Below are 144,179 nucleotides of genomic sequence, written 5' to 3'. Positions count from 1 at the left end.
AGCCCCACTGCGGCCCTTTTCTGTGAGCTCCCGCCTAAACTGGTCCCGGCAGCTGTTCCACCGGGTCTTTGTCTTCTTGACTGTGAAAACATCAAACATGACATAAAAATTTATCATTTCATCAATTATAACAAAAAACTGTAAAAAAACTAATATTAAAATATGACAACCAAACCAAAAACATATCGAAACAATGCTAAAAGGTGAGAATGCACAGCACATGGTACAGTAGGCCAGGTGTGGGTATCTGCAGTGTTTAAAAACGCACATGAGCATCCAAAGAAAACATAATCACACAGCAGACCAATGTCGCACAGTACTTTGTGGTACTTATGTGAAGCAGCGGATCCAAGGTACAATAATTGCATGAAAGGAGATTATTTGTTGTAGACCTTTTACAAATAATACTTTATATGGAAAGGAGACAGATGTTGGAATAACAATTACAATAGGGCCGTATGTGACCAGAACTATAAAGTGCTCATGCTGGGTAGACATTACTAATGTGTGCTGTATCTAAAGTCAGGACATCCATTAAAACATGGTGTTTGAATAAATTGGAAGGATCAAAATAGGCACAGGCCAGTACATAATTAACGCTGGCCACAAAAGGGACATGATTATGACCTGAATATAGTAGTTGGAAAATAATTAGGGACAACACAGAGGCAGGACACAACAACGACATTGCTTGCACTTACCTAAATCATCCCGACCCGCTATCTGCTTTTTCCCATTCCGAAGGCCTCATGCGATGGGCCCCTTACTCCCACGATGCATCCTTCCTCAGCGAATCGTGGTAGATATTGTTGTGGCTGTCCCACAGCTCTGGACGCTCCTGCACCAATGCAATTAACTTGTCCACATTCCAACGTGGCATCTTGCGATATTTGCAGACAGCCAAAAGCACAAGCCAAACTGTGGCAGGAGCCTATCACTCACCAAACTCTGAGTTTGAACTTCCTGTACGTTTTTCTTTTTTTTTTTTTTTTTTAAGTCAAATGTCTTGGATCCAGGTTTGCAACAGATCCACAAAAAAATTTGGATGCGGATGACATACGGATGGCTTCCGTTGTGCATCCGCTGTTTTTTGCGGACAAGAATAGATCACTTGCTATTACAATTTTTGTGGTGTAAGGTGACAAAAAAAAATAGCTTTTTTTTTTTACACCGTTTTTATTTTTTACGATGTTCATCCGAGGGGTTAGGTAATGTGGTATTTTTATAGAGCAGGTTGATACGAACGCGGCGATACCTAATGTCTACTTTTTTTACATTTAACACAATAAAAGCATTTTTGAAACAATAAAAATTATTAGTCTCCATAGTCTGAAATCCAAAGTTTTTTTTATTTTTTGGGAGATTGTCTTAGGTAGGGGCTCATTTTTTGCGGGATAAGGTGACTGTTAGATTGGTACTATTTTGGGGGGCATATGCCTTTTTGATCGCTTGGTGTTGCACTTTTAGTGATGTAAGGTGGCAAAAAAATGGGTTTATTTTATTTGGTTGGCGGTGTTCACCTGAGGGGTTAGGTCATGTTATTTTTTTATAAAGCCAGTTGATACGGACGCGGTGATACCCAATATGTCTACTTTTATTTTTTTCCCTATTTAAAAAAAAATTTACAACTTTTTTTATTTGTCCCACTGTGGGACTGTGGGAATTTTGGGGGTCTGATCCCCTTTACAATGCATCACAATACTTCTGTATTGTGATGCATTGGCTGTAAGTGTATTACAGAGTGTAATACAGCCTGCTTCCGGAGGGATGCCTTCCCTGCCATCGAGTCCACGTCACAGCAGCGAGGGGACCCGATGGCTGCTTCCTCCATGCACGGACATAGCATGTGCCGCGTTCGGTGCTGACCGCGGCCGTGCAGGGGTTAATGCACCGGCATCATTGATTTCACCAATGCCGGCAAATACAGCAGGGGTCTGGCTATCAGTGACTGCCGGACCCCAGCTCCTAAACCCGCCCGATTAGCGGAGTTAAAATTGAACCCAAAAGGATTAATATTAAATACCGATGGTTCAAAAAAACTAAGATGTCAGGTATAGCTAATCTGTGAAATCTCTGATGTCCCAGTATTGCAGGTTTCTGATCCTAAAGATTAGTGTGTGTGTGTGTGTGTGTGTGTGTGTGCTCCGTGCCCACTGTGGGGTTTTGCTCTGGTAGATAGGGTAAGCGGGCGCAGTACAGAGGCAAAATATAAGTTCTTAACTCAAAACATCAGTGTTTATACACACTTGAGGCAATTGCACAAAACAGCATGTAACTTTGCAGTCTTGGTGTTAATTTACACACAATGGAAAGTTCATATAACACAATTCACCTTGCTGGCAGTTCTGCCTCCAGTAGTCCACATCAGGCTTTAGGGGCCCGTTTCCCCAGCGTGCGGCTCTCAGCCCTCCAGCATGGCACAAAGCCTCAGATCTCCAAAACAGAGACATCTCTGCTGAGCCCAGCTGTCTATTTAAGGACAGCCAGGTGCTGCCAAAACCTGGATCGGCACTTACACTCAAGCCCGTTATTGGACCTCATCTGGCTGGAAACCAGCCCAGCCGCACATGCTGGGAGGAAAATACCTGCCTTGCCAGACACAACCCCTCACTGTGTTACATACCCCCCTACCCCTTTGTTCAACCCTGAGGGGTTTCCCTGCAACCGGCCTGCTCTGTGAAACTATGTGGTGACCCGGGCATTCCCGTCTTTGGCCTGGCTCATCACCAGGCGGAACTTTCTCCCCAAAAAATAGTAGCGGAGAGACTCTACTGCCCACTTGATAGCCAGGCACTCAGCCAGGCACTCTCTGTCCACTATACTGTACCTGGTTTCGGCTGGGGTGAGCTTGCAGCTTAGGAAGACAACGGGATGCTCCTCCCCGGTGACTTCCTGAGACAGTACAGCACCGAGGCCTACTTTGGAGGCATCCGTTTGTACCACGAACGCAAAAGCCTCTTCCGCCCGATCATCCCAGCGAACCATCACTGATTTTCATCCCTTCAAGAGCCCTGTCAAGGGTGTGGCTAGAGTAGCAAAGTGGGGAACAAACCTCATGTAATAGCCCACCATTCCCAGGAATGACTTTATTTGACTAGTGGTGACAGGTCGGGGCCAATTCCGTATCACCTCTATTTTGTTCAATTGGGGTTTGATGACTCAGTGCCCAATGACATAACCCAGGTACTTACTAATCCTCTAGTTAGTGGGGATTTAGGTGTGTCCTGGGTGTGGCCACTAGCTTGACTTTATCTGTGGATTCCTGGCTGGGGGCAGTTGTACTCCAGCCTTGTTTGGTGGAGCTCTGCTCCTTTCCTGGGTTATTCTGCCCTGTCATTGAGGGCCACCTTGTTGGACATAAATTGTCTTCCTTTTGTATGCTCCTTATACCCTACCTCACTTGTTGTATGTTAGGTGTGGGTTTATGTTCAGGGTGTGTTGTACGTCTTGATTGTTGTTACATATTTGGGCTGTTGTTGGTGTTTGTCCCTGCATGTATGTAAGATGTTTTCCCTGTGTGCTGTGTCCTCCGGAAGGGGGTTGGTTTCCCAGAGGGGTGTACCACAAGCCTATGCAGCGCTGCCTGGGGCTGCCATGCACCTTGCGGCATGGGGGTCCCGGCGGAGTCTTGTGTGCTGGATACCGGTGTTAGTTGCTGGTACGGCGTCCTGTTTGGTGTTAGGGCTCCTGTACGTATGCACAGGCTCCAGTCATGGAGTCTTCGGCAGGTTAGTGTGTTGTCTTGTGTTCTTACCTGCCGATCTTCTTGCTGTGTATGGTCTCTCCTTTTCCCTGCTACTAGGCCTTTTGAGACTCCTATTATTCTGTGTCCTGGAAGAACAGGGCGCCTCTCCTCAGCTCCTTTGTGAGGGATTCTTAGGGTGACACAGGGCTTCAGGTATCCAGGGTATGAGCCGTCCTACCATCGGGGTCCGCTCATACGTTGAGGAGTTAGGGAGGGGATTAGGGACGCTATAGGAGGTGACCTGCTTCCCTTTTCCTGGCTTCTTGGCCTAGCAGCTATCCTTTATCCCTTTACATTGTACGGTGGGGGGGGGGTTCCCCCACTCCCCATCGTGACACTCTTCTAACCCTATCGCACTTTTTTTTTTTTTTTTTTTGGTTAGCGGGTAGGGCAGCTTTGCAAAGGGAGTCCACTGCAGCCTGCACTTTGGGTAGGTCACTTTCCCAGTCGGTACTTTGGATGACAATATCGTCCAGGTAAGCAATAGCGTACCGACGATGTGGACGAAGCACAATGTCCATTAGTCGCTGAAAAGTGGCGGGGGTGCCATGCAGACCAAAGGGTAAGACCTTATAATGATACCGCCTCTCAGGCATGATGAAGGCAGTTTTCTCTTTGGCAGCCTCCGTTAATGGCACCTGCCAGTACCCTTTCTTGAGGTCCAAGACAGAAAAATACCGGGCTTGTCCTAACCTCTCGATGAGTTCATCCACCCGGGGCATGGGATACGCATCGAATTTGGAAACCTAGTTAAGATTTCGAAAGTCGTTACAAAACCGTAACGTCCTATCTGGCTTGGGTATCAATACTATAGGACTGGCCCACTCACTTTTTGACTCCTCAATGACGTCTAGCTGCAACATTAGCTGCACCTCCTCCGCTATAGCTTGTTGCCGAGCCTCAGGTACCCGGTATGGTTTTAATCAGACTTTTGCCTGGGGCTCAGTGACAATGTCATGCAGGATTATGAAAGTGCGTCCAGGGAGGTCCAAGAACACATCCGTGTTCCGACTAAGAACTCCCTATCCTCTTGAGTCTGTTTAGAGGAGAGGCTGTCAACAATTTTTACTGAGGCAGTCGCCTCTTTTGCATCAGACAGAGGGGTGGATACCTCTTATCCTAGAAAACCCAGCCACGGACTGTCTTCTGTACAGGTTTCCCTATCTTTCCACGGTTTGAGTAAAATTCACATGGTAAACCTGCCCTGGCGTTCGCCACCCTGGCTGGTGTACCTTGTAGTTTACATCTCCAATTTTCTTGAGTCCCTTGTAGGGGCCCTGCCACCTAGCCAGGAACTTACTGTCCATGGTCGGTACAGAACCACAACGCGATCACCCGGGTTAAAGATCTGGACCCGAGTCTGCCGATTATAGACCAGACTTTGGGCTCGCTGAGCTGCCGCCATATGCTCCCTAACAAGAGGCAACATTGTCTCTATCGGATCTTGCATCTGGATAATGTACTAAATTTTTGTTCCCACACCTCTTTGGCCATGTCTAAGAGACCATAAGGGTGTCTGCCATAAAGCAGTTCGAAGGCCGAGAACCCAGTAGAGGCCTGGGGTACCTCTCGCACTGTGAACAAGATAGGGCAGAAGGAGGTCCCAGTCCTTCCCATCTTTAGACACTACCTTTTTCAACATATTTTTTAATGTTTGATTAAACTGTTCTACCAGACCGTCCGTTTGCGGATAGTAAATGGACGTCCATAGTTGTTTTATGTGCAGCAACTTACAGCGTTCCCTCATCACCTTAGATATAAAAGGGGTCCCTTGGTCGGTCAGAACCTCTTTAGGTAGTCCCACTTGGGAAAACATCTCCATTAACTCCTTAGATATGAGTTTGGCCGAGGTATGTCGCAGTGGCATCGCCTCTGGGTACCGAGTGGCATAGTCTAGAATGACTAAGATGTGTTGATGCCCTCTGGCGGACTTCGGTACTGAGCCTATTCGGTCAAACGGTACTTCAATAATCGGGAGAGGTACTAGGGGACTACGGAAATGTGGCTGGGGGCTAGTTATCTGGCAGGTCGGGCAAGACTTACAAAACTCTTCCACTTCTTTGAATATGCTGGGCCTGTAAAACCACTGTAGAATACGATCCTGAGTTTTCTGCAGCCCGAGGTGACCCCCAAGAACGTGTTGGTGGGCTAGATCTAACACAAGCTTGAGATAAGTCTTGGGGACCACCAACTGTTCAATAGGCTTACCCCATGGTTGGTTTACCCGATACAACATATCCTGATGAACCACAAAATGGGGAAACACTGACTCTGCTCCAGTTTGTTGTGGTTCACCATCTACTATTAACACATTTTCCCAGGCGTGGGATAGGTTTGGGTCCCGACGTTGGGCAGTACCAAAATTATCCCTGGAGACATTGAGGTCTGCCAATTTAGGACCCGGCGGCAAGTTCTCCACGTCTCCCACCATCACACTTAGCGGGTTGTCTCCCCATTTTCCACTGAAGTGGTGGTCACCCCCTACCGCTGGCCCTTCGGTCTCAGGTTCCCAGGGTTTTGGTCTCCCCCCCTGAGCCGGGCCACTCTTCTAGGGTTACCCATAGGTATCAGTCACTCTCATAGCAGGCCACAGTGCCGGGAAGCCTGGGAAGTCTCTCCCTATTATAAGTGCGTAGTGTAAATTTGTGGCAACTGCCACTGCGTGAATCCATCTGCCAGCCCCTGTGGTTAGAGACACCAGGGCGGTGGTATAGTCTTAATTCTCCATGGATGCACATGACCCAGACTTTCCTGCTTCCTGCTAGTTTACTCTGCTGACCATACCAGGGGAGCCCTTACTAGGGACACCAGACTCCGCTGGAGTGTCTCCCACCTCCACCTGGCACAGGTTGTTTAGAGTTTTTGGGGTACCTGCTGCACACAGCTTCCTGGCATATAGCGACTGATGGTAGCCATAGTTAGTATCCATGGGTTCCACCTGATGGGGACAATCAGCTCTTACATGGCCTGGCTCCTGCCACCACCAGAAGACTATCGAAGCCAGGTCTGTAGAGGGTACACCCCGGGTGGGTTTTGTCTGTACAATCAGCCGGGTCTGGGATGGAGATTTACAGGGTTTGACTGCCCTCCTCCCAAAATAACGCCCTGTAACAGTCTTAGTAGCCTCGTAGCGCTCCACCAGGTCCTCCATTTCTAGGGCGTTGCCAGGAGACACCTGGCCGATCCAGTGCTGGAGAGGGGGTGGCAGAGCCCTCCAGAACATATCAGCCAATAGTCTATCCAGCATAGCCATGGGACTCAGGCTGTAGCCACTTTTGCAAGAGGTGGAGCAAATCATAATACTGGGTCCTCGCAGGCTCAGCCGGCTTAAACCCCCACGGATTTAACCGCTGGGCCTGGACCAACACATTCACCCCCAGTCTTGCCAAAATTTAACCATTTTCTTGTTGGTAGTCAGCCGCTTGATTGTCCGGGAAGTCGAAATACACCCGCTGGGAATCGGATTCCAGGAATGGAGCAACGACTTCAGCCAACTGGTCACGGGGTAGCTTTTCCCTGATGGCCACTTTCTCGTACATCGCCAGGTAGGTTTCGATGTTGTCTGCGGCAGTCATCTTAGGAATCGCGGCACGGACTGCTTTCCGGGCATCGTGGACGCTCGGGTTGCTCCTGCTGTCTGCAAAGCCATCACATGTTGTAGCATCAACTGGTTAGTCTCCTGCTGCTGCTTATTAACCTCGCATTGCTGCAGGTTGGTCTCTCGCTGCTGCAGATTAGCCTCCATTTTGTCGTGGGGTACTGGTTGTAATGCAGCTGGTTTAATGTACAACATACAACCGTGCCTGAAAAATGCAGAAACCAAAAATATAGGTGTTTACGCCAGCCTCACTGCTCTTGCCCGCATCCTCCACCAATTGTGGGGTTTCGCTCCAGTAGATAGGGTAAGCGGGCACAGTACAGTGCCAATATAAAAGTTCTTAACTCAAAACGTCAGTGTTTATTCACACTTGAGGCAATTGCACAAAACAGCACTTAACTTTGCAGTCTTGGTGTTGATTCACACACAATGGAAAGTTCATATAACACAATTTGCCTTGCTGGCAGTTCTGCCTCCAGTAGTCTACAGCAGGCTTTAGGGGGCCTGTTTCCCCAGCGTGCGGCTCTCAGCCCTCCAGCATGGCACAAAGCCTCAGATCCCCAAAAACCAGAGACATCTCTGCTGAGCCCAGCTGTCTATTTAATGACAACCAGGTGCTGCCAAAACCCGAATCGGCATTTACACTCCGGTCTGTTATTTGACCTCAACTGGCTGGAAACCAGCTCAGCCACACATGCTGGGAGGAAAATACCTGCCTTGCCAGACACAACCCCTCACTGTGTCACACCGCAAACGGGTCCACAATATAGGGCACCAGCCCTGTGCACTCTGTATCATGGATGTGGACCCACTGACTTGAACGGGTCCGCAATCAGCAAAATACGGAGCAGAGGCACAGATCCGAAGCACTATTAAGCGCTTCCATGGGATTTTGGTTTACGCTCCTGCAAGACAAAAAAAATAGTTCTATTTTTTATGGTGCGAAACATAGGTTATCGATCACAGAACCCATTTGAGTGAATTTGTCCGCATCCACAAACGGCCATCCTATGGCCCCGCACAAAAAATAAAAATAAATACAACGTGTCCTATTCTTGTCCGTTTTGTGCACATTTCTTCAGGAGTGGGGGAAAAAAAATAGCTGCATGTACTTGGTCGGTATCCTTGATTTGCGGACTACAAAACATGGCCGTGTGCACGAGCCCCAAAGCAGACCTGTCAGCTCTTTAAACTGCCCATAGGGAGACCTGGAGATTGGCAATCTATAAAATCAGCCCAGCTACCATTGCTCACCCTGTTCTTGTTTGAAAAATTCACTGTAGGAATATATAATACTACGAGACAAGTGCAGCATATAAGAGCCTTGAAAACACAGCTCATGGGATGAATTTGTTTAAAAATAATAATAATTGCACAAATATGTTCTGACTATTTGGGGCTTTATGCTACTCATGCTTATTTTTATAAAACTTTACCGATTAGGATTTTCTGGCACATGGACGGACAAAAGATGTAACATTTATTATGAGGCCTGTGCGTAATTTGGATTAAAACTGGGGCATAGGAAATGTGGAAATTCCCCCCCCCCCTCTCCCGAATAAGTCTTGATATCTGTATTGTATGCACAGAGCATGATTCTACAGAAATTTCCATCTTAGGGTCCAGATCCGTACCGCAATTATGTGGAACGGGTTATCACGGTGGGGAGTGGGGGAAACTCCACACCGTACTATGTAGGTTGGCGGAATATGCCACTTGGACTGGTACCAGGAATAAAGGGAGCAGGTCACCTTCTAACACATCCCTAAATCCTAGCCCTGACTTCCTAACTGTATGAGCTAACCCTAATGGTGGGAGGGCTCATACCCGTAACCTCAGGCCCTACTAACTCTAGAGATCCATGGTAATAATGTCAGGGCTAGGAGATGACCTGTTCATCCATGACATGGATGAACCGGAGTCTCCAGCAGGCCTAGCAACAAGAAAGGAGCAGACAGTAGCATGAACCAGATTGGCAGGTAAGCACCCAGCGCAAACAACACACACTGGAACAGCACTTACCTGCCACTACAACTGGAAGAAACAACAACTGCTACTAACTAGTGGTTTCCCGTCCGTTAAACCCTGGAGCCCACTTCCGCAGGCAGGTGGTCAACGCGGTTCTCCCTCCGAGGAACCCAAGAGCCCCCTCACCGGCAGCACAACACACAGGGAAATGCCTTGCATACATGCTGGACGAACAACACCAAAAGACCAGACATGAAACTACAAGACGTACACCACACCCTGAACATAAACCCACCCACCCCAAACATCAACACAGGTAAGGTAGGGAACATGGAGGATACATACTGTAAGGGATGACAATCTATGTTTAACAAGGTAGACCTCAAACTGGACAGATGGTAAGGTCCAGGATGGCAGCATAACTCCAGCTCCACAAGAAGCTGAAGTCCCACTCATTACAGGCGCCAAGCCCAAGTACTATAAGAGCCTACACCCAGCTCCACCTTGCTCACTTTAACCCCATACCCACCAGAATGGGAAGAGACAACAACCTTAAAGGGGAAGTGTGTAAACACGCTAAAAACTGCACGTTGCCACAGGCAACAAGCATGCAAAGCTAAAAAAGTATCACGCTCCACTACCACCAGATCATGACACTGGTGCGGACTTATTCATTTTCAACGGGGCCGGAAAAGATGCGGACAGCACACAGTGTGCTGTCCGCATCTGCTATTCCTGTCCGCAGCCCCAAACATCCGGTCCACGGCTCCGGAAAAAATAGAGGATGTCCTATTCTTGTCCGCAGCTACGGTGTCGGCGATGCGGACCGCAAAACACTACGGACGTCTGAATGGACCCTTAAAGTGCCAGTGTCATGATACAGTAGTAGGTTACATACAAGTTTAGTGCTCTCATTAAGGCTCCATTCACACGTCCACAAATGGGTCCGCATCCGTTCCGCAATTTTGCGGAATGGGTGCGGACCCATTCATTTTCAGAATTTTGCGGAATGGATGCGGACAGCACACAGTGTCAGCATCCGCATTTGCGGTCCGCAGCTACGCAAAAGATAGAACATGTCCTATTCTTGTCCGTAGCTTGCGGACAAGAACCCTATCTGGGAAGGGTTTAATTATTACTTAAACACTATTGCCTACTCGGCTATCTAACCACTCTTGTCCCAGACTAATAAAACGTAACTTTTACTTATTCATGTTTAAAAAACAAAAATTATTGTGAGCTACCTATAGGGTTAAAAACACTGTACCCCATGTGGCTTACTGTATATGAAGAATCACTGGGTGTATGAGTTGGCGGGAGAGCACTAACACCGCTCAGTCATACATCATATTCCCAGTTACAGTCTTGTGAAAAAATTAGGACACCCTTTGAAAGCATGTGGTTTTTTGTAACATTTTTAATAAATGGTTATTTCATCTCCGTTTCAACAATACAGAGAGATTAAAGTAATCCGACTAAACAAAGAAAACTGAAGAAAAGTCTTTTCAAGATCTTCTGTAAATGTCATTCTACAAAAATGCCTATTCTAACTGAGGAAAAAGATAGGACACCCTTGCCCCTAATAGCGAGTGTTACCTCCTTTGGCTGAAATAACTGCAGTGAGACGGTTCTTGTAGCCATCTACCAGTCTTCGACATCGGTCTGAGGAAATTTTACCCCACTCCTCAATGCAGAACTTTTTCAGCTGTGAGATGTTTGAGGGGTTTCTTGCACGTACAGCCCTTTTCAAGTCACCCCACAGCATCTCAATGGGATTCAAATCTGGACTTTGACTTGGCCATTCCAGGACTCTCCATTTCTTCTTTTTCAGCCAATCTTTGGTTGATTTACTAGTATGTTTTGGGTCATTGTCATGTTGCATGGTCCAGTTCCGCTTCAGCTTTAATTTTCTAACTGATGGTCTCACATGTTCTTCAAGCACCTTCTGATACACAGTAGAATTCATCGTGGATTCTATGATGGTGAGCTGACCAGGTCCTGCTGCAGCAAAGCAGCCCCAAACCATGACACTTCCACCTCCATGCTTCACAGTTGGTATGAGGTTCTTTTCTTGGAATGCTGTGTTTGGTTTACGCCAAACATGTCCTCTGCTGTTGTGTCCAAATAATTCAATTTTGGACTCATCTGTCCAAAGAACATTATTCCAGAAGTCCTGGTCTTTGTCAACTTTATCGCTGGCAAATGTCAGTCTGGCCTCGATGTTTCTCTTGGAAAGCAAAGGTTTCCTCCTTGCACACCTCCCATGCAAGTTAAACTTGTACAGTCTCTTTCTGATTGTAGAGGCATGTACTTCTACATCAACAGTAGCCAGAGCCTGCTGTAGTTCTCGAGATGACACTTTAGGGTTTTTGGATACCTCTTTTAGCATCTTGCGGTCTGCTCTTGGGGTGAACTTGCTGGGGCGACCAGTCCTGGGCATGTTGGCAGTTGTTTTGAAAGCCCTCCACTTGTAGACTATCTTCCGGACAGTGGAATGGCTGATTTCAAAATCTTTTGAGATCTTTTTAAATCCCTTCCCAGACTCATAGGCTGCTACAATCTTTTTTCTGAAGTCCTCTGACAGCTCTTTTGCTCTCACCATGGTGCTCACTCTCACTTCAACAGTCAGGAGCACACCAAACTAAATGTCTGAGGTTTAAATAGGGCAAGCCTCATTCAACATGCAGAGTAACGATCTACTAATTATGTGCACCTGGTGTGATATACCTGTGTGAGATCTGAGCCAATTTAAGAGGGAATACATGTGAGGGTGTCCTATCTTTTTCCTACCACCAGAAATACTGTTATGTAGCTGACTGACATTAGCGATTCGCTAATGTCAGCACTACATAACAGTATGTTTTTAACATTAGTCCCTGCAGCCGTTTTTGTTAAAAAAGCACTTTTTCAGCCAATCTTTGGTTGATTTACTAGTATGTTTTGGGTCATTGTCATGTTGCATGGTCCAGTTCCGCTTCAGCTTTAATTTTCTAACTGATGGTCTCACATGTTCTTCAAGCACCTTCTGATACACAGTAGAATTCATCGTGGATTCTATGATGGTGAGCTGACCAGGTCCTGCTGCAGCAAAGCAGCCCCAAACCATGACACTTCCACCTCCATGCTTCACAGTTGGTATGAGGTTCTTTTCTTGGAATGCTGTGTTTGGTTTACGCCAAACATGTCCTCTGCTGTTGTGTCCAAATAATTCAATTTTGGACTCATCTGTCCAAAGAACATTATTCCAGAAGTCCTGGTCTTTGTCAACTTTATCGCTGGCAGGCGCGGGAATTGGTACGAGATACTGAGAAGTTTCACATCAATCAACAGGAGCGGGTCGGGCTGGAGGGACGCAATGGGCGGCTGAAATGGTTAGTGGACGGAGCCCTCTAGGTGCTAATGACGCCCACATAGCACCTAGAGGCTCATTAGCATATCTTTAAAAGTACGTTTTTAACAAAAACGGCTACAGGGACTAATGTTAGAAACATACTGTTATGTAGTGCTGACATTAGCGCATCGCTAATGTCAGTCAGCTACATAACAGTATTTCTGGTGGTAGAAACCCTTTAATTACAGATAAGGGGTGAGAAAGTTTTATGGTCTCTAAATTGATGTTTTCTCAGAGACCTGGTGACCAGACTCTGTCTATAGAAAACTCTAGATCTTTTAGTGTAGGCATCCTCAAACTGCGGCCCTCCAGCTGTTGTAAAAGTGTCAAGCAGTGTTATTAATTTGTATTCGCATAGTCCCATATTCTTATAGTCCTGCTGTGTGTTGGGGATCCGGATCTTATCTGTTGTCATTATATGGGAAGCAGCTTCTTATATTACAGGGATGGATTCCTTTTTCTGTGGTACAGAGCCCTGAACTTGATCTGATCAGAATATTCTTTAGATTTGGAGGTTGTCGGTAAGCTAGTAAGGGGGGAATTTGGGAAGATTATTTTTAGTCGATCATCCTTACGTAGGACATGGCAGTTTTCCTCAGTACCGTCCTGTTTCTTTTCATTGTATTGGAGAAGTTGACTTCTGAGGATCTTGGTGGCTGTTGTGATCTGATCTTCAATTGAAGCAGGATGATAGCCCTGGTGTAAAAATGTCCTTTTCAGATATTGTAAATGCTGATCCCTGTCTGATGGGCTGGAACAGATTCGGTTATATCTGATGGCTTGACTATAGATGGACTTTTTAATATGGTTGGGGTGGAAGCTGTCCCATTTTAGCTATATAGGCTGATCAGTAGGTTTTCAATAGAGATGTCTGTATTGAGCAGTCTTCAAGTTTTATGGTGGTGTCCAGAAAGATGACTTCTGTGTGTGAATAGTTGTGGGTCAGGTGTATGGTGGAACTAGTCCAGCAATGAAACCCTTAATTAATAAAGATAGCTAATATTTAATAAGAATAACGACAAACTAACCTATATAGTTACCTAGGTAGGCCAGCGAATGGCTGGGTGAGCAATATGATGGGTAGGGGGAAGATGTCCCTAAACTGCTACCCTGATCTACACCTCAGCCCAGGGACGTCCCCTGGTGGTGGAGACTCCCTGCCCTCGAGCCTAACCTCGCCTCCTGTCTAGCCCTAGGATGGTGACAGGTGGTGAAAGCTGGCTCCGGGGTGGCCTACCAATCGACAACTAACACACACATATAGAGATAGAAAAAAAGGTGCCCAATGTACTGTACATTCAATTCTTTTAATCTTTCTTCATAACTAAGGCCCTTCATGCCCCTTATCATTTTAGTCGCTCTCCTCTGTACTTTTTCCAGCTGTAGTGTGTCCTTTCTAAGGACTGGTGCCCAGAACTGAACGGCATATTCCAGATGAGGCCGCACCAACGCTTTGTAAAGTGGTAGTAGTAGTAATAGTAGTATCCTGGTGGCCTTAGAAGCAGTTGATTGACATTGTATGCTGTAATTTAATCTACCATCCACAAGGACACCCGAATCCTTCTCTATAAGTGACTCTCCAAGTGTTACATCACCTAGGACATATGAAGCACAGAGATTATTACTACCATGATGCATAACTTTACATTTGTCCACATTGAACATCATTTGCCAAGTTGATGCCCAATCCCTCAGAGTGTTCAAGTCATCTTGTAGTTTATGGACATCTTCAGTTCTACATAGCTTAGTATCATCTGCAAAAATAGAAATAGTGCTATTAATCTCATCCTAGATATCAATAGTAAATAAATTAAATAATAAAGGGCCCAGCACTGTACCTTGGGGTACACCACTTATAACCCGGGACCATTCTGAATAGGAATCATTGACCACAACTCTCTGGACACAGTCCTTCAGCCAGTTTTCAATCCAATTACAAACTATACTTTCCGAGCCAATAGACTTTACTTTACCTATTAAGCATCTATGAGGGACAGTATCAAAAGCCTTTGCAAAATCCAGAAACACTACATCCACAGCCACCCCTCTGTCCAGGCTACTACTAACCTCCTCATAAAAACAAATCAAGTTAGTCTGACAACTTCTGTCCTTGGTAAACCCATGTTGGTTATCACTTATAATATTATTTATAGTCACATACTCCTGTATATAGTCCATAAAGAGTCTTTCAAACATTTTTCCCACAACAGAAGTTAAACTAACTGTGTCTATAATTACCTGTGGAGGACCTAGATCCTTTTTTGAATATGGGCACCACGTTTGCATTGCACTAATCACTTGGCACTGTACCAGTACCTAGAGAATGTTTAAAAATTATAAACAGGGGCACAGCAATGACTGAACTAAGCTCTTTAAGCACTCTTGGGTATGGGGACGGGGATGGGGATGGGGACGCTTCTAGTTAGAATATACTACGAACTGTGTACATTGCTGTGATCATTAAGCAATGCGCCGCACAGACCTGTCACTTACCAGTAGGAGGAGCTCCCGGCCGGTCACAGACAGTGCAGCAGGTAAGTATGATGCTTCTAATATTGCTAAGTAACCATGGCAACCAGGACTGCAGTAGCATCCTGGTTGCCATGGTTACCGATCGGAGCCCCAGCGATTAAACTGGGACTCCGATCGGAACTCTCCGCTGCCACCAATGATCAGGGGGGGAGAGGGGAGACCGCACACTGGCCACCAATGATATTAATACAATAGAGGGGGTCTGGGGGGGGTGCACAATGGCCACCAATGATAATACAATAGAGGGAGGGAGGGGGGCCGGGGGAGGCCACACACTGGCCACCAATGATAATACAATAGAGGGAGGGGGCCGCACACTGGCCACCAATGATAATACAATAGAGGGAGGGAAGGGGGGCCGGCCGCACACTGGCCACCAATGATATTCAAACTGGGGAGGGAGGGGGGTCTGCCCCCTGCTGCCTGGCAGCCCCTGATCTCTTACAGGGGGCTATGATACGCACAATTAACCCCTTCAGGTGTGGCACCTGAGGGGTTAATTGTGCGGATCACAGCCCCCTGTAAGAGATCGGGTGCTGCCAGGCAGCAGTCATGTACACAGTTCTTTTAGTATATTCTAACCTGAAGCGTCCCCATCACTATGGGAACGCCTCTGTGTTAGAATATACTGTCGGATAGGAGTTTCACATCTAACTCAAATCCGATGGTATATTCTAACATAGAGGCGTTCCCATGGTGATGGGGACGCTTCAAGTTAAAATATACCATCAGATTGGAGAAAACTCAGATCCTATGGTATATTAACTCCTGACTTTACATTGAAAGTCAATGGGGGACGGATCCGTTTGCAATTGCACCATATTGTGTCAACGTCAAACTGATCCGTCCACATTGACTTGCATTGTAAGTCAGGACGGATCCGTTTGGCTCCGTACGGCCAGGCGGACACCAAAACTACTTTTTTTTTATGTCCGTGGATCCTCCAAAAATCAAGGAAGACCCACGGACGAAAAAACGGTCACGGATCACAGAAAAACGGAACCCGTTTTTGCGGACCGCAAAAAAAAAAAACGGTCGTGTGCATGAGGCCTAATTATGTGACAGTAGCTGCTCCCAGTCTATGCCCTGAAATGCTGCCCTCAACCCAGGGAAAATTACCCTTTTTGAAATGTAGTGTCTTTGCTCTGCCTGACAGAGTTTGCTTCTTATAGTTTAGGGGGAATATATTTATATTGTGGTCACTATTACCTAGTGTTTCTCGAACAGTAACATTTCCAACAAGCTCTGCATCATTAGAGATTACCAGATGCAACAGAGCATCGCCCGTAGTGGGAGCTTCTACAAACTGGCCCATAAAGTGGTCCTGCAGCAAGTTGAGGAATATTTTCCCCTTTGCCGTTGAGGCAGAATCATGTCCCCAGTCAATGTCTGGGAAATTAAAATCTCAGATCATCACCGCTGTACCAGCTAGTGCAGCCCACTCTATTTGGTTATATAGTTGTGTTTATATCTCCTCTGTGATGTTAGGGGGTCTATAGATTACACCAAGTACTATTTTTTCAGTGTTTATATCCCTTTTAACTTCCACCCATAAGGTTTCCACATCCTCGCCCACAATTGGCTCTTTCACACTTGTCTTCAGATCACTCCTCACATACAGGCACACACCACCTCGTTTTCTATTGACCCCATCTTTCCTTAATAGTGTAAAACCCTCAATATTTACAGCCCAGTCGAAGAATCCAACCATGTCTCAGCCCCAGTAACTATATCTATGTGTTCTTCTAGTACCATAGCCTCCAGCTCCCCCATTTTGCTAGCTAGACTTCTGACAATTGTGAAAATACATTTTAAATTACTATTACCTGTAAAGTGAATATCCAGGATTTTTGGATTACCTTGGTTGATGTTTGTATGTAACAGGTTCTTGTAACCAGCAGTTCTATTTTTCATAAGTGTATTGTTATGCCCAGTCTTCTCCCTACTTTCCTCGGTAACCCCAGCCCCCACTGTCCCCTTCTATATCCCACTCACTATCTACCCCCTTATTAGTATGATCCCCACCCTCTTCCAGATCCTAGTTTAAAAGCTCCTCCAGCCATCCCTCCCCATTAAGGTGCAGCCCGTCCCTACTGTAGAGCCTGTAACCGACCGAGAAGTTGGCCCAGTTCTCCCATGAACCCAAACCCTTCCTTCACCAGCTTCTGAGCCACTTATTTAACTCTCTAAGCTCCCGTTGCCTCTCTGGTGACTCTCGTGGCACTGGTAGTATTTATGAAAACACTACCCTGGAGGTCCTGGACTTGAGCTTCTTACCTAGTTCCCTAAAATAGTTTTTTAAAGGACCTTCCATCTTCCACTGACTTTGTCATTGGTGCCAATGTGTACCATGACCACCAGGTCTTCCCCAGCCCCACCCAGCAATCTGATCCACATTATGCTGAACCCGAGCAGACAACACACTGTTCGGCATGCACGGTCTCGGCGACAGATGATCCTGTCTGTTCCCCTAATAATAGAGTCCCCTACCACCAGCATCTGCCTGACCTTTGCTGCATTCCTTTTCCCATCCTTCCTGCAGCGGTCATCCTCCTGGTTGCTAGGAGAAACGCCCTGCTGGAGTGTTGCTGGCCCTGGGCTTTCATTCCTAATATCAGCAAAACAGGCAGATTTACTAGGGCGTTCCAGCTCAGGACTGGCCTCCCTGGCACTTTTTGCTCTACCCCTTCTTCCTACATTAACCCAACTGCTGACCTGATAGTCCTGATCTTGCCCTCCTCCTCCCACCTCTATTTCACTGACCCCAGTCAGTGCCTGCACATTGAGGTCTAAGCCTCTCTCCGGGTCTGCAATGCCCCTAAGTGTTTCAAGCTGCTAACTTAGATCCAAGATCTGGGCTTCCAAATATGCAACATGATTGCATCTAGTGCAAATGTATTCACCCTCGAAAAGGCTATTCAAGGCACCCATACAATGCACAGGACACACACTTAGTAGCATTGTCCATGGAGCACATGTTTAAATGGGGATGAACAGTAAAGAAGAAAAACAGTAAATATCAGTTAAGATTTAGACCCGGTCTGCTGCAGTTGGAGGACTACCTAGAATCAAGCCAACAACACAAGAAAAATCTATCAAACTTAGTTTATTGCTCCATGTCTTAAACTCCGGTTCTTCAACTCCACTTATTCAGCAGCCCACTTAGTACAGCAAGCTTCAGGTAGAGCAAGCTCTGGAGAGTTCAGTGGTGTAATTAATAGCACCTGGAAGCCATTTCTAAATTGGGTCTCCCTCCATTTTGATAAAGTATTGTGTGTCTGAGTTGTCAGTGTGCTTCTTCTACATAGTCCAAAGTGTTCAAAATGACTATAGCGCCACCTTTATCTGCAGGTTTTATGGCAATTCCTTTGTTTTTTTTAAGGTTTGAATCGCCCTCCTTTCCTGTATGTTGAATGTTTCTTTTATAGGTTTGTCCAGTATTGCATACTGTACTACATTTCTAGGTTACATACAGACATCTAAAAAAAAGGGCATTGGTGCTAAGCTTACACAATGCAGTTGTTCTAGGTACAGAGTTCCATATGTAAAAAACAAAACAAAAAAAACACAACTCAAAGAAAAGTATGATGCCTCATTCACACTCTGTGCATAAAAACCTGATCAAATTTAAGGACATGTGGATTTTTACATCTGCACAATGCGCTGTGTGTAGTGTTTTTGTAACATTTTGAACGCGATTTCACCCTTTGCATTCAAAACTCACTGTGACAAAATTCCACCATTTGTAAACTTTACTTTTAAAGGTGTTCTCCAGGCCTTTGACTAAACCGGATCTGCTCCTGCATCTTTGTGTTCAGCTGCATGTACATCATGCAGCTGAATAGGAGGACACAAAAGCAGATGCAGTCAAGAAATCAGTCGAAGAGCCTGCAGCTGGTCATGTGAGCACTGCCCAGACCTTACATTTTGGCATGCTGTAAACCACGTTTAGGCCCCACTCACACACAACCACATCCGTTCTGCGGTCTGCAAATTGTGGATTTGCAAAATACGAATGTGTGACTTCAATGGGTCCATGGTTCACATTTTATGAAGTATAGGTGATGTTATATATTTTTGTAGAACGGATATACAGATGCTGAAAGCACATGGATGATCTGTGTGCTTTCTGCATCAGTCTGTCCGTTATGCAAAAAAATCTGAATTAGCCTTACCGGTAATTGGGTTTTGATGAACTCACCATGACGGTGTCACAAGGAGGGATTGACCCCTGACCTCTGTAGGGGCAGGAACAGAGAGAGGTTAAAAACACCCCCTCCCTCTACCATACACCAGTGTTTCCAAAATTACTAAAGAGCAAATTGGTAAAGATTAAATTATAGTAACATCATAATATAGAATCAGAAGGTGTTACTTCATACCATCAGAGAGTCTAAGTAAAATAATAAATTGGGAGGGATTAATGTGCCATCATAGTGATTTCATGGAAACCGAATTACCGGTAAGTTTATTCAGATTTTCTTTTTCCTCCCCATGACGGCGTCACAAGGAGCCTGGAGGACTTTACATCCAAAAGACAACTCAGAAGTATTGGAGAAATCTAAACTGTAGTGCTTTATGAAGGTATGCATACTGGACCAAGTTGCCGCCCTACAAATGTCTTCCAAAGAGGCACCCGCTTTCTCCGCCTGGGAAGAGGTCATAACTTAAAAGCTCACTCAACCAGAGCCAACGGGACAAGAAAACCCCTAAATAGTATAACAATATGTAATGGTGTTTTTTATCCACCTGGCAATGGAGGATCTGGACACTCTTTCACTTAGTTTTTTCCCGGAGAACTAAATAAGTCTAAATCAGACTTCCTGAAACTCTTGGTAGTTTCTAGGCATTTTAAAACCATACGTCTAACATCTAGAGTGTGAAAGGTAGATTTGCCACTATTTTTGGGGTTATTACAGAAGGAAGGGAAGATAATCTCTTGATCCCTGTGAAAATTTCACACCACCTTAGGAAGGAACCCCAGGTCTAATCTAAGCACTATTCTATCTTCCAAGATTTTAAGATAAGGTTCTCCAATTGAAATAGCCTGTATTTCACCCAGCCTCCTTGCGGACGTGATAAAAATTAGAAATGCTGTCTTGAAAGATAGGAATTTGAGTGGACAGTCTTTCAGAGGTTCAAACTGACTCATTGTTAGTACCTTTAAAACTGTGTTAAGGTTCCAGGAAGGGACTCGTGTTTTCAATGTGGGTCTCAGTCTAGACGCTGCTCTCATGAACCTCCTGATCCATCTATGATTGGCCAAGTCTGAAATCAAAGAAACAGCTGAGTGCAGATACTTGTACTTTTAGTGTAGAGGGTCTGAGGCCTAGTTCTAGTCCTTGCTGAAGGAAATCTAATATACTTTGTATTTTTGGCCTCTCCAGGTTCGGAGATGGTTCCTCGGACCAGGAGCAGAACCTCTTCCAAATTTTCAAATAGATGGTGGAGGTCACTTTTTTCTTACTGGACCTGAGAGTGGTTATAACTTTGTCCAAAAGTCCTTGGTGCCTCAGTATGTCGACCTCAGGATCCAAGCAGTCAGTCTTAAAAATTCTGGGTGAGGATGTAGAATAAGACAGTGATGTAGAAGGTCTCTCCTGAGCGGAAGGGTCCAAGGGCTGGAGATTGAAAGTCTTTTGAGGGAGACCAACTCCTTTTCAGGCAAAAGGGGGTTATCAGAATGACTGTTGATCTCTCTTGTTGGATTTTCTGAATCGCCCTCGGAATTATTGGCATGGGTGGAAAAGCATAACACAGACGCCAATCCCATGTCGAGACAAATGCGTCTACCACACAAGGATTGCCCCTGGGATCCAGGGAACAAAATCGCTTCACCTTCCTGTTGTCTTTTGAAGCAAACAAGTCTGTCTGGAGTCCCTCATCTGTCGACTATCATTTTGAAGATCTCGAGATTTAGGAACCATTCCGTTTGGTCTATTGTGCGTCGGCTTAGATAATGCTCCTCCTGATTCAGAGATCCTTTGAGATGGGTCGCTGAGATAGATTTCACTTTTTTTCTGCCCAGTAGAAGAGTTTGTTTGATAGGGCTAGAAGCTTCTTTGATTTTGTTCCTCCTTGATGTGAGAGGTAAGCCACTGCGGTTGTTGTCTAACAGCATCCTCAGGTGATGATCCTGAAAAATGTCTCTCGCCATGTTTAGGTATTCCCACACCACACTCAGTTCCCTGAAGTTTGAGGAATGGCTGCTCACCAATAGGGGCCAGGAGCCTTGGTAATAAGAGTCCCCAATTTTTGCTCCCCAGCCCAACAGGCTTGCGTCCATCTTGATCTGGATATAAAAGGGGATTTTCTCCAGACTACCCCCTGTGAAAGGTTCCTCTAGCTCTTCCACCGGCCCAGGGAGATCTTCACTGAACCTGAAATGGGAACCCTCCGATTCAGGGATTTTTGTTGTCTGTCCCAGAATCCAGGATTGTATGGCACAGAAATGTAGCTGGCTCCATGTTACTGAGGGAATGCATGAGGTCAATGTCCCCAACAAACTCATAGCTTCTCTTATTTAACAGACCTTCCCTCTCTGGAAGGTTCTGATGTTTCTCTTTAGGGACTGGATTTTGGCTGGAGGCAGAAAAGTGGTCTGTACACGAGTCAAAGGTGACTCCCAGGAATCGTACGCTGGTTGATTGTCGTAGAAAGAATTTTTCTGGATTGATAATCCAACCTGGTTCCTCTAGTATGGATAAAAAGAGGTTTGTTCAGATGGAAAAAATGATGAATATTCTAAAAACGAATATATAGCACTATATATTAGAAATATTTACGAATTCTCGAAGTTGCGATAAATATTCGAATATTCGCGCTCAACACTAGTTTAGATCTGTTAACAAACGGTCTACCGTATCTCCCACTAATAAGAAATCGTCTAGGTATGACACTAAAACTAGCTCTTTTTGTCTTAGATACGCTACCATCTCAACCACCAGCTTGGTGAATACTCTGGGAGCAGAGGAAATCCCAAACGAAAATGCTGTGAATTGAAAATGGTGAATGTTGCCTTGCTGATCTCTTATGGCAAATCTTAGGAATTTTAGTGAATTGTGGTGGATCGGGATATGATAGTACGCATCTTTTAAGTCCACTGTGCACATTAAAGCATTCATTTTTTTTTATCAGAGGGATTAAGGACCCCAGTGACTCCATCCTGAACTTCCTGTAAGTTATGTACTTGTTGAGGAATTTTAGATTTATAAATCGTACGTAAGGAACCTTCTCTTTTTTTTTTTTTACTAGAAAAAGACTGGAATAAAATCCCTAGCCCTGGTCTGGAACCTGATCAACAACCCCTAGTTTTATTAGATCCTGGACTCCCTGCCAGATGCTGTTACGTGCTTTCACTGACCCCAGGTCCGTCACCATGAATCTTTTCAGAGGGACTGAAGAAAACTATTTTGTAGCCAACTCTGACTACCTCCAGGGCAAAGGAATTTGATGTTATCTTTTCCCAGGACAGAAAATTCTTCAGTCTCCCCCCTACTTTGGCATCATTGCTTATCTCCGGACTTGCTCGAGGGGATTAAAGGGGAAACCCCTTCCCCTTTAGGGTAACTCCAGCATCCTGATTTCACTTTCCCCCTATAGGGTTTATCCTGTCCCGAAAGAGAATTTTCCTCCTGTATGGTCTATCCTCAGGAAAGCCCTTTTTCTTATCAGACGTCTTTTCTGGAATTTTGTCTAACTGGGCCAAAAACGTATTTTCCTTCCTGAAAACGGGATGGAACATAACTTCATCTTTGGAGATCTTGTCCCTCGACCACGATTTCATCCAAAGGGCTAGACGAGCCATATTGGAAAGACCTGCATCCTTGGCAGAAAATCTAAGACTCGGCCAAAGCATCTGCCAAGAAGGCAGTTGCTTATTTAATAAAGATGGAATTTATTATTTCTTCCCTAGGAGTCTTGTTCCTTAGACGAGTCTCCAACTCATTCAACCAAAAGATACAGTGGATATAAAAAGTCTACACACCCCTGTTAAATGTCTTTTTTTTTTTTACAGCACAGAAACCAAAAAGGACAAAAGATAAATCATTTCGGAATTTTTTACACCTTTAATGTGACCTATAAACTGTACCACTCAATTGAAAAACAAAAATCTTTTAGGTAGAGGGAAGAAAACAAAAAAAAAAAAAATAATAATGTGGTTGCATAAGTGGGCACAGCCTCTTATAACTGGGGATGTAGATGTGTTCACAATTAAGCAATCACATTCATAATCATGTTAAATAGGAGTCAGCATACACCTGCCATCATTTAAAGTGCCTCTGATTAACCACAAATAAAGTTCAGCTGCTCTAGTTGGTCTTTCCTGAAATTTTCTTAGTCACATCACACAGCAAAAGCGATGGTCCACAGAGAGCTTCCAAAGCATCAGAGGGATCTCATTGTTAAAAGGTATCAGTCAGGAGAAGGGTACAAAAGAAATTCCAAGGGATTAGATATACCATGGAACACAGTGAAGACAGTCATCATCAAGTGGAGAAAATATGGCACAACAGTCACATTACCAAGAACTGGACGTCCCTCCAAAATTGATGAAAAGACGAGAAGAAAAATGGTCTGGGAGGCTACCAAGAGTCCTACAGCAACATTAAAGGAGCTGCAGGAATATCTGGCAAGTACTGGCTGTGTGGTACATGTGACAACAATTTCCCGTAGTCTTCATATGTCTGGGCTATGGGGTAGAGTGGCAAGACGAAAGCCTTTTCTTGCGAAGAAAAAAAATCCAAGCCAGGTTACATTTTGCAAAAACACATCTGAAGTCTCCCAAAAGCATGTGGGGAAAGGTGTTATGGTCTGATGAAACCAAGGTTGAACTTTTCGGCCATAATTCCAAAAAAATATGTTTGGCCCAAACAAAACTGCACTTCACCAAAAGAACACCATACCCACAGTGAAACATGGTGGTGGCAGAATCATGCTTTGGGCCTGTATTTCTTCAGCTGGAACTGGGGCCATAGTTAAGCTAGAGGGAATTATGAACAGTTCCAAATACCAGTCAATATTGGCACAAAACCTTCAGGCTTCTGCTAGAAAGTGGAACATGAAGAGGAACTTAATCTTTCAGTATGACAACGACCCAAAGCATACATCCAAATCAACAAAGGAATGGCTTCAGCAGAAGATTAAGGTTTGGGAATGGCCCAGCCAGAGCCCAGACCTGAATCCAATTGAAAATCTGTGGGGTGATCTGAAGAGGGCTGTGCACAGGAGATGCCCTCGCAATCTGAAAGATTTGGAGTGTTTTTGCAAAGAAGAGTGGGCAAATCTTGCCAAGTCAAAATGTGCCATGCTGATAGACTCATAACCAAAAAGACTGACTGCTGTATTAAAATCAAAAAGGTGCTTCAACAAAGTATTAGTTTAAGGGTGTGTACACTTATGCAACCTTACTTTATTTTAATATTTTTTCTTCCCTCTACCTAAAAGATTTCAGTTTGGTTTTTTAATTTAGTTGTACAGTTTATAGGTCACATTAAAAAAGGTGGAAAAAGTTCTGAAATTATTTATCTTTGTCTCATTTTTTTACATCACAGAAACCTGAGATTTTAACAGGGGTGTGTAGACTTTTTATATCCACTGTACATAGACCATGCGACCGAGGTTGCCACAATGTTGGACTTCAGATTAAACATAGCAGTTTTCCAGGATTTACATAATAAACTGTTTCCTTTACATGGGGACTCTCAGCTGAGACACGTCCTCAAAGGGTAATTAAGTTTTTTTTATTCACCTTGGCTACCTGAAAGTCTATTTTGGGAATTTCGTCAAATATTTTTGTCACGGATATTTTCGTTAATGGGAAACTCTGGCTCGTTTAACTCTTAACCCACCAAACATCTCCTCCTGGTTGGAATGCGCTTTTTGAACCTCTTCCACCCCCATGATGGTTCTTACTGCTTTTAAAAAAGGTCAGACATTTCATCTGCCGCAAAGTAGAACTTTTTACTTCCTTCCGAAAGGCGGTCTTTCTCTTCCCATTGTCTAGAGGAAGAGGCAGCGTCATCCAAACATTCGGAATCAGAAGAGGGTGGTACTCCAAAAGATATATAGACCTTGCGACCAGGTGCAAATCACCACCATGCTACATCAGTCAGAGAGGGAAAGAAACCACCCATTTCTTAAAAAAAAAAAAAGAAAAAAAAGGGAGACCCCTCTAAATCCCAGTGGCTAATAAATAGGTATTTGGTAAAGGCAATCCCCGCAGGGAACTTACAGGAGACAGAGAAGGAGCATCAAGCTCGCTCGGAGAATGCGGCTCAGGACCTGACATCTTGATCACCAGACCTCAGATCAGTCATGGTTCCTCATGGCTCATGGCTCCTCCGCTTTATCCAGCCGGCATTTCTGAACGCTGGACAACTCATCCTGAGTCACTTCCTGGACGCGCTGGAAGGGCCAATAATCCAGAGCGCTCAAAGCGCCGGGCGCTCACTCCAGCTTTAAACCACATGGGGCCCTCTCTCCCCTGCTCAGCATTGGTACCAGACCACCGGCGAGCAGGGGAGCTAGCCATGAAAGATAAGTGTCACCACAACATGACATCTCCCCGCAGGGAGCACTTAAAGGGAACCTGTCACCAGTTTTATGGTGTCCTAACTAAGGGCAACATAAATAAGTGACTGATTCTCTTAGCACAATGCTGGGTCACTTTCTTTAATTGACCCAATCTGCCAACATCTTGCATTGAAAAGCTCCAGCTGATAATGATGAGTCATGAATATTCATGAGCTCCTCACTCTCCCCGCCCACCTGCTGCTGAATGACAGTTTGTTTCCATTGGAATCAGCAGCAGGTGGGCAGGGGAGTGGCTATAGCTCTGAATTAAATATACGCTGGACTCAAATCAGCTCATTAGCATGCGGCATCTTTGTGTGTATATTATGAGGTAACCATCTGTCACGCCAGTAAGTGAATACATCTAAGGAACTTTGTAGTAGTTAATGATTGTATATAATTAGTTAGATTATAATCAAATATCCACATGACAGGTTCCCTTTAAGCACAATGTAAAACAATAAAATCTTCAACCTTCGGTGATAGTGGGAGGTCGGTGCAGTCAGTGTCGTCTGGTCCTCACTTGGATGGGTTGCCAGCCCTTGTGAGTTGAACAATAAAATGGGAGGGGATGGGACCCATGAGAGGGTCCACACCCTTGGTAGAGACACTATCGGTGCAACTGAACGACCAGGTCAGTATTTGATACACACTTTTCTTTATTTCAAGGTAGACAACGTGTTTCGGAGCAGACAGTGCTCCTTTTTCAAGTCTGGTGTGACGGCGGCTGATGATGGCTGGTGCTTCCTGCTTGGCCCGGCACCGCGCCAAGCACGACGCACCAGCCGCCGACACACTAGACTTGAAAAAGGAGCACTGTCTGCTCCGAAACACGTTGTCTATCTTGAAATAAAGAAAAGTGTGTATCAAATACTGACCTGGTCGTTCAGTTGCACCGATAGTGTCTCTACCAAGGGGTGTGGACCCTCTCATGGGTCCCATCCCCTCCCATTTTTTTTTATGGTAATGAAATGGAAAGATAGACTATGTATGCAAACAAATTAGTCCACAAATAAAATGCTGATGGCACACTGAATGCATCTGTATTTCATGGACTGCAAAACGGATACTGTGGAGTGCCTGGGGTCTTACAGTGGCAGATTTACTGAAGAAGCTCTCAGGTGCCCAAAAACCACCTATAGCTCAGCTACTTGATCTGTTTAAAGGGGTTGCCCGAGTTATGAAAAAAAAATATAGCACTGAAAATCTGATGGGCAGCAATATATAACGGAGCTAAGCAAGTTTTATGCAAAAAAAAATAATATATATATTTCCTCATTTCCCTGGTTCTTTTCTGGCCCTTTGTTTACATGCAATAAAAACAATCTCTGCCCCTGACTGCTAAGGGAGTGGATACAAGAGCTGCCCTGAGTGACATGTCTGCCTGCTGGGAGACTCTGCAGCATGTTGTATGTGTAGGACTACAAGTCCCAGCTGTATAATGACACTGCTAATACACACAGGATCTTCCCCCTACCTTCTTGTGCAATGCTCTCTCTAGTCTGTCAGATCCTGTGCCAAGAATGGTCACTGCTGCAGCTACCCAGCCTGTGCAGCTGAAGGGGTTAAGAATCTTAGGAGAGAGAGAGAACAGAGGCAGTGAAGAGAGGGGTGGGGGGGGGGGGGGGGGGGGGGTGGCCAGCACGGTGACATCTCGTTTACAGGCTTGTAAACGACCTATATCAGAGCAGGGAGAGAAGCTGACATCACAGGTCATGTGACCCTCAGTGAAATCTGAGAAACCAGCCACTGGAGATAAAGTGAGTTAATTGGAAAGCGGTTACATTTGCTTAGTTAGGGACATAGAAAGAACAAAAAAATAACTCCGATAACCCCTTTAAGGGTGAATTCACACACAATGGGAGGATTTAATTCTTTCTGGAGCCATGCAGAGACCTGAAGACCCCCATTTTGAAAATATATTTGGGTCCCAGAGATGGCTTTACAGTGCAACATAGTCCAAAATGCGGAACGCACATGGCCAGTGTTCATTTTTTGCGGATCCAATTATTATTATTTTTTTTGAGGACTGCAAAACAGTTGCGGACGTGTGAATGCACCCTTACTTAACCACCTCCGGACCGCCTAACGCAGGATCGCGTTCCGGAGGTGGCAGCCCTGCGCAGAGTCACGCATATATGCGTCATCTCGCGATGGGCGAGATTTCCTGTGAACGCGCGCACACAGGCGCGCGCGCTCACAGGAACGGAAGGTAAGAGAGTTGATCTCCAGCCTGCCAGCGGCGATCGTTCGCTGGCAGGCTGGAGATGTGTTTTTTTTAACCCCTAACAGGTATATTAGACGCTGTTTTGATAACAGCGTCTAATATACCTGCTACCTGGTCCTCTGGTGGTCCCCTTTGTTTGGATCGACCACCAGAGGACACAGGTAGCTCAGTAAAGTCCCACCAAGCACCACTACACTACACTACACCCCCCCCCCCGTCACTTATTAACCCCTTATTAGCCCCTGATCACCCCATATAGACTCCCTGATCACCCCCCTGTCATTGATCACCCCCCTGTCATTGATTACCCCCCTGTAAAGCTCCATTCAGATGTCCGCATGATTTTTACGGATCCACTGATAGATGGATCGGATCCGCAAAACGCATCCGGACGTCTGAATGAAGCCTTACAGGGGCGTGATCAATGACTGTGGTTATCACCCCATATAGACTCCCTGATCACCCCCCCTGTCATTGATTACACCCCTGTCATTGATCAACCCCCTGTAAAGCTCCATTCAGATGTCCGCATGATTTTTACGGATGCACTGATAGATGGATCCGATCCGCAAAACGCATCCGGACGTCTGAATGAAGCCTTACAGGGGCGTGATCAATGACTGTGGTGATCACCCCATATAGACTCCCTGATCACCCCCCTGTAAAGCTCCATTCAGATGTCCGCATGATTTTTACGGATGCACTGATAGATGGATCCGATCCGCAAAACGCATCCGGACGTCTGAATGAAGCCTTACAGGGGCGTGATCAATGACTGTGGTGATCACCCCATATAGACTCCCTGATCACCCCCCTGTCATTGATCACCCCCCTGTAAAGCTCCATTCAGATGTCCGCATGATTTTTACGGATGCACTGATAGATGGATCCGATCCGCAAAACGCATCCGGACGTCTGAATGAAGCCTTACAGGGGCATGATCAATGACTGTGGTGATCACCCCATATAGACTCCCTGATCACCCCCCTGTCATTGATCACCCCCCTGTAAAGCTCCATTCAGATGTCCGCATGATTTTTACGGATCCACTGATAGATGGATCGGATCCGCAAAACGCATCCGGACGTCTGAATGAAGCCTTACAGGGGAGTGATCAATGACTGTGGTGATCACCCCATATAGACTCCCTGATCACCCCCCTGTCATTGATTACCCCCCTGTAAAGCTCCATTCAGATGTCCGCATGATTTTTACGGATGCACTGATAGATGGATCGGATCCGCAAAACGCATCCGGACGTCTGAATGAAGCCTTACAGGGGCGTGATCAATGACTGTGGTGATCACCCCATATAGACTCCCTGATCACCCCCCTGTCATTGATCAACCCCCCTGTCATTGATCACCCCCCCTGTCATTGATCACCCCCCTGTCATTGATCACCCCCCTGTCATTGATCACCCCTCTGTAAGGCTCCATTCAGATATTTTTTTGGCCCAAGTTAGCAGAATTTTTTTTTTTTTTCTTACAAAGTCTCATATTCCACTAACTTGTGTCAAAAAATAAAATCTCACATGAACTCACCATACCCCTCACGGAATCCAAATGCGTAAAATTTTTTAGACATTTATATTCCAGACTTCTTCTCACGCTTTAGGGCCCCTAGAATGCCAGGGCAGTATAAATACCCCACATGTGACCCCATTTCGGAAAGAAGACACCCCCAGGTATTCCGTGAGGGGCATATTGAGTCCATGAAAGATTGAAATTTTTGTCCCAAGTTAGCGGAACGGGAGACTTTGTGAGAAAAAAATTAAAAATATCAATTTCCGCTAACTTGTGCCAAAAAAAAAAAATTTCTATGAACTCGCCATGCCCCTCATTGAATACCTTGGGGTGTCTTCTTTCCAAAATGGGGTCACATGTGGGGTATTTATACTGCTCTGGCATTCTAGGGGCCCCAAAGCGTGAGAAGAAGTCTGGTATCCAAATGTCTAAAAATGCCCTCCTAAAAGGAATTTGGGCACCTTTGCGCATCTAGGCTGCAAAAAAGTGTCACACATCTGGTATCGCCGTACTCAGGAGAAGTTGGGGAATGTGTTTTGGGGTGTCATTTTACATATACCCATGCTGGGTGAGAGAAATATCTTGGTCAAATGCCAACTTTGTATAAAAAAAAATGGGAAAAGTTGTCTTTTGCCAAGATATTTCTCTCACCCAGCATGGGTATATGTAAAATGACACCCCAAAACACATTCCCCAACTTCTCCTGAATACGGCGATACCACATGTGTGACACTTTTTTGCAGCCTAGGTGGGCAAAGGGGCCCATATTCCAAAGAGCACCTTTAGGATTTCACAGGTCATTTACCTACTTACCACACATTAGGGCCCCTGGAAAATGCCAGGGCAGTATAACTACCCCACAAGTGACCCCATTTTGGAAAGAAGACACCCCAAGGTATTCCGTGAGGGGCATGGCGAGTTCCTAGAATTTTTTATTTTTTGTCACAAGTTAGTGGAAAATGATGATTTTTTTTTTTTTTTTTTTTCATACAAAGTCTCATATTCCACTAACTTGTGACAAAAAATAAAAAGTTCCATGAACTCACTATGCCCATCAGCGAATACCTTGGGGTCTCTTCTTTCCAAAATGGGGTCACTTGTGGGGTAGTTATACTGCCCTGGCATTCTAGGGGCCCAAATGTGTGGTAAGGAGTTTGAAATCAAATTCTGTAAAAAATGACCTGTGAAATCCGAAAGGTGCTCTTTTGAATATGGGCCCCTTTGCCCACCTAGGCTGCAAAAAAGTGTCACACATCTGGTATCTCCGTAATCGGGAGAAGTTGGGGAATGTGTTTTGGGGTGTCATTTTACATATACCCATGCTGGGTGAGAGAAATATCTTGGCAAAAGACAACTTTTCCCATTTTTTTATACAAAGTTGGCATTTGACCAAGATATTTATCTCACCCAGCATGGGTATATGTAAAAAGACACCCCAAAACACATTCCTCAACTTCTCCTGAATACAGAGATACCAGATGTGTGACACTTTTTTGCAGCCTAGGTGGGCAAAGGGGCCCACATTCCAAAGAGCACCTTTCGGATTTCACAGGTCATTTACCTACTTACCACACATTTGGGCCCCTAGAATGCCAGGGCAGTATAACTACCCCACAAGTGACCCCATTTTGGAAAGAAGAGACCCCAAGGTATTCGCTGATGGGCATAGTGAGTTCATGGAAGTTTTTATTTTTTGTCACAAGTTTGTGGAATATGAGACTTTGTATGAAAAAAAAAAATAAAAAAAAAAATCATCATTTTCCACTAACTTGTGACAAAAAATAAAAAATTCTAGGAACTCGCCATGCCCCTCACGGAATACCTTGGGGTGTCTTCTTTCCAAAATGGGGTCACTTGTGGGGTAGTTATACTGCCCTGGTATTCTAGGGGCCCAAATGTGTGGTAAGGAGTTTGAAATCAAATTCAGGAAAAAATGAGGAGTGAAATCCGAAAGGTGCTCTTTGGAATATGGGCCCCTTTGCCCACCTAGGCTGCAAAAAAGTGTCACACATCTGGTATCCCCGTACTCAGGAGAAGTTGAGGAATGTGTTTTGGGGTGTCTTTTTACATATACCCATGCTGGGTGAGATAAATATCTTGGTCAAATGACAACTTTGTATAAAAAAATGGGAAAAGTTGTCTTTTGCCAAGATATTTCTCTCACCCAGCATGGGTATATATAAAATGACACCCCAAAACACATTCCCCACCTTCTCCTGAGTACGGAGATACCAGATGTGTGACACTTTTTTGCAGCCTAGGTGGGCAAAGGGGCCCATATTCCAAAGAGCACCTTTCGGATTTCACTGGTCATTTTTTACAGAATTTGATTTCAAACTCCTTACCACACATTTGGGCCCCTAGAATGCCAGGGCAGTATAACTTCCCCACAAGTGACCCCATTTTGGAAAGAAGAGACCCCAAGGTATTCGCTGATGGGCATAGTGAGTTCATAGAACTTTTTATTTTTTGTCACAAGTTAGTGGAATATGAGACTTTGTAAGAAAAAAAAAAAAAAAAAAAAAAAAAATCATAATTTTCCGCTAACTTGTGACAAAAAATAAAAAGTTCTATGAACTCACTATGCCCATCAGTGAATACCTTAGTGTGTGTACTTTCAGAAATGGGGTCATTTGTGGGGTGTTTGTACTGTCTGGGCATTATAGAACCTCAGGAAACATGACAGGTGCTCAGAAAGTCAGAGCTGCTTCAAAAAGCGGAAATTCACATTTTTGTACCATAGTTTGTAAACGCTATAACTTTTACCCAAACCATTTTTTTTTTACCCAAACATTTTTTTTTTATCAAAGACATGTAGAACTATAAATTTAGAGCAAAATTTCTATATGGATGTCGTTTTTTTTTGCAAAATTTTACAACTGAAAGTGAAAAATGTCATTTTTTTGCAAAAAAAATCGTTAAATTTCGATTAATAACAAAAAAAGTAAAAATGTCAGCAGCAATGAAATACCACCAAATGAAAGCTCTATTAGTGAGAAGAAAAGGAGGTAAAATTCATTTGGGTGGTAAGTTGCATGACCGAGCAATAAATGGTGAAAGTAGTGTAGGTCAGAAGTGTAAAAAGTGGCCTGGTCTTTCAGGGTGTTTAAGCACTGGGGGCTGAGGTGGTTAAAGACTATGTGATGTAATTCAGGAGGTTGACAAAATTCTCAAGAACTTCAGAAAACCGGAATTAGACTTACCGGTAATTCAGTTTCCATGAACCCACCAAGACGGCACACATGAGAGAGATTGACCCCTGACCTCTGTAGGTGCAGGAAAAGAAAAAGGTTAAATTGACCCCTCCCACCACCATACACCAGCGAGTTCCAGATTACAGTGCTCCGACCCACTAGAAGTGTAACAGGCATTTTTATTTTTGGTATTTGATCATATACAGTTGCAATAAAAAGTATGTGAACCCTTTGGAATTATACAGATTTCTGCACAAATTGGTCATAAAATGTGATCTGATCTTCATCTAAGTCACAACAATAGACAATCACAGTCTGCTTAAACTAATCACACAAAGAATTAAATGTTACCATGTTTTTATTGAACACACCATGTAAACATTCACAGTGCAGGTGGAAAAAGTATGTGAACCCTTGGATTTAATAACTGGTTGAACCTCCTTTGGCAGCAATAACTTCAACCAAATGTTTCCAGTAGTTGCAGATCAGATGTGCACAACGGTCAGGAGTAATTCTTGACCATTCCTCTTTACAGAACTGTTTGTTCAGCAATATTCTTGGGATGTCTGGTGTGAATCACCTACTTTAGGTCATGCCACAGCATCTCAATCGGGTTGAGGTCAGGACTCTGACTGGGCCACTCCAGAAGCCGTATTTTCTTCTGTTTAAGGCTACTTTCACACCTGTGTTAGGTGCGGATCTGTCTGGTATCTGCACAGACGGATCCGCACCTATAATGCAAACGCTTAGATCCGTTCAGAACGGATCCGTTTGCATTAGCATGAACAAACAAAAAAAAAAAAAACATTTTTTTTTTTTGTTCACGATAATGCAAACGGATCCGTTTTGACTTTACATTGAAAATCAATGGGGGACGGATCCGTTTGAAAATTGAGCCATATTGTGTCAACTTCAAACGGATCCGTCCCCATTGACTTATATTGCAAGTCTGGACGGATCAGTTTGCCTCCGCACGGCCAGGCGGACACCCGAACGCTGCAAGCTGCGTTCAGGTGTCCGCCTGCTGAGCGCAACGGAGGCCAAACGGTGCCAGACTGATGAATTCTGAGCGGATCCGCATCCACTCAGAATGCATTAGGACTGGATGGATCCGTTCGGGGCCGCTTGTGAGAGCCTTCAAAGGGAACTCACAAGCGGAGCCCCGAACGCTAGTGTGAAAGTAGCCTAAGCCATTCTGTTGATTTACTTCTATGCTTTGGGTCGTTGTCCTGTTGCAACACCCATCTTCTGTTGAGCTTCAGCTGGTGGACAGATGGCCTTAAAGGGAACCTGTCATGTGGATATTTGATTATAAATCTAACTAATTATTTACAATCATTAACTACTAAAAAGTTCCTTAGATGTATTCACTTACTGGTGTGACAGATGGTTACCGCATAATATACACACAAAGATGCCGCATGCTAATGAGCTGATTGGAGTCCAGCGTATATTTAATTCAGAGCTATAGCTGAATTAAATATATAGTTTCTGCTGAAGTATCAGCTAGGAAGCCTGTCACTGATTTCAATAATGGTATTGAATCTAATATCTATTCTTGCGATGTTTTATTAATTAGATGTCTCTCTAGTTCATTCAACCAGAGATACATCGACCTAGCCACTGAGGTTGCGGTGATATTAGTTTTGAGGCAATACATTGCCGCTTCCCAAGACTTCATCAGAAGGCTATCCGCTTTTCTTTCCATGGTATCTTAATTGGGAAGAATCTTCAAAAGGTAGAAGGTTTTTTTTTTTATTTACCATTGCTACCTGGATGTCAATTCTAGGTATTTCGTCAAACACCTTAAATTCAGTGGGATCTAATAACCTGTTTTTGAATTCTTTAGAAATGCCAGATTTTTTCCTCAGGGGATGCCCACTCGTCCATAATCATTTCTTTAATACATTTAGTTTTTAATCCCCCAAACATCTCCTCCTGAATTGAGTGAGGTTTTTGGACATCCTCTACTCCCATAGTGTCTCTAACCGCATTTAAAAAAGGTCATTCATCTCCGCTATGGAGAAAATTTTTTTTTTTGATTCATCTGTTATTTCCCCTTCCAATAAGGGATACTCGTCTTCATCTCTTTTAAATGAGGAAGCCTCGTCCTCCAACCAGTCAGAGTCTGAGGAGGATATATCTATCAATTTTTGGCGGAGGTGCTGCAAGGGCTTCTTCGCGAAAGGATGCCAATGAAGATTAACTTCCTCTTGGATCATAGACTTGAATTCCTGCATGATAGACGGCTGTTAATCTCTCACAATTTTTGTAATACACTCCTTAGAGCTTTTTAGTATATTTATCAGGAAGTTTAGCACAGCATTGGATGCATCTCAGTCTTCCTGGGTTTCTTCAAGGTTTATTTAGAGACCTATGAGAGAGCAACTATATCAATGCAGGATTCAATGTATAGTACATCAACAGAAAGTGCGGTATACATTGAAATGTGGGGTACCAGCCCAAGGGGAGGCATTCCATAGGAGTTAACTAAACCACCTCCTATAATCCCCACTATAGACCTTTTCCCTTGGTGGGTCTGCTGCCACTACACAAAAGTGTACACTCACAGTTTGTAGCGTTGGAGCGTCATGCTCTTTGGGCTGCTGTAGCTCCTGGTCCGACATGATGCGGCTGTGTCGGCAAGGAACGGAGCTTATTTTAAATCCCCCGCCTGAGATAAAGTCACTTTCGGGTATACTCCTTGACCCGGAAGTGACGTCAGACGCCCACACACGTGCGGCCTCTTGCGTCTCGGCCAGCTGATCTCACTAGGAGATAGGAGGCTCGTGGCAGCCGCAGGGCAGGCTCCTGATTAAGGGTCCATTCACACATCCGCAATTCCATTCCGCATTTTTCGGAACGGAATTGCAGACCCCGTTCCAGAATTGCGGACCCGCACTTCCGATCCTGAAAAAAATAGAACATGTCCTATTCTTGTCCGCAATAGCGGACAAGAATAGGCATATTCTCTTAGTGCCGGCAATGTGCGGTCCGCAAAATGCGGAACGCACATTGCTGCTGTCGGTGTTTTGAAGATCCGCAAAACACACACGGATGTGTGAATGGACCTTAACAGGGAGCGTGACCCTGCCGTCTCACTGTCAGCTTCGGCATGCGCCTCCGGAGAGCAGGGGACGTACCCAGAACGAGATGACCGCAAGGGAAGCGCCGAGCTCCCGATGTAGCTCCCAGGTACACTGAAAATAAAAAATAAGGGGTACACAATATGTTTCACCTCCCTAACTGGCAGAGAGGACTTTCTCCATCCTGGCCACTGTAGGGACAGGAACACACTGGTGTATGGTGGTGGGAGGGGTCAATTTAACCTCTCTGTTCCTGCCCCTACAGAGGTCAGGGGTCAATCTCTCTCATGTGTGCTGTCATGGTGGTGAAATGGAAAAAATGGTCTTAAGGTTGTGACGTAAATATCAAGGAAGTTGCAGCACAGGAAGCACAATAGAAACATAAATCCTAAAATAGTAGCAGGCAATACATCTGAAGAACCGGATTCGCCAAAAAGGATCACTCAGATTTATCCATTTTTTATTTTTATTTCCAAAATAAATATATCTCTCATCTTGGCACATATCAAAGGTCCAGCTCAATCTTCACATCCATTTTATTTTGGTAGGGAGTCAGCAGCGGAATTGCCTCTTCCTTTAAAAACCTCACCACCTAGCAAAAGATAGGGTAAAGCATCCATTACGTTGTGAATATCCAGATCGGAAACTTGTCCCACAGTTCATAAATCTTATAGAGCCATGCTTCTGGTCCTACATGCCTACTCTTACACCAACAGCTATCCGAAGTCCTGCTTTGCCGTGACACTAATAGATCTCTAGCCACAATGCCCGTTCAGGAACCTCCACCAGACGCGTTTTGTAACCGGTAGTTCCATCCTCAGTGATGCAAAAAGTGATGAATACTATGACCCAACGTTCAGGTTTTAAACCATTTTGGGTGGGATCCAATTACTGGACCGGATCATCATTAGAACACTCTTTTTTTTTAAACTCGTTTTATTGAAAATTAACAATAAGCATGGTTCAGCATATTTTGGAGCATTAACACCCCACGCAGGGGGGTCTCCAGCTCCACATAGTACAGTCGTGATACATAATGTGTCAGGTGGTTATCAGCAATATTTCGCTACTTGGCATCAAACAATACAGCATATCTACTTTCTAGTGTTTAGACATTTAATGCAATGCTATCCTCCGACACAGAGTGCAAGTGCACAGGTTGCAAGGAATGATTTGAAGAGCACCACTCTCCCCACACTTTCTGAAATTTCCCTGGGCATTTTCTATGTATATATACTACTTTTTCCATATTCATTGCATGGTTCATCAAGGTCTTCCATTGGTTCACTGTGGGGACTCTATCCGCCATCCACCTCAATGCTACAGCCTTCCTAGCCAGGAAGAGGGCTTCCCCTAGGAATATTCTCTGGTGATGTGTCCACTGTTCCTCCTCTAATATCCCTAGGATACATATTTTTGGGCAGGCTCCTATCGATACAGGCACTATCGTAGACAGAATCTCTAAAACCTTATTCCAAAATACTTGTAAGTGTCTACATCCCCATATCAAGTGCCAGAAATCAGCGCTCCCTTCTTGACATCTATGGCAACTGCTGCTAGGCAGTCTCCCCATCTTATAGAGCCTGAGGGGGGTTAAGTAGCTCCTATGCAATATGAATAATTGTATCAGTTTATTATTTACCGACGGGGAAACCTTAGTGGGTACCAACATAGCCTCCTCCCATTCTTCAGCATCAAGAGTTGGGATATTAACCTTCCATTTCGCTTCTACTTCCAATGGCTGAAGAATCATGCGATCACCTAGTAAATATGTGTACAGTATAGAGATAATGCCCTTAGGTCCCTGCGATCTGAGCACCCCTATCAGAGGATATTTGGAAATACTGCGACCTGTCCCTCTAAACTGATCATTTAGGGCGTGCCGTAACTGAAGGTACCGAAAAAACAAAGAGTGGGGAATCTCAAATTTCTCCTGTAGTTGTTGCAAAGTTCGTAATACACCCTCTTCATACAGCTCTGCTAATGTCAACACTCCGCATCCCTTCCATATCCCTGCACCCTCTAATGTTTCCAAGTGCGGCCACATGGGATTGTCCCAGAGCGGGATTGCATCTGGTAAATCTGCATACGAATTTAATTTGGCTGCTTTCCATATTTGGTTAGCCAGTCTATGCGCAGGAAGTAGTCTCCTGGATACTGTACTTGGGGACTCCAAGACAGGCCACAGATTAGAAAGATTAAGATATTCCCTCAACCAATATTCCGGTCCTGGTAGTTCTCCCTGTTTGACCCATGCCGCTATATATTTCAACTGGCCGGCTAAGTAATATAGAAAAAAATCGGGTAGAGCCGCTCCCCCCCTCGTCTTAGACCTCTGTAATACTTTCTGCGAGAGCTTCCTCCTAGCCTTTCCCCACACAAACGCCGTTATCAGGGAGTGCAGCCTGTCAAAGAAGGCCTTTGGTACCGGGGCGCATGCATGTGACAGGAGATACAGGCCCTTGGGGAGCAGAATCATTTTAACTAGGTTCAATCTCCCCATCACCGAAATCGGTAATGCCTTCCAAGTTTTAAATTTATCAATAAATAAGGACTCTATCGGTTCTATATTTCTCGTCACAGACACGCCAGGGTCCCTTGTGATCACGATGCCAAGATACTTAAACTGGTCCACTACCGGTAAATTATGTATACTCTCCGGCCACCCATGATCCCAAAGAGGCATAATAGCTGACTTCGTCCAGTTTATGAGCAAGCCCGAGTATGTGCCAAATTTCCCTATTACCTCAATTGCTCTGGGCAGAGTCAGCTCAGGCTCGTCCATAAACAGAAGGAGATCATCTGCATATAAGCCTATCTTCTCCTCTCTGTCTCCTCTAGAGATCCCCATGAAGGACCTGTCCTGCCTCACTCTTAATGCCAAATGTTCGATTACCACCGCAAACAAAAGGGGGGAGAGGGGGCAGCCTTGTCTAGTACCTCTATGCAGAGTAAATGAATCTGACATGGTGCCATTTACTAGTATATTTGCCTTAGGTCTCTGGTACAGTATCTCAACCCATCTTATGAACCCTGGGCCAAACCCGAATTCCTTAAGGATCCGCAACAGGAAAGGCCACTCCACAGAGTCAAAGGCCTTAGCCGTGTCAAGTGATGCCATGGCCCATTCACGCCCCTCCGCCACTCCTACCTGAGCAATAACCTGAGCTCTCCTGATATTGTCAGAGGTGGTCCTCCCCGGCATGAATCCCGCCTGATCCTGGTGTACTATAGACGTTATTACTTTATTTAAACGAGAGGCTAATAATCTGGTTAGAATTTTGTAGTCTAAATTAAGCAACGAAATCGGCCTGTAAGAGCCACATACAGTTGGATCCTTGTCTGGCTTTAATATAACAACAATAGTTGCATCATATAAGGTCTCGGGCAGTTGGTGACGCTGGAATGATGCTGAGTACAGCTTAAGGAGTTGGGGGCTAAGAGTTTCACTGTATCTAGAATAAACTTCAATCGGGATCCCATCCGGGCCCGGTGCTTTCCCAGTTGGTATGTCATGCATGGCTAGCTGAATTTCTTCCAGAGTTATATCCTTGTCCAGGAGGGTCACTTCCGCCGCACTGAGCTTAGGGTGTTCCACCTCTGAAACATAATCACTTAACTCCCTCTCCGTGTAGTTAGCTGCTGTGCTGTACAGCGATTGATAAAACCGTTTGAAAGCGTCAAGTATTCTCTGCCCGGATTCCACCAATTGTCCCTCAGGGTTCAGAATTCGAAGTACCGGGGGGGGGGGACTGGTTGGCTCTAGCAATCTGAGCTAAAAGCTTACCCGCTCTATCACCAGATTCAAATGACTGTTGCTTCATAAAGAACATTTTGCGTTCACTTTTCTCCTTAAGATGCATCATATACTCCCTTCCTCTAGTCATCCACTCTATCCTATTCCCTTCTGTGGGGTCCGAACAGAACAATACCTCCGCCTCCCTACATTTATTATGCAATTCTACTTCCTGGCGGGACGTGTCCTTTTTTACATAGGATATTGAGGACTTCAGACATCCCCTCAGGAAGGCCTTCAGGGTGTCCCACAATAACAATTCCTCTGTTTCATCTCCCTGCACATCCAGGAATACTCTCAGCTGATCGGGGATTCTATCATTTTTTGTCAATAAAGAGAGCCAGAAGGGATGTATTCTCATCTTCCCCCCTCTAGATGCAATCCCGGGAGTGTCAAAACATGCCACAACCGCAGCATGATCTGAGGGTCCCCGCGACTCATAGTTAATTGCAATCAAGTCAGTATAACTAGCAGCATTTCCCAGGACATAGTCAATTCTCGAGAGTGCCCCCCTAGCGGGAGTGAAACAGGAGTATTCCCTCAACTGCGGGTTTCTAATCCTCCAAATATCTATCCATCCCATTTCTGCAGCAATTCTAAACAGAGTGGTCGTCGAGTGGACCCCAGTCTCCCTCCCTTCAGGCGGTCTAAATCTATCTACCTCTTCCTGCATTACCATATTAAAGTCTCCCATGCAAATCAGCCGGGCTGAGGGATATTGCGCCGCAAACCCCAGGATAACATGAAGGAGTGAAATACTCGCCGGGGGGGGATTATATATGTTAATTATTACATACGGGATGTGGTCAATAAAGCCATACGCCAGTATATATTGTCCCTCCGGATCAGCAACTGACTGCTGCGGTTCCCACAGGAGGCCCTTGCGCACTAATATAGCCGCGCCTCTAGAATTTGATGAGCCATATGACTGAAGTGACCACTGGACCCACTGTTTTACAATTCTGTGCCCAGTGTCAGCCGTCAGATGAGTCTCTTGAAGTCCCAAAATGTGAGGGCTATAACGTCGTACATGCGAGAACACCGCTATCCTTTTATTCGGATTTCCAAGTCCCCTCACATTCCAGGACATCACTACTAGAGGTCCCATAGTACAATCTTAAAGTTATCCTTCCAGTAGTACAGGATGTCATCCGGCCCTTGTGGAATAACCTCACCCATTTTAATAGTTCGCCCTCCTCCCACACTACTGATGCATAATTGATGTGACCATGCTTTCAACAACTTACCAAACATATAACATAACAGGTAAACTTCTAATACCTCTGAGCAAACATCCAGTGCATGCATCATAGTATTAACTAGGTGACAATCTATATTCGGAGACCAGTGCGGGGTGAAGATGTTATGCCCGCACAGGTAGCCGAGCATTCCCTGGTCAATGTAAGTTTCATAGCTGCAGGTGCATCTAAGCCTCAATAGGTGCAGACACTCATATTCAGACAGCCTATGAATCAACATCTGCAGTAGGACTATAACCATGCTTACAATGATCTGCTATCTGAAAGAGCACCGTATTGCATTCAGGTAAGCATATTGCATTCAGGTAAAGCTAAATATTGCACCATATAATAAGGATAAACCACTCAGTGACAAGGCCTCTATAAAGTGCCTTTCCAGAACTCAGTAATACTTGCAACTCAGTCCCAGTGTTTCAGATCAGTGCATTCTTGGACGTCTAGCAACCCAGTCCTCAGCCTCCTTTGGGTCGGTGAAAAATATCGGCCGTTCGCCATCCACTACGCGTAGTCGCGCTGGGTAGGCCATCGAGTATTGCAAATTTAATTCCCTGAGGCGTCTCTTGACCAAGACGAAGGTGGCCCTCTTTTTCTGCAAATCCGCAGAGAAGTCCGGAAAAAGTGACACGTTGGTGTTTTCGTGCATCAATACACCTTTGCTCCTTGCTTGGCTAAGAATTAAATCTCGATCCTTCCAATTTAATAGACGGGCGAGCAGGGGCCTTGGCGGTGCGCCTGGAGGTGGTGGTCTGGCCGGTACTCTGTGCGCCCTTTCAACTGCATAGGCCGCTGAGAATGTGGCTGTAGGGAACTGGGCCTTAAACCAAAGCTCCAAAAAGCTGGCAGGATCTCTCCCCTCCGCTCTCTCTGGCATCCCCAGGATTCTTACATTATTGCGTCGGGCCCGGTTCTCCAGGTCGTCGCATTTCTGCCTCCATAATCCAACGGCTCTTTCCACCTCCGTCAGCCTCGAATCCAGCGGCCTGGTGTAATCCTCCAGCTCCGACACCCGGTCTTCAGTGTGTTTAACTCTTTCCCTCAGCTGTTGCACGTCTTGCCTCAACAGGCCCAGGTCGACACGCACCTCCTCAATTTTGCAGGTAAGGGAGGATTGGCAGGAGGAGATCGCTGTGAGGAGCTGCTCAGAGACCGCTTTCAGCGTTATCTCCGGTTCTCCAGCCTCATCAGTTTCTATCTGCTGCGCGGCCTGTCCGCGCGTCACCGCTGCACGTGGAGTGGCGGGAGCCGCGGCGCCATGTTGGTTTTCCTGGCGGGCATATTCTTTAAGTTTGTCGGCCGCGGTCTGCGCCTTGCTGGGACCCATATCTTGGTTCCTGGGTTTCCTCCGTCTCCTCTGCACTTGCCACTCTGAGTCTGAGGAATGCAGCTTGGCAGGATTAGTCAGGATTGATACCAGGGACCGGAGCCGCTCTCAAGTGCGTGCGGTCATGCCGGCAGTTAGCCACGCCCCCCATTAGAACACTCTTATGGGTGCTGCTATTACCAGCTGTTAATTCATAGGTACCAATTCGCATTGTGCATTTTGTTAACCTGCCCCGTTACATTAATAGGAGGTTATCCTCCCCTTCTAACCTTTTTTTTTTTTTTTTTAACATTATTATAGAGAAAAGAGGAAGAAATAACAGAGGACAACAAAGAAAAGATAAATAAAAAATAAGGATGTAAATAAAAAAATAGTGAGAATAATGTGAGAGTTGCTAGAAGTAGTGAGGGGAAAGTCACAGGAAGAGTCAGTGCGCTGGTATACAGCCTGGCACTGACACCTCGTGTGTTCTGTCCCCCCAACCCATTTACAAGAACCCAAAAATCTCCAGTTCTGCATGGAGTCTCTTTGGCATTAAGGATCCAAATTCATATATTTCCTTTGATTCGCATCTAGACATCCGGGAAATAAAATCACCCCCCTCCAATTTTCACCAACTGATTCAATTGCCATAAATTTCAAACCCATTGGCTTAATGGCATGATGTATTCTAAAATGATTGGATAATGTATGTTTCTCATATCCCTTTTTGATGTTATTAAAGTGTTCAGCAACTCTTGTTTTAAGGGCCCTCTTTGTTCTCTCTACAGTTGCAAGAAAAAGTATGTGAACCCGTTGGAATGATATGGATTTCTGCACAAATTGGTCATAAAATGTGATCTGATCTTCATCTAAGTCACAACAATAGACAATCACAGTCTGCTTAAACTAATAACACACAGAATTAAATGTTACCATGTTTTTATTGAACACACCATGTAAACAGTCAGTGCAGGTGGAAAAAAGTATGTGAACCCTTGGATTTAATAACTGGTTGAACCTACTTTGGCAGCAATAACTTCAACCAAACGTTTCCTGTAGTTGCAGATCAGACGTGCACAACGGTCAGGAGTAATTCTTGACCATTCCTCTTTACAGAACTGTTTCAGTTCAGCAATATTCTTGGGATGTCTGGTGTGAATCTCAATCAGGTTGAGGTCAGGACTCTGACTGGGCCACTCCAGAAGGCGTATTTTCTTCTGTTTAAGCCATTCTGTTGATTTACTTCTATGTTTTGGGTCGTTGTCCTGTTGCAACACCCATCTTCTGTTGAGCTTCAGCTGGTGGACAGATGGCCTTAAGTTCTCCTGCAAAATGTCTTGATAAACTTGGGAATTCATTTTTCCTTCAATGATAGCAATCTGTCCAGGCCCTGACGCAGCAAATCAGCCCCAAACCATGATGCCCCCACCACCATACTTCACAGTTGGGATGAGGTTTTGATGATGGTGTGCTGTGCCTCTTTCTCCACACATAGTGTTGTGTGTTTCTTACAAACAACTCAACTTTGGTTTCATCTGTCCACAGAATATTTAGTCAGTACTGCTGTAGAACATTCAGGTCCTCTTGTGCAAACTGTAAACGTGCAGCAATGTTTTTTTCGGACAGCAGTGGCTTCCTCTGTGGTATCCTCCCATGAAATCCATTCTTGTTTAGTGTTTTACGTATCGTAGACAAGGATGTTAGCATATGCCAGAGACTTTTGTAAGTCTTTAGCTGACACTCTAGGATTCTTCTTCACCTCATTGAGCAGTCTGCGCTGTGCTCTTGCAGTCATCTTTACAGGACGGTCACTCCTAGGGAGAGTAGCAGCAGTGCTGAACTTTCTCCATTTATAGACAATTTGTCTTACTGTGGACTGATGAACAGCAAGGCTTTTGGAGATACTTTTATAACCCTTTCCAGCTTTATGCAAGTCAACAAATTCTTAATTGTAGGTCTTTTGAGAGCTCTTTTGTGCGAGTCATCATTCACATCAGGCAATGCTTCTTGAGAAAACCAAACCCAGAACTGGTGTGTGTTTTTTATAGGGCAGGGCAGCTGTAACCAACACCTCCAATCTCATCTCATTGATTGGACTCCAGTTGGCTGACACCTCACTCCAAATAGCTCCTAGAGATGTCATTAGTCTAGGGGTTCACATACTTTTTACACCTGCACTGTCAATGTTTACATGGTGTGTTCAATAAAAACATGGTAACATTTAATTCTTTGTGTGTTATTAGTTTAGGCAGACTGTGATTGTCTATTGTTGTGACTAAGATGAAGATCAGATCACATTTTATGACCAATTTGTGCAGAAATCCATATCATTCCAAAGGGTTCACATACTTTTTCTTGCAACTGTATATATTCTTTTTGGCACGGGCATTCTAATAAAATGACAGATTTACTATTACATGCGAGCATTTCCTTTATTTCCAATTTAAAATGGTTTGTTGTAGATTTTATTATACTAGTTTCTCTTTGAAAATTGGTTTGTTTGCAATTTTGACATCGACCACATCTATAGAAGCCATTTAGGGTCATCCAATTATTTAGAGTTACTTTATTTTTATTATTCCTAACTGTTGGTGCTATTTGTAGGCCCAAATTAGGTGCCCGAGTGTATACTACTGGGGGCTGGGTAGGGATTACGGGGCCCAGTATTTTACCCAGCCCCCAGTAGTATACACTCGGGCACCTAATTTGGGCCTACAAATCGCACCAACAGTTAGGAATAATAAAAATAGGATAATAAAGGAAATGCTCGCATGTAATAGTAAATCGGTAATTTAATAGAATGCCCGTGTCAAAAACAATATATAGGGAGAACAAAGAGGGCCCTTAAAACCTGAGTTGCTGAACACATTAACATACATTATCCAATCATTTTAGAATACATCATGCCAGTAAGCCAATGGGTTTGAAATTTATGGCAATTGAATCAGTTGGTGAAAATTGGAGGGGGGTGACTATTTCCGGATGTCTAGATGCGAATCGAAGAAAATATATGAATTTGGATCCTTGATACCAAATGGACTCCATGCAGAACTGGAGATTTTTGGGTTCTTGTAAATTGGTTGGGGGGACAGAACACACGAGGTGTCAGTGCCAGGCTGTATACCAGCGCACTGACTCTTCCTGTGACTTTCCCCTCACTACTTCTAGCAACTCTCACATTATTCTCACTATTTTTATTTATTTATATCCTTATTTTTTATTTATCTTTTCTTTGTTGTCCTCTGTTATTTCTTCCTCTTTTCTCTATAATGATGTTAAAAAAGGTTAGAAAGGGAGGATAACCTCTATTAATGTAACGGGGCAGGTTAACAAAACGCACAATGCGAATTGATACCGATGAGTTAACAGCTGATAATAGCAGCACCCATAAGAGATTGTTCTCATGATGATCTGGTCCAGTAATTAGATCCCACCCAAAATGGTTTAAAGGGAACCTGATATCAACTTTATGCGGACCTCACTGAAGGCAGCATAAAATAGTGACAAAAATGCTGATTTCAGCGGTGTGTCACTTATGAGCTAAAAGTAAGTGGTTGCTGAGAACCGGCATCATAATCATTGCAGCCCAGGAATGGAAAAAGAGTCAAATCTACCTGAGAAGAGTCATGGTTATTCATAATCTCCTGCTCTCTAACCCATCTGCTGATGACTGGCAGTTCCCTCCTAGAGAGAAAGGGAGACAACTAGGTAGAAGACTGTCCGTCATCAGCAGGAGAGCAGGACTTATGAATAACCAGGACTCTTCTCAGGTGGCCGGGACTCTTTTCCAGGCCCAGTCTGCAATGATTGTGATGTCGGTTCTCAGCAACCACTTACTTTTAAATGACAGACCGCTGAAATCAACTCACCTGTCTACTTTATGCTGCCATTAGTACGGGCTGCATAAAGTTGATGACAGGTTCCCTTTAAAAACCCGAAAGTTAGGTCCCAGTATTCATTCATCACTTTTTGCATCACTGAGGAAGGAACTACCGGTTCCAAAACGCGTCTGGTGGTGGTTCCTGAACGGGCAGTGTGGATAGAGATCTATTAGTGTCACGGCAAAGCAAGACTTTGGATAGCTATTGGTGTCCTAGCGGGTCTAGAACGCTTGCGCCAGGAGACGTGCAACAAGGAGCTGCACAAATCAAGACATCACGATAGGAGGCTAGAGGAAAAACAGCGCAGGTAGATCATGATCGTGAGTAACATAATATACCAAATGTTGGTGAAATCAATTGTGGACTGAGTAAACATCCCACTATCACAATATGTGTGCATGAAATATAAACTGAATAGACTGTTAGAATTTGTATTATGGCAAGAAAAAAAGCAGCTAACAGTCTATTCAGTAGGACTATCAGCTGTGTATCCACCTGACTTCTCCTCAACGCAACTGATGGTCCCAACCCCATTTATAAGGCAAGAAATCCCACTTATTAAACCTGACAGGGCACACCTGAGAAGTGAAAACCATTTCAGGGGTCTACCTCTTGAAGCTCATCAAGAGAATGCCAAGTGTGCGCAAAGCAGTAATCAAAGCAAAAGGTGGCTACTTTGAAGAACCTAGAATATGACATATTTTCAGTTGTTTCACACTTGTTTGTTATGTATATAATTCCACGTGTTAATTCATAGTTTTGATGCCTTCAGTGTAAATCTATTTTTCATTGTCATGAAAATAAAGAAAACTCTTTGAATGAGAAGGGGTGTCCAAACTTTTGGTCTGTACTGTATATGCGAACGCCGCATTAAAAAGGGACCGTGTTTATGAAATAGATTATATGAACTTTGTTTTTTAGTTATTTATGTAAATGTAAAGGCTGTTTTTTTTATGTATTGGATTTTATATTATTATGTGTAAGATTTAGTAAAAGTACATGCAAATTACTGTGAGCCAGCCATTTTTTCATTACTAAATGTATTGATACCATCTGTTATATTGATCTCACCTGTTGAGGAGCCCTCCCAATAAAAGATTTTGGATCCAGCAGTAGTTCTAGTTGTCCATGAATTGGAGCAAAGTAGGGGTCAGATCGGATCCTGCTGATCAGGTCATTGTCACCACCTTCCTGTTTTACTACAGCAGCAGCTTGTTGAGACAGCACCCTGATACGCTCATGGCAGTCCTAAGACAGAGAGAAACATAGGAAGGGTTTAAAAAGGAGACTTTTGTATTACTTACCAGTAAAGTCTCTTTCTCGCTCTTCCTTGGGGGACACAGGAAACCATGGGTATAGCTCTGCTCCCTAGGAGGCGTGACACTAAGTGAAAGCTGTAAGCCCCTCCTCCATCAGCTATACCCTTCAGCCTGGAGAAGAGACTGCCAGTTGCGTGTCCAAGTAGTGAAATATAACCACCAACCGGAAAAAGAACTGTCGAGCCCCAACGGGGGCAACCAAGCCGGAACCACAACTGTAACCCAAATGAAGGGCGGGTGCTGTGTCCCCCAAGGAAGAGCGAGAAAACGAGATTTTTGTATAACTTACCAGTAAAATCTCTTTCTCGCTCTTCCTTGGGGGACACAGGAAACCTTGGGTATAGCTCATCTCCATAGGAGGCGTGACACTAAGTGAAAGACTGTTAAGCCCCTCCTCCAGCAGCTATACCCTCAGCCTGGAGCGAGCGACTACCAGTTATGTGCCCAAGTAGTTAAAACAAAGGCAAGGATCAACCAAATTAACACCAACAAGTCAAAACTCCCGTCAGGGCAACCAAAACAATGGGTGGGTGCTGTGTCCCCCAAGGAAGAGCGAGAAAGAGATTTTACTGGTAAGTTATACAAAAATCTTGTTTTCTCGCCCAATTCCTTGGGGGACACAGGAAACCTTGGGACGTTCAAAAGCAGTCCACAAATAGGGAGGGACCACAACCCAAAGTGAATTAAAGCACCATAGGCATTAAGGCACCGCCGCCTGCAAGACCAGGCGGCCCAAAGCAGCATCCGCCGATGCATAAGTGTTCACCTTGTAGAACTTGGTGAAAGTGTGCAAAGAAGACCAGGTGGCCGCCTTACACAATTGTTCAGCCGAAGCTCGATTTCGCTGAGCCCAGGAAGCCCCGACCGCTCTGGTAGAATGAGCGGTAACACCAAAGGGCGGTTCCCTGCCCTTAGCACTGTAAGCCTCAGCAATAGCCATCTTGATGAAGCGGGCAATAACCACTTTAGATGCCGCCAGCCCCCTGCGCGGACCCTCCGGAACCACAAATAGAGAATCCGAGCGCCGAAAGGGTCTAGTTACATCCAAGTAGATCCTCAGAGCCCTAACAACATCCAGACGGTGAAGATCCCGTTCCCGAGGATGAGACGGGGACGGGCACAGAGAAGGAAGGATAATATCTTCATTCAGGTGAAAAGCGGACACCACCTTCGGAAGGAAATCCGGAACCGGGCGGAGAACCACCTTGTCCTGGTGAAAAACCAAGAGGGGTTCTACGCAAGAAAGTGCCGCCAATTCAGACACACGCCGAAGAGACGTGATGGCTACGAGGAAAAAAACTTTGCAAGACAACAAGCGAAGGGAAACCCTGCGCAAAGGCTCGAAAGGAGAAGATTGGAGAGCCGTCAGCACAACATTAAGATCCCAAGATGGAACGGGAGCGCGATACGGGGGAGCATAGTGAGCAACCCCCTGCAGAAAAGTCTTAACTGGACCGAGCGGAGCCAGAGGTCGCTGAAAAAGGATCGAAAGCGCTGAGATCTGACCCTTTAGGGTACTGAGACCCAAACCCAAGTCCAGACCAGACTGCAAGAAGGATAAAATCGTGGGGAGAGAAAACCGAAGGGGATGAACATCTAAGGTCTCGCAGAAGTTCAAATAGGCCCGCCAGGTTCGGTAATAAATCCTGGACGATGCCGGTTTACGCGCACGAATCATGGTACGGACCACGTCAGCAGAAAACCCCCGCCGCGTTAGGACCGCGGTCTCAATAGCCACGCCGCTAAACGTAGCGACCCTAAATGCTGGTGGAAGATCGGCCCTTGAGAGAGGAGGTCTTCTCTTAGAGGCAGAGGCAAGGGGGCGTCTGCCAGGAGCAACATAAGGTCGGCGTACCAAGGACGACGAGGCCAATCCGGGGCTATTAGGATCGCAGGCGTGCCCTCCGCCGCGATCTTCCGAAGGACTCGTGGAAGAAGAGGCAGGGGCGGAAAAACGTAGAGGAGAGAGAACTCCGTCCAGGGAAGGACGAGCGCGTCCGCGCCGTAAGCGTCCGGATCCTTGGTTCTGGCCATGAAGGTGGGGAGCTTGTGGTTGAATCTGGAGGCCATGAGATCCACGTCCGGACGACCCCAACGGAGGCAAAGAGACTCGAAGACGTCGGGGTGCAGAGACCACTCGCCCGGGTCGATCGTCGTCCGGCTGAGGAAATCCGCCGCCCAATTGTCCACCCCCGGGATGTAAATGGCCGAAATGGCTGGAACATGAACTTCCGCCCAGCAAAGGATTAGAGACACCTCCCTCATTGCTGCCGCGCTGCGAGTGCCCCCTTGATGATTTATGTATGCCACAGCCGTGGCATTGTCCGATTGGACACGAACAGGGTGACCCTGAAGCAGCGAAGTCCAATGCCGGAGTGAGAGGAGAATCGCCCTCAGCTCCAGAACGTTGATCGGCAGTTTGGACTCCGATGGAGACCAAGTGCCTTGTACGGACCGAGGAGGAAACACTCCCCCCCCAACCCCGCAGACTGGCATCGGTGGTAATCACCAACCAAGTTATCTGTAGGAAGGACTTCCCTTGGAGAGGGGTCCGTAACCACCAGAGTAGAGAGGAGCGAACCTGGGGGGGAAGGGGAAAGTGCTGATCCAGACTTTCCTGGGACTTGTCCCATGCGGACAGAATGGCAGTCTGAAAGGTGCGGGAGTGATACTGCGCGTAGGGGATTGCTTCGAAACAGGATACCATCTGTCCCAAGACCCGCATGCTGAACCGGAAGGAAGGACGGCGGTGGTTCAGAAGGCTCTGAACCGACCGATGAAGGAGCTGGCGCTTCTCTGACGGAAGCCGAACCTCCGCTGCATCTGTATCCAGCAGCATCCCTAGAAAGATCAGTTGCCTGGATGGAACAAGAGCGGATTTGGGAAGATTGATAATCCAACCGAACCGGCGTAAGGTTTGTAGCGAGAGGTCCACACTGGCAGATGTCAGTGACAGAGAGGGTGCCTTGATAAGGAGATCGTCCAAATATGTAAGAAGAAAAACTCCCCTGGAACGAAGTAAGGCGAGGACAGGGGCTAGGACCTTTGTGAAAACGCGAGGGGCTGTCGCCAGCCCGAAGGGGAGGGCAACGAACTGGTAGTGGTCGGACCCCACTGGAAAGCGCAGAAAGCACTGATGACACCGAGCGATTGGAATATGAAGGTAGGCGTCCTGGATGTCGATAGAGGCCAGGAACTCCCCTTTTTCCAGAGAGGCCACCACCGACCTGAGAGACTCCATCCGGAACCGCTGAAGACGAAGGAAACGGTTTAACCGTTTTAAATCCAGAATGGGACGAACCGAGCCTTCCTTTTTGGGGACCACAAAAAGGTTCGAATAGAACCCTTTGAATCTTTCCTCCATAGGAACCGGAGCGATGACCCCCTTGTCCAGAAGGGTACGAGTGGCAGTAAAGAAATCGGCCGCCCTTTGGGGATCTCGAGGAACCCGGGAGCGAAAGAACCGAACTGGGGGGAGGGACGCAAACTCGAGTTTGTACCCGGAAGACACCACCTCGAGAGCCCAGGCGCCGGAGACGTGCGTCTGCCAGAAGTCCCTGAACAGGAGGAGACGTCCCCCCACCCGGGTGGGTGGGGGCGCACCTTCAGGTAGGGTTCTGCTTGGTCGCGGGAGGACGAGCAGGCTGTGACTTGCGCCAGGAGGGCTGGGTCCGAAAAAAAGGCTTCTTACGTCTGTCTTGGACAGGGTTAGAGGATGGACCTGAAGTGGTGCGAGGTGTGGGAGCTCTGCGGGAAGACCTGAAGCGAGAAAAGGTGGGACGGCCTCGAGTGGTGCTCCTAGTCCTTGATTGGGGAAGATGTGTACTCTTCCCTCCCGTGGCTTCAGAGATGATTTCATCCAAGCGGGCCCCGAACAATCGAGAACCAGTGAAGGGAAGGCCAGTAAGAGACCGCTTTGACGTGGCGTCCGCCGTCCAAACCTTTAACCAAAGCTCCCTTCTAGCCGAAACGGCCAGGGCAGATGAACGGGCTATAAGAGCCCCCGCATCCAGGGATGCCTCACAGACAAATTTTCCGGCTTGAACGATAAGTTGGGCCAGAGCGCGGAGGTCCTGAATAGGGACGTCGGATTCAAGCTCCTGATCCAGCTGAGACGCCCATTCTGAAACCGCTTTTCCAGCCCAAGCGGAGGCAAAGACCGGCCTGAGGGCGGAACCGGAGGCTGCAAAGATACCCTTTGTAATGGCCTCTATCCGGCGATCTTCCGTGGATTGTAAGGAAGAACCATCTGCAACGGGAATAGCCGTGCTTTTGGACAAACGGGCCACAGGGGGGTCGACTTTAGGTGGTGACGCCCAGTTTGTAATGCAATCCGCCGGGAATGGATAACAGATATCCAACTTCTTAGGCGGGGTAAAACGGGCATCAGGACGGGCCCAGGCCTTAGAAACCACCGACGAGAAGTCAGCGTGGAGGGGAAAAACCGCAGACGCCTGTTTTTGGCGAAAAAAGGAAACACTGGCCTTTTCAGAATTAGGAGGGTCATCGTGAATCTTAAAGGTATCACGGATATTGTTAATAAGATGGCCCACAGCAGAAGCCAGCTTTGAAGGCAAGGCCGAGTCCATATCCCAATCAGAATCGGCTAGTTCCCCTTCAGAGGGCATATCCTGTAATGAGGAAGGACCCGACTGAGGGCGCACCCTTGGGGGTGATACCGAAGCATCCGAGGATGATAGGTGCTCCGCCCTGGACCGCTTCTGGAGTTGACGGACTCTGGAGGTGTCGCCTGGAGAGAGAGACTCAGACGGGTCAGCTAAGGTAGCGGACCCGGAGGGCCCAGCAGGGGAATTATCCAGCTGCGGTAAGGGCAATGTATCTGCAAGGCGGCCCACAACATTAGTGAGACTGACCACAGCCTGGGAAAGGGATCTAGCCCAGTCAGGGGGATCCAAGAGGCCAGGGGGTGACACAGCAGATGGCGGACCCTGTAATGGGGCTTTGCAAGCCGAGCAATGCGGGTCAGGCTGCCCTTGAGGAAGGGGTGCCTTACATGCGGTGCAGGTATGATACCAAGGACCAGCAGGCACTGAGGGGTCAGACATGTTGGCTGGAAGTAATATACAAAAACGTCCAGGCCAGAGGGCTGCAGTGCTGGAAGGGGTCAACAGTCCTACCAGGTCACAGTGGGAGCAGACGGCACAGCAGCGGCAACAGCAGCGGCAACAGCAGCGGTCCTCAGAGCCCTGAGGTAATCTGTCCTGAGAGCAGGCAGGCACGAAGAGGAGGCGGGGCTAGTGAGGAGCGGGAAGAAAGACGTCCGCCCCTTGACTGAAGCCTAACATGTACAGTGGAACGGAACGAAGCTCCGCCCACCGATAAAACTTCTCGCGCGCGCGCGTGATTCAAATTATTACATGCCGCCGAAACCCCACAGAATAATGTCCCCCGTTCACTTCCATATAAGTGGAGGCGAACGCACACCAGTGGCCGGACAAGAGCGTGCGCTTGTCAGAATATCAGCCGACAGTTGAACACAGCCGCAGTACACGTGTGCCTGCTATCCAGCAGCTGATAACGAAAGGCGGCCCACGGCCGCCGCACCTGAGGTAAAACTGCGCTGTAACCCTCCCCCACGAGCATCGCTCCGCTTTTGCCCCACACACAAAGGAGCCGCAGGACTCACAGCTAAGAGAGCTGTAACTTGTAACTGACATGAAGGTCAGGCAGAGGGGACAGCAGCATCAGGCCCTAACCGGGGGGGGGGGGGGGGAGGGGGGAGGGGGTAGAACGGCTGCACAGCCACCTCACCATCGACGTTTTCACCCTCTGTCCATCCAGCAGGGACGCCCCTTCAGCCACTGGCACCGAAGTGGCAGGGAGCTGGAGAGGGGCTTGCAGGTGGGCGACCCTTGTGCTGGCGGGATGCAGGGGAGCTGGGCTGCCCTGGTCCTCCTTTTCTTCTGTGGGGGAGGCAGCAGTGCGGATAACCGGCACTGGCGCAGCTCAACCCCGGGAAAACAGAGAGGTCTAATGCGACTCTGTTGTCCCTGTTGAAAAAAGGAAAAAAAGTTGAAAATAATAAAAGAGAAAAAATAAAATCTTTAGCAAAGACAGCTCTGCAGTGCAGAGAGTGTCTTGCCTCCTTGACACTAAGCAAAAAACTGGTAGTCGCTCGCTCCAGGCTGAGGGTATAGCTGCTGGAGGAGGGGCTTAACAGTCTTTCACTTAGTGTCACGCCTCCTATGGAGATGAGCTATACCCAAGGTTTCCTGTGTCCCCCAAGGAATTGGGCGAGAAAGAGACTTTACTGGTAAGTAATACAAAAGTCTCCTTTTCTCGCCCATATTCCTTGGGGGACACAGGAAACCATGGGACGTTCCAGAGCAGTCCCAGAAGGGAGGGACCAGAAACAAACTCAACCAACACCAGAGGCATCAATCAACTGCCGCCTGCAACACCAGACGGCCTAAAGCAGCGTCAGCCGACGCATGAGTATGCACCCTGTAGAACTTGGTGAAGGTGTGCAAGGAGGACCAAGTGGCCGCCTTGCAAATCTGCTCCGTAGAAGCCCGATTCCTCTGAGCCCAGGAAGCCCCGACCGCTCTAGTGGAGTGAGCGGTAACACCAAGGGGCGGAACCTTGCCCTTGGCGAGATAAGCCTCAGTAACAGCCATCTTGACAAAACGGGCGATAGCAACTTTGGATGCCGCCATCCCTCTGCGCGACCCCTCCGGGACCACAAAGAGCGAGTCAGTATGCCTGAAAGAGCTGGTTACTTCCAGGTAAATCTTGAGCGCCCTGACAACGTCCAGGCGATGAAGCTTCCTCTCCCGCGGGTGGGAAGGGGAAGGACACAAAGAGGGGAGAACGATGTCCTCGTTCAGATGAAAGGCGGAGACCACCTTAGGAAGGAAGGAAGGGACCGGACGAAGAACCACCTTGTCCTGGTGGAACACTAGGAAAGGTTCCAGACAGGAGAGTGCAGCCAATTCGGACACCCTCCGAAGAGAGGTGACGGCTACAAGGAAAATAACCTTGCAGGACAGAAGTCGCAAGGAAACCGTCCGCAGAGGCTCGAAAGGGGAAGCCTGGAGCGCTGAGAGAACCAGGTTCAGGTCCCAGGGCGGTACCGGAGGACGGTACGGGGGAACCGCGTGAGCCACGCCCTGAAGGAAGGTCTTGACAGGACCAAGGGGGGCCAGTGGGCGCTGAAACAAAATGGACAGCGCAGACACCTGACCCTTCAAAGAACTAAGGCCCAGCCCTTGGGCCAGTCCGCTCTGCAGGAAGGACAAAACGGTGGGGAGAGAAAAGCGGAGCGGAGGAATCCCCAGATCGGCACAGAACCCCAAAAAGGTCCTCCAGGTCCTATAATAGATCCTAGAAGAGGACGGCTTACGGGCGCGGATCATGGTGCGGACGACGTCCGCAGAAAAACCCCTACGTGTCAGGACGGTGGTCTCAACAACCACGCCGTCAAACGTAGGGACCCTAAACGCGGGTGGAAGATCGGTCCCTGAGAGAGAAGATCTTCCCTGGCGGGCAGCGGCCAGGGCGCGTCTGCCAGGAGCAGCATGAGGTCGGCATACCAAGACCGGCGGGGCCAGTCCGGAGCGACCAGAATCACCGAGACGCCTTCCGCCGCGATCTTCCGAAGGACCTTGGGCAGGAGAGGGATGGGAGGGAATATGTATGGGCGCGCGAAGCCTCGCCAAGGAAGAACGAGGGCGTCGGCTCCGCAAGCTCCCGGATCCCTGGCCCTGGACAGATAGGCGGGGACCTTGTGATTGAATTTTGAGGCCATGAGGTCCACGTCCGGTATGCCCCAACGAAGGCAAATGGCCTCGAATACCTCCGGGTGAAGAGACCACTCGCCGGGGTCGACGGTGGTGCGACTGAGGAAGTCCGCCGCCCAATTGTCCACCCCTGGAATAAAAATTGCAGATAGGGCCGGGACGTGGGCTTCCGCCCAACGGAGAATGCTGGTGACCTCCCGCATTGCTGCAGCGCTGCGAGTGCCCCCCTGGTGGTTTATGTACGCCACAGCCGTGGCGTTGTCCGATTGTACACGAACAGGATGACCCTTCAGCAGATGAGTCCAGTGTCGTAGAGACAGAAGGGCCGCTCTCAGCTCCAGGACATTGATCGAGAGTTTGGACTCCGATGGAGACCAAATGCCCTGGACGGATCGGGGAGGAAACACGCCTCCCCAGCCCAAGAGACTGGCATCGGTTGTAACCACCAACCAGTTGAGTGGCAGAAAGGACCTGCCCAGAAGAGGGGACTGTAACCACCAGCGGAGAGATGACCGCACCGGAGGCGATAGACGGAAGGGATGATCCAGAGACTCCGGCGATTTGTCCCAGGAGGAGATGATCGCCCGTTGGAGAGGGCGGGAGTGAAACTGCGCAAATGGAATCGCCTCGAAGCAGGCAACCATCTGCCCCAAGACCCGCATGCAGAAGCGGAAGGACGGTCGACGGTGGAGAAGGAGACCCCGAACCGCCCCACGGAGGGTCAGACGTTTTTCCGAGGGAAGACGTACCTCCGCCGCTCCTGTGTCTAAAAGCATTCCCAGGAAGACTAGTTGTCTGGAGGGGGGAAGGGAGGACTTGGGGAAGTTGATGACCCAACCGAACCTCGCCAGAGTCTCTAGAGTGAGATCCACGCTGGCAACCGCTTGAGAAAGGGACGGAGCCTTGATGAGGATATCGTCCAAGTACGGTAGCAGAAAAACACCCCTGGAACGGAGTAAGGCCAAAACCGGGGCCAGGACCTTGGTGAACACCCGGGGGGCTGTTGCCAGCCCAAAGGGAAGGGCGACAAACTGGAAGTGGAGGTCCCCCACGGCGAATCGGAGGAAGCGATGGTGACACCGGGCTACCGGAACATGGAGGTAGGCATCCTGTATATCGATGGAAGACATGAAATCTCCCTGCTCCAGGGAAGCCACCGCGGAACGGAGGGACTCCATCCGAAACCGTCGAAGGAGGAGAAAACGGTTGAGCTTTTTGGAGGTCCAAAATGGGCCGCACCGAACCTCCCTTCTTGGGAACTACAAAGAGGTTCGAGTAGAACCCTTGGAACCTTTCCTCTAGAGGAACGGGGGTAATCACTCCCCTGTCCAGTAAGGCTTGAACGGCCGCGGAGAACGCAGCCGCGCTTTTCGGGTCCCGCGGCGGGCGGGAGCGAAAGAACCGATCTGGAGGGAAGGATGCAAATTCGATTTTGTATCCGGAGGACACAATTTCGAGGGCCCAGGCGTCGGAGACGTGAGCCATCCAGACGTCCCTGAAAAGGAGGAGCCGGCCCCCCACCCGGGTGGGTGGGGGCGCGCCTTCAGGCAGAGGACTGCTTTGCTGCGGGTGTGCGGGCAGTCTGCGGCTTGCGCCAGGAGGGCTGGGCCCGAAAAAACGGCTTCCTACGCTTGTCCTGGGGAGGAGCCGAAGCGGCAGCTGTGGTGGGAGCCCCAGAGGCCCTGCGGGAGGACCGAAAACGAGACGCACCAGGGCGTCCGCGGGGGGCGCCCCTGGCTTGGGGTTGAGGAAGATGGGTGCTTTTACCACCCGTGGCCTCCGAAATAAGTTCGTCTAGGCGGACCCCGAAAAGGCGGGAACCCGCAAACGGTAGCCCCGCCAAGAAACGTTTGGAGGCAGCGTCCGCTTTCCAAACCTTCAGCCAGAGCTCCCTCCTGACGGAAACTGCCAGGGCGGAGGAGCGTGCAATAAGGGCTCCCGCATCAAGGGAGGCCTCACAAACAAAATTCCCGGCCCGAATAATAAGCTGGGCCAAGGAACGTAGGTCCTGGATGGGGACGTCCGAGTCCAACTCCTGTTCCAGCTGCGCACCCCAAGCAGAGATTGCTTTCCCTGCCCAAGCAGAGGCAAAAACCGGTCTGAGAGCAGAACCGGAGGCAGCAAAAATGCCCTTGGAAAGGGTCTCCATGCGACGGTCCTCCGCTGACTGAAGAGAGGACCCGTCGGGAACAGGGATGGCCGTGTTCTTTGACAGCCGGGCCACAGGGGGGTCCACCTTGGGTGGGGAAGACCATGTGGCCACGACATCGGCTGGAAAGGGATAGCAAATGTCCAGCTTCTTGGGGTTGACAAAACGGGCGTCCGGGCGAGCCCAAGCCTTAGACACCACAGAGGAGAAATCAGAGTGGATTGGAAAGACTTTTGAGGCCTGCCTGGGTCTGATAAAGGAGACGCTAGCTGCGTCAGAGCTAGGGGGATCATCCTGCACCTTAAAGGTGTCACGAATATCAGAGATGAGTTGACCCATCGCTGAGGCTAGCTTGGACGGCAGGGCCGAGTCCATTTCCAAATCTGAAACCGCCAATTCACCTTCAGAGAGCGAATCCTTTGGAGAGGAGAGGCTCGTCTGGGTGCGCACGCGTGGCGGGGAGAGTGAGGCCTCAGAGGAGGAGGCTCGCTCTACTCTAATACGCTTCTGAGAGTGCCTAGCTCGGGAGGGGTCACTAAGAGAGAGTGAACCCGCTGCAGCGGCAGAAGCAGTGGACCCGGAGGGCGCGACAGTCAGAGAGGCGTCCTGCGGGGTAGGTGGCCTGTCTATTAGGCGGCCCACGACATGAGTGAGGCTTTCCACGGCCTGGGACAGGGATCTAGCCCAGTCAGGCGGGTCAGAGGAAGCAGGGAGCGACACAGCGGGCGACTGAGGCTGCGGTGGAGCTCGGCATGCAGTACAGTGCGGATCAGACTGCCCCCGGGGAAAGGGTTCCCTACAAGCAGTACAGGCATGGCGCACGATGTAGCAGTGGCCATGTAGCAGTGGCCATGGGAGCCCAGGAAGTCTGTAGCAGCGGTGGGAGGGAGGAAGGGGAGGCTGGAGCAGCCACTCTCACCATATGCTGTCTTCGCCCTCAGTCCATCCAGCGGGGGTCGCCCCTTCAGCTCCTGGCACCGCAGTGGCAGGAAGCCGGGGGAGGGACTTGGCGTGCGGACGACCCTGAGCTGGCGGGACGCAGGGGAGCGAGGCTGCCCTGGTCCACCTTGTCTTCTGTGGGGGAGGCGGCAGTGCGGAATTACCGGCACTGGCGCAACTCAACCCCGGGAGAAACAGAGGGGTCTAATGCGCCTCTGTTGTCCCTGTAGGTAGAAAAAAAAAAATCGAATTAAAAACAACAAATAACGCAAAAATAAAAAATCATAGGAAAACAACCCTGCATAAGCAGGGGGTGTCTTGCCTCCTTTGACACTAAGCAAAAACTGGCAGTCTCTTCTCCAGGCTGAAGGGTATAGCTGATGGAGGAGGGGCTTACAGCTTTCACTTAGTGTCACGCCTCCTAGGGAGCAGAGCTATACCCATGGTTTCCTGTGTCCCCCAAGGAATATGGGCGAGAAAAAAATAACTGCCTCTGTGTGTTATCCATTATTTCTCTTTGCATTGGGCTTCCTTGTTTTAGGCGGGTTTAAAAATCATTCCATAACAAAAAGTTTGACTTTTTTGAAAACCACAGTAATAGCTGGAAATGGGTAAAAATACAAATTAGGCTTCAGCCACACGACTGGATGCATTTTGCGGTCCGCAAACCAAGGATGCACTCCATGTGCTGTCCGCATTTTTTTCAGACCCATTGACATCAGAGGGTCTGTGGTCCGCATTCTGTGGCCAAGTATAGGATGTGTTCTATAATTCGCAAAACGGACATAGAGATGAGGAAAGCACGTCATCTGTGTGTTCTCCGTGGCGAATCGGACATTGTTACACTGTTTGCCATAAGGAATGAATATATTTAAATAGTACGGGCATGTTCAGATGCGGCGATGACCATGATGACTAAGTTTTTTGTTTATTTATTCTAGGGAAATGGGGGGTAATTTGAATTTTTATATATTTAAAAACATTCAATTAAAAAAAAAACTTTTTAAAGTCATCCTTGGTGACCAACATATAATCATTAGATTTCCACTTGTGTTCTGTAATGGGTGGTGCTGTGCAGAGAATGTAACCAAGAGGGTGTGCTCTGCTTTACGGTCACATTGCATCCCGAATTCTAGATGGAGGTCCCAGAAATTGGCCCCCAAGACAAAACATCTTGCTGGTTGAAGACAGCTTTGGGTGGAGTCAGAGTCCGAAGAAATGTACCGACTAAATATTATCTGTTATTAATATTGAGTAATTCATTTATTAACTAACTTTCATGGGAATTTAGACAAGTTTTAAAATGTTAAACATGAATAAGTTATGATAATCAGTTCTCACCTCTCCCGTTTTCTGCCCTGTCCCTTAACTATAAACAGTGATGAGCAGGGAGTTCTAGTAGTGATAGGGTGTTCCCATCCATGCCTCTGCTCAGCATCTTGAGGACCCATTCAAGTCAATGGGCCCGCAATCGTGATACGGAATTCACACGGCCAGTGCCGTATATTGCAGACCTGCCGTTTGCGGTCCGCAATATGGGCGCGGACAGCTTATGGTCATGTGCATGGGCCCTAAGGGGGTTGTCCGGGAGTAAGCAATTTTTCACAGGAACCCACAGCCTGCAACCACTAAAGAAAGAATCACACTTCCCTACTCCCCACCTCTCTGCTCCAACCCTTTTATCGGAAGTACTGAATATAGCAGCTAAATTACATGTTTCTTTTATTTTCATTTAAACTTGTACATCAGTCCCAGGACATACATATACAGCTTTTCTAACATTTTCTGAGGTCAAATTCATAGATTTCTTAAATTACGTGTATTCGTGTTTTCCAGTTATTCAATGCATAGTGCACTGCTTATTTCCTTACAGAATATAGGAAATTTCAGGAATTGCAGAAATTGTTTTCCAATAAATATGGTATCTAAGTACCCTGATTACTAAGATGATAGTAAGAAAAGACCAATGTTACCATTTAACTACAGGAAAATTTAAAAATTTTGGGCCATTTATGAAAAAGTCAGGAGTATGATAACATGTATTCGGAGTCAGAACTTTGCTATAATATGGAATGATGTTGCAGAGATTTTGAACCAACCTGCCTATTCCCTCCACTTTTCACCATCGCCATAATCACGTTCTCTGTGGCCATGAATGGAAGCTCTTGGCGGATGCGCCTTTCAATCACCTGAGAAAGCAAATGATGGAATATAAGGTTTTAAAAACCCAATTTCAGAAATGTCACCTAACGCTATGTACAGGCATGGCAATTTTTATTCAGAGGATCCAATTCATTCATATTTCATTAGTACATTAACATGCAAAGGATGTACCCGCACTGAATAATAAATGACAACGGGGGTTCACATTATTATTTCAAGAGACTTCCAGGTCACATTGCATTTTCCAAAGTGACACTCCAGGCAAAATCTACTTAAAGCCACTTTCACACATGTATGCATTTGTAAGCCAAAAGCAGTGGAATCTACAAAGAAGTAGTATAATGGAAACGGTTATAATGGTTTTGGCTTACAAATACTAACCAAGTACTGCAGTGTGTAAGTGGCTTTCATCCCAGAGTAGAGGCAACCTCCACACCTCATTTTAATATGTAGCGCTTGTCATTTGGAAAATTCACAGGAATCTTCTAGGAGGCCGCTCAGGCCAGGGGCCGCGGCTATCGTGATATATCTGGGTACCAGTATAACAGAAAGGTTAATGTGCACAAGTGAGTGAGTTCTTGCTTTTAAAAAGGCAGAAAAAGTCAAAGAATCAATAATGCGTCCTGCTAATAGACGACCATGAAGCTTCCAATCAGGGGGAACCACACTAGTGTGACTCGAGTGGGCGATAAAACTTTGGGTTATAGCTGGATTTTTTCAATTATGCCTTAAAGAGGTTATCCAAACCTGAAAAACCCACACAATGTCTGGGCCCCTCATACAGAGAATACTTACCTGGTTCCCTGTGTTCTTCCAGATCATGCCATGGCCGCCACATCATCTTCCCTTTGTGCAGATCACAACATCCGTCAACTGGGCAGGGGGTAGGTGTTTTCAGCAAATAGCAGGCAACGCCGCTGACCTGCTCCTCTTGCGTCACATGTGATGTAAGTAGGCAGATCATTCTTCAGGCCTGCTATTAGCTGCAACCTCACGTCGATGGATGTAGTGATCTGCACTCTAGGGACGCGTAGTGACAGCCGTGGAGGGATCCGGAAAGACACTGGCATCGGGGACAAGGTAAGCATTCTCTGTATGAGAGGCCCAGGCATTGTGGGTGGGTTTTCCAGGTTTGGATAACCCCTTTAAGTCACTTTAAATGTTGGCATCTATGGATGGTTTATGTATGAGGCACATTCTTTGATTGTCCTGTATAGCAGTGCAAGGACAGACGTAATAAACATTACCGTATTTTTCGCCCTATAAGACGCACCTAGGTTTTTGGGGAGGAAGATCTGTGGAGGGCACTGTTATATATGTGCCATCCACAGATGTCCCCCCACCCCATAACCATGCCATCCGCAGATGTCCCCCCCCACCCCATAACCGTGCCATCCACAGATGTCCCCCCCACCCCATAACCGTGCCATCCACAGATGTCCCCCCCACCCCATAACCGTGCCATCCACAGATGTCCCCCATAAAACTGTCATCCACAGATTTACCACCACCCCCCCCCCCCCCCCCCCCCCACCGCTCCAGTATACAAATATAAAATGTCTCATTCAATTAAAAGTGATTAAACATGTCCCCTCACTCCTAATATTACCGTACACCCTAACAGCTTCTGTACAACGCAGGCAGGCAGGCCGGCGCGTCACTCACTGACGTCACGTGCCTGCGCCGCCTGCCTCATTCATAAAGTAGGCGGCGCAGGCACATGACATCAGGGAGTTATGCTGCCGCCCGGCCTGCCTGCATTCTACAGAAGCTGTTAGGGTGTACGGTAATCTTAAAAGTGGGGGGGCATGTTTAATCACTTAATTGAATGAGACATTTTATATTTGTATAGTGCAGCACTGGAGCGGCGGGCCCGAAGTACAGTGACTGCACCGGCCCCGCCGCAATTGCCGGCCCCCAGAACTCTCAACTCTGCCAGCATCCCTCAAAGGAGCCCCTTTCTGCAGGTGTCAAACTGGGAAGGTGAGGGGGGTCCTTTCCATGCCACATCAGCAGCTAATTTGCCTAAACCACCTAGAGGTACAGGTAGTAATGTGCTAAGAGCAAGAGTGTGCACTAAACTAATTGCTGTGATCACATTAAGGCCTTGTTCACACCAGGCAGTGTGTTCCGGCCTGATTCTGTCCAGAATGCACTGAACCGCATTGCAGCCGGCTAACTATATTGTGGGGCAGGAGGGGGCGTAGTGATCTGTTGAAGTGATTGGCACCTTAACCATGCCCAACGGTTGCAATGCGATCGGCTGCACAAGATTGCAAGGCACATTATGCCTGCGGTCCAGTCCAAATTTCATATAATTTACAATCCATAATTGTGGCTTGTGATCCCGTGCATCCGATCGCCTGCGGCTGTGGCTACGGTGCCATTCACTTCAGTGGATCGTCACGCCCCCTCCTGCCCCACAACATAGTGAGCCGGCTGCGATGTACTGCATTCTGGACAGAATCATCTGGAGTGAACGAGGACTAAACTTAATCATTTCACACCACAAAGACTGAAACGCAAGCCAGCCACCATACTGCATAAGGAAGCGTGGCGGTGCATTGAAATTTGGTTTTGATTTAAAATTATTTTTTGTATCAGGACAAGTAGATTATCATGAGTGACAAGTAGATCGAGCCCCCGCTTTAGTCCTTCGACAAGTAGTTTTTTTTAAATTTTATTTCCACACCCCTGAATGTCAATTTAATTTTTGCGTCATCTGTACAAACATAAGTAAATCAAACTAAATAAACTAGAGGGCCCAAACATATACTTTTTATTGCAAAAGCATACCTAACTAACCTCACCAGAAAACCTAAAAGGGGTTACCTGAGGATTAATATTGAAGACCCATGCCCTTTAAATTAAAACCTAATTATATAGTGATACAATGAGGTCAAGCTTTTATTCTTTTCTGTTAATTGTTACCTTAGGATAAACCACAAGCCCTTCAGAGACATTCTGCAGAGTGCTGAGTATGATATCTGCGGTTAGAAAAGCTTCTGCCAAGCAAATCCGCCTGGGGAAGAAACACATACAGAAAATGGTTAGAAACATGGCCCGTTGTCCTCCATTAGACATACTGTACAAGAAGTGATAGTGGCCGCTAAGACATTATTAAAGTGTAGTTCCCAAACATGGTACCATAATCCCTTCCTAGTTCTCTGTATAAATACACACTAAAATTATGCTGTAATATCAAGCAAAGGATTGGGCAGATTATGACAATACGGCCAGGTTCACACTTGGCAGATGTGAGGATTACCGGTAACCCCTTCTACCCCAAGCTAGGTTTTCGCCCTTCTGCCCAGGCCATTTTTTGGAAATCTGACATGTCACTTTATGTGGTAATCGCTTTGGAACACTTTCTTATCCAAGCCATTCTGAGATGGTTTTCTCGTGTCACATTGTACTTCATGATTCATAAATTTAAGTCAATATATTTCACCTTTATTTATGAAAAAATCCAGAATTTACCAAACATTTCAATTTCTCTACTTTTAAAACAAAGTGATACCTCATAAAATATTTATTACTTAACATTCCCCATATGTCTACTTTATGTTGGCATCATTTTGTAAATGTAATTAAAAATTTTTAGGAGGCTTAGAATTTTAGAAGCAATTCTTAAAATTTATAAGAAAATTTCCAAAACCCACTTTTTAAGGACCAGTTCAGGTCTGAAGTCACTTTGTGGGGCTTACATAGTGACTTCCCCAATAAATGACCCCATTGTAGAAACTACACCCCTCAGGTTATTCAAAACTGATTTTACAAACTTTGTTAACCTTTTAGGTGTTCCACAAGAATTAAAGGAAAATGGAGATGAAATATCTATAAAAAAATTTTGGCAGATTTTCCATTTTAATCAATTTCTCCTTTAACACATCGAGGGTTAACAGCCAAACAAAACTCAATATTTATTACCCTGATTCTGTGGTTTACAGAAACACCCCACATGTGGTCGTAAACTGATGTAAGGGAACATGGCAGGGTGCAGAAGAAAAGGAGCGCCATATGGTTTTTAGAAGGCAGATTTTGCTGGACTGGTTTTTAGATGCCATGTCCCATTTGAAGCCCCCCTGATGCACCCTTACAGTAGAAACTCCCAAAAAGGGACCCCATTTTGGAAACTATGGGATAAGGTGCCAGTTTTATTGGTACTATTTCGGGGTACATATGATTTTTAATTGCTCTATATTACGTTTTTTGTGAGGCAAGGTAACCCAAAAATTGCTGTTTTGGCACCCTTTTTTTTTTTTTTTTTTTTTTACAACATTCATCTGACAGGGTGGTTAGAGCATGTGCTTTTTTTTTAGAGCAGGTTGTTATGGACGCAATGATATCAAATATGTCTACTTTGTTTGAGTTTTAAATTAATTTTTTATTTTTCTGCCGCTCATCTTGTGCAGGGGCTCGTTTTTTGCAGGAAGATTTGACGTTTTTATTGGTACCATGATTTTTTTATAATTCATTACTACACTTTATGCGGCAAGGTGACCAAAAAAAATTGGTTGTTTTGGCACAGTTTTTAATTATTTATTTTTACAGCATTCACCTAAGGGGTTAAGTCATGTGCCATTTTTATAGAGCAGATCGTTATGGACGTGGCAATACCTAATATGTATACTTATTCTTAATTATTTAAGTTTTACACAATAGCATTTTTGAAATGAAAAAATAAATAATGTTTTAGAGTCTCCATAGTCTGAGAGCCGTAGCGTTTTAATTTTTTGACCGGATTGTCTTAGGTAGGGTCTCATTTTTGTGGGAAGGGGACGGTTTGATTGGTACTTTTTTGGGGGGCATATGCCTTTTTGATTGCTTGGTGTTGCACTTTATGTGATGATGACATATAAATGGCTTTTGCCACAGTTTTTTTTAAATTTTTTTTTTTACGGTGTTCATCTGAGGGGTTAGATCATGTGATATTTTTATAGAGCAGGTTGTTACGGCCGCGGCATTACCTAATATGTCTACTTTATTTTTTTAGTTTCAAATATGCTGTTATTGTGTTAAAGTGAAATAATAAAAATAATCATGTCTCCATGTTCTGAGAGCTATAGTTATTTATTTTTTGAGCGATTTTCTTATGTAGGGGCTCATTTTTTGCGGGATGAGGTGACTTTTATTGGTACCATTTTGTGGGAAATACGCCTTTTTGATCGCTTGGTGTTGCGCTTTTTGTGATGTAAGGTGCCAAAAAACAGCTGACAGTTTTTTTTTTTTCTTATGGTGTTTATCGGACAGGGTGGATCATATATATATATATATATATATATATATATATATATATATATATATATTTATATTTTTTTTTTTTTATTTTTTTTTTAATAAAAACACATTTTTTTTTTAAACTTTCTTTCTGTCCCACTTTGGGACTTGAACTTTTGAGGGTCTGATCCACTCTGCAATGCATTACAATACATCTGTATTGTAATGCATTGCCTGTTAGTGTATCACATTGAGTAATACACTAACAGGTTGCTTAAGTGACAAGCCTGGGGCTGGATCTCCTCGGCCCCCGTAGAAGGCAGGTCCCGAAGGCGTGCAGGGCATCAGGCTGCCTTCTCACCTCGCCTGGCTCCAGAAGGGGTTAATCCGCCGGCATGGGGTTTTACAACGATGCCAGCGCATACAGCAGGGGCCCGGCTATCAGGGACTGCTGGGCCCCTGCAGTGATCGGGCGCGCAACCCTCCGGTGCCTGCCCGATCACCATGACGTAATAGTACGTCACTTGCCGCCATGACGTACTATTACCTCATATGTCGGGAAGGGGTTAAGGGCATCTGATTGACTTTAGAAGTCAGGGCCAGGCACTGCAAGGTTTTCACCGCCTGGCCCTGTCAAAGTGCAGAGGGCACAGCAGCTGCAGAGAGAGCTGAAGCTCTAGGAGTATCGCCAAATTCTAGAGGCTCATTTGCATATATTAAAACTTCATTTTTCTCAGCAATGCAACATGGGATCAACACAGATGATAAATCTGCAACAAAAGTTCAGTGCAATGAGAATAAATGAGGGAGATTTTTCAAGACTAGCATTCCCGTACGTCTTGAACTCCCTGCACTGTAGTAAGATGCACCTAATTTATTAGGGAGGAGGGAAATCAATATTCTCAGCATCTGACACACACATTTTACTTACCAATGACAGTCAATACTAAATTTAGTGCACATCACAACTAGCATAGCAATTCAATGATCCTGAATGGCATCCTGCTGATGTAGCTTTCAGCACTTTGCAGACTTAAAGGGAATGTTAAACATATTTTTAAGGCCTCATGCACACGGATGTTTTTTTTTGCGGTCCGCAAAAACGGTTTCCGTTGTTCTGTGATCAGTGTCCGTTTTTTCTTCCGTGGGTCTTCCTTGATTTTTGGAGGATCCACAGACATGAAAAAAAATAATCTAAGTCAAGTTTGCCATTGAAATAATAGGAAAAAAACGGACACGGATGACAATCTTGTGTGCATCCGTGACTTTTCACGGACTCATTGACTTGAATGGGTCCGCGAACCGTTGACCGTGAAAAAAATAGGACAGGTCATATTTTTTTCACGGCCAGGAAACACGGATCACGGATGCGGCTGCCAAACGGTGCATTCTCCAATTTTTCCACTGACCCATTGAAGTCAATGGGTCCGCGAAAACAAACGGAAAACGGAACCACGGACGCGGATGCACTTAATGGTCGTGTGCATGAGGCCTAATCCTTTCATTACCAAAGTATTTTTTAGTTTTTGCGTTTTTATTTTTCTTCCCCATCTTCCTTGAGCCATACCTTTTTTATATTTCCGTTCACATAGCTGTATGAGGGCTTATTTTTTTGCTGGACAAGTTGTACTTTGTAATGCCACCATTATTTATGGCATAAAATGTAGTGGGAAGCGGTAAAAAAAAATTCCAAATGGGGTTGAATTGGAAAAACAAAACACAATTCCTCCACAGCTTTATGGGTTTTGTTCCCACGGCGTTACGTTTGCGTCAAAACTGACCATGCCCTTCATTCTCTGCGTCAGTATGAATACAATGATACCCCATATGTATAGGTTTTTTATGTCTAAATAGTGTAAAAATAAATGTAAACTTTGATAAAAAAAAAATCTCTCTTTTTTTTTTTACATCTCCATATTCTGACCCCCATAAGTTTTTTTGTTTTTTTTTAAACGTATCTCTACTGAGCTGTTTAGGGTGCTAATTTTTGTGGGACAATCCGTAGTTTTTATTGATACCATTTTGGAGTGTGCGTGACTTTATGATCACATTTTATTACATTTTTTGGGGTAAGAGAAGCAATGAAAAAAAATGGCAAATCATCCATTTTGACCCTTTTTTCCGTTACACCATTGGCCAAATTGCAAATGTTTAAAAATATTTTAATAGTATGGGCATTCTCGGTGATACCCATGTTGTTTATATTTATTGTTACCTGTATTTAGGTATTTATTATTTATTATACGGAAAGGGGGGCGATTTAAAAATACACTGCTCAAAAAAATAAAGGGAACACTTAAACAACACAATGTAACTCCAAGTCAATCACACTTCTGTGAAATCAAACTGTCCACTTAGGAAGCAACACTGAGTGACAATCAATTTCACATGCTGTTGTGGAAATGGGATAGACAACAGGTGGAAATTATAGGCAATTAGCAAGACACCCCCAATAAAGGAGTGGTTCTGCAGGTGGTGACCACAGACCACTTCTCAGTTCCTATGCTTCCTGGCTGATGTTTTGGTCACTTTTGAATGCTGGCGGTGCTTTCACTCTAGTGGTAGCATGAGACGGAGTCTACAACCCACACAAGTGGCTCAGGTAGTGCAGCTTATCCAGGATAGCACATCAATGCGAGCTGTGGCAAGAAGGTTTGCTGTGTCTGTCAGCGTAGTGTCCAGAGCATGGAGGTGCTACCAGGAGACAGGCCAGTACATCAGGAGACGTGGAGGAGGCCGTAGGAGGGCAACAACCCAGCAGCAGGACCGCTACCTCCGCCTTTGTGCAAGGAGGAGCACTGCCAGAGCCCTGCAAAATGACCTCCAGCAGGCCACAAATGTGCATGTGTCTGCTCAAATGGTCAGAAACAGACTCCGTGAGGGTGATATGAGGGCCCGGCGTCCACAGGTGGGGGTTGTGCATACAGCCCAACACCGTGCAGGACGTTTGGCATTTGCCAGAGAACACCAAGATTGGCAAATTCGCCACTGGCGCCCTGTGCTCTTCACAGATAAAAGCAGGTTCACACTGAGCACATGTGACAGACGTGACAGAGTCTGGAGACGCCGTGGAGAACGTTGTGCTGCCTGCAACATCCTCCAGCATGACCGGTTTGGCATTGGGTCAGTAATGGTGTGGGGTGGCATTTCTTTGGAGGGCCGCACAGCCCTCCATGTGCTCGCCAGAGGTAGCCTGACTGCCATTAGGTACTGAGATGAGATCCTCAGACCCCTTGTGAGACCATATGCTGATGCCGTTGGCCCTGGGTTCCTCCTAATGCAAGACAATGCTAGACCTCATGTGGCTGGAGTGTGTCAGCAGTTCCTGCAAGACGAAGGCATTGATGCTATGGACTGGCCCGCCCGTTCCCGAAACCTCAATCCAATTGAGCACATCTGGGACATCATGTCTCGCTCTATCCACCAACGTCACGTTGCACCACAGACTGTCCAGGAGTTGGCAGATGCTTTAGTCCAGGTCTGGGAGGAGATCCCTCAGGAGACCGTCCGCCACCTCATCAGGAGCATGCACAGGCGTTGTATGGAGGTCATACAGGCACGTGGAGGCCACACACACTACTGAGCCTCATTTTTACTTGTTTTAAGGACATTACATCAAAGTTGGATCAGCCTGTAGTGTGATTTTCCACTTTCATTTTGAGTGTGACTCCAAATCCAGACCTCCATGGGTTGAAAAACGAGATTTTTGTATAACTTACCAGTAAAATCTCTTTCTCGCTCTTTCCTTGGGGGACACAGAAGACCTTGGGTATAGCTCATCTCCATAGGAGGCGTGACACTAAGTGAAAGCTGTTAAGCCCCTCCTCCACAGCTATACCCTCAGCCTGGAGAGAGAGACTGCCAGTTGCGTGTCCAAGCAGTGAGAAAAGGCAAAGTCCAACAAGGAACCAACAAGCCAACTACCCAACGGGTAACACAAACTCGGAAACCGTGTAGAGAAAAAACAATGAATGGGTGGGTGCTGTGTCCCCCAAGGAAAGAGCGAGAAAGAGATTTTACTGGTAAGTTATACAAAAATCTCGTTTTCTCACCCAGTTTCCTTGGGGGACACAGAAGACCTTGGGACGTTCAAAAGCAGTCCAAAAGGGGAGGGACCACAGCTCCAAGGTGAAGCACCCGAATAGCCAATCTGATAAAGCGGAGGAAAAACACCCTGGAGTCCGTCAACCCTATGCACGGACCTTCTGGAAACCCAAGAGGCCGAACGTCGACAAGAGTCGGAGATCTCCAAGTAAAATCGGCAAGGCCCAAACAACGTCCAAATCGGTGAAGTGTTGAAGCGAAAGGCAATACCACCTTCAGAAGGAAGGAACGGGATGTAGAAACAGCCCTGTCCTGGGAAAAGACAGAAGGCTCAGAACAAAAAAGGGGCCATTCAGGCACCCGTCAGAGACACGACTGATACGGAAACACAACCGTACAGGACAGGCGGGGTAGAGAGAACTTCTGTAACGGCTCCAAGGAAAAGATTGGAGCGCCGAGAGCTCAGTATGTAGTTCCCAGGGCGGTACCGAAGGACAGTACAGAGGAACCCAAGAGCCATTTCGAGTAAGAAGGTCTTGACAGGCCCAGAGGGCCGGGGAACGCTGGAAGAGGAAGAACAGCGCTGACACTTGACACCTCAAGTAAAGGAATCTCAGTCCCAGGTCCAGGCCGGACTGGAAAAAAGACAGAACCATGGGGAGAGAAAAAGTCAGAGTGGGGAATGCACAGCTTCCCACAGAACCCCAGACAAGAAAACCATAAGTCTTACGACAGATCCTGGACGAAAATACAGCCAGGAGCGGACAATAGCGAACCCGCTGGAGTCGCCTGGCAAGCGGGCGAAAACCCAATGTGATCAGGCGCAAACCAGTAACACGGGCAGAAGTCGACAAAACTGGTCCAGTCGGCCCCCGAGCAACGTTGTCCCGTATCCACCCGAGTGGGGGAGCAGAAGGACAGACGGAACGGAACCAAAGGGTCCGCCCAGTATCCGCCAGATGCCAGGACAAGACAGGCTAAAGTCCATGCTGATGTAGCCATGTTCTACAGTCCCGGTGTGGGAGATCAAAGGACAATCTGGACCGAAAGGTAGTCCCCCCAAGTTACCGAGAAGGTAAGTCTACAGCAGGACCATTGTCTTAGAATGGACCACGCAATCTGCACTCAGCGGGAGGACAGAATGCGGTAGACTCGGTAAATAGGCACAGCCAATACAGCCAGTGTGAACAAGGGAGACAGTACGAGGCCAAAAGGAACACCGGAACCATCCACATGAACAACCATGCTCTCCCCAGAGGGGAGGACAGTGAAGGAACAGCCTCTGAAGTCTGGCGGGACAGAAGCCACATCGGAGTGATCTGTACCGAGCGGGAGCCAAACAGAGCCAGCGAGATAAGGTAGTCGAGACAGAGGCCGGCATAACACCCTCCAACCGAACGGAGGAGTGGGCAACAGGGAAGCCATAGGACAGCTCAAAAGCAGAACCCTGCTACACTGTGAGATGCCCGGTTCACCGCCTCGCAAAAGGCGAATACCCTGAAGAACCCAAGGTGAAGGTCCTCTGACCTGGGTAATCGAGCACCCAAGAGAATTTGGGTGACCTTCCCGAAAAAAGCGGCCCGCACTTGGTAGCAGATCAGACTGAAGCGTAGAGGCGCCAAGAGGAAGGACTCATACCACACTACATCCGAAGAGGAGGAAATTTGAGCAGGCAAGGGAACCGCAGTCCTGCCAGAGCCAACGAAGAATTCGAGGGGCGCTCCAGACAACCGCACTCTCGACCATGTGACCACTAGCGCAGGGAAGCAATACTGCGGAAGGACGAATGGGCACGCATCTAGGAACCACGAACACTCCCTGGGATGAAGGGCCAACTAAATGAATGAGTACCACCCAGCTCCGTGCAGCATAGAGCAAGTAGAGCCCGTCCGGGTCAGGTGGACAGAATGAACTCCTTAGAGACGAGTGCAAGGCTTGCGGCAAGCATCGTATCCCAAGAAAACAAAAGTATGCCGCAGGAAGCAGATGAGGCATACGTACGAGCAGCCCGTAAGCAGTGAGAAGGCCAACCCACCTACAGGAGGAGAAGGCATACACGGCCCAAACAACGCACAAGAACGTCCGCTCACTGCAAAAAGGTTAATTCAGCGAAAAAGGGGCTCGCCACAGAGTGCCACAGCATGTACGTAATTGCAAAGTGCAACCTGCAAGGGAGTTATGCACAAGCCTAGTATAGCATGCGATGGAACGCAAGCAGTCCGCCCCGAAAGGGGGGAAATTGTACCTGGCAAACTGCAGTCGGCAAGAGTGCAAAGGCCGGTCCCAAAAGGGAGTGATGCCTAAGGCCGTACCTACTTCAGAGAAGCAGGACATACCCTATAATCCAGCAGGAACGCAGGAGGTCCACCTAGTGAAAGGGGAACATGCACAGGGTTATCCTAGCATTAAGTGAGTGTGCAATAATACACCCAACACTGACTTAGCGAGAGTGCAACTACTCTGCCAATGAAGGGGGACATGTACAAGTCCAGCACAGCCATACAAGGACAGCCGTGAATCTCATGAGCGTGCCAAATTCTGCCCATGGAATGTGGGGTGGTCACGCACAAGGCCAGCACCGTATCCAATGGGAGTGCAAGCGTTCCACCCATGTTAGAGGGCCATGCTCATGGCCAGCAAGGTATCCGGTGAGAGTGTAGCATGCCGCCCAGAAAAAAAGGGGGGGTAATGCACATGGCCAGCATCTCATCCAGGGAGAGTGCGTGCACCCGCCATGTATGGGAGTCATACACATGGCCAGCAACGTACTGGTGAGAGACAAACACAGTCAGTGAGAATGTGTGTATGTCACCTGAGGAAGGAAGGCATGCCCATGGCAGGCAGCGAATCCAGCGAGAGTGCGTACACCGCCCACGGAAGAGGGGTCATGCATATGGCCGACAGCGGATCCAGCGAGAGTGCAAGCACCCCGCCATGTATGGGGTACATGCACATGGCCAGTAACGTACCTGCGAGAAAACAACCACAGACAGAGGGATGTATGTATGCTGCCTGAGTCATGCCTATGGCTGGCAGCGAAACCAGTGAGAGTGCAGCATAGTAACATAGTACATAAGTACATCATAGCACATCAGAGAGAGTGCAGCGTTCCGCCTATGGAAGGGGGTCGTGCACATAGCCAGTACCGTATCCGGTGAGAGTGCAGTATTCCGCCTAAAAAGGGGGGTCATGCACATGATCGGCAACAAATCCAGTGAGAGCGCTGCGTTCCGCCCATGGAAGGGGGTGACGCACATGGCCGGCAGTGAATCCAGCGAGAGTGCAGCGTTCCGCCTAGAGAAGGGGGTCGTGCACATGGCCGGCAGCAAATCCATAGAAAGTGCAGCATTCCGCCTATGGAAGGGGGTCGTGCACATGGCCAGCACCGATCCGGTGAAGGTGCAGTATTCCGCCTAAAAGGGGGTCATGCACATGGCCAGCCGGCAGCCAGGGAGAGTGCAGTATCCCGCCTAGGAGGGGGGGGATGCACATGGCAGGCACCATAACTGGAGAGATGATGAATGCTGCCTACGGAAGGTCCGCATGCACTTGGCCAGCGCCGTATCCTGGAAGAGGGCAGGAAAACCGCCTAAAAGGGGAAATGCCCTAGCAGCGACGCAGGTTGGGAGCGCAACACTATGCCGCCTGTGGAAAGAGGGCATGCAGACATGCAGCACTACTGATGAGGCTGCAGCGTCCTGCGCAGTCCAAAAGAAATCTGTTATTATTATATATATATATATATATATATATATATATATATATATATATATATATATATATATATATAGAAGAAAAATCCAGCGGGAGCACCACCAGGAGTCGGGTGCAAAATCCACAGAGGCAGCGGCAGTACCCCAACAATATGGCTTGAAAAAGATAGGACTGCACTCCAAATAAAGTGAAAAATCAGTGGAGCTTTATTCACCCATAACTTTGGCAACTTAGCGACGTTTCGGCTCACAAGAGCCTTCTTCCAGCATAGAAACAGTGAAAATAACAATCATATAAAGGCAAGTCACAAGTGACTGGCCAATCATACTGTGATTACAATCATGATTAAATTGGATACATATGATACATATAAACAAAAGTGCATGTGCGTAAAGTGACAAGTGCTTAAGAGATCCGCATCACAAGAACATAGTCCCTGGTCATCGATCATATAGACATGTAATATATAAATAATATAAGTGTATATTAAAGTGCATACATATGTTGGATGAAGATCAACGAAGTGACACCTCTCGATGTAATGGCGCCAGCATACAGCATCGTATTCCGTTGAGCGTCTCCATTCTCTCACTACGCATGACCAGATCCGCGTCATCATCCGTCATAGCGCTTACATGTGACGCATGCGCTCCATCAAAATTACATTAAAGGCACCATCTTGATAGAGGGCAACATTGCCCAACGGTTACATAAGTGCCAATCGTGCATACATTCAATAGGCTAAACACTTTCCTATGTAGTATATTAAGCCGCAGTAGGTAAATCCTACAGAAATCAGCATGTGGAGAAGGTTCCAACTCTGCGGAGATGGATCCTGTCCACTAGATGGCATATGTCAGAGGGGGACACGTCAGTATACCCTGCCGGCATCGCCAAACTAATTGCCGAAAGTAACGCAGCCATAAGAGAAATTCTTTAAGGAAAGAGTAGCCGAATAAAGAAAAATTCATATCTGGAAATACGCAGCGAGAAGACTGTTGATGTTGCAGCTCGGTATCATCATCATCAAAGAGGGCCAGTTCAAAGATCTCCATCCAAAGGAATAATTTTAAAAAAAAGTTGTTCTAAAAGGCAAAGATAAATATAACAAATTAATTACAGATTGATTAATCTGTGTCACAATGATTATCAATGTATATTATCACCGTTTCAGGGCACTTTTATACAACCAAAGAGAAAGATCAAAAGACGCAAGGGAGATCAAGCTAAACCTCAAAGCCAGACATCTCATCTAAAATCTACATTAAGCCCATTAGGATGTAAACTGTCCAAAGTATATATCCATCTTAATTCTCGCTGTTTCAAGATTGCCAAGCGGTCACCACCTCTCCTGGGCATTGCCACATGGTCGATTATCCAGCATCTTAGATCCCGTTCACCGTGGAGATACATAGATGATGTCTTCCTCCTATGGACTGGCACCGAAACACAGTTGGTTGAATTTCATGATTATCTTAATAGTATAGATATTGATCTTCAGTATACTATATCTTATTCTAAAAAGGAGACTTTTGTATTACTTACCAGTAAAGTCTCTTTCTCGCTCTTCCTTGGGGGACACAGGAAACCATGGGTATAGCTCTGCTCCCTAGGAGGCGTGACACTAAGTGAAAGCTGTAAGCCCCTCCTCCATCAGCTATACCCTTCAGCCTGGAGAAGAGACTGCCAGTTGCGTGTCCAAGTAGTGAAAGATAACCACCAACCGGAAAAAGAACCGTCAAGCCCCAACGGGGGCAACCAAGCCGGAACCACAACTGTAAACCCAAATGAAGGGCGGGTGCTGTGTCCCCCAAGGAAGAGCGAGAAAGAGACTTTACTGGTAAGTAATACAAAAGTCTCCTTTTCTCGCCCATATTCCTTGGGGGACACAGGAAACCATGGGACGTTCCAGAGCAGTCCCAGAAGGGAGGGACCAGAACAAACTAGACCAACACCGGAGGCATCAATCAACTGCCGCCTGCAACACCAGACGGCCTAAAGCAGCGTCAGCCGACGCATGAGTATGCACCCTGTAGAACCTGGTGAAGGTGTGCAAGGAGGACCAAGTGGCCGCCTTGCAAATCTGCTCCGTAGAAGCCCGATTTCTCTGAGCCCAGGAAGCCCCGACCGCTCTAGTGGAATGAGCGGTAACACCGAGGGGCGGAACCTTGCCCTTGGCGAGATAAGCCTCAGTAACAGCCATCTTGACAAAACGGGCGATAGCAACTTTGGATGCCGCCAACCCTCTGCGCGACCCTTCCGGAACCACAAAGAGCGAGTCAGTACGCCTGAAAGAGCCGGTTACCTCCAGGTAAACCTTGAGCGCCCTGACAACGTCTAGGCGATGAAGTTCCCTCTCCCTAGGGTGGGAAGGGGAAGGACACAAAGAGGGGAGAACGATGTCCTCGTTCAGATGAAAGGCGGAGACCACCTTAGGAAGGAAGGAAGGGACCGGACGAAGAACTACCTTGTCCTGGTGGAACACTAGGAAAGGTTCCAGACAGGAGAGTGCAGCCAATTCGGACACCCTCCGAAGAGAGGTGACTGCTACAAGGAAAATAACCTTGCAGGACAGAAGTCGCAAGGAAACCGTCCGCAGAGGCTCGAAAGGAGAAGCCTGGAGCGCTGAGAGAACCAGGTTCAGGTCCCAGGGCGGTACCGGAGGCCGGTACGGGGGAACCGCGTGAGCCACGCCCTGAAGGAAGGTCTTGACAGGACCAAGGGGGGCCAGTGGGCGCTGAAACAAAATGGACAGCGCAGACACCTGACCCTTCAAAGAACTAAGACCCAGACCCTGGGCAAGTCCGCTCTGCAGGAAGGACAAAACGGTGGGGAGAGAAAAGCGGAGCGGAGGAATCCCTAGATCGGCACAGAACCCCAAATAGGTCCTCCAGGTCCTATAATAGATCCTAGAAGAGGACGGCTTACGGGCGCGGATCATGGTGCGGACGACGTCCGCAGAAAAACCCCTACGTGTCAGGACGGTGGTCTCAACAACCACGCCGTCAAACGTAGGGACCTTAAACGCGGGTGGAAGATCGGTCCCTGAGAGAGAAGATCTTCCCTGGCGGGCAGCGGCCAGGGCGCGTCTGCCAGGAGCAGCATGAGGTCGGCATACCAAGACCGGCGGGGCCAGTCCGGAGCGACCAGAATCACCGAGACGCCTTCCGCCGCGATCTTCCGAAGGACCTTGGGCAGGAGTGGGATGGGAGGGAATATGTATGGACGCGCGAAGCCTCGCCAAGGAAGAACGAGGGCGTCGGCTCCGCAAGCTCCCGGATCCCTGGCCCTGGACAGATAGGCGGGGACCTTGTGATTGAACTTGGAGGCCATGAGGTCCACGTCCGGTATGCCCCAACGAAGGCAAATGGCCTCGAATACCTCCGGGTGAAGAGACCACTCGCCGGGGTCGACAGTGGTGCGACTGAGGAAGTCCGCCGCCCAATTGTCCACCCCTGGAATAAAAATTGCCGATAGGGCCGGGACGTGAGCTTCCGCCCAACGGAGAATGCTGGAGACCTCCCTCATTGCAGCAGCGCTGCGAGTGCCCCCCTGGTGGTTTATGTACGCCACAGCCGTGGCGTTGTCCGATTGTACACGAACTGGATGACCCTTCAACAGATGAGTCCAGTGTCGTAGAGACAAAAGGGCCGCTCTCAGCTCCAGGACATTGATCGAGAGTTTGGACTCCAATGGAGACCAAATGCCCTGGACGGATCGGGGAGGAAACACGCCTCCCCAGCCCAAGAGACTGGCATCGGTTGTAACCACCAACCAGTTGAGTGGCAGAAAAGACCTGCCCAGAAGAGGGGACTGTAACCACCAGCGGAGAGATGACCTCACCGGAGGCGATAGATGGAAGGGATGATCCAGAGACTGCGGCGATTTGTCCCAGGAGGAGAGGATCGCCCGTTGGAGAGGGCGGGAGTGAAACTGCGCAAACGGGATCGCCTCGAAGCAGGCAACCATCTGCCCCAAGACCCGCATGCAGAAGCGGAAGGACGGTCGACGGTGGAGAAGGAGACCCCGAACCGCCCCACGGAGGATCAGACGTTTTTCCGAGGGAAGACGTACTTCCGCCGCTCCCGTGTCTAAAAGCATTCCCAGGAAGACCAGTTGTCTGGAGGGGGGAAGGGAGGACTTGGGGAAGTTGATGACCCAACCGAACCTCGTCAGAGTCTCTAGAGTGAGATCCACGCTGGCAACCGTTTGAGAAAAGGACGGAGCCTTGATGAGGATATCGTCCAAGTACGGTAGCAGAAAAACACCCCTGGAACGGAGTAAGGCCAAAACCGGGGCCAGGACCTTGGTGAACACCCGGGGGGCTGTTGCCAGCCCAAAGGGAAGGGCGACAAACTGGAAGTGGAGGTCCCCCACGGCGAACCGGAGGAAGCGATGGTGACACCGGGCTACCGGAACATGGAGGTAGGCATCCTGTATATCGATGGAAGACATGAAATCTCCCTGCTCCAGGGAAGCCACCGCGGAACGGAGGGACTCCATCCGAAACCGTCGAAGGAGGAGAAAACGGTTGAGCTTTTTGAGGTCCAAAATGGGCCGCATGGAACCTCCCTTCTTGGGAACTACAAAGAGGTTCGAGTAGAACCCTTGGAACCTTTCCTCTAGAGGAACGGGGGTAATCACCCCCCTGTCCAGTAAGGCTTGAACGGCCGCGGAGAACGCAACCGCGCGTTTCGGGTCCCGTGGCAGGCGGGAGCGAAAGAACCGATCTGGAGGGAAGGATGCAAATTCGATTTTGTATCCGGAGCACACAATCTCGAGGGCCCAGGCGTCGGAGACGTGAGCCAACCAGACGTCCCTGAAAAGGAGGAGCCGGCCCCCCACCCGGGTGGGTGGGGGCGCGCCTTCAGGCAGAGGATTGCTTTGCTGCGGGTGTGCGGGCAGCCTGCGGCTTGCGCCAGGAGGGCTGCGCCCGAAAAAACGGCTTCCTATGCTTATCCTGGGGAGGAGCCGAGGCGGCAGCTGTGGTGGGAGCCCCAGAGGCCCTGCGGGAGGACCGAAAACGAGACGCACCAGGGCGTCCGCGGGGGGCGCCCCTGGCTTGGGGTTGAGGAAGATGGGTGCTTTTACCACCCGTGGCCTCCGAAATAAGTTCGTCTAGGCGGACCCCGAAAAGGCGGGAACCCGCAAACGGTAGCCCCGCCAAGGAACGTTTGGAGGCAGCGTCCGCTTTCCAAACCTTCAGCCAGAGCTCCCTCCTGACGGAAACTGCCAGGGCGGAGGAGCGTGCAATAAGGGCTCCCGCATCAAGGGAGGCCTCACAAACAAAATTCCCGGCCCGAACAATAAGCTGGGCCAAGGAACGCAGGTCCTGGATAGGGACGTCCGAGTCCAACTCCTGTTCCAGCTGCGCACCCCAAGCAGAGATTGCTTTCCCTGCCCAAGCAGAGGCAAAAACCGGTCTGAGAGCCGAACCGGAGGCAGCAAAAATGCCCTTAGAAAGGGTCTCCATGCGACGGTCCTCCGCTGACTGAAGAGAGGACCCGTCGGGAACAGGGATGGCCGTGTTCTTCGACAGCCGGGCCACAGGGGGGTCCACCTTGGGTGGGGAAGACCATGTGGCCACGACATCTGCTGGAAAAGGATAGCAAATGTCCAGCTTCTTGGGGCTGACAAAACGGGCGTCCGGTCGAGCCCAAGCCTTAGACACCACAGAGGAGAAATCAGAGTGGATTGGGAAGACTTTTGAGACCTGCCTGGGTCTGATAAATGAGACGCTAGCTGCGTCCGAGCTAGGGGGATCATCCTGCACCTTAAAGGTGTCACGAATATCAGAGATGAGTTGACCCATCGCTGAGGCTAGCTTGGACGGCAGGGCCGAGTCCATTTCCAAATCTGAAACCGCCAATTCACCTTCAGAGAGCGAATCCTTTGGGGAGGAGAGGCTCGTCTGGGTGTGCACGCGTGGCGGGGAGAGGGAGGCATCCGAGGAGGAGGCTCGCTCTACTCTAATACGCTTCTGAGAGTGCCTAACTCGGGAGGGGTCACTAAAGGAGAGTGAACCCGCTGCAGCGGCAGAAGCGGTGGACCCGGAGGGCGCGACAGTAAGAGTGGCGTCCTGCGGGGTAGGCGGCCTGTCTATTAGGCGGCCCACGACATGAGTGAGGCTTTCCACGGCCTGGGACAGGGATCTAGCCCAGTCAGGCGGGTCAGAGGCAGCAGGGAGCGACACAGCGGGCGACTGAGGCTGCGGTGGAGCCCGACATGCAGTACAGTGCGGATCAGACTGCCCCCGGGGAAAGGGTTCCCTACAAGCAGTACAGGCATGGTACCAAGGCTTGGCGGCTGCAGAAGGGTCTGACATGGTGGAACAAAGATGTTGCACTTAAAGTGGGAGACCCCAAGGAAAGAAACGGAGATAACACTCAAGCGACAGTACTGTGGCACGGAGGGGGTTAAAAGTCCTACCAGACCCGGATGATGCAAGCGGCAGCGGTAAGGGGGAACAGACTGAGGAGGCTGTGGAGGAGAGGCAGCAACCGGCTTCGGATCGCACTGCAGAGAGGATTCCACGCAGCACTGTGCGATGAACCCGGAAGTAGCGGAGCGCATGTAGGAAGCTCCGCCCCCTCCCTGCCGCTCTGAAGCAGAGCCGCGCGCGCGCGGCAAAATGAACTTAACCCCCAAGGATAATGAAATGCCGGCCTGAAATGGCGCCGTTCACGCCAAGAAAGCGGCCCCCTCCGCGCCTGGATGTGGCAGAAGGCAGCGTCCCTGCCAAAGACTGCCCAGATAAACTCCCCTGCCCGGTAACGGTCCGATATCGGGGGGGGGGAGGGGTGGGCGCACGATGTAGCAGTGGCCATGTAGTAACAGTGGCCATGGGAGCCCAGGAGGCCTGTAGCAGCGGTGGGAGGGAGGAAGGGGAGGCTGGAGCAGCCTGTCTCACCATACGCTGTCTTCACCCTCAATCCATCCAGCGGGGTCGCCCCTTCAGCTCCTGGCACCGCAGTGGCAGCAAGCCGGGGGAGGGACTTGGCGTGCGGGCGACCCTGAGCTGGCGGGACGCAGGGGAGCGAGGCTGCCCTGGTCCACCTTGTCTTCTGTGGGGGAGGCGGCAGTGCGGATTACCGGCACTGGCGCAACTCAACCCCGGGAGAAACAGAGGGGTCTAATGCGCCTCTGTTGTCCCTGTAAGTAGAAAAAAACCGAATTAAAAACAACAAATAACGTAAAAATAAAAAATCATAGGAAAACAACCCTGCATAAGCAGGGGGTGTCTTGCCTCCTTGGACACTAAGCAAAAACTGGCAGTCTCTTCTCCAGGCTGAAGGGTATAGCTGATGGAGGAGGGGCTTACAGCTTTCACTTAGTGTCACGCCTCCTAGGGAGCAGAGCTATACCCATGGTTTCCTGTGTCCCCCAAGGAATATGGGCGAGAAACCAATTTATCATTTTTAGACACTAATGTGAAATTGAATGAGGACCATATTAGTACGGGTTTGTTTGTCAAATCAACAGATAGAAACACAATTCTTCGATTTGAAAGCAATCACCCACGTAGCCTGATCAAACATCTTCCTCAATCTCAATTTTTGAGGGCAAAACGAATTGTGTCGGACCACACTGAATTGCCAGCCACATTGGATATGATGGCTGACAAATTCAGAGAACGTGGCTATCCTCGCAAATTGTTGAATGAACAAAAAAGCAAAATTCTTGATATGTGTCCAGAACGTGTACAACCTAGTCTCTCAAAAATTCAGAGAATACCTTTTATGTCCACATATTCTAATTACAGTGTAGAAATAGGACAGATCCTTAAAAAGAATTGGAACATTCTGAGTAGAGGAATAAAAAATGTCGCTGAATTTGAGAATCCTCCATTGTTATCGTATCGAAAAAATAAAAATATAAGAGATTATCTGGTGAAGGCAGATGTTGGTCCAAAAAGAAATGTCATTCAGCGACCGTTGACGCAGGCGGGACTGGGATGTTTCCCGTGTCTTAATTGCGTCAACTGTCGCTATATAAATAAATCAAAATCTTTTGTACATCCATCTACAGGAAGAGAATACCCTATTAGATATCATTTGACATGTTCTTCATCATATGTCATTTATGTTTTATCATGTCCCTGCAATTTAATATATGTAGGAGAAACTTCTACGGAATTGAAGGTTAGGTTAAACAACCATAGAAATTCAATTAGAAAAAGTCGCACCGATCTGCCGGTTTCCAGACATTTTGGATCCCTTCACCACGGTGAACGGGATCTAAGATGCTGGATAATCGACCATGTGGCAATGCCCAGGAGAGGTGGTGACCGCTTGGCAATCTTGAAACAGCGAGAATTAAGATGGATATATACTTTGGACAGTTTACATCCTAATGGGCTTAATGTAGATTTTAGATGAGATGTCTGGCTTTGAGGTTTAGCTTGATCTCCCTTGCGTCTTTTGATCTTTCTCTTTGGTTGTATAAAAGTGCCCTGAAACGGTGATAATATACATTGATAATCATTGTGACACAGATTAATCAATCTGTAATTAATTTGTTATATTTATCTTTGCCTTTTAGAACAACTTTTTTTAAAAATTATTCCTTTGGATGGAGATCTTTGAACTGGCCCTCTTTGATGATGATGATACCGAGCTGCAACATCAACAGTCTTCTCGCTGCGTATTTCCAGATATGAATTTTTCTTTATTCGGCTACTCTTTCCTTAAAGAATTTCTCTTATGGCTGCGTTACTTTCGGCAATTAGTTTGGCGATGCCGGCAGGGTATACTGACGTGTCCCCCTCTGACATATGCCATCTAGTGGACAGGATCCATCTCCGCAGAGTTGGTACCTTCTCCACATGCTGATTTCTGTAGGATTTACCTACTGCGGCTTAATATACTACATAGGAAAGTGTTTAGCCTATTGAATGTATGCACGATTGGCACTTATGTAACCGTTGGGCAATGTTGCCCTCTATCAAGATGGTGCCTTTAATGTAATTTTGATGGAGCGCATGCGTCACATGTAAGCGCTATGACGGATGATGACGCGGATCTGGTCATGCGCAGTGAGAGAATGGAGACGCTCAACGGAATACGATGCTGTATGCTGGCGCCATTACATCGAGAGGTGTCACTTCGTTGATCTTCATCCAACATATGTATGCACTTTAATATACACTTATATTATTTATATATTACATGTCTATATGATCGATGACCAGGGACTATGTTCTTGTGATGCGGATCTCTTAAGCACTTGTCACTTCACGCACATGCACTTTTGTTTATATGTATCATATGTATCCAATTTAATCATGATTGTAATCACAGTATGATTGGCCAGTCACTTGTGACTTGCCTTTATATGATTGTTATTTTCACTGTTTCTATGCTGGAAGAAGGCTCTTGTGAGCCGAAACGTCGCTAAGTTGCCAAAGTTATGGGTGAATAAAGCTCCACTGATTTTTCACTTTATTTGGAGTGCAGTCCTATCTTTTTCAAGCTATATATATATATATATATATATATATGTATTTATTATTATTTCTTTTTTATTTTATTTTTTTTAATTAAAAACACAGCCTCTCTGAGGCTAAAGGGGGCCACCATATAGGGGCACAGATAGTCAGGAAAAAGGAAAAAAGGGGGGCCAGCCATACAGGCCCATAGGGATCCGGCCTGTACCCAAAGGGTTAACATGGATCCGGCCTGGAGGGCGGCGCTGCGATCCCCTGGGGGCGGAGGAACCTCCCGGCGGGAAAAATTCGCGCCTGGAGAAGTTCCCGCCCCCTCCACCAGAGGCCGGAATTTTGCGGCCTAGTAGGCCGTGAAGCCGGGGACTAAATTTGCGGCGCCCGGTATGTACCGCCGGGACCTGAGGCGGAGTGGCGCATCAAACCGGCCGCGGGTGCCCACCCCGCAGGCCGGTCGGAATTGCGGCCCAGCAGGCCGCGAAGCCTGGGCCAAAATTTGCGGAGCCCCACCGACCGGCACCGACGGTCGGCCGGGGCCTGCTGGGCCTAGAAGTCAAGCCCAAAGCCGGCCGCGGGAGCCCACCCCGCCGGCCGGAGGAGTCAGGGGCCCAGAATGGCGGCTTGCCGGCCGCGGGAGCCCACCCCGCCGGCCGGAAGAGTCAGGGGCCCAGAATGGCGGCTTGCCCGGAATGGCGGCTTGCCGGCCGCGGGAGCCCATCCCGCCGGCCGGAAAAGTCAGGGACCCGGAATGGCGGCCTAGCAGGCCGCGGAGCCTGGGCTAAGATTTTTGCGGCGCCCGGCCGCACCGGAATACCAATGTCGGCCGGAGGCGAGGCCTTACTCCACAGCCGTCAGGAGCCTCAAGCCTGGAGCAACACTCCGGTAGGAGATGTAGGGGGGGACCCAGAGACCGGGTGCCTGTGCTGATAAAGAAATAAACTATGTTGCCGCTTCTGTAGCTGGCTGTGGAGACAGCCACCGGCTGCATGTCTGTGGGAGCCAGGCAGGGGGGGGGGGCGGCAGAAGGATATTGCCGCTCTGCGGCACCCCAGGGGCCAGCATAGATCCAGCAGGGGACTAGAGGCCCAATATGGGGGTCAGGCACGCAAGAGACCAGGGTGGGGGGGGTGGGGGACGTAGGGCTGGAGAAGCCAATCTCTTACCACAGCCGTCTTCACCCTCGGTCCATTCCAGCAGGGTCGCCCCTTCAGCTACTGGCACCGTAGTGGCAGGACGCTGGAAGAGGGACTTGGCGTGCGGGTGACCCTTGCGCTGGCGGGATGTAGGGGAGCTGGGCTGCCCTGATCCACCTTGTCTTCTGTGGGGGAGGCAGCAGTGCGGTTAACCGGCACTGGCGCAGCTCAACCCCGGGAGAACAGAGAGGTCTAGTGCGTCTCTGTTATCCCTGATGATCTGGAACAAAAAGAAAAGAAAAAAGTAAAAAACTAAAATTTAAACAAGGAGAAACCAGCCCTGCAGAGCAGGGAGTGTCTTGCCTCCTTGGACACTAAGCAAAAAACTGGCAGTCTCTCTCTCCAGGCTGAGGGTATAGCTGTGGAGGAGGGGCTTAACAGTCTTCACTTAGTGTCACGCCTCCTATGGAGATGAGCTATACCCAAGGTCTTCTGTGTCCCCCAAGGAAACTGGGCGAGAAAATTAGATTTCCATTTTTTAATTTTTGTGTGATTTTGTTGTCAGCACATTCAACTATGTAAAGAACAAAGTATTGCAGAAGAATATTTAATTAACTCAGATCTAGGATGTGTTATTTTTGTGTTCCCTTAATTTTTTTGAGCAGTATATATTTTTCTTAACTTTTTTTTTTTTTATGTTGTGATAATTTATAGGATCATATATGGGCTTAAAAATTATTTAATATTTTTTTATTTCAATTTTTGTACTATGAGGGATTTTTGAATAGAATTTGGACTGAAAATTGCTAATTTCTTATCCTGGCCTGCCATCTGGTGGGCAAAATAAAAAAATTGCAGCATGAACACCATTAGCCTCATCAGTGAGACTCAGTGTTCAGCGCAACTACCGATACCCTCATTGGCTGCATCGGGGGTCGGTAGGAAGCTTTTGGGCGCATTTAGATGCCGTGATGTCACTTGATCATGGCATCTAAAGCCTTTAATTACCGCGATCGACATTATGGTCGGTCACGATGCCTGCTGCACGAGCGCCATGTTCCCACATTGCTCCAGAGCTGTTGAGAAAGGGTTAAATAGTTTTTGGCGTTTATATTTAATTTTCCATGTCAATATTTATATTTAGACAAAAAACAAAATCCTGCAGTTTTCACACTGACCACTAAGACTAATAATAAGAGCCACTTCTTAGTCTACAAAGATCACTTTACTGCAGTTATCTGTCATTCTAATTCTGCCTCTAAAGCCATCACCTCTGTGTATAGAGAAGATAAGATCCACCATTCGCAATAGGTGATATCACAAGCTTATCAGCTCCCTTCTGACCTCTGCACAGGGCACACAGTATGCCTAGAAAACTCTCCCATAGAAGTCAATGAGGTCCCCCCTTGACCATTGTGTCTACTGCCCATGTGGCTGCCGTTAAGCAATTTTCTTAGTGCTTTCTAAATGCTGTTAAGAACTCGGGCAAGATGGCATAATCATGTTCAGGAATTTTTTGTGACACATTTCCTTTAAGTAGAGGAAGATGTGCGCTTCATTTTAAACAGATATTCCATAGAGATCACAGAGTATAATTATACCTATTGGCGCTGTCATCCAGAGTACGCTCAAACCACTGTACAGAAGCCGTCTGCAGCGGGTTCATAATAAGTGTCATGAGATGACGGGCCAGGCTGCAGCAACGCTCGGAGCGCATGGGATTTCTCTTGTAGGGCATCGCACTAGATCCTGGAAAAACAAGATGAGGATAATTGTGTAAAATTACATTCTGGGGGCCACTCTACAGCTGCATGCAGATATTACCTGAGCACCAGTCACAAATCCCAAATACTGTACTAACACTATTGTCAGGAGTAGCCTGCTGCCTGGGCTGCTCCGTCCTTGAGACCATGTCTGTATCAGGGCGACTAGCTCCCTCTTCACTACTGGAGTCAGGAACACTTGCTCAGTCAGTGGCAGGAAGCAGCAAGACACTGCAAGATCACCAATTGGCGCCTTCAAGAATGTGGGTCCCTGGGGAAAGTGGACACTTGCTGTCTGCTTCTGTGCTTAGAAGTCATCTCAGCGACCCCATGTGTCTACAATAATAAACTGGGTGGTAGGTAAAAAAAAAAAAAAAAAAATCCTAGTTTTTTTCTACATCAACGCATATGCTGTTTGAGATGCTGTAGGCTGCCTGGTGGGCCAATGCCCAGGAGGCCGTCCAAGCCCTCCTCACGGCCACCAGCCGGGCACATAATGATCTAATGCTGTCAGCATTAATTAATGCTAGAAGCATAAGGCCTCTTTCACACAAACAATACGGATTGGCTGCGGATGAGTTTAGTGAAACTCGCACCATTTTGCAAGCAAGTTCAGTCAGTTTGGTCTGCGATTGCACTCAGTTGTTCAGTTTTTTCAGTGCGGGTGCAATGCGTTTTGAAGCGTTTTTCACACGCGTGATAAAAAAACTGAAGGTTTATCAAACAACCTCTCTTAGTGACCATCAGTGAAAAACGCATTGCACCCGCACTTGCTTCTGGAAACAATGCGTTTTTCACTGAAGCCACACTCACTTCTATGGGGCCAGGGCTGCGTGAAAAACACAGAATATAGAACATACTGCGTTTTTCCTGCAAAGCAGAACTGATGTATAAAAATAAAAAATGCTCATGTACACAGACACATTGAAATGAATGGGCCAGGATTCAGTGCTATGCGTTCATATCACGCATTGCACCCGCGTGGAAAATTCGCTCGTGTGAAAGGGGCCTAAAGGTACTTATGATCCTGGTCTACAGCTACGATGCCCACCTGAATTTAACTGTATCACTATCCTCAGGATGGTGATACTGCTGAATACTACAGCAAGGGCGGCCGTATACTGTGCTGCACTTTGGTTCTGCAGGGACGGTACTTTGTGCTGCAGTATTGAATTGCTTCCCCCTACTTGTGTTGTCCCTCCATACTTGTCACAGAGGGATTCACTTGTTTCATCAGTGGGCCAGTCTGAGCCGGATAAGTGTAAAACACGAACCACAGTCCTGCGAGAGGGAGTCTAGAGTGGTTATGTCTTGATGATGAATAGAATTATTCCATTCTTCTTTCTGCAGCTTCTGTGTTTCACTATACATAGCAAGTGCAAAATCTTTCAGGCTGCTTATTCTCTAGCTTCTCTCTCTCCTCTCCTGAACGCTATTCTGAAATGATTTGTGACCCAGTCGAAATTCAGAAGTCCATTGCTTTTTACTTTAAGGGCACTCCCGCTTGTACACCTGAAATTTCAGAGCCTATGTGACAGATAATTCATAGAACTCACCAATTTGCTCCTTCTCAAATGGCTCCTCAAGTTCCTTCAAGTTGGCTAACAAACGAATATCAGTACATATCTGTGGAAGAGATAAAACTCTTTTATATGGAAGCACACCACACCATTAACACCTTCCATTCTGGCTTCATACATCTGCACAGCAGTTTACATTGTAGAGAGCATTTGTTAGATGTGGTAACACTAGAGAGATGGGATAAGCAGGTGTCGGGCAGCTCTGGCTCTGCTGATCCCCCAGGAAACAAGAGGCCAGGAACGTTAGGAGCCAGCAGACATAAGGGAGATCTTGCAGAAATTAATGGACTCTACCCATATTTCTATAGTGTGCATGACCAACTTTTTTTTTTTTAACCAAAAAGGTTTAGAATGTTATAAAATAATCTGAATGATACCCACTTTACCACCCCACAGTCCAATGCTGTGTTCAGACATCTGCAGGATCCAGCAGTAATTTAAAGGGGGTTGTCCAGACACAAAAAAAAAAAACAACAAAAAAAAAAAAACAACAAAAAAAAAAAGAAGATTGGGGATGGCCTGGCATGATGTGCGAGTAAATAAAAAATAAAAAAAATAAAAAACCTTCTCTGGTCCATCCTCGCTGCTCTTCGTCCCAAGCTCTACCCTGGGCAAACTGATCTGCCCCGCCTGCACGTCACTGCGACCTCAGCAGGTCCATGCCATGCCTGCACACGTCACCATTGCGGCTACTGACTGGCATGCAGTGATGACATGTTAAGAGTCATACTTCCAGACAAGTTCAAACTGTAAGCCGCGGGACAGGGGTGCACCACAGGAACCAGGAAGACCAGAGCAGGAGTGTGATTACAGTATATGTATTCTTGCACGTGTAGTCTGTATAGCAGAGGCTAAACAGCAATCCGGTGTAGGTTAACCAAATGATGTCGACTGCATCCAATAGCCGCCAACAGAGCTATAAACCGCACCAAATGTACTCAAGATCAGTACAAGAAAGGCAATTCTGAGGAAATTAAAGGAGTTGTCTCACTTCAGTAAATAACATTTATCATGTGGTCGTGCTTGCACACTATAGGAAAAAGCGTGGGCCTATGCGCACTCCCGCTTTATCCCACAGTGTGCAAGCACGACCACCACTGCTGAATTGCAGGGTGGTCGCAACCCCTGGATATGAGCAGTATATGATGTGAAAAAAAAATGAATCCAGCCAGCGAAGGAAGCAATATGGACAATCACAATACATTAGTAAGTGCCTTGCATTAACTTTGTCTACATGATAAATGCCATTTGCTGAAGTGAGACAACCCCTTAAAGTTTCTCTTTGAGCAGACCACTAAGTTGGCGTAAGGAGTCTTACAGGCCAGGAAATGCTCCCTGGGAAAAGGAAATGTAAGTAACTAAAGTTACTACTTTATTCAGGAGGACAAAAGGCTGGCTCTCTAGTGCCACCTATTGGATGGCTACGCTATAAGTCATTATCTGATCCTTTAAACAGGACTTGGTACAATAACTTGAGCTATAAGCCAAAGCCAGGAAAAAGCCCCCGTTTGTAGATGCTCTGCCCCTCCTCTAGTCCCATGTCAAAGGCCTCTCAAACATACAAGCCAATACCCTGCTTTGCATGAATGGGGGACAAAATCCCTAAAGTAACCCTCTGCAGATGAGTCTTTTTCTTATGAAAAGATTCTGGCTTTGACTAATACTGTATCTCAAGCCATTGTTTTAAAGCCTGTTTAAAACGACCAGACAATGACTTATAGGGCAGCCACCCAATAGGTGGCACTAGAGAGCCAACTTTGGTATTTCTGTTACTGTTATGTAGATTGTATCTATATAGTAACTGCACTCAATGGGTGACAATGTACTTTAAAGGGGCATGCAGGAAACTTCCATGTCCTGGTCTGTCTGCCACAACCTCTCCCCTACACCAGGGCCAGCTGACTGCTGCACTCCAGCCAGTGCCAACTGACCTTCCACATGGCACCCTGCTCCTCCCCACTGCTGTACATTACAGGCGGAGCTCAGGGAGTTGAAGGGACTGCGCCAAAGCCCTCATTTTCTGTAGAACAGAAAACGTACACTGCCACAGCACATTGCTTTACAGAGGCTACCCATAGCCAATGCACACATCATTGCCCCAGGGAGGCCGGCATTATTGGGGCCAGACCTTAACCCATTCTCTTATCTGCCTGGGCTCCAGCTCTAAATCATGTGAAGTCCAGCAGCTTCCACAAACTTGCCATGCTAGGTCCACTGCTGTTTGGGGTTGACAGTAAATGGCACAAACTAACCAAGCCAGGAAAAGCTCACAAGCCCAGCGAGCTGTGCCTCCCTGGTCTAGGGCATTTCACATGCATAGGCTACATACTGTAATATCTTCCAATGTCTGTGCCAATTAGGCCATGTTCACATCAGTGGTTTTTATTTCTGTTTTGCACAGTTCAGGAACAGAACAATCACCATAATGGACACTCTGGATCCATCACATGACAGAAAAACCATGTCTGATGGACCCCATTGACTATAATGGAGTCTGTCAGTTTTCCATAAAGTGGGCTGGATTTTACTGGGTGACAAGTCACTAGATGCGGCGGCAACGTGACCTACACTAAAGACCTGCAGCAGCGCCCAAGGTGGAGCAATGGAGACAAAACACAGCGGCAGGGTTTAGGCATGTATGATTCCCATCGCGAGACTAAAGGGAACATCTCTGGGGTGAACAACCTCTTTGAATTATTTTCTCCTATTTTTGTTGTCTAAACGTTGCATCCTATAGCCCAAAAAATATGGTAATACAGAGCAGTTTCTTTTTTCCCTCTGACCAAAATTAGAAGTAAACCCCAAACAAGGACAAGAGGAAAATGAAAGGACTACTCCTACAGATACAAATGTGGTTTGGGATAAAAGTTAAAAAAATAAAAATAAAATAAAAGTCAATAAAAGTAAGTGATGTGAACAAAACCTAATGTTGTCGTAATTTTACCAAACCTGTTTTATACCAATTTTGAATTATTTTTAGGTGTTCTCCATTAATAAGGCTTCATGTAGACCTGCTGTTAGAGCTATACCTGTGTCACACTGCACTCCTCCCAGCAGAACTCAGCTTTAGGGCTCATGCACACGATCGCATGCCCTCCGAGACATACGGTCCGTGAGTGGGCCATATGACCCGGAGCGGCATACATTGCGCGGACAGCATCATAGGTTACTATGATGCTGTGCGCATCAGGCCGCCCGCGGGACTATTGTCCCAAACTCATGATATCAATTGAGTTCGGGACAATAGTCCCACGGGCGGCCCGATGTGCACAGCATCATAGTAACCAATGATGCTGTGCGCTCCCGTGCGCACGATGTATGCCGCTCCGGGACATATGGCCCGCTCACGGACGTATGTCTCGGAGGGCATACGGTCATGTGCATGAGCCCTTAGGATGATTTATACGAGTGCATTACTGTACAGCAGCGGCAACACGAAAAGCACAGCATCATAGCAACCACTAAGCAGGTTGCCAAGTCCAGTATCTCACGGACCGTGTGAATTTATCCTTAAGCCTCATGCACGCTGCCATTCCGTGCATTGGGAACCGCAATTTGCGGTCCCCATGCATGGGCAACATCCGTGCGGCGGCCGGGGCGGACCAAGACCCATTCAACTTGTCCGAACGGGTCCGTGATCCGTCCGCACCGTAAAAAAAAAAATAGAACATGTTCCATTTTTTTTTTTGCGGTGTGGAGGCACGGACAGAAACACCATGGAAGCACTACGGAGGGCTTCCGATCTGCATCTCCTGGATTGCGGACCCATTCAAGTGAACGGGTCCACATCAGTGATGCCGTGTGCATGAGGCCTTAGGAATATACCAAATCATTAAAATATGGTTCACCAAGATTCATACCCACCTTGTGGACTGTGGCTCCTAAGCTGGCCAGGACAGACAATACTTCTACATCCACTTTACGACTATAGGTTTGTCCAGTAACTATATACGCCCTAAAAAAAAAAAAAAAAAAAAAAAAAAAAAAAGGATTGTGACACCTCTTTATACAGTCCGGTTTATTTAGACCTCCCTGTGCCATATTCTCTTGCATTTCATTCTACTCAAACATCAGATTTTTAAAAATGCATCAGATAGTTGCTTAAATAACTTACTTCCGAACAACCAGAAAATGGTCTGTACTCTGGACCCATGGAGGGAATCAGAGGTCTAACATATGGCAGGGCTTAGGTGTTGTCCAGGATTTTGATGACACGTCCTCAGGCTGTTTCACACGAGTTGTCAGTATGATCCTGTAGTAGTAAGGTCAAGCAGGGGCACATAGCTTTATATATATATATATCATGATAATGCTCTGCGCTCCTGCAAGCCCAGAACAGAGGATCAAGCTCACACACAGAGCGCAATTCCCACAATGGACTCACTTGTGTGAAACAGCCCTAAATGTCAAGCCAAAAAACATACAATCCTAGTGTTGGCAGCATCCTCAACAGCACTTTGTTTTTAAAGAGGTTCTCTGGAAATGTATCAAATAAAATTACTGAAAATACTTAAATATTACTTTATTACAAATGTATTCTTAAATAACGTTCAATAGTTATAATAGCTCGTTTTGTCTGGGAAGCAATCAGGGGAAATAAAATGGCTCCACACACAAAACCTGTCCTAATCACACAGCATTTACTTCACAACACTGAGCTAAAGAACTGCCTCATCCTCCTCTCTGCTAGTCAGGGATTGTGATCTGAATACAGTTTATTTCTACAGAGATTCAGCTGAAAATCTTATTAGAGGTCATGAGGAGACATGAAGTACATAGAGGAGGGTGGGGATGTGACTGATGAGCAGTAGCACTTGTATGTAGTCGCCACAGTCTGTCCACTGTACTTCATGTCTCCTTATGAATTCCACTCTCAGAGATTCAAATGAAGATCCTATCATCTGTATTCAGGACCATAATCCCTGACAAGCAGAGAGGAGAATGAGGCAGCGCTTTAGCTCAGTGTTCTGAAATCATTTGTCCTGCTGTGTGATTAGGACAGGTTTTGTGTGTACTAACAGGACGGCGACCATTTTATTTGCCCACATAAATGCTCCCCAAACAAAAGAAGCCATTATAGCTAATAAATGGATTTTTGTACTTACCGTAAAACCTTTTTTTCATTGGATGCATTGGGGGACACAGCACCATGGGTATATGCCCAGCTGCCACTAGGAGGCTGACGCTAGAAAAGTGTTGGCTCCACCCAGATGGGCTATACCCTCTGCTCAGACACTAAACTAATAGGCTGGTCTAAAAGTAGTAGGAGCATCAAAAAAACTAAACAAAACAAAAAACAAAAAAACTGACGAACAGTGAAGCCAACATGTCCTAAACCAGAAAGAGGACCATTATCAAAGTGTCCCGGGAAATCCAGAAAACCTGAACGAAGAAAAGAAAAAACAACAAGGGTAGGATTTGTGTCCCCCAATGCATCCAACTAGAAAAGGATTTTACGGTAAGTACAAAAACGAGATTTTTGTATAACTTACCAGTAAAATCTCTTTCTCGCTCTTCCTTGGGGGACACAGGAAACCTTGGGTATAGCTCATCTCCATAGGAGGCGTGACACTAAGTGAAAGACTGTTAAGCCCCTCCTCCAGCAGCTATACCCTCAGCCTGGAGCGAGAGACTACCAGTTATGTGCCCAAGTAGTTAAAACAAAGGCAAGGATCAACCAAATTAACACCAACAAGTCAAAACACCCGTCAGGGCAACCAAAACAATGGGTGGGTGCTGTGTCCCCCAAGGAAGAGCGAGAAAAAGATTTTACTGGTAAGTTATACAAAAATCTCGTTTTCTCGCCCAATTCCTTGGGGGACACAGGAAACCTTGGGACGTTCAAAAGCAGTCCAAAAAGAGGGAGGGACCACAACCCAAGATGAATTAAAGCACTATAGGCTTTAAGGCACCGCCGCCTGCAAGACCAGGCGGCCCAAAGCAGCATCCGCCGATGCATAAGTGTTCACCCTGTAGAACTTGGTGAAAGTGTGCAAAGAAGACCAGGTGGCCGCCTTACACAATTGTTCAGCCGAAGCTCGATTTCGCTGAGCCCAGGAAGCCCCGACCGCTCTGGTAGAATGAGCAGTAACACCAAAGGGCGGCTCCCTGCCCTTAGCACGGTAAGCCTCGGCAATAGCCATCTTGATGAAGCGGGCAATAACCACTTTAGATGCCGCCAGTCCCCTGCGCGGACCCTCCGGAACCACAAATAGAGAATCCGAGCGCTGAAAGGGTCTAGTTACATCCAAGTAGAGCCTCAGAGCCCTAACAACATCCAGACGGTGAAGATCCCGTTCCCGAGGATGAGACGGGGACGGGCACAGAGAAGGAAGGACAATATCTTCATTCAAGTGAAAAGCGGACACCACCTTCGGAAGGAAATCCGGAACCGGGCGGAGAACCACTTTGTCCTGGTGAAAAATCAAGGAGGGGTTCTACGCAAGAAAGTGCCGCCAATTCAGACACACGCCGAAGAGACGTGATGGCAACGAGGAAAAAAACTTTGCAAGACAACAAGCGAAGGGAAACCCTACGCAGAGGCTCGAAAGGAGAAGATTGGAGAGCAGTCAGCACAACATTAAGATCCCAAGATGGAACGGAAGCGCGATACGGGGGAGCATAGTGAGCAACCCCCTGAAGAAAGGTCTTAACTGGACCGAGCGGAGCCAGAGGGCGCTGGAAGAGGATCGAAAGCGCTGAGATCTGACCCTTTAGGGTACTGAGACCCAAACCCAAGTCCAGACCAGACTGCAAGAAGGATAAAATCGTGGGGAGAGAAAACCGAAGAGGATGAACATCCAAGGTCTCACAGAAGTTCAAATAGGCCCGCCAGGTTCGGTAATAAATCCTGGACGATGCCGGTTTACGCGCACGAATCATGGTACGGACCACATCAGCAGAAAACCCCCGCCGCGTTAGGACTGCGGTTTCAATAGCCACGCCGCTAAACGTAGCGACCCTAAATGCTGGTGGAAGATCGGCCCTTGAGAGAGGAGATCTTCTCTTAGAGGCAGAGGCAAGGGAGCGTCTGCCAGGAGCAGCATAAGGTCGGCGTACCAAGGACGACGAGGCCAATCCGGGGCTATTAGGATCGCCGGCGTGCCTTCCGCCGCGATCTTCCGAAGGACTCGTGGAAGAAGATGCAGGGGCGGAAAAACGTAAAGGAGAGAGAACCCCGTCCAGGGAAGGACGAGTGCGTCCGCGCCGTAAGCGTCCGGATCCTTGGCTCTGGCCATGAAGGTGGGAAGCTTGTGGTTGAATCTGGAGGCCATGAGATCCACGTCCGGACGACCCCAACGAAGGCAAAGAGACTCGAAGACGTCGGGGTGCAGAGACCACTCGCCCGGGTCGATCGTCGTCCGGCTGAGGAAATCCGCCGCCCAATTGTCCACCCCCGGGATGTAAATGGCCGAAAGGGCTGGAACATGAACTTCCGCCCAGCGAAGGATTAGAGACACCTCCCTCATCGCCGCCGCGCTGCGAGTGCCCCCCTGATGATTTATGTATGCCACAGCCGTGGCATTGTCCGATTGGACACGAACAGGGTGACCCTGAAGCAGCGAAGTCCAATGCCGGAGTGAGAGGAGAACCGCCCTCAGCTCCAGAACGTTGATCGGCAGTTTGGACTCCGATGGAGACCAAGTGCCTTGTACGGACCGAGGAGGAAACACCCCCCCCCCAACCCCGCAGACTGGCATCGGTGGTAATCACCAACCAGGTTATCGGCAAAAAGGATTTCCCCTGGAGAGGGGTCCGCAACCACCAGAGAAGAGAGGAGCGAACCTGGGGGGAAGGGGAAAATGCCGATCCAGACTCTCCTGGGACTTGTCCCAGGCGGACAGAATGGCAGTCTGAAAGGTGCGGGAGTGATACTGCGCGTAGGGGATTGCTTCGAAACAGGACACCATCTGTCCCAGGACCCGCATGCTGAACCGGAAAGAAGGATGGCGGTGGGTCAGAAGGCTCCGAACCGACCTGGCGCTTTTCTGACGGAAGCCGAACCTCCGCTGCCTCTGTATCCAGCAGCATCCCCAGAAAGATCAGTTGTCTGGATGGAACAAGAGAGGATTTGGGAAGATTGATAATCCAACCGAACCGGCGTAAGGTTTGTAGCGAGAGGTCCACACTGGCAGATGTCAGTGACAGAGAGGGTGCCTTGATAAGGAGATCGTCCAAATATGGAAGAAGAAAAACTCCCCTGGAACGAAGTAAGGCGAGGACAGGGGCTAGGACCTTTGTGAAAACGCGAGGGGCCGTTGCCAGCCCGAAGGGGAGGGCAACGAACTGGTAGTGGTCGGACCCCACTGCAAAGCGCAGAAAGCACTGATGACACCGAGCGATTGGAATATGAAGGTAGGCGTCCTGGATGTCGATAGAGGCCAGGAACTCCCCTTTTTCCAGAGAGGCCACCACCGACCTGAGAGACTCCATCCGGAACCGCTGAAGACGAAGGAAACGGTTTAACCGTTTTAGATCCAGAATGGGACGAACCGAGCCTTCTTTTTTGGGGACCACAAAAAGGTTCGAATAGAACCCCTTGAATCTTTCTTCCATAGGAACCGGAGCGATGACCCCTTTGTCCAGAAGGGTACGAGTGGCAGTAAAGAAGTCGGCCGCCCCTTGGGGATCCCGGGGAACCCGGGAGCGAAAGAACCGAACTGGGGGAAGGGACGCAAACTCGAGTTTGTACCCGGAAGACACAACCTCGAGAGCCCAGGCGTCGGAGACGTGCGCCTGCCAGAAGTCCCTGAACAGGAGGAGACGTCCCCCCACCCGGGTGGGTGGGGGCGCACCTTCAGGTAGGGTTCTGCTTGGTCGCGGGAGGGCGAGCAGGCTGTGACTTGCGCCAGGAGGGCTGGGTGCGAAAAAAAGGTTTCTTACGTCTGTCTTGGACAGGGTTAGAGGATGGACCTGAAGTGGTGCGAGGTGCGGGAGCCCTGCGGGAAGACCTGAAGCGAGAAAAGGTGAGACGTCCTCGAGTGGTGCTCCTAGTCCTGGATTGGGGAAGATGTGTACTCTTCCCTCCCGTGGCTTCGGAGATGATTTCATCCAAGCGGGTCCCGAACAATCGAGAGCCAGTGAAGGGAAGGCCAGTAAGAGACCGCTTTGACGTGGCGTCCGCCGTCCAAACCTTTAACCAAAGCTCCCTCCTAGCCGAAACGGCCAGGGCAGACGAACGGGCTATGAGAGCCCCCGCATCCAGGGATGCCTCACAGACAAATTTGCCGGCTTGAACAATAAGTTGGGCTAGAGCACGGAGGTCCTGAATAGGGACGTCGGATTCAAGCTCCTGGTCCAGCTGAGACGCCCACTCCGAAACCGCTTTTCCAGCCCAAGCGGAGGCAAAGACTGGCCTGAGGGCGGAACCGGAGGCTGCAAAGATACCCTTTGTAATGGCCTCTATATGGCGATCTTCCGTGGATTGTAAGGAAGAACCATCTGCAACGGGAATAGCCGTGCTTTTGGACAAACGGGCCACAGGGGGGGTCGACTTTAGGTGGTGACGCCCAGTTTGTAATGCAATCCGCCGGGAATGGATAACAGATATCCAACTTCTTAGGCGGGGTAAAACGGGCATCAGGACGGGCCCAGGCCTTAGAAACCACCGACGAGAAGTCAGCGTGGAGGGGAAAAACCGCAGACGCCTGTTTTTGGCGAAAAAAGGAAACACAGTTTTTTTCAGAATTAGGAGGATCATCGTGAATCTTAAAGGTATCACGGATATTGTTAATAAGATGGCCCACGGCAGAAGCCAGCTTTGAAGGCAAGGCCGAGTCCATATCCCAATCAGAATCGACTAGCTCCCCTTCAGAGGGCATATCCTGTAATGAGGAAGGGCCCGACTGAGAGCGCACCCTTGGGGGTGATACCGAAGCATCCGAGGATGATAGGTGCTCCGCCCTGGACCGCTTCTGGGGTTGACGGGCTCTGGAGGTGTCGCCTGGAGAGAGAGACTCAGACGGGTCAGCTAAGGTAGCGGACCCGGAGGGCCCAGCAGGGGAATTATCCGGCTGCGGTAAGGGCAATGCATCTGCAAGGCGGCCCACAACGTTAGTGAGACTGACCACAGCCTGGGAAAGGGATCTAGCCCAGTCAGGGGGATCCAAGAGGCCAGGGGGTGACACAGCAGATGGCGGACTCTGTAATGGGGCTTTGCAAGCCGAGCAATGCGGGTCAGGCTGCCCTTGAGGAAGGGGCGCCTTACATGCGGTGCAGGTATGATACCAAGGTCCAGCAGGCACCGAGGGGTCAGACATGTTGGCTGGAAGTAATATAAAAAAACGTCCAGGCCAGAGGGCTGCAGTGCTAGAAGGGGTCAACAGTCTTACCAGGTCACAGTGGGAGCAGACGGTACAGCAGCGGCAACAGCAGCGGCAAAACGGCAGCACCTGAGGTAAAATGATCCGTCCTGAGAGCAGGCAGGCACGAAGAGGAGGCGGGGCTAGTGAGGAGCGGGAAGAATAGACGTCCGCCCCTGACTGAAGCCTAACATACACAGGGGGAACGGAACGAAGCTCCGCCCACCGATGAAACTTTTCGCGCGCGCACGCGATTCAAAAGAAAAAAAAAAAATATATATATATATATATATATACCGCCGAAGCCCCACAGAATATTGTCCCCCGTCCACCTCCATATAAGCGGAGGCGAGCGACACTGGTAGCCGGACAAAAGCGTGCGCCTGTTAGAATGTCAGCCGGCAGTTCAACAAAGCCGCAGCACTAGCCGAGATAACGAAAGGCGGCCGACACGGCCGCCGCACCTGAGGTAAACTGCGCTGTAACCCTCCCCCTCGAGCACCGCTCAGCTCTGCCCCACACACAAAGTAGCCATTTTGCAATTCTAAGTCGCCATCTGGAGCCCTGGGTCTGTTGCGACTCTGTTGTCCCTGTTGAAAAAAGCAAAAAAATTGAAAGTAAAAAATAAAAAATAAAATAAAATCTTTAGCAAAGACAGCTCTGCAGTGCAGAGAGTGTCTTGCCTCCTTGACACTAAGCAAAAAACTGGTAGTCTCTCGCTCCAGGCTGAGGGTATAGCTGCTGGAGGAGGGGCTTAACAGTCTTTCACTTAGTGTCACGCCTCCTATGGAGATGAGCTATACCCAAGGTTTCCCGTGTCCCCCAAGGAATTGGGCGAGAAAATACATTTTTCTCGTGAATGGCATTGAGGGACACAGCACCATGGGATGTCCCAAAGCAGTCCCCGAGGGTGGGAAAAAATAGCCATGCGAAGAACCTAGCGCACAGTCGCTTGCAGAAACTTGCCGGCCTTGCAGACTTGGGAAGCAGAGGCTAAATGCCGGACCGCCCATGATGCCCCAACCGCCCTAGTGGAGCGAGAGGTCAACCGGAAGGGGGGCTCACGACTAGGGCTGCAGTAAACTATTATTTTAGTAATAGAGTATTCTGCCGATTATTTTTTACGATTAATCGAGTAATCGAATAAGAAAAAATTTATTAATAGACAGTTTTCCTTAATAAAAAACTCATCAGACCCTCTGCCATCAGTCCCCAACACCCTTCGTTCCCCACTGTGCGATCAGCCCAAGTGCATCAGCTCCGCTCCCACCCCCCAGTGCCATCAGCTCCGCTCCCACCCCCCAGTGCCATCAGCTCCGCTCCCACCCCCCAGTGCCATCAGCTCCGCTCCCACCCCCCAGTGCCATCAGCTCCGCTCCCACCCCCCAGTGCCATCAGCTCCGCTCCCACCCCCCAGTGCCATCAGCTCCGCTCCCCCACCCCAGTGCCATCAGCTCCGCTCCCCCACCCCAGTGCTATCAGCTCCGCTCCCCCACCCCCTTCAGATCTCCGCACCCAGTGCCATCCGCTCTCCCCCCACCCCAATGCCTTCAGCTTTGTGCATTGATCCAAGGGAGAAATTCCAGGTAGCTGGGCAGCAAATCTATAGCTTGCAGGGTGCATAGTACTACATGTCCCAGCAAGCTGACATGTTCGAATACAGACGGGGCAAGCTGCCACTTGTAGTTCTACACTCAGACTGCTGCCTCTGCTCTATAGGAATGTTAGCGGTAACTAAAGGAGTAGGTGTAATGGAGGTAACAAGAGACACAGAAGGGCTCAGACGACCACTTGGATGGAGCAGGGCACAGAACCATACATGCAGGAGGATTACTTACACAAGTCCAACGGCCTGCTCTATCTATAACGCCGCCGCCATGATCCCAGAGTGCTTGCTGCCATGACAACCATGATCTGCCAGCGCAGGACGCAATACAGGCCACGTGACGATTCTTCTACCAATAGGGAAGGGCTATGGACGGTGTGACGTTTCAGAAGGAATACGGACATTTTGGATACGGGCAGTCCTTTCACTAATGTAGTGTAGTACAAGTCACGTGAGGTTACTTTACCGGCATGGAAGGGGAAGAGACTTATCCCAATGTAAGTCTAAGTAGGGAAAACTAAAGGGAGAGGAAGGTGGTGGAGCTACTAATTCGGTGGAAAGTGATGAAGTGACCGAGAACAAGAGGAAAAGAGAACAGTGTATGAGGGAGGAGGGGGCTCCGGGAGAATTCTCTGAGCGCAGTGCGGGCCAGCGGGATACCAGGGAGCGGGAGTAATAGCAAGCGCTTCACTCCTGCTCCGTGGTCACGTGAAATTTGCATCGAGGATTTTTTGGTGTCGAATTACTAGATTTAATCGTTTCAGCTCTACTCACGACCCTTCGCTACATAGGCTTCCTTAACGGCTGACCTAATCCAAAGGGAGATGGTAGCTTTGGAGGCTTGTAAACCCTTACGTGAGCCCTCAGGGACAACAAAGAGTCAGATCGACGGAAGGACTCCATTAGCTGAAGAAGCGCCCGAACCACATCCAGACGGTGGAGAGACCGCTCTCTGGGATGAGAGGGGTTGGGACAGAAAGAAGGTAGAACAATCTCCTCATTAATGTAGAAGTGAGAACGCTGGACCTTCTACTGTTTACCCGATTGGCAGTGTGGCACCCGCCTCAGGCGATTGGACAAGTTCAGGCTGCACCAACCATTTACTACTTCCAATTTGCCCTCATTGTGGTTGCACCCAATTTGGTGCAACCCCTAAAGGGGAGCAAACCATTTTTTAAAAATTTTGGCTTTTATGTTCACTTGACATACTACCCTATGAGCGCCTCTCTCTCCTTATTGCCACTATTTGTCCTCATTAATGTGGAAGGAAGAAACCACCTTGGGAAGAAAGGAGGGAACTGGGCGCAAGACAACCTTGTCCTGGTGAAAAACCAAAAAGGGGGACTGACACGAGAGATCACCTGCCAACGGAGGAGAAGGAAGTATCTGCCGAGGGAGACTGTTAGCGGGTTCAGCCACCAGTGCAAGTCCCTGCGGACCTGAGGGGACAGACGGATCGGGCAACTGAGGCCTGACAGGGACTTGTACCGGGCAAGAATTAAAAGTGGAACGGCTCGGGTGTGGAATCAGAAATAAATAATTGCCTCGAAGGCAGCAACCATCCGGCATAGAACACGCATACACGCCCAGATGGGCAGAGGAGACGGCTCGCGAAGGCGAGACACCCCTGATTGGAGAGCCACCACCTTCTTCTGAGGGTGGAACACTCAGCCAAGGAGAGTGTCAAGGACCATGCCTAGGAATTCCATCCTCTGACTGGGAACCAGGGAGGACTTGGTGTGATTCACCAGCCAGCCGAACTGGGACAACACGGACAGGTTGTCCTCCCGGGACGGAGCCTTCACAAGAAGATCGTCCAGGTAGGGTATTACGGCAACTCCGCTGGCACGAAGAAGTGTGACCAGAGGAGCCAACACCTTGATAAAGACCCTCGGGGCAAACTCCAGGCTGAAGGGCAAAGCCACAAACTGAAAATGCAGAGAACCTACCGCCAAGCGAAGGCATCTCTGATGAGACCGAGCTATGGGGACATGCAGATAGGCGTCTCGGATGTCGATGAACAACAGAAACTCGCCCACCTCCAGGGAAGCAATCACTGACCTGAGGGACTCCATAGGAAAGTGGCGGACTCAGACAAAATAATTGAACGCCTTCAGATCCAAAATGGCGAGAAGAGCACTGTCCTTCTTGGGAACCGTGAAGAGGTTTGAGTAAAACCCTTGAAAACGTTCCGAGGTCGGAACAGGAACAAATACCCCCGTCCGCGTGAAGGGAATGAATGACCTGAAAAAAAACGTCCGACTGGTCGGGGGACCTGGGCGGCGGCGACGACGACGACTGGAAGAATCAACCCATGGGAAGGGCGGAGAATTCTATTTTGTACCCGGAGGAAGCCATCTCCAGAACCCAGTGTCGTCCACGGTTGCGCTCCATTGATCCTGAAAAGAGAGCAAACGAGCGGGGGAAACAAGTCATGCAGATAACGGCTTTGCAGACTGGGGTTTGGAAGGCTTAGGGCAGGCGTGCCAGGAGGGCTTGGCCTTGAAGGAAGGACGAGCAGTCTTTTTGTCCTGACGGAGTCCCGAAAGGAGCGAAAACGCTGAGACCGCGATGAAGGCATAGGACAGCGGCGGCGGGAACGGTTCTGGGGCAGCAGGGAACTTTTCCCACCCGTGGCCCCAGAAATAAGCTCCTCCAAACGTCTCCCAAAAAGCCTACCACCTAGGAATGGGAGAGATACGAGAGCCTTTTTGGAGGCGGCATCCGCAGCCCAGGCCCAAAGCCAAACCATGCGGCGGATGGCCACTGAGTTAGCAGCCGCCATACCAGAGCAGCATGCCGATTCCAGGGAAGCATCACAAAGGTACTTGGAGGCCTGGAGATGGAGCTCCCCCTGAGCAGAATCGGAGGGTAAGGACCGAACAAGCTGTACAGGCCCAGACCATACAGGCCTTAGCAACCCAAGACGCAGCAAAGGCAGGGCGGATAGCAGAACCTGCTGCAACGAATAAAGACTTGGACAAGGAGTCTTTTTGTCCAATGGATCAGACAAGTACGCTGTGTCGGCCAAAGGAAGGGTGGTGGCCTTAGCAAGTCTGGCTACTTGTGGATCTACCTGAAGAGGGACAGACCATAGTAATGGACTCCTAGGAAAAGGGTAAGAGGACGTCCGAACCCTTGGCGGGCTGAAGACGCCTATCCGGGTGACGCCACTCCTTGGCCAGGAGTGCGTCCAGATCCACATGGTGAGGGAAACCAAAGCGGGGCGCCTGGAACAGCGGAATGATACGGATTCCTGAGCCGAGGAGGAGGGGGTCTTCCTGCACGTGGAGAGCATCCATAACTGCCCTGATGAGATTCTGCATGGCCGCAGACAGGGCAGTGCTCTGCTCCAGAATTAGAGTCAGAGGAGTCCTCCGAGGCAGCAGAAGGTGCTGCAGGGGGGGGATTCGTCGCCAGCCTCAGACTTGTCCTGGGAATGACCCGAGGAAGAGCAGGACATGGTTGTGGGACCTGGTGTCAGAACGTGAGTGTGCCCCGTCCGCGGAGGAGTCCCTGGGAGGGGCAGAGGCGGATGCAATTTGGGCAGGCAAGCGGTCCAGTGACTCAACCATTGATTGGGAGAGTCGGGCCAGGTTCCCTATGGCTTGGGACAGAAGCCCATTCAGGAGGAACCGACACAAAAGGGGTGGTGAGGGTGTCCTGAGAGGGTCTGGGGGCAAGGCACTGCGCACAAACAGGCTCAGGCTGACCGCAAGACAACTTTTTATTACAGCGGGCGCACGTATAATATGTGACGACACCGCAGGGGGCTGGGAGTCTTCTCTGGAAGAGGACATGAGGGCTGAGTGAGAGCCTGAAAAAAAGCAAAGCAGCCAGCCACATGCTGTCCTACCGGACCCCATGTGCTGTGTCCCCGAAGAGGTGCTGCAGCAGTCACAGGGGAGGCCAGGAAGGTTGCAGGAGATTGGAGAGCGTCCCTCAGGATTGCTGGCAAGATGGAGGTCCCAGAAGAAGACAAACTCCGTCCCCAGGCAAAAGCCCACGCTAAACTGGGATAGGAGGGGAAGGAGACCCCTCCCAGGAGCCGAGAGAAGCGGGAAGGGGGCCAAGAAAAAAGCCCGGGAAGCAAGGGGAGAGGACTAGAAGGATGCAGCCTAGGCTAGGTAAAAGCCTTGATTAATGGAGTGGCCAGGAAAGAAGCGCCGTCGGCGGGACGGAACCGCGGGAGACCGTGGGCCCTCCGGAAGGAAAAGAACAGAACAGGTGAGGGGGACTCCTGAGGAGAAGCGACGCCCAGGGAGGGAAAAACAGGGGGGAAACGGAGCACCAGGGGCCAGAAGAGACAGGGTAGGGAAGATGCGGCTCAGTCCCAGGCAAAAGCCAGGGGCTAAATTAAAGGAAGGCCAGGGAGAGGCATAGGTGGTCAGGGAAGAGAAAGATGGAGGCCCAGCTAACCAAGAGGGCTGGTGTGGGGGATTCCGGAGAGAGGGGGGCCCCACACATCCCCCCCCCCCTCTCAGGTTAAGTTAACAGTGCTGGGTGTCAGAATCCAGGAACTTCTGGATTGCAGGCAAACACTTTAACCTGGGGACCCACAGGCCATGCTAGAAGCAAGGGGAAAACCAGGGGCACCTCGACATGAGGTGCTTCGGCAAGCTCGCACATATGTGGGATTACCGGCATGCCACTGCGGATGCAGTAATGGGGGACAGGCTGAGCTGCGAGGTACTGAGAGTACGCACCCGCAGGAGGTGCAACTAAAGTGGATATCCACGATGGTGCCCTATCCTGCAGCAGGCCGAGACCTACAGGAGAAGAAAAAAAGAATAAAAAAAAACTAAAAGCAGCACTTCACTCGACGATGCCATTACCTGTAGTCCGCACGGGCGCAGACTACAGTGTGTAGTGCGCATGTGCAGGATTTCAAACAGGCTCAGGGATTACGTCAGTGCGCCAGCTCTTGAATATATTATATTAGAGGCGGCACTGGACTCATGAAGGTGGCGCTGGGCACCGGACCGAGGGGTTCGGCTGGGCACCAAGTTAAGAAAGGACATCCCCTTGGGCACCTTATGTAAGTCATTAGCATATCACTAAAATCGATTTTAGAAATAAATAAATCAAGACTATTAGTTAATAAGGGCATAATTTAATACAGCTCAGGGAGACCTACAAGTAGCTATGTGTTACTGTAGGGGGTAAAATGTGGTGACAGAATCTCTAAGTATTTTCAGTAATTTTATGAATTCCCAGAGAACCACTTTAAGTCCAAAATTCTGTGCTGATTAGAGGTTCTGCGGGAATTAAGAAAATGAAAATACTTAAATATTTTATTATAGATATATTCTCAAATACCTTTTATTAGTTATAATGGCTCGTTTTGTCTGGGGAGCAATCATCAGGGGACACAAAATGGCCTGCTGCTCATTAGCCACACCTCACCCTCCTCTCATGTCTCCTCATCTTCTCCATTCCCAGAGATTCACCTGTATTCAGGATCATGATACCTGACAATCAGAGCAGAGAGGAGGAGGAGGAAGCACTATGGCTCATTGTGGTGAAGTAACGGACAGGTTTTGTGTGTACTAATAGGACGGCGGCCATTTTATTTCTTCTAATCATTGCTCCCTAGACAAAACAAGCCATTTTAACTGATGAAAGGTATTTGTGAATATATTTATAAAAAAAATAATATTTAAGTATTTTCATTTTTTTTATTCCTGGAGAACCCTTTTAATGATTTAATATACCTTCAGAGGTAATTTGAAACCCTGGCGGAAGGAAAATCAAGGACCTTACCTACCTTTTAAATCCTGCCATACTGGTCACCAGTCTGTCTAACTCTTCTACCTTAAAAAAAAAAAAATTATAAATAACAATTCTGATTTCAATGCAGACAGAATGCCACCTGTTATGAATGATTTATTAATGGTAGTCAGTGCAAACAGTCTGAAAACAATGACTCACCTTTAGGCCTCCTGCACACGACGTTTTTTTTCCCCCCGTTTATTGGACGTTTTTTGCGTTCCGTATATGGAACCATTCATTTCAATGGTTCCGCAAAAAAAACGGAATGTACTCCGTATGCATTCCGTTTAAAGATAGAACATGTCCTATTATTGCCCGTAAATCACGTTCCGTGGCTCCATTCAAGTCAATGGGTCCGCAAAAAAACGGAACACATACGGAAATGCATCCGTAGGTCTTCCGTTTCTGTTCCGTTTTTGCGGAACCATCTATTGAAAATGTTATGCCCAGCCCAATTTTATCTATGTAATTACTGTATATGCCATACGGAAAAACGGAACAGAAACAAAAAAACGGAACAACGGATCCGTGAAAAACGGTCGTGTGCAGGAGGCCTTAGAGTAAGGGCAGAAGTCCAGCACACTGACCGAGACAAGTAAAGTCTCTAACACACGACAATCTCTTACCCGTTTGAACCTTTGATTTCACAGGGAATTTCCATATTAATGTTACTTCCAGTTTGGTTTCAAAGTAGACATAGCACCATATTGGATAGGTGCCCAAAATATAACCAAACCATTCTTGTGAAGATCTGTTCCTCTAAGGGCGCATTCACATGAACGTGTGACAGCCATGCCAGTTTTGCGGACAACAAACCACGGATCCGCAAAACATGCACCCCACATCTCGATGGGGACCCAAGATGCAGCCAAAGATATGACACGTCCTATCTTTTGCGGCGCAGCAGCACGGACCGGAAGCCCCTCCGTGTGCTTATCCTGAGGAAAGCCTCTATGCAAATACGGTTTTTGGTGCACCATTGGAGGGGCACCATCATGACACTGTCCCTGAGATTTCAAAGCCTGTAGCAATGAGACAGGGGAAGCCAGGTGCACCCAAAGAAGCAGCCACGCCCATGGTGCACCTACAATTTGCATAAAAATAAAAGCATTTCTCTGAATTTGGGGGACATGATTTTCATAAGAAAGGTATGGTTATGTGGGGCACCTATGTAACATGGCAGTATGCTTACTAACTAATTTTTGAGGCCACACTCCCTTTATGAAAAAGGGGACAAGATCTAAAAAAAATGCCTAAAAAATTCCCTGAGAGATTCATGAAGACCAGAGCCTTCTTCACAAGTACATGGCATACGAGGAGGAACTGCACACAGATGTAGCATATACACAGTTTCTGCCTTCAGCACTACTCATCATCAGGATTCTTTTTCAGGCACCAAATTTTGACACCACATTTTATTTAAAGGGTATAAGTACCCTCACCACACATGTCTGATTCAGTAATTACTTGTATTTCCCATGGAATAATAATGCAGGGGAATCTTATTAGAACTCTATGCTGTCCTCTGTTATTCCTCCTGGATATGTATGAATAAACTGACAACTTGTTGTTACCATTTCCATCCAAGTGGTGTTCTTACAGTATGCGACACCCCCATAACTAGCAACATCCAATCTTTTAATTTCTAGTATGAATAACATAGGAACATTCAAAGTTTCCTGAAAAAAAACAAGTATTGCTAACACACAAAGAAATCAATGTGCCAGGAGAGCCGACAGAAAGGGGACCCTTTCACCTCTCCCGACAAGTCTTTTTTAGTAACTGCTTGCACTGCCCAGGTTGTAACAAATCGAAAGTATACATTCTTATGACTCCATGTTGTGCCATTCCTCATTATTCCTACTAGAAGTTTTAGAATAAATGTCCAGCTGTGTAATACCAGTGTGACCCTGCACAGTCTGATATTTACCAATCAGTGCTGTACAGGGGGACACACCCAACTGGTAACATCCAGCTGGACCTTTATAGCAGACTGCTTCTAGTAGGAATAATAGAGAAAAGGCACAACATAGTATTATATTAATATATTATTACATAGGAACGCAAGCAGTTACTAAAATGACATGTCAGGAGAGGTGTTCTTTAATCTTTTAGTATGCTTAGCACTTTCATAAAAAGTGACATTTCCACAGGGTAAAAAGACTTTGTACCTTGTCATGGTCTCCCTCAAATAGCTGCAAGAAGCTGGCCTGTGTTCCGGTTGTGCCCTTTACCCCGCGGAAGCGGAGTTCATTCCTGGCTCGCTCCAGATTGCGCAGATCCATGCACAGGTCTTGAAGCCAGAGACAAGCACGTTTTCCTACAGTGGTCAGCTGGGCCGGTCTACAACAAGAACACGTGAATTCAGGTACAATTACCAGTTCTTTTAGCTTTTTCTATCACCAGAATACTGAGAGGACTCCATTCATCTGTCGGGACTCCCAGGCATTCCAATGAGGGAACCCACCCCCTCCCATAGTCAGAGTGCACAGACCAGCCTCATCGGATCTGTCAGTGACCAAATGTTTATTAGCCATCACCCTCAAAAGTAACAAGGTCTGCTGAGAATTAGGGTATATATGCATCAGGTACATTCAGGGGCGGACTGGGAACATAATGTGGCCCTAAAAAAAAAAAAAAAAAAAAAAAAAAAGTGTCCCCATATTGTAGGTGGGTCCAAATCGACAGCAGGCAGGGCTAATATAAGTAGGCATTCAACTCTATCACCGTCCTGAGGATGGCAATTAATCAATGCTGACAGCATGAGATCGCTATGAACCTGGGCATCAGCCAACAGGGAAATTTACCTGCAAGGTCTACAGCTAGTTCGCCCCTGGGTATATTTGGTGCAGAAAATTCTGCAACTGCCCCATTCATCTGGAAGGGGCTTACAGAAATCCAGACAAGCCGCATAGCCAACCTCATTTAGATGTGAGGAATGGAGTTTCCAGTTGCAGTAATTTCTGCAATGAATATGCTACATATGAACACAGGCTAATGGAACATGCACATGGCAGTATAGTGTATGCAGATTTTCAGGCGGTTTTGTCTAAGTTTCCACGGCAAAATCTGCATCTGCCGATTTCAGAACGTGCACCGCAGGTCAATTTTCCGTGTGGAAAATTTCTACAACGTGTACATGACATTTTAAAAACCTACTTCGCTGGTAATGTAATATGCAGAGGATGTGCCACACGGAAAATCCATGCGCAATAAGCAGCAAGAGCATACACCCTTAGGGCTCTTTCACACGAGCGGATGCCATGCGTGAAAGACAGACTAGCACCGTTCCGGACAGCAGGGACACGGAGCATTAACATGATTGATAATGCTCCGTGCCTCTCAGATCTTTTTACTACAAAATCACAGTGAGATAAAGTTGTCACTGTGATTTTGTAGTAAAAAGATCACAGAGAGGCACGGAGCATTATCAATCATGTTAATGCTCCGTTTCTCTGCTGTCCAGAGCGGGGTTTGGCACTCTTTCACGCAGCGGATTCCACGCACAGCATCCAGTCGTGTGAAAGAGCCCTTATATTTCTGCACCAATGATGAAATAGGATTTTTATTTCCACCCATATAGTTTTAAATCGAAATAAGTACATCTGATGTGTAGCTTTTTTTCCTCTTCTTTTTTAAAAACTTCTGCACGGTGTGAACCTGGTGTAATTCCAAGTTCTGTGTGTAACCCTGGCCTAAAAGTATTTCACAGGATGCAACTGCAAAGATTATAGGAGTTATCATTTTGTAAGAGTGAGTGGGCATCAAGCTCAACTAAGGCTACACCAGAATACATTCCGTTCCGTTTTGTTGCGTTCCCATGCATGGTTTGGATTCAGCATCAAAAACCATGTTGGTCAATGGTTCCGGATCCGTTTTTTGGGGAAATGGTATTTGATGCTGGATCCTGCATGTTCATTTTCGATATAATAAAAACGGATCCATTCTGAATAGATGCAGCCGGTTGTATTATTCAAAAGGAAAGGAAAACGCAGATGTGAAAGTAGCCTAACACAAGGACACAAACACAGCGACTGTGCCATCGCTTACTGATAGTGGGTGAATCCTAAGGTTGGAAGATCAGCGTATTTTTCTGCAAAGTCGGCCAAGCGGCTTATGACCCGAGCAAGCTGAGAAAAAAAAAAAAAAAAAAAAAAAACACATTACAGTTTGTCGGGGAATATTATTATTATTACTACTACTATGCTTGCTTTATTTTAGGTACAGTTCTTACCTTTGGAAGCAGTAGATCAAGGCCATCACGCAGAACTATAAGGTCCTAGAAGTACGAAAAATATTGAGAGAGAAGCAAAAGAAGACGTTACGGTGTGCTGCTATACCAGAGACTGCTGCTGACTATGTCTCCCCATCTGCACCTCACACTAAAAGCAGACGCACAGCTTCCATCTGTTTTGGCATTTAGGCCTTCGGAACCAGTTACTAGTTTTCCATAGCATTTTGTTTTTCCATTTTTTTTTATTTTTATTTTTACAAAAAGTCAATACTTACCGGCCCCCCCCATCGCCCCGTGGCTCCCTTTGCTAGACTTCTGGTCACTGTCTGTAAATGCACAGGACGACGACCACTGCAGCCAAAGACTGACCTTAGCAGCGACGTGTCCCAAAGTGGCATGGGCAGCTTGGGGATACATCCCCGCTGAGGCCAGTCATTGGCTGCAGTGACACATAAACCTGTAAGTGCGGAAGTTTACATTCAAGGACTGGAAGTGCAGTGAAGAGAGCCAGAGCAGAGGGGCGCAGGCGAGTATGGGTTTCTCCACAGGTACCACTGGTTTAAGTTGTAGTCTTTATAAACTTACAACAGTAGTCCTGGAATTTACTAAAAAGAACCTGCCACCTGAGGGCAGCACAGTGTAGTGACAGACCCTCGTTCAGCGGGCTGTCACTTCTGTGATGGCAGTCAGGGAGCACCAGAGCTACGAGGGAGATGTGTCTAATGAGACTCGATGCCCCGTCCTCCTGACTGGCAGCTTTCCTATTGTGCATAGGAAGTAAACCTGACCATCATCATGAGGAGGCAGGGGAGAAGGCGGCAACGAGTCTCATGAGATGAATCTCTCTCGCAGCACTCGTGTCAGTATTCTAATAGTACTGACTGCAAGCCCAGATGTGACAGACCACTGAAATCAGTGCGTCTGTCACTGTACTGTGCTGCCCTTAGTAAAGACAGCATAGTGAAGGTAACCGGTTCCCTTTAAAGGGGTTATTTAGGAAAAGTTATTGATGACCTATCCTCAGGATAGGTCATCCATATCACATCTGCGGGGGTCTAAATCCCAGGAACCCGCTGATCTGCTCTGTGTACGTTGCGGCCTCTTCCTAGGTCAGTGATGTCACCGTACAATCGCTCACAAGCCTAGTTGCAGCTCAGCCCCATTCAAGTCAATACCAAGCACAGCCGCTAGGCGCTGTGCTAGGAAAGCTGTCGGGAGCCCGAAGCTCACCAGAGCGCCGGTGAGCACAACAGCAACCTCGGCGGGGATGCCGGGACTTGGACCCCTGCCAATGTGATCATGATCACCTATCCTGAAGATAGGTGATCATTATCTTAGTAACCCCTTTAATATTGTAACTTGACTAGTATACAGGAAACACTGGTCCAGCACATAACAGAATAACGGGGCTGGTTGCTAGCGGCAGCTCTACGCTATCCCGTACACTGCCCCCTCTGTAATAGTTTGCTATAAGTTACAGAAATTCCATCCTCTGAGATGAAGTCCCGAGGAAACACTCACAGTATTGTCCCCTACATAACAGGAAGTGGCTCCCAGGTGAATGATGGGTGCTGCTCTGGGACAACAGTGTGCAAATGTATGCACGTGGGCCATGACATCATGCCGCAAGCGCTTCTCCTCCTCAGCTGCCATTTTGAAGTCTATGTTCTCCAAGTTGGCCTCCATCTCTTGGATCTGCTCCTCTGACACTGGTAGCCCCAGGCTCTGTATAAGCAGAAACAATAATTTATTCAGTACAAAAAAATATTAATAGGCAAAGAGCAGATTATTAAAAACATTTTTCCTTCCATTGGTGGCAGCGCCCCTCCTATTTTTCTTCACTGCTGGTAGCCGTCTCCACCTAGTCAATCAGCTGTCTTGGTCTGCAAGCTCCAGTTCGGAGCTGTGCATTAATCCAGTCTGGTGATACTTCTAATCTACTGCACATGCTCCGCTTCCTCTAATGCAGTGCTTCTCAAATAGTGGGGCGCGCCCCCCAGGGGGGGCGCCAGGCTCCGTAAAGGGGGGCTCGTTCAGGGCCGGCCTTTGGGGTGTGCGAATTTCTTCTGTATAATGCCGGCAGGCAGGCCGGGCGGCCGGCGCGTCCCTCAGTGATGTCACGTGCCTGCGCCGCCTGCTTTATGAATGAAGCAGGCGGCGCAGACAAGTGACGTCACTGAGGGACGCGCCAGCCGCCCGGCCCGCCTGCTGGCATTATACAGAAGAAATTCGGATATACGGTACTATTAGGAGTGAGGGGGGCATGTTTAATAACTTTAAACGGCGGCGGCGGGCACACGGAATCTGTGGATGGCACAGTTATGGGGTGGGGGGTCTGTGGATGGCACATATATAACTGTGCCTGCCACAGGTCCCCCCCATAAGTGTCCGTCAGCCACAGATCCCCCCCATAAGTGTCCGTCATCCACAGATCCCCCCCATAAGTGTCCGTCATCCACAGATCCCCCCCCATAAGTGTCCGTCATCCACAGATCCCCCCCATAAGTGTCCGTCAGCCACAGATCCCCCCCATAAGTGTCCGTCAGCCACAGATCCCCCCCATAAGTGTCCGTCATCCACAGATCCCCCCCATAAGTGTCCGTCATCCACAGATCCCCCCCATAAGTGTCCGTCATCCACAGATCCCCCCCATAAGTGTCCGTCATCCACATTTCTTTCTTTTTTTATTCTCTTATACGTCAATAAGGATACAGTGTTATGCAGAGGTGTACTTATAACAATTTTATAGACAAATGATACCATTTACAGTCGCGCGGGGGGCGCAAAATGTTTTCTTCTTCCTAGGGGGGGCATGACAGAAAATAATTGAGAAGCACTGCTCTAATCTAATATTCCATTGTGAGAAAACTTCTATAACCATGTTAAAAAAATAAAATAAGTAAAATTTGAAGGCTATGGACACCTTTCGGGACAACTTTACTTAAAGGGGTTCACCAGTTCATAATGAATTTTTTTTGTCTGCCCAGAGTACCGCAAACACTGCATATTTGTGCACAGTGAAAACTGTTAAAGTCAAACCCCCCCCCACCTTCCCCTGTTCCCAGCATCACTACATGCGGATCCGCAAAACACTTACGGACGTGTGAATGGACCCTTAGGGGTAATATGCAAAATAACTGTGGAGCCCCAGTTATGGGTCTTCAACAAAGTGAAAGCCCATTTAGGGGAGGAACCTTTCCTCCAGGTGCCTATATATACTTCCACGGATCAGTCTTACATGGAGTCATGGATAAGAACCGGAGAGTTCTAAACGCGTAGACTGCGAATTACACAAATGGAGGTTGTAGTACTGTACGAATAACTGATCACCGTAATAAAGGAACAGACCGCTCAAAATTGCTTTGGAGCGCTGGATTGTTTTTTCTCCGGTCTCAAGAGGTCTGACCATGGATCCCTGGGCACCCAGAGACTAATCTATGCAGGTGAGCTGGTTTGCCTTACAAGTTCTCCGGCTCTAACCTCTCCTGTTCTCCTTATTAAGACCGAATACTAGTCAAACTATGAGGTTAATCAGCTAAGAAGATTGTACAGGAGAGGAAAGTGTGCAGAGTCTGGAGACAGAGCCTTAGGGCGACCGATCTCTTTGACGCGTTACACTGTGAACTCAACTCTGCAGCTTGCTGTGTATTGTGATACAGAAAAGCTGCAAACACCAAATAGTGCAAAATATTGTATAAAACCAAACTGCAAAAAGGCTTTACAGCCAAATATGCCCCTAAGGTGTCCACAGCTTTTATAGCTCCCTGCTGACCTGCAAGAGGTACTCCGGGTGATAAATGGGGCATTGATAATTATGCTTTTTACACTCAAGGGAATGGCAACGCCTAGTTGTACATTTATGCATACATTTCCTGAAGTAGTAATAGAGGAACACCACACAATAGAGATCTAGGACAAGATGCTCTAGAATTTTTATTTAATAGAGAATACAACTAATTATGGAAACAAAAGAGTCTGTCATCATGTGAAATAATTGTTTTCCACTCGTCTTTGATCCTCTCTGCGCTGCTGGGGGATGCGCTAACTGGACTTGTCACCTCTCCTGACATATCAGTTTTAGTAACTACTTCCTGCTAGAAGTTTACAGTCTGCAGTAAAGGTATTGCTGAGTGTTACCAGTACATGGCGTGTCTGACACTGTCCAATCAGTGCTGCCAGTGTCAGACTGTGCAGGGACACAACCCCAACTGGTAACACCCTAAAGGACCTTTACTGCAAGCTGCTGTCACGTCCCTCCTATCTAGAATCCCAGCAGGTCTGTCAGCTATATAGTCATTCTTCTTCTCCCGCTTCCTAAACTCCACATGGAGAAAACTGAATTTATTGTCTTCCCCCATGTCACTCAGCCCCCTACCAGACTGCTCCTTTACAGTTAAAGGGGTTGTCCGGGTTCAGAGCTGAACCTGGACATATCCCCATTTTCACCCAGGCAGCCCCCCTGACTTGAGCATCGGAGCAGTTCATGCTCCGATGCTCTCCTTTGCGCAGGGCAAAGGCATTTTCTGGAGTTCCGGTGACGTACCGGGCTCTCCATGGGGCTCCCAGGTGGAGGTTTCCGCCCAGCAGTGAGCCCGGTGACGTCGTCGGCAGCCTGTGAAACGGCTAGGGCAGCGCTAAAGCCCGCCCGTCAGAGCCAGTGACATCACCGAACACACTGCTAGGCAGAAGCTTCCGCCTGGCAGTGTGTTATTGTAAATAAAAGAGCCCTTGCCCTGCGTGATCCTGCGCAGGGTAAGGGAGAGCATCGGAGCATGAGATGCTCCGATGCTAACATCAGGGGGGGCTGCCTGGGTGAAGGGGATATGTCGGGGTTCTGATAGCACAACGTTTTCTCCAGTCTCGCAGGTCCGCTGCCTGGGGGTAACATTTGATTCTGCCCTGTCCTTTAAGCCACACATCCAAATCCTTTCCTCCACCTGCCGCTTTCAACTTAAGAACATCTCTCGCATTCGCTCTGTCCTCAACCCTGAGTCAACTAAAATGCTAGTGCATGCTAGAGACCCAGCCTATTAGAAATAATGACTGGCGTCCCAGATCGCCGCACATAGGTGCTGATGTTAACTCCGGGTTTTTTCACCCTTCAGATGCTGTGGTCACACTTGAACACTGCATCTAAAAGCTGTAATGTCAGCGATCGGCATTATTGCCGGTCACTGACATTAGCCGTAGGCCTCCGCTGTTTGAAACAGCAGAGACACACCGGCTATGGCGCTGGTATCGAAGGGGTTAACAATGAAGCCAGGTTCTGTTAGGGATCAAATAACGGGGGTTTGAGTAGTTAGCACGTCAATCTTGCCTATGCTGTGGAGGGACACATTACCCCAACTGCTGGTCGATGATCTGGGGAGCCATCGCATCGCAGTCGTTCACCCCTAGTAGTCCTACAAGGGACACTAAAGCTCCGTGATATGTGCAGAGGATCCTGTGGCCACGTTTTTGCCCCCCTTGGCAGGGCTTCCAACTGCCATCTTTCAGAAGGATAATGCGCCCACACTTCCTTGGCCTGCCCAGATTGATCCCCAATCAAGCATTTATGGGACCAGCCTAGACGCCAGTTTATGAGTGCGCAGGATCTACTGGACCAACTGCAGCATCTGTGGGCAAACGTGTCGCACGATACCATACGGAACTTGTATGCCTCCATGCCCAACCATATCTCATGCTGTATCCAGGCTGGAGGCGGGCCAACTGGGTCCTAAAGCCTCCTTTCAATTTTACAGTTTTCCCCAATTAACTTCTCCTTTCACTCCAATACTGTAATTGCTTACATATATCATTATATTCACAAAGTTTCATTTGATTCCAATGGCTGCTTCTTGGTGTGTTATTTTTTGTCAGTGTGCATAGTTATGGTCAGTTAACAAGTTGTAGCTTTGGGGGAGAAAATGCTCTTTAAATTATTATGTAAATTAGTGATTTGGTGCACTGTTCAGAGCACCACATCCCAGCTGCTTTCCCTCCAAACACCTCCACTACTGTATGTATGACAGGGCCAGGTAATGTGATGTCCTAATGGAGCCTGTGCCCTGCTGCTCCATTCATTCTTTACTGGCCAAGCACTGTATTGGGGCGCGCGACTCCAATTCCCTGTTGGACACCCACCAATTAGTTAATTATCTCCTATGCAGTGGACAGGAAATACTCTTGTAGTTCCCGGAATACCCCTTTAAATTGGCTTGAAAGGAGAAACTTCTCTTTAGGTTTGAAAACGTTGTGAAAATGACATTTGGAAAGAAGGAAAAAAAAAAATAATGAAGGATTAGGCCTCATGCACACGACCGTTGTGTGCATCCGGGCCGTTGTACCGTTTTCCGTTTTTTTTTCGCGGACCCATTGACTTTCAATGGGTCCGTGGAAAAATCGGAAAATGCACCGTTTTGCAGCCGAGACCGTGATCCGTGTATCCTGTCCGTCAAAAAAATAGGACCTGTCCTATTTTTTTGACGGACAACGGTTCACGGACCCATTCAAGTCAATGGGTCCGTGAAAGAACACGGATGCACACAAGATTGGCATCCGTGTCCGTGATCCGTGGCCGTAGGTTAGTTTTTATACAGACGGATCCGAAGATCCGTCTGCATAAAAGCTTTTTCAGAGCGGAGTTTTCACTTCGTAAAAACTCAGTACCGACAGTATATTCTAACACAGAGGCGTTCCCATAGTGATGGGGACGCTTCAGGTTAGAATATACTAAAAGAACTGTGTACATGACTGCCCCCCCCCCTGTAGTTAACACATTGGTGGCCAGTGTGGCCGACCCCCCCCCCCTGTAGTTAACTCATTGGTGGCCAGTGTGGCCGACCCCCCCCTCCCTCCCTCCCCTGTAGTTAACTCATTGGTGGCCAGTGTGGCCGACCCCCCCCCCCCCCTCCCTCCCCTGTAGTTAACTTGTTGGTGGCCAGTGCGGCCGGCCCCCCTCTCCTGTAGTTAACTCGTTGGTGGCCAGTGGGCCCCCCCCTCCCTCCCCCTCCTAATTAAAATCTCCCCCCTATCATTGGTGGCAGCGGAGAGTACCGATCGGAGTCCCAGTTTAATCGCTGGGGCTCCGATCGGTAACCATGGCAACCAGGACGCTACTGCAGTCTCGGTTGCCATGGTTACTTAGCAATTTGTAGAACCATTATACTTACCTGCGAGCTGCGCCTGCGATGTCTGCGTCCGGCCGGGAGCTCCTCCTACTGGTAAGTGACAGGTCAATCGGTACTCTCCGCTGCCACCAATGATAGGGGGGAGATTTTAATTAGGAGGGGGAGGGAGGGGAGAAGGCCCACTGGCCACCAATGAGTTAACTACAGGGGGGGGGGGGGGGCTGCCCCCCTGCTGCCTGGCAGCACCTGCCAGGCAGCAGGGGGCAGTCATGTACACAGTTCTTTTAGTATATTCTAACCTGAAGCGTCCCCATCACCATGGGAACGCCTCTGTGTTAGAATATACTGTCGGATTTGAGTTTCACGATGTAACTCAAATCCGACGGTATATTCTAACATAGAGGCGTTTCCATAATGATGGGGACGCTTCAAGTTAAAATATATCATTGGATTGGAGAAAACTCAGATCCTATGGTATATTAACTCCTGACTTTACATTGAAAGTCAATGGGGGACGGATCCGTTTGAAATTGCACCATATTGTGTCAACGTCAAACGGATTCGTCCCCATTGACTTGCATTGTAATTCAGGACGGATCCGTTTGGCTCTGCACAGCCAGGCGGACACCAAAACGACTTTTTTTTCATGTCCGTGGATCCTCCAAAAATCAAGGAAGACCCACGGACTAAAAAACGGTCACGGCGCACGGAAAAACGGAACCCGTTTTTGCAGACCGCAAAAAAATACGGTCGTGTTCATGAGGCCTAAGAAGACAAAATAGGGGAAACCAGCAATGATCTGTTCTAGAAGAGGAGGAGATGAAGCCACTGTAGAGCATGGTAGGACAGGCTTATAAATAGTCCTTTTCACTGAACGCCCACACGATTTAATGAAATCTAAAGGACTTTTTTTTGTTTTTAACTCTAAAACATCAATTAGCAAGCAAATTAGTAACCACGAGGTATCCCTGCTGACAAACGAAAACTATCACTGACAAAGAGGACTCGTGAAAAAATAGACGTGGGGCCTTGTTCAGCAGAAAGGTTAAGATGGGGGGAAAAAATTCTCGAGACTAAAGATAGTCTGCGGCTAATACCTCCTCTACCAGGTCTAAAAATAAGAGGAGATCTTAATGTTCAGACGGCATCAGATCTCACACTGCACGGGGTCTACGGCTTTCATGTATCTGCTGGAACAAGAGCATTAGATCCATGCAATGTCTCCTACTGGGGTTCTCTGGGCCAACATAAAGGAACGAATGCTGGGAGCCAGGTCTGAGTGCCGAGGCCCCCCTAACTGCTAGAATGAGGAGAGAGAAGAGCTCCGATATAGCGCTCTCTCCTCACTGCAGTAGACGGACTCAATAGAAAGTCTATGTGCCCATCGTGATCCCGTCTCCTGGCACAAACACTTCGAATAGAATAAATGACCAGTTTTACTGAATATTTTCCCACAAAACTAGATGCATAGATTAGGTACAAGATCTCGCAGATCTGCTCAGCTCCTCCTGCCCTATAACATGCTGCCCGCAGGTTACACTGCAATTTGTGGCGACCGGTTCCCTTTAAAAATAATAGTTTTTATTATAAAACGATAGCTTTGTTTAATACATTGCCATATTCGGAGACTTCAAACTTTATTTTTTTGAAAAAAATTTACATTATAGATACAATTTTTGGATACATGCGAGTCAACCAACCAATGTGAATAATGTAATGGAGCGGGTCGTTACGGTTGCGGTAATACTGGATGTAACAGCGTCTGGAACGTGGGAGGCATGTAGAAGGCCCCGGCCTACATAACTACTGGGCACCGCTGGATTCTGCTTGAGGAGGACACTAACCGCTCAGATGCCACAGTAGCCATTGACCAAAGCGGTAAACTGCCGGGATCAGAGTCATCTCCAACCCTGGCAGTGGTACAATCACCCCGGAACCTGCAAGCGATGGCGTGGGCCCTGCTCCTGAGCCGTCAATGTGATGTACTATCCTCGCTGCACTCGGTGCCAGAATACTACATCACTGAGCGGGAAGGGGTTAAGGAGGACCCGTCACCTCTAAAGACTGTATTCCAGGTGAAATACTGCAGGAGCGTCTATTCTTAGGGCTCACCAACATGACCATATTTTTCTTCAGTGTATAGATGCCCTTACAACTCTGTTCTGTGCCGTTCCTCCATTATTACTCCAATAAATGAATCAATACATTGACAACTGGATGTTCCATTCCCCTTGCCAAAGGGCCGTGTCCTAATATAGCCTGACAGGCCAGTGTCTGAGTGTGTAGGGACACCCAGCTGTCAATTTAGTCATACATTTCTAATAGGAATAACAGAGGAACCACACAACACAGAGCTGTAAGATGATTGTCCAGCATAGTTATTTCATGGGGAACACAGACATGTCAGGAGAGGCGAGGGGTCTTCTGTGGGCTCTGTTCACATCTGTGTAGGAGCCTCTACTGCGGGTTCCATCAGAACTGACCGAAAGACTAGAGCAGGGATGCTCAACCGGCAGCTGTTGCAAAACTACAACTCCCAGCATGCCCAGACAACCTACAGCTATCAGCCTACAGCAGAGCATGATGGGATGTAGTCAGGTTGAGCATCCCTGGACTAGAGTGTCAGGCAGCGCTAATCTCCCCTTAAAGGGGCATTTCCATCTCAGACATTGATGGCCCATCACTGGAATATGCCATCAATATCAGATAGCCTCCAAAGTGAAGAAGAGCGTACTGAGCATGTGTGGTCACCCTCCATTCACCGCTATCGGAGGTCCGAACACGCCGAGCACTGGCCTGGCTATTTCCGGCAGTCCCATACAGGTGAATGGAGAGACGGCCGTGCATGTGCGGCGCCCTCTCCGCTCACTTCTAGGGGACCCTGAAATTAGCAGGGCGCTCTTGCGCAGCTTTTTCTCGGAAGTCCCATAGAAATGAATTGAGAGCATGCTGCGCATGCACTGTGCGCTCGCCTTTGCTTTGGGGACCCCACTCTTGAGATAGCAGCAGGTCCCAGAGGTGAGGCCCGCACCTATCTGACACAGGTGGCATCCTCAGCGATAAGTCACCCACGTCCGAGACGACCCAACCCCTTAACGCAACCGACACCACAAAGCAACTCGATAGACCCCAACACAAGTCAATGGGGACCACCCAGGGCAGGCGCTGTCTGTCCTAGGAGAGATGTGTACTGCAGGGGTCACGCCAGCAGCTGCAAAACTACAACTCCCAGCATGACCCATTTACCTCTATGGGAGTTCCGAGAACATCTGAGCAAGTGTGCATGCTGGGACTTGTAGTTTCACGACAGCTGGAGTGCCCAAGATGTAAAGCAGGGATCAGCAACCTTCGGCACTCCAGCTGCTGCGAAACTACAACTCCCAGCATGCACAGTTGCTCTGCTCTTCTAGGAACTCTCCCAGAAATTACTTTAGCATGCTGGGAGTTGTAGTTTTACAGCAGTTAAACTGCCGAAGGCTGCTGATCCCTGCTCGACACCTGTTGTGAAACTACAACTCCCAGCATGCACACTTGCTCGGATGTTCTCAGAACTCCTGTAGAGGTAAAAGGGGGCATGCTGGGAGTTGTAGTTTCGCAGCAGCTGGCCATTTTGACCCCTTCCACCTTCATCATACTCAGTGACCGCTGCACTATGGACGAAAGGGACCTTAGCATTGTCACTAACGGGCTGCGACATTTGAAGCTTTTTGGGTTTCAACTTCTCCAAAGGTGCAGAACTGCGACATATTCAGACGTCCATTTGCACCACCAGACCAGGGGCGCAGCTTGCGCCTGTTTTGTGGTGTAGAATAGAACCGCTGAGCGGGAATGATGCGACATTTCAGTCACGGTGCAGCCACACGTAGCCCCTCCACCGCCCCGTTTACGTTACCCGCTGGGCCTGCGCCAGGTACAACCACAGCCGCCTCCACGTCTGGAATTTCTTGCTGTCGCTGAAGTTGAAGGCCATTTCCCGGCTGGCATATCGCGACACCAGAGGGGAGCGGTACCGCAGGACTTCTTCCGGGCCCTGGGCAAGCGGCGACACGCTGCCAGTCACTCTGGGCACGGACTCTGCGCTCAGACCACTGCTCGCGTCCATGTCGTGTGTGTGTGAGCGAGAATGAGCGCGTGAGCTCCAATATGGCAGCGAGACTGGGGCCGCTCCCGCCTATCACCGGCGGCTCCTCCATTACATGCGGCCAATGAAGCGCCGGCGGGGAGGTTTCTATGGTAACGCGGTGCCCATTGCCGCCCGTTCTCTAGTTCTGATGTGTGTGAAATGACAGAGCCGCGCATGGCTTGTTCACACAACAGGTTGCTAAAACCAGTAAAGCTGTGCGGTTTTTTTCTTCTGTATTTTCTTTTCCGTAGCCCTAGGAAGGACAGTGGGTGACATAGGTGCATTTCTATGGGGCCGCACAGTGTGCTGCCCCGATCCGGAATTGCGGATACGCAATTCCGTTCCCGAAAAAAATAGAACATGTCCTATTCTTGTCCGCAATTGCGGACAAGATTAGGCATTTTCTATTAGGGCCTCATGCACACGACCGTTGTGTGTATCCGCGGCCGTTGTTCCGTTTTCCGTTTTTTTTTTTGCGGACCCATTGACTTTCAATGGGTCCGTGGAAAAATCAGAAAATGCACCGTTTTGCAGCCGAGACCGTGATCCGTGTATCCTGTCCGTCAAAAAAATAAGACCTGTCCTATTTTTTTGACGGACAACGGTTCACAGACCCATTCAAGTCAATGGGTCTGTGAAAGAACACGGATGCACACAAGATTGGCATCCGTGGCCGTAGGTTAGTTTTTATACAGACGGATCCGAAGATCCGTCTGCATAAAAGCTTTTTCATAGCTGAGTTTTCACTTTGCGAAAACTCAGAACCGACAGTATATTCTAACACAGAGGCGTTCCCATGGTGATGGGGACGCTTCAGGTTAGAATATACTAAAAGAACTGTGTACATGACTGCCCCCTGCTGCCTGCCCCCCCCTGTAGTTAACACATTGGTGGCCAGTGCGGCCGCCCCCCCTCCCTCCCCTGTAGTTAACTCATTGGTGGCCAATGGGCCCCCCTCCCTCCCCTGTAGTTAACTCATTGGTGGCCAGTGGGCCCCCCTCCCTCCCCTGTAGTTAACTCATTGGTGGCCAGTGGGCCCCCCTCCCTCCCCTGTAGTTAACTCGTTGGTGGCCAGTGCGGCCGGCCCCCCTCCCTCCCCTGTAGTTAACTCATTGGTGGCCAGTGGGCCCCCCCCCTCCCTCCCCTGTAGTTAACTCGTTGGTGGCCAGTGGGCCTTCTCCCCTCCCTCCCCCTCCTAATTAAAATCTCCCCCCTATCATTGGTGGCAGCGGAGTGTACCGATCGGAGTCCCAGTTTAATCGCTGGGGCTCCGATCGGTAACCATGGCAACCAGGACGCTACTGCAGTCCCGGTTGCCATGGTTACTTAGCAATTTGTAGAACCATTATACTTACCTGCGAGATGCGATGTCTGCGTCCGGCCGGGAGCTCCTCCTACTGGTAAGTGACATGACCTGTCACTTACCAGTAGGAGGAGCTCCCGGCCGGACGCAGACATCGCAGCTCTTCAGGTAAGTATAATGGTTCTACAAATTGCTAAGTAACCATGGCAACCGGGACTGCAGTAGCGTCCTGGTTGCCATGGTTACCGATCGGAGCCCCAGCGATTAAACTGGGACTCCGATCGGTACACTCCGCTGCCACCAATGATAGGGGGGAGATTTTAATTAGGAGGGGGAGGGAGGGGAGAAGGCCCACTGGCCACCAACGAGTTAACTACAGGGGGGGGGCTGCCCCCTGCTGCCTGGCAGCACCTGCCAGGCAGCAGGGGGCAGTCATGTACACAGTTCTTTTAGTATATTCTAACCTGAAGCGTCCCCATCACCATGGGAACGCCTCTGTGTTAGAATATACTGTCGGATTTGAGTTTCAGATGTAACTCAAATCCGACGGTATATTCTAACATAGAGGCGTTCCCATGGTGATGGGGACGCTTCAAGTTAAAATATACCATCAGATTGGAGAAAACCCCGATCCTATGGTATATTAACTCCTGACTTTACATTGAAAGTCAATGGGGGACGGATCCGTTTGAAATTGCACCATATTGTGTCAACGTCAAACGGATCCGTCCCCATTGACTTGCATTGTAATTCAGGACGGATCCGTTTGGCTCCGCACGGCCAGGCGGACACCAAAACGACTTTTTTTTCATGCCCGTGGATCCTCCAAAAATCAAGGAAGACCCACGGACGAAAAAACGGTCACGGATCACAGAAAAATGGAACTCGTTTTTGCGCACCGCAAAAAAATACATTCGTGTGCATGAGGCCTAAGTGTCCGCAAAATGCGGAACGCACATCGCTGATGTCCGTGTTTTGTGGATCCGCAAAACACACATGGACGTGTGAATGGACCCTAAGGACGTGTTTTATCTGTCTTAGTTATCTGCTTATTTTTCTTGGATTACATTTTGGGGCTTTGGAACCAATTACTCAAGTTACGATGATTTCAACATACAATGGTTTTCCTGGAAGCAATTAATATTGTAACTTGAGGGACCGCTGTATATTACAATGCAGGTGGCAGCAGAGAATTGTAATATAGCTATTTCTGTATAGGATCATGGAGAAAATTCCATTATTCTATACCAATTGCAATCTGCACGTTGTGGTTCACCTAAAAAGATCTAAATCACCCCCCTTTCCCCAAAATTAAAATACTTACACAATAAAAAAAAATCAATATCATAGGAATTGCCGTGTGTGATAATGCCCTTACTAAATATCCCATATGGTGAATGGCATAACGGAAAAAAAACCTAAATGTCCGATTCGCTGTTTTTCATCACTTTACCTCCCAAAATAATAATAAATAAAAGGTGATCAAAAAATCATACACATCCCGAAATGGTATTAACAAAAACTACAGATCGTCCTGCAAAGAATGAGCTCACACTATAAAAAAGTTATAGGGGTCAGAATATGGCAAGGAAAAGAAAAAATTTTTTTTTCAGTATTAAAAACAAGAAAAATTATACATATGTGGTATCACCGTAATCGTACTGACCTGGAAAATGAAGTGCACTAGTCAGTTTTACCGCATAGTGAACACCATAAAAACAAAACCCATAAAACTATGACGGAATTGCTTTTTTTTTTTTTTCACCCCATTTAGAATTTTGTTTCCAGCTTCCCACTACATTATATGCAATATTAAATGGTGCCATTAGAAAGTACAATTTGTTCCTCAAAAAAACAAGTCCTCATACGGTTAGGTGAATGGAAAAATATAAATGTTATGGCTCCGAACGCAGGGAGCAAAAAATAAAAAACGGAAAAATGCTGCTTCAGGAAGGGGTTAAAGCTGCACATACCTGCCCAACTGCAGCCTCATAGATACCTATCACACTGTGAGTTTGCGTCATTAGATGTGTGTTCGATTCGCGATTTGCACCCATAAGGCCTTAATTCACACATCCGGGTCTGTGATGAAATCCGTGGCCTGAGGGTATGTTCACAAGCAAAAATCTGCCACTGATTCAGCAGCAAAAAAAACGGCCATGTGAACCTGGCCTGGGGGTATGACCACACGTTCAGGTTTCTTGATGCAGTTTTGGAAGCCACAATCAGGAGTGGCGTCTCCCTTCCTTGTTCCTCTGATATGCCGCCGGCACAAGGTCCGCAGCCTATCAGAAGCCGTAAAGCGCAGGACACAGGCCGGAAGAGGCCTGCATCGCATCGCTGCCATGGAGGTAAGTAGAAGCAGACATCCCAACCTGCAAAAACTCATTTCAGGGAGGTTTTCTTTTTTTTTTTTTTTACGAACTTTTTATTACATTTTCCAAACATATGCAGTATCTGCACACATTGCTCTATGGTGTGGAGGACTGGGCTCATTACCCTGCCCCAAATTATCATATTTATGTAGATGATTAAAGCATCCAGGGGGTGTGAATTTAACACTGGGGTAAATAATATAATTAAAATGGAGGGTTAAATGTGTAAATGTATTTAAAAAAAAAATACATCTCTCTCAATAGTTCTATAGCTACTGAATGAGACAGAAGAAGGGATGCCTTTAACATATAGATCTCCTTGAGAAGCCAATTTGACCCTAAAGGGTTAATTCAACCTGTAATCTAAACTCTGTGTCCTGTCACTTCTCTTATCTCTCTGCTCTGCTATCTGACTGAGATAAACCTTTCCGGGAGATATTGTCTCACTTGCGGGTGTCAGGGAACCGCTATCTAATAGCGGGAGACTCCCTGAACCTCCGGGAGACTTGAGATCCCTGTAGAAGTGTTTTTTATTTTTATACGGGACAATACTTGTGGCACTTGATTTGGGGGGGCATGGAGAGGCACTTGTTACTGGCACATGATTGGGTGGCATGGAGAGGCACTTGTTACTGGCACTTGATTTGGGGGGGGCATGGAGAGGCACTTGTTACTGGCAAATGATTGGGTGGCATGGAGAGGCACTTGTTACTGGCACATGATTGGGTGGCATGGAGAGGCACTTGTTACTGGCACTTGATTTGGGGGGGCATGGAGAGGCACTTGTTACTGGCACATGATTGGGTGGCATGGAGAGGCACTTGTTACTGGCACATGATTGGGTGGCATGGAGAGGCACTTGTTACTGGCACATGAAAGGATTCGGACCTTTCTGGACCTCTAGGACTACCTTGGTTTGACCCTACTGACGTCAGGAGAGTATTCCTCAGCAGCAAAGGACTGACACACACACAGGTATCACTGAGAAACACTCTAATTTTATTGTCCTACAGTTCAGCCTTTTATTAGGCAGAGAGTATAATTTACATAGTAATAGCATTAACCAATCATATGTAGGCACATATAGGCCGGTAAACATTAAAGGGAACCTGTCACCGGGATTTTGTGTATAGAGCTGAGGACATGGGTTGCTAGATGGCCGCAAGCACATCCGCAATACCCAGTCCCCATAGCTCTGTGTGCTTTTATTGTGGAAAAAAACAGATTTGATACATATGCAACTTACCCTGAGATGTGTCCTGTACGTGACTCATATGCATATGTATCAAATCGGGTCTTTTACACAATAAAAGCACAGAGAGCTATGGGGACTGGATATTGCGGATGTGCTAGCGGCCATCTAGCAACCCATGTCCTCAGCTCTATAGACAAAATCCTGGTGACAGGTTCCCTTTAAGCCGGAATGTCTTCACTAAAATTTAGGAATTTCATAAAACTGTCCAAGGACAGGGAAGGGAAACGAAACCTAAATCCCAGTGGGGGAACTTGAAACAGTGCATGAACAAGATGCTATCACAATACATTTTGTTAGAACAGACAAAATGGAGTCATATTTCTCTTCAGCACATGATTGTGGGGGCACTTCTTAATGGCACATTATTGGGGGCACTTCTTAATGGCACATTATTGGGGGGCACTATGGGGGCATCTACTGAGGCCACAAAGAAGGGGTATTTTATATGGGGGCTCTGTGTGGTACTATTATTATCAGGGGGTTTATCGGTTTCTACAGTATAATATTGGGGAGCACAGCGGCACAGTATTGGGGGTAGTAGGATGATTTGTCTAGAAGATGGGAGGATGATGGAAAAGTAGTAAACTAAGATTTTTTTTGTCAAACTGCAGAAACGAAAAATGGCTGAAAAATGATGGTCTGATCTGAAGGGAGAAGATGACGAAAGAGAACATCTACATCAAAGAGACGTCACTGGATGTAAGAGGTATGTGCGCTGCATAGCAAGTACAGCAAAATGCGGTGTGGGGAGGGGGGGACTTAGAGAATTGGGCCACATTCTTTGGGGCTTGGGCCCCTGACCTCCACCCATTCCACTACGCCCCGACCACAGACGCTGTGACTGGCATCTCAACAGCAGAAAGTGATGTCATGTTCTAGGTGGTTGATAGACCGGCTACTTCCTGCCAAGCTAAACCTGTCTGCAAAGATCGGCCATGATGAAAAGGTCAAAATAGCATATCTGTGTGATGTCATCGTGTGCTGGGAAGGCTGTTACTGGAAATACAGTGGTAGATTAAAAGGTAAATATTACTGCTAGCAGCCAAAGGATGTGTATGATACTGCCGGCTGAACCACTGTATCTTAGCTTATCATGTGTAATACTGCCGGCTGAACCACATACCTAAGCTTACCATGTGTAAGGGCTCATGCACATGGCCGTGCCTGTATTGTGGCCTGCAATAAGAGTGGGTCCGCAATATACGGGCACCGGACATGTGCCCACTGTATGATGGATGCAGAGGAAGTGCCCCTCCCGAGACCAGGCTCTGGATCCGCCATTGGTTTACATTTCCATTTTTCACAGACTTGTGCTATCTGCACTTTCCATGGAAAGCACACGTACACATTGATTTTAATGTGTTTATTCACACAGTCATGATTTTCTACCAGAGACATGCACTGATGTGGAGCCCTGAGGGCCTGGGCTCCACAGAAAGTGGAGCGGGGAGGGCGGCTTTACATGCTGCTTTCGCCTGAATGGTAGCAGCTAGAAACATGCAGCTGGTCTTGTTTGAAAGCTTTAATACAAGACCATGACAGCTAAAGTCCAAGCAACAGAGTCACTTTTAGAAATCGAGTCAGGAATAATCGTGGGTAAAATCTGCTTTTATACATTCATAGCATCAGGATTTCTATTAGTGATCTATTCCCCTGTACCGAACATAATGCTCCAGCTTTCAAACAATACAAAGCCCATATCTCTAGCTGATATCAAACCAGAGATATGAGCAGCTAAAGCTGTCAGTGTGGAGGAAAATGAGGGAGCAGCTGCAGAGCTGACAGGTGACTATTAAGAGGCTAAAACAAATGCTTACTGATTTCATGTAATTGCAGGGTTGTCTCTGGTTAGCTGTATGTGAGAGGATACACCCTGCTCTGGTGTAGTGTGGGAGGTTATCTGCATTCTGATTGGTCCTGCTAGTTCATGTGAGGAGAGCAAGGGGTTATGGGAAGTGAGGGAAATACAGGATGGCCTCGAGGACATGGCAAACATGACCACAGGAAGTGCTGCAGAGGCCATCTTAGGAAGATGCTGAAATAGAGGCACAGAGAAATAGGGTTGCTAAGGGATGAATACAGACATCAGAAAGGTAAAATTAACTGAAAAATAAAGCTTCATGAATATCTGCCCTTCAGCATCACATATATTAGGAATTTCATCTTTGGTAGTGAAATGGCAGTTACACTTTAAAGAGGTTGTCTACTCTTTTACTATTGATGGACTATCTTCAGGACAGGTCATCAATATCTGATCGACGGGTTCAGACACCACACAGCCCTGCTGATCAGATGTTTCGGAGTGGGTTTGATGCCAGAAGAGGCGCTACAGTAACTGCTCTGTCCACTACATAATGAATGGGGCTGTGTAATGCCGGATCTACTGTGAAACTGTTGGGGTGTCGGACCTCTGCCAATCAGATCTTGATGGTTTAACCTAAGAATAGGCCATCAATAGTAAAGTTGTGACTGAAAGTTAATGGGGTTATCCAAGACTAAACGTTTTTACCTCTTCAGGGTGGCTGGTCGCTGCCGCAATGCTCTATGGCTGTCTCGGCAGGTCTCTGGGAATCAACATCTTGTTGATGGGCGTCATGTGACCGCTGCAGTCAATTACACCTGTGTGGCAAGTGACCCAGTAACATATTGCATGGGTGACAGGTCACTGCTACGGTGGTCACGTGACACCTACCAACTGTCATGCCCGGCTCAGACAGTGTGCGGAGGTCTGTCAGATTGGCAGCACGTGTCTAACCTTTTGTTTGTTTTGGAATCATGCTGGATTTGCCTTCCTTCAGGTGCTCTGGGTGGGGTCATTGGCTTAAATTGCCTTCAATCCCAGAGGGCCGTGCGGGTTATAGCTTTCAGTCTGGCCTTGGATTCAAGGAAGGAAGGATTGTCTGTTCCAGCTCAGATAAGTTTGATTTCTGTTTGTGTTGTTTGCGGTCTAGGCTATTTGTGTGTCTTCTGCCCCTTCTCCCCTTTCACCATCTCAGGGATTCTAGGGTGTTTGCAGTCCAGGCACGAGGACACTTCATTCCTACCATTAAGGTCTGAATGTGGGCTTAGCAGCATAGAGAGAGAAGTCAGGGATGTGCTAGGAGGTGACCTGTCCCCAGCATCTAGCCTAGACACTTGTGTATTTGGTTGTCTGTGTATCTGAGTTCCTGTCCGCCGTGACATTATAACCCGCCATACTGTGACTGCCATCACTCAGCGGTTTTGTGATGGCGTCAATTGATGCACTGGTTGACCGCATGCAGGGATTATCCCTGGAGGTTGCGGATCTGCGTAGTTCGGTCACACAGTGTCAGAGGGTTCTGGCATCAGGTGCAGGTCAAATTGGTGGGGAGCCTAAAGTCGCTCTTCCCGAGAAATTTACAGGGGGTGCGGATGATTTTATCTGCTTTAAAGAGTCATGCAAACTGTATTTTTGACTGCGTCCATTGTCGTCAGGTGATGAAAATCAGAGGGTTGGTATCATCATGTCTCTGCTTAAAGGGGACGCGCAATCCTGGGCTTTTTCTCTGCCACCCGGTTCTCTGGCCCTCCGGTCGGTGGAGGAATTTTTCAAAGCCCTGGGATTGATTTACGATGACCCAGATCGGGTCCGATGGCAGAATCTAAATTGTGTAACTTACTACAGGGTAAACATAATGCAGAGGCTTACTGCATAGAGTTTAGGAGATGGGCTACTGAGTCGGGGTGGAACGACCTCGCGTTACGTAGTCAGTGGTTATCTGAAAGGTTGAAAGATGCCCTGGCTTTTCATGAGTATGGATACTCTAGAGAATGCAATGTCTTTGGCTATACGGTTGGATAGACGTATCAGAGAGAGGTGTAAGGGTCCCTCCGTGCAAGGGATCCCTTCTGCATGTGGTTTTGTCTCACCTGCTGCCCAGGGTGATATTACTTATAACTCTGGGGTAGGGGAGGAACCCATGCAGTTGGGTCAGATATCTTTTCGTTCTGGTAGGAGAAACTTTAGGAGATTACATAAACTATGTTACTACTGTGGTAAAAGTGACCATCTTGTTTTTGCTTGTCCTTTTGTTAAATCATGTGATGATATGAAAGAAAGAGAAACTGTCCTGACTCTTGGAAGCGTGAATGGAGTAGTGGAACAAGCAAATATGCAAGCTCCCTGTAATTCTCGTTTTCTCCTTCCAGCCATGGTGGCGCTAGACTCAAGAAAATTCTTTGTTGAGGTATTCATTGACTGTGGTGCTGGGCTAAACCTTATTGACTTTCTTTTCCTTCAAAATCTGGGTCTAAGTACGTGCACTTTGGAAAGGGAGATTCCGGTGTTTGCAATAGATTCTTCACCTCTTTCTCAAAGGAGTCTCACTCATATTGCACATAATATTAAGTTGAGGTTGGGTGATTCACATGTAGAGCTTATTTCTTGTTTTGTAATGAGGAATTTGCCTGCTCCTTTAGTCCTAGGTTTACCTTGGTTGACAAAACATAATCTAATTATTGATTGGCAGGCAAGACAAATTATTGGTTGGGGAGAGTTTTGTTCGGAGAATTGTCTTGGCACATCTATCTCAGGGGTGTCCACTGCGGTTCTACCTCAATATCTCTCAGACTTTGCAGATGTCTTTTCGGAGGGTGGGACACAGGAATTGCCCCCTCATTGTGACTATGATTGTCCAGTTAATCTCATCCCAGGAGCTAAGTTGCCAAAGTCTCGCCTTTACAATCTTTCCCAACCTGAAAGAGAGGTCATGCGAAAGTATATCGCCGAGAGTTTGGCAAAAGGTCATATTAGGCCATCTAAGTCTCCGGTGGCAGTAGGTTTTTTTCTTTGTCAAGAAAAAGGATGGATCACTGAGACCGTGTTTGGATTTTCGGGAATTGAACCGTATTACGGTCCGGGATCCGTATCCCCTTCCTTTGATCTCCGATCTTTTTGATCAGATTGTTGGTGCCAGGGTGTTCTCCAAGTTGGATTTGAGAGGGGCCTACAATCTGATCAGAATCAAGGAAGGGGATAAGTGGAAGACGGCCTTCAACACGCACGAGGGTCATTTTGAGAATCTGGTTATGCCTTTTGGGTTGACGAACGCGCCAGCGGTATTTCAGCGAGTCGTCAATGACATTTTTCATCACTTGGTGGGGAGGTTCGTGGTGGTTTACTTGGATGACATTTTAATTTACTCTCCTGATCTGAAGACCCATCAGGATCATCTGAGACAGGTTTTGACGATCCTTCAGGAGAATAAGTTATATGCCAAATTGGAAAAATGTGTGTTTTCTGTGCAGGAGCTTCCGTTTTTGGGATATCTGCTTTCCGACTCTGGTTTTCGTATGGACCCCGAAAAAGTCTGGGGCGGTTCTGGAATGGGACCGACCAGAGAATCAGAAAGCTTTGATGCGATTTTTGGGGTTTACTAACTATTATAGAAAATTTATTCTAAACTATTCCACCATTGTTAAACCTCTGACTGATATGACAAAGAAGGGCACTGACATCTCTGTTTGGTCGGAGGAGGCATTGCAGGCCTTTTCGACTATTAAGGAGTGTTTTGCGTCTGCTCCCATTCTGGTGCAGCCCGATGTGTCTCAACCATTCGTGGTGGAGGTGGATGCATCAGATGTGGGGGTGGGAGCGGTGCTGTCGCAGGGTTCTTCTCCTAGCAAATGGGTCCCGTGTGCTTTCTTTTCCAAGAAGCTCTCGGTCGCCGAGAGGAACTATGATGTGGGAGATAGAGAGTTGCTGGCTATAAAATTGGCCTTTGGGGAATGGCGTCACTGGTTGGAGGGGGCTTCTCACCCCGTTACTGTTTATACGGATCATAAGAATTTGGCTTACCTACAATATGCCAAGTGTCTGAACCCTAGACAGGCTAGATGGTCACTGTTTTTTACCAGGTTCAATTTTGTTGTCACTTTTCGTCCGGGGGTCAAAAATATCAAGGCAGATGCGTTGTATCGCAGTTTTCCTGGGGGAGGTGATTCAGAGGATCCTGCTCCGATTTTGGCCGACGGGGTTGTGGTTTCCGCTCTGTATCCCGAATTGGAGATAGAGGTGTTGGGAGCCCAGGAGGGGGCTCCTGGTTCCTGTCCCCCAGGGAGGTTATTTGTTCCCGAAGAACTGCGATACAAGGTTTTCAAGGAACATCACGATACTGTCCTTGCCGGACATCCTGGTGGTAAGTCCACCTGTGACCTTGTGTCCCGGAGGTTCTGGTGGCCCGGGTTACGTAGGAGCATTGAGGATTACGTGGCAGCTTGTGAGACCTGTGCACAATCTAAGGTTGCTCATACTCGACCGGCTGGTTCACTCCTTCCTTTATCTATTCCGTCTCGTCCTTGGACGCACTTGTCCATGGACTTTATTACAGATCTGCCGAGTTCCTCGGGGAAAACAGTAATTTTGGTGGTAGTTGATCGTTTTAGCAAGATGACTCATTTTATATCGTTAACTGGTCTGCCTAATGCCAAGACTCTTGCGCAAATTTATGTTGACAATATCGTGAGATTGCATGGTATTCCTTCGGATGTGGTTTCTGATAGGGGCACGCAGTTTGTCTCCAGATTCTGGAGGGCGTTCTGCTCTCGGCTTTCCATTCAACTTTCGTTCTCTTCGGCTTTCCATCCACAGTCGAATGGACAGACGGAGCGTACTAATCAGAACCTGGAGACCTATTTGAGGTGCTTTGTGGTGGAAAATCAGGAGGACTGGTCCTCATTCCTGCCCTTAGCGGAGTTTGCTTTGAATAACCGTAGACAGGAATCCACGGGTAAGTCGCCATTTTTTGGCGCATATGGTTTTCATCCTCAGTTTGGTACCTTTTCTGGGACTAGTTCCTCTGGGATGCCAGAGGAGGAAAGGTTTTCTTCTACCTTATCCTCTATCTGGTGGAGGATACAAGTGAATTTGGAGACGATGGGTGAGAGATATAAGCGAATGGCTGACAGGAGACGTGTGACTGGTCCGGACCTGTGTGTGGGTGATCTGGTGTGGTTGTCCACTAAAAACATTAAATTGAGAGTGCCATCTTGGAAACTGGGTCCAAGATTTATCGGCCCGTACAAAATATCTGCGCTGATCAATCCAGTAGCGTTTCGACTGGATCTTCCGCAGACTTGGAAGATCCATGATGTGTTCCATAGATCTTTATTAAAAAAATATGTGAGACCAGTTGAACCATCGCCATTGCCCCCTCCTCCTGTTCTGGTCGATGAGAATTTAGAGTTCGAGATCTCCAAGATTCTTGACTCTAGAGTTCTTCGGGGTTCCCTTCAGTATCTGGTACACTGGAGGGGATACAACCCCGAGGAGAGGATGTGGGTTCCGGCACTGGAGGTCAACGTTAGCCGACTAGTTAGGGCTTTTCACAGAGCCCACCCGGATAAGGTTGGTCCAGGGTGCCCGGAGGTCACCCGTAGAAGGGGGGGTACTGTCATGCCCGGCTCAGACAGTGTGCGGGAGGTCTGTCAGATTGGCAGCATGTGTCTAACCCTTTGTTTGTTTTGGAATCATGCTGGATTCGCCTTCCTTCAGGTGCTCTGGGTGGGGTCATTGGCTTAAATTGCCTTCAATCCCAGAGGGCCGTGCGGGTTATAGCTTTCAGTCTGGCCTTGGATTCAAGGAAGGAAGGATTGTCTGTTCCAGCTCAGATAAGTTTGATTTCTGTTTGTGTTGTTTGCGGTCTAGGCTATTTGTGTGTCTTCTGCCCCTTCTCCCCTTTCACCATCTCAGGGATTCTAGGGTGTTTGCAGTCCAGGCACGAGGACACTTCATTCCTACCATTAAGGTCTGAATGTGGGCTTAGCAGCATAGGGAGAGAAGTCAGGGATGTGCTAGGAGGTGACCTGTCCCCAGCATCTAGCCTAGACACTTGTGTATTTGGTTGTCTGTGTATCTGAGTTCCTGTCCGCCGTGACACCAACAGGATGATGATTCCCAGAGATCCGGGACCTGCAGAGGCAGCTGTTGAACGATGCAGCCTGAATCCAGCCGCAGGGACCAGGTAGGTATGAATCCCACCATGGGGCCAGTGACTCTGAAGAGGTCTGTTAAAATTTAGCCTTGCATAACCTCTTGGAAACATAGCCTCATAAAGAAAGTTCACCTTTCATGTTGGTAAAGGGTTTTTCCATAAAAAACTATATTTATCTATCCACAGAAGAGGTGGTAAGTGTATGATCACTGGGGTTTGATGGTTGGGATCCTCAGCGTTCATGAAAATCATAATCTCCTGTGTGAATGGAGCGATTACTGTACATGTGTGACCACAGCTTTATTCGTTTTTACAAACTGCTGGACAGAGCCGAGAATTGTACTCAGCAGTTCCACATGGACACCAAAAGGTGGACTGGGAATATAAAGTGACCCCATCTTGAAAGCAAGTCTAAATACACAAAAGGCGGACCAACACAAGTAGGCAGGGTCAGAAACACCATAGTGCAGCACAAAATACCATCTCAGCAGAACCAAATGCCACAGTGCAGCACAACATACTGTCACGATACTGGTGCAACAGAACTGGAATCCGATGGCTAGGACTTGGGAGCAGAGTATTTAGTACGGATGTAGCAGAACCCACGTTGTTGTGCCCTGCACAGATGAGGCAGAGTCTGTAGACGAGAACCGAGTTCAGGATTGGCAGGTCAGGGCAGGCGGCAAGATGGCAGGAAAGGTAGTCGAGCAGAAGGTCAGGTCAGGCGGCAAGCAGGTACGAAGGTCCAAGGACAGTCCGGGTCGGCAACAGGCGGTAGCAGGGAGAACCGCTAGAGCACAGAACACACGGAGGAGTGAGTTCCAGCAAGAGGATTGCGGACTAAAAGCCAAACACAATACTCTAGCAGACATCCCAACCTGCAAAAACTCATTTCAGGGAGGTTTTCTTTTACGAACTTTTTATTAGATTTTCCAAACATATGCAGTATCTGCACACTTTGCTCTATTGTGTGGAGGACTGGGCTCATTACCCTGCCCCAAATTATCATATTTATGTATATGATTAAAGGGATTCTGTCACCACCTATAAGCCCTGTGAGCTAAACATATGCTCATGTCCAGGGCAGCATTCTGATTTCTAAGGTGGCCTTATAAAAGCTATTTGTGGCTTTATTCTGCGGAAAAACAGGTTTTACTAACCTGTCAATCATTAAGGTGCCCAAGCAGGGGAGGTCTGTGGATGCATGGTGCCCGGCTGCACGCATCGCCGTTCGTGCCCAGCGCCGCCTTCTACTCCTCAGTGCCGCCTCTCCCTCCCTCCCCCTCCTCCCGCTTTCAGATCCCGCGCGTGCGCACAGGCTCAGCCTGATGCGCTGTTGCGTACTGCTGGCATCGGCTTCTTCTTGCACTGTGCGCACGCGCTTCGATTCACTTGCTGACTCGCTGAGTCGGCTCTTGGTCTGAGTCAGGAAGTTTATTCTTTAAATTCCTGTGTGTAATTATCTACCCCACTGTAGGAAAAAAACAAGCATCCAGGGGGTGTGAATTTAGGGGGTGTGAATTTAACACTGGGGTAAATAATATAATTAAAATGGAGGGTTAAATGTGTAAATGTATTAAAAAAAAAATACATCTCTCTCAATAGTTATATAGCTACTGAATGAGACAGAAGAAGGGATGCCTTTAACATATATATCTCCTTGAGAAGCCAATTTGACCCTAAAGGGTTAATTCAACCTGTAATCTAAACTCTGTGTCCTGTCACTTCTCTTATCTCTCTGCTCTGCTATCAGTAAACCTTTCCGGGATATATTGTCTCACATGCGGGTGTCAGGGAGCCGCAATCTAATAGCTGGAGACTCCCTGAACCTCCGGGAGACTTGAGATCCCTGCTCTAGCAAAGACAGGAAGGTCTGGCCAGTTTAAAAAGGAACAGGAAGTGAGATGGCAACCAGGAAACACATAATCCACCATCTTGACTGAGGGCAAAGTGAACTATATCAGGGTGGTTTCTGACACATACTGTCCCAGAAGCTGTGCCTCTGTGGTGGCCATCAATAGGAGGTGAGATGTGGGCCACAGCACGAAGACAGCCATACATTCAGCAGGCTGCCTAGATTTCCCCTAGTAATGACCCCTATAGTGCCCCAGTAGTATGCTTCACAAGAGGCCAAGGAAAAAATATAAAACACCGAAGAGCTGTTCCAAGTTGTCATCTCCGGTGCAGTTCACAGGCCTTTTCCAGCCTGCGGCCTTATACATCTGTACTCCTGTGCCATTTGTACCCTGCATATAGTGGCCTGTAGCCTATGAGGGTGCATAGCAGGGCATAGAGCTATGGGATCCCATGTCCCGTCACAGTATTCAACTGTATCACCATCCTGAGGTCAGCTATGCAATTGAATCCAGGAGGATATTTGCAGCCATAAGTACCTGATACTCCCAGCATTAATTACCACTGAGAGCATCAGATCATTATGTAGCGCTAGTCAGGAGGGCTCAGGCAGCCTCCTGGGAATCCACCCACCGGGAAATTTCCCTGTTGGGTTTATGGCCAGTCCACCCCTGATGCATGCCACTGCCCATTCATACAGGGGACCTAAATCTCATGATCAGTTTATCACCTATCCTGTGGACAACTGATAAATGTTGTTGATGGGAAAACCTCTTTAGCTGCACTCGAAAAAACAAACATGGATTTATGGATTATACATATTTAAGGTTTTTTATACTACTTTATTATAAATTGGTCAACAATTTTTCCAAATACCCTTTTGTATCTCTTTCTTCATACAGACATCAATCAGACAGAGGGTGAAGTATGAATAGGCTCTTGTAGCAATACTTGTGTTAAATGTGTGTTGGAATTGAAGAATTTCTGTTAGAAAGAAAAAAAGACAAAAAACGTACTTTATTATCACTGGTCTCCCAGCCTGGTACTTCTACTCCGTAGTCCTGAGTGTAAGTGATGTCACATGTTGAGACCTACAAAGTCTCTGGGAAGGTTGCCTGAGGTTACCATCTCTTCCCACTGTCAAATGTTGGGTGGCTGTTATGAGAACATATAACCTTGTATGAACAACGTAACTAAAACATCAGAAACAAATGCAAAAATATAAAACTTGCCCCAGGTCCATATCCTTAGCATCAATAGGGTGTGCTGTGTTAGGCCATGATCAGATCTGTGGTGAACGATTCCGCCAGGGAACAGACTGCTGGAGTTCACTGAATCCGGCACTACCAGATTCAAATCATCACCTGACCTCTATTGACTATAATGAGATCCAGCTGCTTTCCGGCATAAATGGTGGGTTTCGGTCAGACAAAAACCACTGCAGGTAGGTTTTTGGTCCAGCCAACAGCCGGCATTTGTGCCGGATCAGGCAGCCGGAACAACTCGATGGAGATGTGAACGTGGCCTTACAGTAGTAAAGGGGTATTACAGTTAGAAATAGTTATCCCTTATCCAGTGAAGTGGGGACAACTGTTAGATTGGTAGTGGCTCCAGAGATCAGACCACCACTAATTATGATGGACCTGTGTACCCCGGTTAGATGCACCATTGATCGAGCCTGCTTACCTCCAGCAGAATACAGCACTCGGCTTACCTCCTCCAGTCCCATAAACTTTGAAAAGAGCATTGCACATGCTCAACCAACACCCCCATTTAAATGAGGACATAGCTGTCCCTTTCTTGTGATGGTCCCAGTGGTTGGACCCTCACAGATCTAACAGTTATCTCCTATCCAGGACATACGGCATAACGTGTTCTAACTGAAATACCCCCTTTAAAGAGGATTCATAACCTCCGGACATGGCTGTTTTAGCAACAACTTGTAATAACAATTCTGGAGCATCTATTGTTATCACTCCATGTTGTGCCATTCCTTTATTATTCCCTTAAAAGTTATGAAGTAATTATTAGCAGTCTGCAGTGAAGGTCTAGAAGAGTGTTACAAGGTGGGGATGTACCCCTAACAGCACCGATTGGATAGTGTCAGACTGCAGGGATACATCCCCAACTGGACACTTGGGTAATTGGATCTTTCATGTGGGCACACAAATCATTGTTTGCCAACAGCACTCTACTGCCAGCAAACAATGATTCTGTATGGTGATGTAAATGAAGCAGTCTCCTTCACTAGAGATGGCCTTGCGGTTCACCCGGCGGTCGTTTCGCGCCGAACTTTGCTAGTTCGCGATTCGCCAAAAGGGGCGAACATATGCCGATGTCCGCCGGCGCCATATTCTTTTAAACTGTGAAGAACTTTGACCCATGACACATCCATCAGGTGGTACAGGACAGCCAATTGAGACGTTTCAGCACATGGACATACCCCCTACCTTATAAGTAAACCTAATCTGGCCGCCATTTTACATTCAGTCTTTTGCCAGTGTAGGGAGAGGTTGCTGTGTGGAGCAGGGACAGACTGTTAGGGACACCAAATGCTAGCTAATAGGGCCACAAAAGTCCTTTTAAGGACTGGTATAGGTGTGCTATCGATAGGTGTGACTTACTGAGGGTGTAATATACTTATAATAGATTTTCTAACATAGAAAGTATATTATATTATAGTGTAGTGTAGTGTATTTATATTGTCCAGCAGTTGTGTGCGGTTCTGCTGCGATACTGAAGCCACACAGAGTGACAAACACTATTGGAACAAATAATTTCTACTGGTGTGATATACCAGTTGCGCCCCCCCATGAAAAATAAAGTGGCCTACAGTAAAAATTTTATCCATTGACCACATAATGTACCTCGAGCCACATAAACACAATTTCTTTTATGTCAAGTGAATGCCTAATTTTTAATGCCCATACTCCTGTGGCCTAAAATAAAAATTTTCTAGGCTCCAACAGGACACATTTCAGAAAATTTCCCTTTAAGGAGCATAAAAATGTCCCCTGATTAAGATACATATTTTTTGTTGGAATTTTTGTCATTGATCCCCCTCTAGTATGTCACTGTCCATGTTGTGGGACTACTAAGTATTTGGTAGCTGCAAATATGAGCTGAAGGTTTTTTGGGTTAAAGTAAATGGGGCCCGCTGCGAACTTACGGTTCGCGAACATTTGACCGCGAACCGTCCCGGCCAATGTTCGTCCTTCACTAACGAGCAAGCGATTGTCAGGAAGGAACACTTCCTTTCTGACAAACGTCTGCTCAATTTAGCAGTGTAAAGTGTAATCCCGTGCATTCCCTGAGGCGGGAAAGAAGACCGCGCTGGATTACGGTGCTTCTGGGCAGTGACATCAGGACTGGAATGAGGTCATTTTTGGATGTGGGGCGGTGCTGGGATCCAGGAGAAGGGGCGTGGTTGGGCTCCAACAGCAATAGGGACAGCCCCTTGTGCTCCTTAGGAAGGTAATGAACATATGAATAAATACATTTTTTATATCAACTAAATCATTGATGGCAGTAACAGAAGTATATTAAAAACATACTGAAGGAGACCTAACTGCATCTATGAACATCTCTATAAGCACAATCCTGGTGACAGAATCCCTTTAAGGTCCGGATGTGTTGCGGCAAACCCGCGCGAGTAGGTACGCAATTGCAGTCAGTTTTGATTGCGTTCCGTTGTTCAGTTTTTATCGCATTCTGAATACAGAATGCATAGTAAAATAGGGCTGGAGGGGTTAAAAAATAAAAAAATATATTTTAACTCACCTTAATCCACTTGTTCGCGCAGCCGGCATCTCTTCTGTCTTCTTTCTTCAGGACATGGGTAAAGGACCTGTGGTGACATCACTGCGCTCATCACATGATCCATCACCTGAAAACCCAAAACGGACCAAAAATTCTGAGAACCCTAAGGGATCTTATAAGTGCGGAAATAAATTATGTAAGTGTTGCTTAACAATAGTCAATGATATACAGTATGCAACTATTATCCGGTGAAAAGATACCCCCTCCTCAGCCATATGAATTGCAGCACCACAAATGTGGTATACATGCTCGAGTGCCCCTGTGAGGTGCAATATATAGGCCGAACCACGAGTATGAGGGATAGGCTGAATTAACACTGCTCAAATATCTATAAGAAATATGCCAAACACAGTGTCTTTTGCGGAGACGCATTCAGGTGATGCATCTCTCCTATGATTTACATAGGGTCCCTAAGGGTACTTTCACACTTGCGGCAGAGGATTCCGGCAGACAGTTCAGTTGCTGGAACTGTGCCGGATCTGTCAAAACGCATGCAAACTGATGGCATTTGTCATACGGTTCAGGATCCTGATCCGTATGACAAATGCATTGAAATGCCGGATCCATCTCTTCGGTGTCATCCGGAAAAACGGATCTGACATTCATTTTTTGCCATCTGAGCATGCGCAGACCGCAATACCGGATCCGTTTTGCCGAAACACTCGGGCACAGATCCGGCATTAATGCATGTCAGTGGGAAAAAATGCGGGCAAGTGTTCAGAAATTTTTGACGGATATAAAACCGCAGCATGCTGCGGTATTATCTCCGTCCTGAAAAGTAAAAAAGACTGAACTCAAGACATCCTGAACGGATTGCTCTCCATTCAGAATGCATGGGGATATGCCTGATCAGTTCTTTTCCGGTATAGAGCCTCTCGGACGGAACTCAATGCCGGAAAAGAATAACGCTAGTGTGAAAGTACCCTAAATCCTACCTTCAACTATGCAGAAAGGAAATGTATTGAATATTCCGCTTTAATTCCCTGACCCTCTTCGGCTTAAATAAGTCATTAGAAAATAACTACGAATGACCATAATGATCCACTCTTTGATTTTATGAATCTAGGGCTGCAGCTAACGATTATTTGAATAAATCGATAATTTCATCGATTAATCGGGAAAAACACCAAAATGACAAAAAAAAAAAAAAAAGGGGTTTATATGATTTAACTTGAAAAATTATGTACAAAGGCCATATTAAAACAATTTTAGGAGTTACATAATTATAAAAATTACATTAATTATATAAAAATACAATAGGAAAAGGGAGACAAATTTTTGAGGGAGGGGCTTATTTACATTTTAATAAAACTAGTCTGTATACCCTAGTATGTACACTCCTAATATATTCATGGGGGTATTTGCAGACTGGGAAGAGCATTGCATCATGGTGTCTGTACTACAGGGGAAGGAGAGCAGCAGCGCCTGTGTTCCAACAAAAATCCTTACTCGTGAAAATACCTTACCCCTCGTGACTTCCGGGGGTGTGCGCCTCAGCGCAAGCGCACTACCATGGCACGGGTAAGGTAAAATTACAGGGAGCGTTGACTCACAGACACTGCGTGTGCGTCCTCAGGGGTAAGGAGATTTGACGGTCTTTTCTCCTTACCCTCACAGTGTGAATGCACCGATTGTGAAATCTCCCTACCCTCACAAGGGTTAAGGTTATGCCCCCCAATATGCTGCACTCACCACCCACCGGATGGCTGATAGTGCTGGGAGCAAAAGGAGATTTCACAATCTGCACGTGTGCAGTGTGAGGGTAAGGAAAAAAAGACAGTCAGATCTCCTTACCCCTGAGGGCAGTGTCTATGAGTCAGCTCTCCCTGTAATTTTACCTTACCCGTGGCGTGGTAGTGCGCTTGCGCTGAGGTGCACACCCCTAGAAGTCACGAGGGGTAAGGTATTTTCGCGAAGTAAGGATTTTTGTTAGAACACCTGATTGGTGAGTGGAGGGTCAGAGGAGGGTGGGACTGAAAGTCAGGGGTCATGGACTTAAAGGGAATCTGTCACCTAGTTTTACCCTATAGATCTGCGGACATGCGCGGATAGATCTGCGCTAGCATGTCCGCAAAATACCTGTCCTATAGCGCTGTGTGGTTTTATTTAGTTTAAAGAATGATTTGATAGATATGTAAATTAGCCAAGTAAGGTGCCCAAGGCGTGGTTACTTACAGTTCACGATTTTTCTGATGACAGAAACCCTTTATGTATCTGGCTGACATTAGCGATGTGCTAATGTCAGCAGAACATAACTATGATTTTTAACTCCCTGCCTGCCACCGTTCCCTCAAAATAAAGACTTTTATAATATGCTAATGAGCCTCTAGGTGCTAGTGGGGCGTTGCTGCAGCACCTAGAGGCTCTGTCCTCTCACCCTTTGGCACGCCCATGTCCAGTTGATTGACATCCTAGTTCTCCTCAGTGCCCCGTAAATCCTGCGCCTTCGCTGTCCCGTTTAGTATTCAGCGCAGGCACAGTGAGTGAAAGACGCTCTCCTGCTGCCGGCTTCACTCACTGTGCCTGCACCGAATACTAAACGGGACGGCGCAGAATTTTACGGGCACAGAGGAGAACTAGGACGTCAATCAACTGGACATGGGAGTGCCAAAGGGTGAGAAGACGGAGCCTCTAGCACCTAGAGGCTCATTAGCATTTTATAAAAGTCTTTATTTTGAGGAAACAGCGGCAGGCAGGGAGTTAAAAATCATACAGTTATGTTCTGCTGACATTAGCACATTGCCAATGTCAGCCAGATACATAACGATTTTTCTGATGACAGAAACCCTTTAAAAGGAGTTTTTCCATCCCCCATCGTCTGATAGGTGCAGATTCCACCTCTGAGACCCGCACCTATATCGTAAATGCAGCCGGCAAAGTCTTGGAGGGAACACACACGACTGCCCTCCATTCAATTCTATGGGGCCGCTGAAAATAGCCAAATGCTGTCTCAGCTATTTCTGTGCTGGCTCAGCCATTTCTGTCGACCGCATAGAAATGAATGGGAGCGGTGACCCCTACCTATCAGACAATGGGGACATATCCTAGCAATATGACCCCATTGTCTCAGATGGGAATAACCCTTTAATTCCATACTCCAAATGCCACCAGCTACCAGCTTGAAATAAATCTAGCAGAGCAATTGCAGCAATGAATGGGCAGATCCCTGGATCCACATGAGGTACAGGTGGTTCCTAAGTTTGTTAGAAAAAGACTGTCATGTACTATATGTCGTCTGATTTTCATTTCTTTTACATTACTGATGGGATAACCCCTTTTTAGTATTCTGAGAACACAGGGAAGATTTGATTAGCTAATACTGGGTTGAATTCTCTGGAGTATCAATTGGGCCCATACATTTTTAGTTTGAAATCTTCTCCAGTAGAAGATCCTGAGGGAAACCTTCCACTGTAAATTTGTACAAATCTAATCCACTTGCCATGTACATTTTCCATGTAGAAAGCAACATGGCAATTTTTGACACGGAATTGTTGTGACACCTCCCCACTGAGTCTGAAGTCAAAATCTGCACCAAACCCAGGTGTTGCATATTTTTCGGTGCATTACACACCGATTTGCAGCAAAGTCCTAAATTAAAAAGGTGCACAAAGCTAGCACTTTAAAAAAAATAAAAACAAACCAAAAAAATGTCTGTACTCCGTCAATCACAGGCTGCAGCAGCCGCATTGGAGAATACATTGCAGGAGGCTGGGTTGTACAGAGAACAGGCAAGGGAACCAGGGGAGGCGAGTGATTTTAATATTTTTTTTATACTCGCTGGGTGACGCATCTGCAATCTGGTGTGCATTTGTATGTATATACTCCAGCAGCATTACAGCTACGTGTGGACGTACCTTAATAGGCTTCCAAAGGACCATGCGTATGGAATAGCTGGCATATGGAACTACAGTACCTCCACCTCTTCGATTTCCAGGTTGTACAATACGGTTGCGTGCACAAAGCCTTGCTGGACATAAAATGCATTTAGATGTCAAATGAGATACATTAAGAAATAATGACAGGAGCCAAATGAATTAATGCTTTAGCAGCCAAACACATTTTAATAGACTTTGTATTCCAAGAACCCCCCCCCCCCCCCCCAAAAAAAAATATCTTGTCGTAGTTATAATGTGAAGCAACAAAGTTGCACATAATACAATCAAATGTTTTTTTTAAAACAAGAAAAAAAAACTTGTTAAAAGCTCCCACATTTGTCCCCTTTGAAAAGTTAAACAAAAACAAAAAAACTCAGTTTTTTCAGAAGACTCCACATGTAAATCCCTTTTCTACCAGACTCACCCTTCATTTTAGGAGCTGCTGGTAGAGAATGGATAAATATATAACATCTGACAGGTATTTTGAGAAGTTACACAGACATTAACCAAAGCATCCAGAAAAATCCTGGCAAACCCCACCCAGATCCCAATAATTTGGGTTTTTTGTTTTTTTTTGTTGTCTCTGAGTCATATGTAATGATACAGTACCAGCTGCTGCAAAACACAAAGAATTGTAAAATAATAACTACAGTCTCAGCTTATACACAACTTATAGAGTTAAACATTTTAGCTTGCAGGAACTGACAAAACATAAAATTTCCTTCTTGTAAGTACCACAATACTATATAAGATTTAAAACATGGTCTACAGAAAAAACAAAATACAAAAAAAAACAAAAACGGGAGGCGCTGTGCTAGATGGATATGCTGAAATGTGATTGCTGGAATTGGAGGCTAAACAAGAAGATATTCAAGAGGAAAAAACATTTACGGTGCGCCCAACTATTCAGCCTGAGGAAGTTAGATGTTGAAGAACCTGATTTTGTCGAGAGTTTATCTGGCCAAGATTTGGCATGGACCAGTCAAGGTACAAATTGAGAACACAAATGGATTTCGCGATATAGCCCATTGTATTTCAAATGACCAAATGTAACATATACCTATACACAAACTCCGCAGTGTCCTCTTGATTATAGCAATTTTTCCCCATTTAGATTGCTTGCCAAGCAGAGTTCTGTCAGCAGCGTCTAAAGCTGGCCATGCACATTTGAGATAGAGCTACGATTCAGGCTGAATCCGCCGTACAAATACCAAAGAGAGATGAGCATCTACAAGACACGTCTGCTTCTGCTCATCTCCCCAAGAACAGGACGGCTTGAATGTGTCCATTCTTT

General features: G+C 47.5%; 1 protein-coding gene across 1 annotated transcript; it reads right to left on the bottom strand.

Annotated features, from left to right (window-relative positions):
* Window positions 1-36,293: 36,293 nt before the first annotated feature.
* ADSL (adenylosuccinate lyase) lies at window positions 36,294-120,582 on the bottom strand. The gene is made up of 13 exons (XM_040407743.1): window positions 120,222-120,582; window positions 110,742-110,945; window positions 109,221-109,265; window positions 109,037-109,116; window positions 107,158-107,329; window positions 104,982-105,028; window positions 91,172-91,262; window positions 87,284-87,353; window positions 85,566-85,713; window positions 63,343-63,433; window positions 60,348-60,437; window positions 47,153-47,329; window positions 36,294-36,434 (listed from the first exon to the last, which is right to left on the bottom strand). Exons 1-13 carry the CDS (start codon window positions 120,429-120,431, stop codon window positions 36,348-36,350), a joined length of 1,512 nt encoding a protein of 503 aa, XP_040263677.1. The 5' UTR covers window positions 120,432-120,582; the 3' UTR covers window positions 36,294-36,347.
* Between the last annotated feature and the right edge of the window lie 23,597 nt (window positions 120,583-144,179).

The sequence above is a fragment of the Bufo bufo genome, chromosome 9, assembly GCF_905171765.1.
Source record: "Bufo bufo chromosome 9, aBufBuf1.1, whole genome shotgun sequence".
Classification (NCBI taxonomy): domain Eukaryota; kingdom Metazoa; phylum Chordata; class Amphibia; order Anura; family Bufonidae; genus Bufo; species Bufo bufo.
Note: the sequence above shows the minus strand (reverse complement) of the source record. Positions and strands in the feature narration are given on the sequence as shown.

Coding starts and splice junctions, on each gene's coding strand:
- ADSL (XM_040407743.1), bottom strand. CDS start 120,431: ATGGACGCGAGCAGTGGTCTGAGCGCAGAGTCCGTGCCCAGAGTGACT. Junction 87,354..91,171: donor TAGGAGCCACAGTCCACAAG/GTGGGTATGAAT, acceptor TCTCTTCCACAG/ATATGTACTGATATTCGTTT. Junction 63,434..85,565: donor CTGGATGACAGCGCCAATAG/GTATAATTATAC, acceptor TTTCTTCCCCAG/GCGGATTTGCTTGGCAGAAG.